Source organism: Bos indicus, chromosome 23 (assembly GCF_029378745.1).
Source record: "Bos indicus isolate NIAB-ARS_2022 breed Sahiwal x Tharparkar chromosome 23, NIAB-ARS_B.indTharparkar_mat_pri_1.0, whole genome shotgun sequence".
NCBI classification, from domain to species: Eukaryota; Metazoa; Chordata; class Mammalia; order Artiodactyla; family Bovidae; genus Bos; species Bos indicus.
In genome coordinates, this window is record NC_091782.1 from 30,913,950 (window position 1) to 31,043,365 (window position 129,416).

Below are 129,416 nucleotides of genomic sequence, written 5' to 3' on the forward strand. Positions count from 1 at the left end.
CCCAGTCCCCTCAGTAACATGTTGGTAAGAGGGTAGGAAATTCAGGGATACTTGCTATTTAAAAATTCCCCCACAATGGCTTCAGTTGGTTTGGGTTTAGGGAAGGAGACTTCAAAGGGTGACTGTTCTCAGATTTAGGACAGTGAGCACAAGAGGAGGATGAAACAAGACACCCTGTCTTGCCTGCCGGCTGCTTGACAGCAACCAGGGACAATAGGGTCACCAGTCCTTTTCCCAAGGTCCACTGGGTCTCCCTCTTCTTTTTATTTTTCCCCTTCCCCTGTCCTACTTGTAATTAAAGAGACAGAATAAAAATGTGCTCCAGATACAGAGAGACGATCTCCACCTTTGTCCCTATTTCACAGCAGCATCTTAGAATAAGACCAAGAAGACTGATCTTTGGAAGGGCACCTTCCTTAAGAGCAGCAGAAAGGGTGGGAGGACCAACTTCCCAGTAGCATCTTGCTGTACTAGCATGGTACATGGGCCACCATGAGTGCTGCCATGTGGGTGAAAACTTATACATCACCAGAAACTATACCTAAAATGCCATTAGAGGAAATTCGAGGGTGATGGGAAATGAGCAGAGATCCTGTCAGGCTTAATACTGGTGAGGAAGCTTCAGTTTACTAATCCAACTAGGATGGGCTATGCACCTACTGGACACTACAGGAAGGTTATGGGCATCCCAGCACCATGGACCGATAACAACAGCACCTGCAAATAAGGCAACTAAGGAGACATATTGCTGCAAGTTGTTTAGTTGCTGAGTTGTGTGCATGGACTGTCCCATGGACAGTTCTCTGTCCCAGGCAAGAATACTGGAGTGGGTTGCCATTTCTTCTCCAGGGGATCTTCCTGACCCAGGGATCGAATCTTCGTCGACTGCATTGGCAGGTGGATTCTTTACTGCTGAGCCATCTAGGAAGCCCATAGCTAAAAGGAAACATCTCAGAAAATACTGGAGAAGGCTTCCTGAAGAGGGACCCTACCTGTGTTCCTGCCAATCTCCTGGCTCTGTCTATGCTCAGGTGAATCTACTTCTAACAGAAATCTTACTCATGTAATGTTTTCCCGGGTGGTTCCATCCACAACAGCATGGCTGATACACAGAGGACTCCCAGGGAGTCAGACCCCTGGATGCTTTCAAAATACCTCCCGCAGTTGGTCATCAGGCTGAGCAGGGTCTTTGGAGTCAGATAAACAGATGTTCTGATCTCAGCTTATTATGTGTGAGACACTGGGCAGATTATTAAATTCACTTGCTTCTCATTTTCCCAGCTTATAAAAATGGAAATTCTATCTATACCAGAGAATGTTATAAGGAGCAAGTGAGACAGTCTAAGTAAATCACACAGCCCCAAACTGTTAATAATACAATAAATGCTATTATTGTGATCCTGTAACTCACAGGATGGAAAGACCTACATGTATGGAGGGTGTGTCACCATTACAGCCCATGGAAGAAAGTACCTATTTCACCAATACCTGCAAGGTCTTTGACAAACTACAGAGACCATGAAGAGGACTTCCCTGGTAGCTCAGCTGGTAAAGGATTGCCTTCAATGCAGGAGACTCTGGTTTGATTTCTGGGTCGGGAGGAACCCCTGGAGAATGGATAGGCTACGTACTCCAGTGTTCTTGGGCTTCCCTGGTGGCTAAGACGATAAAGAATCTGCCTGCAGTGCAGCAGACTTCGGTTCGATCCCTGGATTGGGAAGATCCTCTGGACGAGGGCATGGCAACCACTCCAGTTTTCTTGACTGGAGAATCCCCACAGACAGAGGAGCCTGGCAGGCTACAGTCCATGGGGTCACAAAAAGTTGGACACGACTGAACGACTAAGCACACAAAAAATGCAATCAGGCCAGCATGGTTGGAGCATGGTGAGTGAGAGAAGGAAGGACCAAAGGCCTGGGTTTGTTGCCCAGCTCTGCTATTTATTGGCTGTGTGACCTTGGGGAGTTCATTTAGACTTTCTGAGCAGCAGTTTTCTCATCTGACAAATGGAGATATTACCACACTGAAGCAGTTGAAAGGATTAAGAGAGATAATGCAAGTTCTTTGTAAATGATACACCAATAAGGTATTATGTTTCCGTGCTGCTCTAAGTGTAATAAATACTGAAAGCATCTGAAGGTGTGGATGAGTCATGCTGGTTTTTAGAATTTCAGAATGATGTCTTGGAATAATAGGGAAGAGTTAAAACTCAGCAGGTGTTTGTTTACTCTAGGTTGCTAAAAGCAGAGCTTGCTTCACAGCTGTTCGAGGCTTTCTTTCTGCTAGGCTTTGAGTGGTATGGTATGATTCTCTGGACCAGGGCAGGACCCATCTGCCCCACTGTAGTGGGGTCATGGTTTCCATATAGAGCCTTTATGGAAATCCTCAGTGGTGTTTTTATGGTATAGTCATGGTGGTGGTAATTTAGTCATTAAGTCATGTCCGACTCTTGTGACCTCATGGACTGTAGCCTGCCAAGCTCCTCTGTCCATGGGAGTTCCCAGGCAAGAATACTGGAGTGGGTTGCCATTTCCGTCTCCAGGGGATCTTCCCAACCTGGGGATCAAACTCAGATTTCCTGCGTTGCAGGGAGATCTTTATGGACTGATCCACCAGGGAAGCCCTGTTTCTATGGTATTTCCATAAGCAGAATTTCTAGTCTGTATGTATACACACACACATATAACTGAATCACCAGAAACTAATGCAACATTGTAAATCAACTATACTTCAATAAAAATTAAAAAATAATAAAAAATTAGTTCCAGTCTGTTGCCTCAGATGTGTTCATTTGACTCCTAAAAACATCTATTTGTAAATATTTTCTCATACTTATATAATGGGTTCTACACAACATTTTCTGTAATTCCAAAATCCACAATGCTCTGAAAACCAAAAATTTTGTTTCTAAACTCATTTGGTGGCAAAACCTGGCTTGACTCGCCTCTGTTTTGTGGCAAAGCCAGAGGTAAAGCTATTTATGGTCTTTACTCAACCTAGTATTGAGAGTCATGCATTTTACTGCAGAAACATAATTGTGCTTATTATGGGCTTGAGACCTGGATATACATATCAAATAATGGAGTTTTCAATATTCTTTGGTTTCTAATAGAAAAATCTGGGTGATGTGTCTTTTTACTCTGAATATTATTTGGTTAGTGTCCTAGAGTGCTCCAGTACTTTGGCCATCTGATGCAAAGAGCTGACTCATTTGAAAAGACCCTGCTGGGAAAGATTGAGGGCAGAATGAGAAGGGGACGACAGCGGATAAGATGATTGGATGGCATCACCGACTCAAAGGACATAAGTTTGGGTAAACTCTGGGAGTTGGTGATGGACAGGGAAGCCTGGCATGCTGCAGTTCATGGGGTCGCAAAGAGTCGGACACGACTGAACGACTGAACTGAACTGAACTGAGTGTCCTAGAGTGCTTAGCATTAGTGAGAATCACGACAGATATGTGAATTGGATACTTCAGAAGAGAAAAATCTGTTACAGCAAAATGAACAAGTAGAATCTCTACCAACCAATTTCATACATGCATTCTGATGCATGTGCTTTTTGAGATGGTATGATTAATTATGCATACCTGGTGTATATTCATACCTGGTGTAGATACTTAATTATATATATTTAATTAAACATGATACTTCCTTATCTTAAAAATCCTTAAAAATCCAATCAACTCATAGTTCCAAGAGTAGAAATACTTACCAGATTTGTTTGTGAGAACAGAATATTTTCTCGATCTGCTAACCTGACCTTATATACCTTTTATAAGAGAGACAAACTAACCACTGCCTTTTTTATTGCTTAGGTTAACCTAGCATTTCATTACATTGTGTTCATTCATTATTATAGAAGGGCTTATTTATGGGGAAATTATTTGCAGAGGTAACTCACTGTGTCACCCTTATAATCTGGTTACTACTGGCCCAGAGCTGCTGAGAGACAGTGGTCCCCATGACCTCAGAGCATCTTGTGGGTACGGGAGGTAAGTACTGGGCCAGACATTTACAATGTGGCTTTTTAATTTCATTGAAGTTTTGTGGATTCCTGATTGAATTCCCATGTATATGCCTGAGTGAAGCCCAGCATGCAAATAACTTGTGTTTGAATTTTAAATCTTTGTCCTATACATTTTCTAAACAGCAAGAGCTGTGCAGGACAGAAAACCTAACCTGAAGGTAATGTGCTGCTGTTGCTGCTGCTAAGTCGCTTCAGTCGTGTCCGACTGTGTGCGACCCCATGGACGTCAGCCCACCAGGCTTTCCCGTCCCTGGGATTCTCCAGGCAAGAACACTGGAGTGGGTTGCCATTTCCTTCTCCAATGCATGAAAGTGAAAACAGAAAGTGAAGTCGCTCAGTCGTGTTCGACTCTAGTGACCCCATGGACTGCAGCCTACCAGGCTCCTCCGTCCATGGGATTTTCTAGGCAAAAGTACTGGAGTGGGGTGCCATTGCCTTCTCTGGAAGGTAATGTAAGAAGGTACAAATATCCTCCCTTCACACACTGACCGCTGCTGCTTCAGATGGGAAGACAGAACTGAAATGCAGTGTGATCTTTGATGAAGAATACCTTGGGGTGAGAGTTGAATGAGAGATGTGCCTTGAAACTAAGTCTGGATTCACTGGAAAGTCTTTGGAAATGAAGTAAAAGACTTGGAATTCAAATATTGGCTCTGCTGATTTTGTAGCTCAGTATCCTCTGATTTGCTTCTTAACTTCTCTAAATCACAGTTTACTTTCCTCCAAAATTAAAACTTCCCTTGTGGCTCAGCTGGTAAAGAATCTTCCTGCAATGTGGGAGACCTGAGTTCAATCCCTGGGTGGGGAAGATCCCATGGAGAAGGGAAAGGCTTCCCATTCCAGTATTCTGGCCTGGAGAATTTCATGGACTGTATAGTCCATGGGGTCCCAAAGAGTTGGACATGACTGAGCGACTTTCACTTTCACCTCTCACAAAATTAAAACATTGCCATCTATTTTGCATGGTTGTGTGAAAATTATATTAGATGCCCAGGAAAGCATCTAGAAGATCATCAATTAACTGAGGTACTTTGGAGAACGCAATGGCAGCCCACTCCAGTACTCTTGCCTGGAAAATCCCATGGACGGAGGAGCCTGGTAGGCTTCAGCTATGGGGTCGCGAAGAGTCAGACATGACTGAGCGACTTCGGTTTTACTTTTTACTTTCACGTGTTGGAGAAGGAAATGGCAACCCACTCCAGTGTTCTTGCCTGGAGAATCCCAGGGACAGCAGAGCCTGTGGGGGTCTGTGGGGTCGCACAGAGTCAGACACGACTGAAGTGACTTAGCAGCTTGGTTAATATGTTTTTAGGGCTTAGGAGGTGCTAAGTTCTGGGCTTTTTCCTCTCAGGGCTGGACAGAACATGAGGCAGATGAGATGAAAGTAACTGGAAGTATGGGAAATAAAATGAACGTGGAAATTGGTCAGGTAATTGGTCATGGAAATTCTCAGTTAATCTGAGTGGGAATGCCACTGTCTCCATAAAAAAATAGTCCAAAACTGAGAAAACTGCCTTTGGTGTTGCCAAAGGCATAAAGAATACAGGAGCGATGGAAGGATGGAATCAGGTCCGAGGACTTTTCTGGAAGAGACGAGTTCTGAGCTGGATGTGGAAGAAGGAAGTGGATTGACTGTGGGGAGGAGGGGTTAGTATACTCAGCTGTGACTGGGGAAGGACCTCAGCAAATCCCTGAGGAATATGGACCAGGAAGCTGGGAAGCCATATTGGAGAGTACAAAGGTGTGAAAGGAAGACTTGCAGCTACTGGTGGAAAAAGGTGAGTGCTTTGTATAGAGAATATAATTGGAGCCTCTCTCCACACCCTCAGATGCCTCTGCCCATTGAATAACAGATATTGGTAGACTGCTTCAATGTGCCTTTGAGGGTTAAAAAAAAAAAAAAAAAACAAGTATGATAAAGGTAATATTTGTAACATTTGAAAAAAAATTGAACCAATATGACCAAAAAAATGTATCTAATAATTTTATGGCCCGAGAGGTAATCATAGCTAATATGTGGATGTATTTTCTTTTAGCTTTTAAACACATGTATACCACAATTGTACACATTTTGTATTCTGCTTCCACCCCTCAAATTTGCTTATTTTCCCATGTAAATGTCATTAAACACTCTTTTAAACATGTTTTTTATAACTATTCCTTTGAATGAATAATATTCTAGTTTATTGAATCAACATTCTGTGATTTGGACATTAAAGTTATTTCCTTTCTGGGCTAGCATCAGCAGTGTGGTGATAAATATCACCAAGATAATTTTCAATTTCATAGAATCTTAGACTCCTCTTTTCTGAGGGGTGGGGGATTCCGTCCTTCCACCTTCCTCAATTCAGTGTAGTAAAGGACTCAGGACTTCAGGGAAACAGAGACACGTTTCCAGAGTGAGAGATTAGGGAATTCCCCAGTGCTCTCATTGTCTAGTTACTGGGCTCGATCCCCAGTCAGAGAACTATGATCCCACAAGCTGTGCATTCGTCAAAAAAGAAAGGGAAGACTAGATGAGGACCTTTTGGGCTTCTGGGAGAGTTCCTACTCAGATGCTCCCCTACAGGAAGGCCCTGCTGGGAGTGGGGAAGGTGTCCTCTGGGCTCTCAACCTTGCCAGGACCAAGAAAGAGCATGGAGACCAGATAGCTGACCTAGCCCATAGACACAGTAGAGTCAGGAAACTCTTCTTTCAAAGCAGTCTAGGAAAATTCTCATCCATACGATTTTTTTTTTTTTTTTTTTTGCTGCTGCCAATAACTTGACACCCACATTTTTGATTCTGCCTTGCTGAAAAAACAGCACGTCTTTAGAGGAGGGGTCGCTATCATTTTGAGAGGTTAGAAATCCTGCCCCTCTCTTTTCTTCTCTTTTGCCCTTTTTGTAGCTCAGCAGATCTCAACCACTCCCTAAAGGACAGTTTGAAAATTTGTGGGCTTTCTTTTTGTAAGTGATGGAGGGGGTCACCGAGGGCCCTGATGGGTATGGCAGGGGAACAAGACATCCTTCAAAGTATAGCCTGCAGAGTGAAGAGCTGTCCTTCCTCCAGATTCTCAAGTATCCCCTAGGACCTTCATGTAGGTGATAACTTGTATTTAATTATCTGAGCCTAGAATTTAATACAGTTAAAAAAGCGACTTTAATATACAATGAACTTTCTAGGAATGCAATTACAGTTCTGTGTGAATTCAGGGAAGATTGACTTTGCTACCAAGAGTTGTTCAACATTTTGTTAAGTCACTTCATTGATGGCAACACGCTGGAGGTAGTTGAGTCACCAACTCAGCACCTGTATCAACCGGCATTTGTAGCAGTTCCAGCCCTGTGATTCTATGGATAAGTGCTAGCATCTGCCTACTTCGTCATGACTTCAACACTCACACGTTAAAATACTGTTTATGTTCTTTTACTACAAATTACTTTTTTTTTTCTTTCTTATGCTACAGTCAGGGAAGCATTTTTTTTTTAAAGTTCTGTGTGTAGGTAGGTTATTTCCTTTATGAGTTTCAATTCAGCATAGTAAAGGACTTATGACAAGATGTTTGAAGGGCTGAAGGTTGAGAACTTCAGTTCTAATCAGTCTCATAGTATTTAGCTTTTCCCCACCCCTTCCCAGGACAAGTCAGAAAGAAATCCCTCCCCTCCCCCCCCCGCCCCAACGCGCCCCACAAAAGAGCCTTCTGTCTCCTCTGGCAGCCCAAACTCATCCCCATGAACCATACACACACGTGTGCGTGCACACATGCACATTTCTTCCTCCACCAGACAGACAATAGCTTGGAGCCTCTGGAACTGTCAAAAGGCCTGCACTTGCCCCGTTGTCTCTAGAGCGCCCAGTTTTTCCTTAGTCAAGAAATATTGATTGCTAGGCCCTGCTGGAGCGGAGATAATGCTGGCTTCTGCCCACTTGGAGGTTCTTTATTCTCCGGTCTTTTTTCTGTCTTTCTCCCCCCACCTACTTCAATTTCTCTCCTTGACGTTACCCTCCCCTTCTTTTGCTTCCAGTCCTCCCTCTGCGTTCCCTCCCCCGGCAGGCGAGTAGCCTCGCTGCTGGACCCGCGGAGCCGCTCTGGTCTCCAGCTTCGTCTTCTCTATCCAACAACTCCTGTCGCGCTGAGGTGGCTCCCGGCCTTCACCCCCGCCCCTCCCCGCCCCTCCGCTGTCTGACCCTGGCTTCTCCTTTCTCTCCCACCCGTCTCGTCCTGCCCCCGGTCGTCGGCTTCAGCCTCTTCCGTCTCACCCCAACCAGGGCTGCTTCTCTTTGTGCAGCCGTCTTTCTCCACCTGCATCCCAGGCTCCCTGTCTCAGCGCCAGCTCCTCGGCTTTTGGCTCGGGTCCCCTCGCCCCCTCCTCAGCTCCCAGTGGTCTGGCCCGCGGGTCCCCGCGCGCGTGTGTGTGCGGGTGCACCGGCGCCCCTCTCCCTTACCTCGGAGCCCCGCTCCCCCGCCGCCCGCCCCCCAGCGCTGTGGGCGGTCCAGGGCGGGGCCGGGATCCGGGGCGGCTCCCGGGGTTTGGGTTGTGGGAGGTGCCCTCTCCCCGGTCTCCCCCTCTTCCCCCCGCCCTGTCTCCTCCCGCACCCTCCTTCTTCCCTCCGCCCGGGAGCTTTCCCGGTCCCCGGCGCCGCCTCCTTCCCTCCCGGCTCCCCGCTCCCGCGGCCGCCGCCGCCCCGGGGAAGGAGAGACGGGGGTGGGGTTTGGGGGAGGTGAGACCGGAGGGAGAGACCCTGGCCGGGCTGGAAAGCGGATTCGCGGGGAGGAGGGTAGGGAGGAGGGGAAGGTGGAGCAAGGGAGGAGGGGGGAGCCGGGAGGAGCGGCCGGGCCTGGGGCCTTGAGGCCCGGGAGAGCCGGGGAGCCGGGCCGGCGCGCCAAGGTAAGAGCCAGGGCCCGGGGGAGGCCGGGCTTGCAGAGGGGCGCGCGGGGAGGGAACGAGCCGAGGGCTGGGGGGCCAGAGGAGCGGCGGGGAAGGGAACCGGGAGCCGCGAGGCGGCCGATCCGGGGAGCGCGGGGCAGCCGGGCTCGGGCGAGCCGCCGGGGCCCGGGGAGAGGAGGTGGTGAGAGGTGGAGTCCCGGGAGGGTGGGGGGGCCGAGGGAGGCAGGAGGAGGGTGGGGACAGGCTCTCTCTCCTCCTCTCCCCCCACCCCGCGCCGGGCTCCGCCCCCGCCTCCTCCGCGGGGCGCTCTCCCGGTCCCGGGGCTGAGCCGGGTCGGAGCCCGCGAGGCGACCGGAGGGAGGCCAGGCCGCCTCCCGGGTCCGATCCTCACTGCCGCCTCTCACTCAGATGCTGCTGTTGCTGCTGCTGGCGCCGCTCTTTCTCCGCCCCCCGGGCGCGGGCGGGGCGCAGACCCCCAACGCCACCTCTGAAGGTGCACCCTTCTCCGGCGACCTCGGGCACCCCGCCACCCCACTCCCCCTTTCCTTGCATCCCCCCTACTCTCCCGTCAGCCCTACACGGCATCGGGGCCTGGCAACCCTGTCTGCTCAGCCCCACTTTACTACTCCTGACCTCCTTTCCATCATCCTTCATTATTACCCAGCACCCCCTTTCTCTGCCCCCTATTACTACACTAGGCCACCTTTTGTGACCCGCATTGTCCCCCCTCGCCCCTCTTTCCCGGGCCCACATTGCTACCTCAGTTCCGCTTTTTCCTTGGTCCTACATTGCTGCCCAGGTGGCCTTGGAAGACACCCCTCTCCTCTCATCCTCATTCAACCAGATTCTCCTTTAGTCTTTTCTTACCAAAGTCATTTGCATATCATACCCTTTCATAATTTCTTACTTTTCTCCATTACCCCAACCAGCATCCTTCCCTTCCCACTTGTGGGCTCCCTATAGCCTTAACCCTGGCCCATTCCGCTGTGCCCTTTAGCCCAAGGCTTCCTACTCCTCCCCTCTCCCACCCTCCAGCACCTCATCCCAGCACTGTCCTCCACCTGCCCCCCCTAGACCCCGCCCTACACTCCCCTGCCTCTGGTTCCTGACTCTGCCTTTTCGTCCCCGCCCCCCGCCCCCCCCCCCCCCCACCATCCTTCTGTTTCTCTCTCCCTGTGGACTCACCCCCCAGGTTGCCAGATTATACACCCGCCCTGGGAAGGGGGCATCAGGTACAGGGGCCTGACTCGGGACCAGGTGAAGGCTATCAACTTCCTGCCTGTGGACTATGAGATTGAGTATGTGTGCCGGGGGGAGCGCGAGGTGGTGGGGCCCAAGGTGCGCAAGTGCCTGGCCAACGGCTCCTGGACAGATATGGACACGCCCAGCCGCTGTGGTGAGTAGCCTCTTAAAGCCCCTCCCCTTTTCGGGCCAATTCTTCCTGCCTCAAACTTGGCATCATTGCTGGCAAGTCAGCACTTTAAATCCAGTGTAACTAAATTCACAAGTACATTTATGGAATGACTACTATGTAAGAGGGACTTTGTTGTGTGCAATTGCAGGCAGTAAAATTAGCAGCCTGCAGGTTTCATTTCATCCTCCCGTCATTAGGCCACTGACCATCTGAGGAAATATCTTGTGAGTTAGTCTCTTTGAGGATTACCAGTGGCAGTTTATGCAAAAACGTTCTGAAATGATTTCATCCCATTTTGGAATTCCTGTCTCCAGTGGAGAGACCAGTACCCCCCCCCCCCCCGCCTCCCCCCCCCCTCAGTTAAAATCCAGTTTAACTGGAGTATAAGCCAACTATAATAAGGCAAATCTGATTGTGCATCTAAAGTTACATACATCTACACATCTCAAAGCCAGACAACCGCCCACTTTGAAGAGATCCCATTTTATGTGCTTATAGCTCCATCTTGGGTTCCTATGATGGAAATGCTGTTTCTTTTCTTTTTTTTTTGTTTCTTTTCTGAATGTAGATGCTTATAGGGTTAAGGGCGGACTGGAAACTAGAGAAGTTATCTTTTTAATACCTGATTTCCCGCAGAGTAGGATGCTTGTGGACTCAAACTCAAAGCTGAGCCCCCTCCCTCTCTCTAAGGGGAAGGAGCCTTCTTCAACTCGCCTCTCTCTTTATTTTCCTGTCTCCACAGTCCGAATCTGCTCCAAGTCTTATTTGACCCTGGAAAATGGGAAGGTTTTCCTGACGGGTGGGGACCTCCCAGCTCTGGACGGAGCCCGGGTGGATTTCCGATGTGACCCCGACTTTCATCTGGTGGGCAGCTCCCGGAGCATCTGTAGTCAGGGCCAGTGGAGCATCCCCAAGCCCCACTGCCAGGGTGAGGGGAACAGCTGCCTGCATGCAGCGGATGAGGACGCTTGTCAGAGGATGGGAGCGGGGTGGGAATGGGTGGTGGGGAGAACAGGGTGCTTTGGGGAGGCAGAGGTGAATGCTCCACTCTTTCCTCCATCCACTTGCCTCAGACTTCCTCCTGAAGTTCCCCATTTCCACTTTATGCTGAGGGCTTCCTTCTTTTACCTTTCTCTTGTTAATATCTTCCCCATGCTTTCAACCCTTGGGTCTCACATTTTCTTCTTTCCTTTATGAATCTCACCCTCCATCACCCTTCTTAAGATTCAAATACTACAGTTTCCCCCAGCCTCAGTCCCTTTCTGTAAACTTAACATTTCCTATGCATGATCCTCTTCTAGAATTGATCTCTCTCCATTCATTATATGCCTGAATTATTGTAAAGACTCAGCAATAAACCATATGTCATATTTAGAAAAATTAAGAAGATTGAAAAGAATATCCAGGGTGGAAAATTATCAGGGTAAAAATTAAAAGACTTCAAAGTGGGGGCAGAATTGTCAGAACATTAAGAACAATCCAGGGATGGGGAAGGAAGAGGACAGTCTTTTTTCTATACTTCCCAGACAACCTCCATCATTCCCCAAGGGAATCTGTCTTGTGTCCATTACCTGTTTCTCCATCTGGTTCTGCAAACTTCCCACTTTCCTGGGCTCCCAGATTCTCCCTCTGCAATCTTCTCTCCTGGGATGCAGGCATACCTCACGCTTCCTCTACCTTTGTAGACCCTCTGCCTCTCGAGATGCTTGGACCTGGCTTTCTTCATTTTAATTATTCTGTTTGTGGTTTACCACTCCATTCTGGGAAGTGGGAGTCCCATCCAGGGATGAATTAACTATGACACTAACAAAATTTAAGCTCCAGGGTTTCTTATGCAGGCCTCTTCTTGTGCTCGAAAAGAAAAACGTAGAGGGTTTAATAATGTGTTCACGTGGTCACAGGGTTTTGTAAAAACTGCCAGAGTAAGATATTTTAACAGCAGTAGCTTCAAGTCGATCGCATTTGTAATTTTTTTTCTCTTAAAGAGAGACCCCCAAATTTTATAATATTTAGGCTCCACAAAACCAGGATCTGCCCATGTCTTAGCTGTTGGCACTCCTGTCTCATATTCTGTTGTCCAATGAAAAATAAAAGAAGAAAACCACAAATCATGACCCACAGCCCCACTTGCTCTTATTCCCAGGCACCCTCCCCTCAGAAACGCAGGCTTCTGCTCCCCCCTGGTCTTCTTCGGCATGGACTGGTGTGGGAGGGGGCTGGGGATCAGGCCTGGGAAGCCGGGCGCCACTGGTAACTCTTCTCTGATCCCCGTCTTTCCTGCTGCCAGTGAATCGAACGCCACACTCAGGTGAGATCAGAAACCCTCATCGCGTGCACTGCAATCCTCTTACCCCTCACTCTTCACCCTCCACCTCCAGGGATTCTGCCCCTTAGGTTGTGGGTTCTCATCCTCCCCATCCCTGCCCCACCTTCCCCTACTCACCCCAGTCCCCAGTACGCGGCCGGCCCTTTCTTTCCCTACCTGTTTCCAGCCTCCAGTCCCGGTTTTCTGAGAGGCTGCGGTCCCTCCCATCTCCCTGCCTGGCTGCACCCCCCTCGGCTCCGCCTCCTCCAGACTCCGCTTCTGCCAAATGGCAGAGCCCCAGCAGGGGGCGGCAGAGTGCTGGGAGACCCGGAGCGTCCACCTCGCCTGCCCCGGTGGGGTTCCTTCCGACCTTCTCTGGAACCTTTCCTGCCTGCCCCCTTACTAGGATTTCACCTGCTGACTCCATCAGCCCGGCCCACCCATATCACCCACTGCCAGGCCTCACTCTCCCTTACCTTCAGCGCCTCCCCACATCCTTCCCTTCCCTACGCCCTTTCCCTTCTCTTTCATCTCAGTTCCTTCTTCCACCACCCTTTCTCTGTCCAGACTCTGTCCACCCAGTTCCTTGTTCTCTTGCTCTGTCCACATCATCCGCACCCCCCACTTCCACGCCTTTACCCCAGCCTTCCCCTCCCAGCTCTCCCTTTCTCTCCAAAACCGTTCCCATCGCCCTCTTCCCCACCCCTCAGCCCTTCACCCCATCTATTCACACCCCCATTAAGACGCTCAGGTGCCAGCCCCTTTTCTCTCGCGTCCCTCTCTCGTCCTCGCGTCTCCATCCCTCGCCCCTCAGAGCTTCAGCCACCCGCGGTTCCCTCCGCCCACCCCGCCCTCCTGGCACACCCCTTGCCCTCTTTCCTCCTCCCCGAACGTTCCCTTAGGTTGGGACCCTCCCCTTCCCCGTCCGTCCCTGTCACCCTGGGGGTCGCGGCCGCCCTCTCCTCCCCTCCCCTCAGACTGAGGTTCCCTCAGCCGCTCTCGCCTCGGTCCCCGCCCCCTGCCTCCCTCCCCAACTCGGTCCCCCCACCCCCTCCCCGCCGCCGCGCGCCGCCCGTGACGTCAGAGCCCCCTCCCAGCCCTGCCTCTCTCTCCGCCTCCTCCCCTCGGTCGGTCAGTCAGTCCGCGAGGAGAGTCCGCGGTGGCGGCGGCGGTGGCGGGAGCCAGAGCCGTGGGGGCCGTAGGAGGCCAACCTTCCCTGCTTTCCCGAGACCCTATCTCCCTCCTCCGCACAAAACCAGGGATGGAGGCGCCTCCCCGAGAGCCCCTCAGCAGCCCTCCCCAGGAAAAGTGTCCCCCCTGAGCTCGTCCCCCTCCGCAAGCAGCTCCCACCCCCTCGCCCGCCCCCTGCCATGGGTCCGGGGGCCCCCTCTCCCGGGGTTGGGTGGCCATTGCTGGTCCTGGTGGTGCTGGCGGTGGGGGTGACTCTGGTGCGGGCCTCCCACTCCCCTCATCTCCCGCGGCCTCACCCGCGGGTCCCCCCGCACCCCTCCTCAGAACGGCGCGCTGTGTACATCGGGGCGCTGTTTCCCATGAGCGGGGGCTGGCCGGGGGGCCAGGCCTGCCAGCCCGCGGTGGAGATGGCGCTGGAGGACGTGAATAGCCGCAGGGACATCCTGCCGGACTATGAGCTCAAGCTCATCCACCACGACAGCAAGGTAGCCCCGGACAGGGGAGTGGGTGGGTGGGGGGGGTGGAGGCTGGGTGGGGGCAGGGGGCCTGCTGCACGTGCCTTAGTCTGAGTCGCGTCTGCGATTGCCAGGCAGACCCCTCCTATGTGTGACTAGCTGGAGATAGGCGGGGGTTGTGGGAGCTTGGGGAGAGTGGCAGAGGCTGGAGGTTCAAGATGAGGGTCTAGGGGTTCGAGGTGGTTAATCACGCTGCAAGGCAGACCCTTCTGTTCTCCGAGACCCCTGGAAGTGCCCAAGTCGAGGGTAGCTGGAAAAACTGGTGATGGCTTTAGGGAACAAGCCGATCTGGTTCCTCCCGGGAGTAAACTAACCCTGGGGTGGGTTGGGGGATGGAGGGAATGGAGCTGGATCAGGGGTTTACATTTACCATGGTAACAAGGTAAATCTTGGCAGCAGGTTGGAGCGGAAGGAATAGGGACCCAATCAGGAAAATGTTGAGGGACTTGAGTGCTCTAGTTTATTTATCACAACAAACAGCACGGAAGCTTGGGTCCCCACCTGACTCTTTCTCATCCCTCCGTCTGCAACCCTGTTGTGGATTCCTAGATCGTGGAATTGTTTTGTGGTCTACTGTAGTCAGGAAGGCTAATGGTCAAGAGATGGGCAGAGGCGCTAGGAAAATGAAGGGGATTAGAGGTCTACACAGGAGCCCCCACAAGAGCATGGGGATGGCAAGAAGTCAGAATGCAGGGAGGAGAAAGAACAGGAAAGAATGGCAGTGGGGGAGGGGGGCCAGCAAGAGGAGTGGTGACAGCCTGAGACCCTGGGGTGTCTTGTGGAACTTGGCTCTTGAGTTTGTCTTCCCTGCAGCATTGTGGCCTTTTAAGATGTGAGAAGGGAAATGGAATGTAGGGTTAGGGAGAGGGGGAAGTGGGAGAGGGGAAAAGGTCCAGGGGTAATAGGGGGTAGTTCTGTAAGATTCCTTTCCCACCCCAGTCCCCCCATGAATGACTAGGAGTATGGGGGAGGACGTGGCCCAGGCAAGCAAGGTGATTTGGGACCGCAAATCTATCATTTCTCCCAGAAGGCCCCAGAGACTTAAGGGTTTGGGGGAGAGTGAAAGAGCACAGGGGTGGGTGAGCATCTGGTGATCTTACACCTGGGGTGGACTGGGCATTTATAGTCGTTCTTTAGAACAGCAGTGTACACCTAGAAATACCTGTGTGAGGGAGGAGGGGGCAGAGGTGGGGCTGAAGATGGGATGCTTGAGTAGGAGAGGGTACAAGGACTCTTCTGGAACTTTGAATCTCTTCTGACACTTTCACAGTGATTTTTAAACTTCAGTGTACCTAAGCCTCACCAGAGAAGTTTGTTAAGAATCCAGATTCTAATTCCTCGGTCAGGGATGAGTCCCAAGGGTCTGCATTTTCACCAATAAAAATCTTATGTGGCTAACCCCAGGATGCCTATAGGAAGGGTAGCAGGACACAGGAAAAGAACTAGTTAGTGTAGGAGAGGCAGGATGAGAAAGAGGGTCAGATCCCATGGAGGAGTCAGTTTAGAAGAATGGTAATTGGCTATGGGAGTGGGAATCTGGGGAGAGGGACAGGGAGGGATGGGTGCAGGCTTTAGGATAAGGGATCGTATGGGGAGCTAGGGGAGCCCTGGGTGTGAGCTCCAACTCATCCACCATGACAGGTGATTCCCTGGAGGTGTTGGGGAGCAGATGGGGACCTGAGAGAAGGGAGATGGAGGAGAAAATAGCAGAGGCGGCGAGGGGGAGATGAAAAGGCAGACAAACTGGAATGTGTCGTTTCCTGCCTGCAAATCCGGATCCTTGCTCCTTGGGAGAGAGAGGAAAGGAGAGAGAGGAAGACAGTTCTGGTCTATTGGGGAGAGGGTGAGAATCATGTGGCCAAGGGAGTGTGCAGTGATGGATAGAGTGTGGAAGGGGGAAGGAGTGCAAGAGAATGTAGGGAAGGAAACAGGAAACAGAAGGAAAGACATTAGGGTCCTGTACATTGCCCTGTTTGTCCGTTTCTTATGTGTTCTTATATGTCCTCATGGTTCCTAATAACCTCCCCTCAGACAAGAAAGGGAGGACCACTGAGGACCCTTGGGAGAAGCTGGGGGCAGGATCTGGAGTGATAGATGCAGGAAGCTGGGACGTGAGGATGGTAAAGATACACAAAGATGCCCAAGTGAGAGGGATGCAAACCTTCAAAACATGCAGTTGAGCAGGCACTGAACACTGCCCTTAGCAGGGGTAGGCCTGGGTGGGCAGCAGGGAGTTTCTATGGGCCAGCCTCCCCTGACTCCCCCTTCTCCAACTTCCCACCGTGTCCCAAATGTCAGGCCTCAGTGGGAAGTGAGCAGGCCCTAGGGGGCCTTCTTTATTTCCTTCTACTTGCCCTGCCCTCCATCACCCTCCCCAGTCCTCCTGTCTGTCCCCTCTGCCCTGGCTCCCCACTGGCTTCCATTTCTTCCCCCCTTCCTTTGGGGCTCCAGCAGCTTCTGAAATGTCATATTTCAGCAGGAGGGGAACAGGCAGTGGGAGCCCCACGGCTGGCTGTTCCTCCCCTCACTTCCCCTCCGCCCCTCTAGCTCTCTGCATTGTTTACTTTCCCAGCTCTGTCCCTCTCTTGCAGGCACCCCTGAAAGCATCTGGTTTCTCAAGCATCCCATTCTATTTATTCTCCCCAGCTCTTCCCTCATCCTTGTTTCTCCCCACCCCCTTCTGCCCCTGAATGTCTTTTTTTCCCAATGCACCAAATGTCAGAGCCCAGCAGGAGGGCATGAATCCACTGAGCCAGGACCCACTGGGGGTCTGTCCCTGTTCTCTCCTGTTTGTGTGTCTCTAGCCCTGATAAGAGAAGAGGGAAGAAAAAAAAACTAGCAGGTGGGAGAGGGAGTTTGCAGAGGTGAGGGAGGACTTTTCATAATATGGTTTTCAAAAGGCTGTCTGGGGACTTGGGGGAAAATTTATTCATATTCCTGCAGACTCTTTTCTACTCACAGGTGTTTGGAGCATAGAAACCTAAGGAAAAGGGGAGGGGGTCGTCGAGGGAAGGTGGGCTAGGGGGTGTCTGAGGATGCACTGAGAGGAGGGAAGGCAGTGTTTGCATGCACACTGGCAGAGGGCATGCAGGAGAGGGTGTGGGTAAGGTGCCAGGTGGGAGGCAGAGAAGGGTGTTTCACGAATGAGGGGAAAGGAGACTCAGGAAAGAGAAGAAATGGGGATAATGAGAAGAGATTCAGCAGGGGGATGGGTAACTAGGCAAGTGACTAGGTTGTTGGGGAAAAGAAGAGAGTAGGAATTGCAGGGAGGGGAGGAGCCCTGGGGTAGCTTTCCATCACCCCCTCCATCCTCGCCCTCGTGCAGTGTGACCCGGGCCAAGCCACCAAGTACCTGTACGAGCTGCTCTACAACGACCCCATCAAGATCATCCTCATGCCTGGCTGCAGCTCTGTCTCCACGCTCGTGGCTGAGGCTGCCAGGATGTGGAACCTCATTGTGGTACGCGGGGCCCTGAGGGCCAGAAGGTGGGGCTGTCCCGTCTTGGGCCATTTACAAAAGAGGGGGGTGTATTGAGGACCACAGTGGCCATGCTTCCAAAATCAGAGTCATTTGGAGACCTGAGCTAGTTGGCCTGCTAGCAGCAGTGGCCTGACAGGGCTGCAGCTGACCTGCTCACCATCAGAAGGAATGGAAGGCAGATGAGTGAAAGGGTACCCTGAGGGAGGGGGCTTTTGAGAATCACTTTTCCTTGGGCAGAAGTAGGGAGGCTTGGTGAGAGTGAGGGAGAGAAGCCCAGAGGCAGGGAAGGGTGGAAGGAGCTCTCTTAGTGAGGCTGCCAGGAACACACTGGGACAGAAGGCTGTCCCTCCTCTCGTAGCTTTCCTACGGCTCCAGCTCACCGGCCCTGTCGAACCGACAACGCTTTCCTACCTTCTTCCGAACTCACCCGTCGGCCACACTCCACAATCCCACCCGGGTGAAACTCTTCGAGAAGTGGGGCTGGAAGAAGATCGCCACCATCCAGCAGACCACTGAGGTCTTCACCTCGGTGAGGATGGATGGGGTGATGGGTGCCTGGGCTCAAATCCCAGCCCAGAGGGATGCGACACGGGATTCCTTTTGGGGGCAAAGACCTTGGTTCTTTATCAAGAGAGGACACATTCTGAGTGGGCTAAGTGCATACTCTTCCTGTAACCAGAGGAGTGAACCAGCTGGATTTTCAGGACCCTCTCCAACTTTTTGATTTTAGGATCTTTAATTTTTCCCTGCTTTGATGCCTCTATCCCCCAGACAGATAGACTCCAAGCAACCCAGTTCTATTAAAGTAGGTTCATTTTAAAGTTGAAGTAAGATGAGGGAGAGAATATGGAACTAGAACCTGGGGAGGTAGTAGATTCCAGAGGCACTCCAGGGGAGGTGGTGGGCGTGTGTGATGGGAAGAGAGGGAATAGAGAGGGAGCCAGGGAGGAGGGAGAGAAGAGAGAGGCAGACAGACACGTGCGTGCATGTGGTTTGTAATTGACGCGGAGGTGCAGACGTGCAGGGAGAGGTGGAGGGGGAAAAGGGAGACTTGAGGGGGGTAGAAAGGAAATACCTGGCTCTTTACCCGAAGAAGACAGTCTGCTCCCTCTCTTTAATTCTATTCTTTGGGTCCTCTATTCACTCTCATGTTCGGTGACTCTTTAATCCTCCCCCAACCTTCTCAGTGACTCAGGACATTCTCTGATCCTTTTGTCTATCTGCCCACTTGCCTCTTGAGGTTGACATCATCCTGCCTAGACCAGACTCTGCCTTGTCTTTTCCTGGTTCTTCTGTTTTCCTTTCCCCAATTGTTGCTGTCAGGCAGGGGTGGGGTGATGGGGTGACTTCCCTGGACTCAGAGCCTCAGGAGGGATTCACCAAGTACCTTCCCAGCAGGAAGCCATGTCCTAAGACCCCAGAAGCTCTCCTTCAAACTCTTCCCACAGGGGACAGAGCTGTTGGTTCAGAACCGCTCTTCCTTTGTTCTGAGTATGTGGTCCCAGGTGACACCTCCAGGCTTTACTCCACTGTGCACCCTGTGCTTCCTCTGTTTGTTCCTCATCCCCTCCCAAGACTCTGGACGACCTGGAGGAACGGGTTAAGGAGGCTGGAATCGAGATTACCTTCCGTCAGAGTTTCTTCTCGGATCCAGCTGTGCCCGTCAAAAACCTTAAGGTGGGCTGGTGGGGGCTGGTGGGCCCAGCCTGTAAGGGTCTGGGTGGGGGGAACAGTAGTGGGTGGGAAAAGAGGCAGACAGGGATGGGTTGGATTTTTTTTTTTTTTGGTATTGAAATATAATTGACACACAATGTTGTATAAATTTAAGAAGTGTAATGTGTTGATTTGGTACATTAATCTATTGCAGTTTGATTACCATTGTAGCGTTAGCTAACACCTGCATCAAGTCACATAATTTTGATTCTTTGAGGCAGAAGCATCTCCCGGGGAAGGTTAGCTTCATCCTGTAGTTGACATTTATCCACTACTCATCAAACAGAACCCTACACTGAGTGCCTTGGGACAGGAAGTCAAAGCTGTGAAAGTGCTTGCCTTGGCCCCTTCCTGCATCCCTCAGGAGCTCTATTCTTTCTCCATTCCATAGCGCCAGGATGCCCGGATCATCGTGGGACTTTTCTATGAGACTGAAGCCCGGAAAGTTTTTTGTGAGGTGGAGTTGGAATCTGAGAAAGGAGGGGTGCTGGGTGGGCTCTTTGCCTTGGGTGTCTCCTGGGCTCTCCTCTTTGCCTCTCTGAGCAAATGATCAGTGGATAAGATTAATATGAAATTCCTGTCTGTTGGCTCTGACTCCACATCTTGGCCTCTCACACACGTGACACTCTCTCCAGGTCTCATTTTCCTATCACTTTGTGTTTCCAGAGGAGCCGGAAGAATCTCATCTTTCCTGTCTGGCTGGAAATGGCCACTCAGAAATAGAGGCTGGGAGACACTTAGAAGGAGAAGTAGTTGAACCTTCCCTATTACCCCCAGACTTGTAGATTTCTCTTTTCAATGCTCTGCTTTTCTCTGAATCCAAAGAGGCTGAATAGTGTCATGTGAGATAAGACAAAGCAATGAAACGAAGACCCAGCCCCACTCCTCCTTTGCACTCAGGTGTACAAGGAGCGGCTCTTTGGGAAGAAGTATGTCTGGTTCCTCATCGGGTGGTATGCTGACAATTGGTTCAAGATCTATGACCCGTCCATCAACTGCACAGTTGACGAGATGACCGAGGCGGTGGAGGGCCACATCACCACTGAGATCGTCATGCTGAACCCGGCCAACACTCGCAGCATTTCCAACATGGTGAGTGTGTGAGGACTTAGAAGATGGCCTCTGGGCAGGAGGAAGGGACTGAGGGAGTCTCTTAGGTGGGGAGCAGGTATGGGGCTTGGAGGTTTAGGAGGGCAAGGGGCCTCTGCTCATCCTCAACTTGTGCATTGTGTTTTCTATGGATTCCATCTCTGCCATGACTTCCTTGGGCAGGAAAGAGGGACTTAAGAGAGTGGTACGTTCAGCGGGCCCCTGATGAGTTGCAGGGCTGTTACCATGGAAACAAGGAGCAGTTGGCAAGAAGTCAAATGAGGGAGAGGTATTAATGACAATATAGATGCTGCATCTGCAATCACACCTTTATAGCAGCGCTGTTCCTGGGCAAAAATTCATTTTATTTTCTTGGTGACTTCAGAGCACTTTAGAGTTGCTTAGTATTCACTCTTGATTGATACTCAATTAGCTTGGCTCCTGATGCTTTTTAAAAAATGATTTTCTTTTAGAATTTTAAATGCAGAAGGGATTTTTGAAATCAGTTAGCTGCAGATAGCTGGTTAGTGACAGATCTTGGGCTAAAAGACACACTGGTTGATGTGGGAATCAGCCTAGAGGTGAGGGGCACAAGTGGGTAGGGTGTGGTGTGGTGGGGAGCCTCCTTTCTGGTTCAGGACTGCACTAAAGAGTATGAGAATCTTGGCTGAGCTTGATAGGGAAACCTATGTGTCTGCTTATTATTCAGGTACAGCCCCAGATCTGGAATACCTACCTTGGAGAGCATTCTAGGAGCACGTGAATAACTGTAAAACCATATGAATATCTTATTTATTTTTTATTTTTTTGGCCACACTGCGAGGCATGTAGGATCTTAATTCCTGGATGAGGGATTGAACCCATGGCCCTTGCATCAGAAGTGTGGAATTTTAACCCCTGGACTGCCATGGAAGTCCTAAGAATATCTTATCTTTTTAAGATGCTGTAGTAATAATCACTTTTATATAGTAAACCAGGAGCTTAGACACATGATTTCAGTGACTCTCATAGTGATATTCTGATGTAGATTTTTCATTTCTATCTTATAGACCAAGAAATTGAGACTCAGAGAGGTTAAGTGATTTATCACAGGTCACCAGCTGCTGAGTGGTGAAGCTGGAATTGAATTCTAGTTGAATCTAACTCGAAACCATCTGCTCTGTAACCTCCCATGGAAAACCTTGAAGTCTCACTAAAAAGCTTGCCCTTATATCAGCTAACACTGTTTAGCAGATGACAGTTCTTGAGCAAGAGAGAGATAAGATTCAGGAAGTTTATTCTGGCAGTGGATTGTGATGGAAGGGTCAGTTGCTATGTGTACTTTAATCATGGATACTGTGCTGTGACATTTTCAAGGGATCTTGTTGAAAAATTATGATAGAAAAATTCTGCCATGTCGTTTCCATGTAGATCACCTGAGAGGTGAGTTGTCCTGAGACCCTGGGGAAGTAGAGGAGGTGGTAACTGAAGCCAGAAAAGCTGGTTGGTGCGCTGAGCCCAGGACCTGCCAATAGTGCCTTCTGCTCCTCTGCCCTGATAGGAAACAGGGATTTAGTTGGGCGTATATAGGCCCCTGGGCTTTTGAGTTGGAGGATCTCTTTCTGACTCTTGGTCTCTAGAGAAAGATGGTGCCTGCCTTTGAGGTCTAGAGGTATTGCTAGGCCTGCTTGATAGCCTAAAATGCCAGATGAAGAGGCCAAGATTTTTCAGAGTGTAGAAGCCATCTTAATAATTAACTAGACACAAGGTTATAGATGGATCAGATAGGACCAAGAGAAGTGGATCGGAATCAAGGGTGGAGCCTACGACCCAGAACCGAGGAGATTTAGAAGAAAAGCAGAGTTGTCTTCTCTCTGTAAGGAAGGCCTTGCATTTAGATCAGTAGTTCTCAAACTTTAGCCCGTATCAGAACCATGACTGGGCTCTTCCCTTGGAAGTTCTGATTCAGTGTGTCTAGAGTGGGACTGAAACTTAATACATTTCAACAAGTTCCCTGAGATGTTGATGCTACTGGTCTGAGGACCACACTTTGAGGCCTGGTAGTGCAGTGTTTTTCAATCAGAGGTTGCAATATTTAGGGAAGTTTTGGTTGTCACAACTAGTTTCTAATGAGTTGGCCAGGAATTCTACTTCTTTTTTTTAAATATTTGTTTGGTTGTGTTGGGTCTTAGTTGTGGCATTCGAACTCTTAGTTGTGGCATGTGAGGTCTAGTTTCCTGACCAGGGATCGATCCCCAGCCCCCTGTATTGGGAATGTGGAGTCTTAGCTGCCGGACCACCAGGGAAGTCCCCAGGAATACTTCTAAATAACTTACAATGCAAAGGATCATCCCCACAACAAAGGATTATCCTGCTCAACATGTCAATAGTGCAGAGACTGAGAAATTCTGGTTTAGAGAAAGAGTTTTTAGGAGCCATATATGGGAGAGTGGATTAGAGTGGTTTTGGAGAAAAATAGCTCCAGGCTGGAGCTGTACTAGAGCTCAGGTATGAGGCAGTATACCTGGGGATAAGATATGGGGACTTCTTTGGCATTCCAGCAGTTAAGACTCCATGCTTCCAGTTCAGGGCAGGAGGGTTCCATCCCTGGTCAGGAAAATATCCAACATGCCACCAGGAGAGGCCAAAAAATAAAAATTAATTAAATAAATGATTTTAAAGAGTCTGGAAAATTAAAAAAAGATTGTCAGTAAATTCTGGTTGGGATAGAGGAGTTGGGTACAATAGAAAATAAAAATCTACCTCAGGATATACATTTTAGATCACCACTGGACATCTGTTCTCACATATAGAGACTGCCAACAGGACTGTTAAAAATTTAGGATCATACATTGGTACTTGGGTAATTCATTAATAATTTACTATTTTCTATGGGTTTTGTGGAATTTTTGTCGTTTTCCTTAAGCCGCCTTATAACATTTCTATTTGAAAATATATAGCCATCATTGCTGACCCAAAGGGGAGAGACTTTTTGGTAATTTTAGTCATGCCTGAGGGCAGTGGTGCTCCCCGTATCCAAGTGTGTTAGTGGTGGTGACCGGAAGCCAGGGGAGTATGAGGATCGGGGCTGGGTAGAGTGACATGCAGAGCAGATGATTCCCTTCCTGTCTGAGTGATTTTTGGATGCAGGGTTTACTTTGAACTGAAGGCTGGATGGGCTTGGAGGCTGACAGGTTGCTCAGGCTAGTTGCTATCTGCTGAGCAGGTGCTATTGGAGAGAGACATTCCAGTTTACAGGGTAGTTGGAAGCGAATGGACTTTGAACGGATTGGAATCCCAGCTCAGCCATGTGCTAGCAGCATACCTTCAAGCAGGTGAAACTGTTCTGTGTCTCAGGTTCCTTGTCACTTTCTAAAATGAGCATATATAGTATTTACCTCATTGGGTTATCTGAGAATTAAATAAGTTGATATATACGAGGACAATAATAAGAACAATGTAGATACCAGCTATAATTATGATGAACATTATTCTGTATAAGAAGTGATATTAATGAAACATTTCAGCACAAAAGTATTAAGAGGACTCGGTGATTTGAAAGAGTCTAAGGTGATCCTAAGGTTTCAGTCCTATATACTGGGGAGTGTTGGAAAAATAAAGCTTATTCTTAGATATTTTTAATTTGAGATTACTGATTATATAGTTACAAATGCCTTAGAGACAGAGATTTAGGACTTGAAATATTGAGCTGGAATTACAGATTTGAATATTGGTAATAATGATGAGGTTGAAAGAGAAAATGTAACGTTATACTCAGCATTTTATAATGTTGTAATTTCATCCTTATAACAACTTTTCAAGGTAGTTAATATCACTCCCACTTTAAAGCCAAATAACTCCATGTGCTGTGCTTTATTGCTCAGTTGTGTCCGACTCTTTTTGACTCCATGGACTGCAGCCCGCCAGGCTCCTCTGTCCATGGGGATTCTCCAGGCAAGAATACTAGAGTGGGTTGCCATGCCCTCCTCTAGGGGATCTTCCCATCCCAGGGATCAAACCCAGGTCTCCTGCATTGCAGGCAAATTCTTTACCGACTGAGCCACCAGGGAAGCCCGAATAATTCCATAGTGAAATCTAATAACTTGTTTGAGATTAAATAGCAGCTTGGTGGATTATTTGGAATTAGAAGGCATCTTTCCATTTATCCATCCAATGGACATTTTTCTTAAAGATGGTTTTTTGAAAAATAATTTTATTTATTTATTTATTTTGGCTGTGCTGGGTCTTCATTGCTGTGTGGGCTTTCTCTAGTTGTAGTGAGCAGGGGCTACTCTCTAGTTGTGATGTGTGGGCTTCTCATTGTGGTGGCTTCTCTTGTTGTGGAGCATGGGCTCCAAGGCATGCAGGCTTCAGTAGATGTGCTCCCAGGCTCTAGAGCACAGGCTCAATAGTTGTGGCACATGGGTTTTGTTGCTCCTCGGCATGTGGATTCTTCCTGGATCAGGGTTTGAATCCATGTCTCCAGCATTGGCAGGTAGATTCTTTACCACTGAGCCACAAGGGAAGTCCAAAGATAGTTTTTTTGGAAGCAGTTTTTAAGTTCACAGGAAAATTGAGAGGAAGACACAGAGGTTTCCTATATGCTCCCTGCCCCACTCCCTGCTTCCCCCATTATCGGCATTCCCCACCAGAGTGTTTACAGCTGATGAACCTATACTGCTACGTCATTAACACTCAATGTCCATTGTTTACAGAGGGCTCACTCTTGGTGTTGTACATTGAGTGGGTGTTGATAGATAATCACATTTCATTGCCTTCATCTATAGACACTTGTTGTTTGTCCAGAATGGGTGAGGCACAGTGCTGGATGCTGAGGATTAGGAGCAGAAGAGACCCTGGTCCTGTCCTCAGGAGGAGCAGAGCGCAGGCTTCCCTGCCTTCAATCCTGGGCTGTTTCTACCTCAGCACACTGCACATCCTTTGCATTTCCCATTCCCCCGTGTCTCCAGAAAGCTGAATAGAAGGGAAAGTAGGCGGGGCATCTGGAATAGAGATTCATATTTATTCTTCATTCATCTATTCATCCCTTCATTAGAGTATGTATGTATGTTGGTCTCCCGCATTGCAGGCAGATTCTATACTGTCTGAGCCACCAGGGAAGCCCATGTATATATGTTAACACATTCCAAGTCTAAACAGAGCTGTGTGGTGCCCCTGTGTGTTAGCTGTGCCTTGTCAAGAGGTGGACACTGAGCCTTTCCTGGTATGGTTTCTGGGAGGTAAGGAAGGGCAGACATGATTTTCCCCATTATGTAGAAGACAGTTCCAAAAAAAGAAGCAATTTACTTGCAGTCATTTAGGTAAACAGTGTTACTGCCGGGTATAGAAATTCAGCTCTCTTGATCCATTTCATGACAGAGTTAAAGGAGCTCTTATTCTTTTTAGCTTTCTTGGAAAAAGAAGATGTAAGGTTGGGAGGGGTGTGGGTAGGGATTGAATAATCGACTTCAAATGTGTGAAGGGTGTTTCTGCAATCCCTAGTCTTCTGAAAACCATCCAAGAGACAGTGAACTGAAAGCACATGAGGATGGCAGGAAGTTAGCACGCTAAAGAAAAATCTTTTTGGTTGACAGAGCGAGGAAGGCTGTGGTGTCACCTTTTCTGGGCTCTTTCAGACTTGGAGGAGCTGTTAGTTCCTGCGTCAGCTCTGTTGGGAGAGTCTGAAGGCTGAGAGAACACCAATGCTGCAGCTCCTCACTGGCAGGGCCACATCTTTGCTTTGCTCTCTCTCTTTGCTTTCATTTCATTCTCTCTGCTGTTCATTATGCAGAGTATCTATTTATTAAACTTCTCTGCTTGCAGTTCTGAGCTTGCAGCTGTGTACACTAAGGCCATCGGAACCAGTTAACCCCTGCTCTAGTCTAGTAGCTTCTGATCTTTGACGCGCATGTATAGTTAAAGATGTTGAATGTACAGAGGCTCAGTCTGACAAGAACACAAACCATCCATTCAAGTCAAAGTGTCAGAGCCAGACTCAGAAGCCCACCCCACTCCAATCCTTTTGACCTGTTCTTCCCTTCCTAGACGTCCCAGGAATTTGTGGAGAAACTGACCAAACGACTAAAACGACACCCCGAGGAGACGGGAGGCTTCCAGGAGGCACCCCTAGCCTATGATGCCATCTGGGCCTTAGCACTGGCCCTCAACAAGACGTCCGGAGGGGGCGGCCGTTCGGGTGTGCGCCTGGAAGACTTCAACTACAACAACCAGACCATAACTGACCAAATCTACCGGGCAATGAACTCCTCGTCCTTTGAGGGTGTTTCCGTGAGTTACAGCAACCCCTTTGCTGGCTTCAGTCCTCCCATCTGGAGACACGCCTTCTGTCTCAGTTACCTCTCTGCAATAATCAGTCTCAGACCAGGGAAGTAGGAGCCCCCAAGCCAGAAAATCCCACAGAAGTCTAGAAGAACGATGATATATTCCATTTCTTCCAACCTCTCCCCTCACTTCTCTCAGTCCCGATATTTATGAGTCAGATGAAAATTACAGGATTTTAATAGAGGAAGCAGCCTGAAAGATCCTCTCCCTATTCCTCTTAAAGTGGGGAAATCAGCATCCAGAGGGACTTGGTGACTTGCTCAGGTCACACAGCCAGAGGCCAGGTCCCCTGGTGTTCCATCTGGGGATTTTTCCCATTCAAATCTCCTAGGTGAAGCTTCTTTTCCAAAGAATAATGTTTCTAAAATCTAGGGTATGGGCATCTGGGGTATGTCCTATATGCAGGCAAATGCCATAAATAGAATTCATTCAGAAGCTCAATTACTTCAAAAACATAAGGATTCAAAGAGGCCCTGATGTTCTCGTTTCGCTCTTGCTTTTATCCCCTTTGCCTTCCTCCACATGTTTCTCCCCCTCAGGGCCATGTGGTGTTTGATGCCAGCGGCTCTCGGATGGCATGGACGCTCATCGAGCAGCTGCAGGGTGAGCATAGGGATGTGGGGGGATGGGGAGGTCAGTTAGGGGGCCAGGCTGGGGCTGGGCTAGGATACGTCTGGGAGGAGAACCCTGGGAGACATGAAGACATTGCCTTGGTGCCTCCCTACCTCCTGCCTGCTCTTCCGTGTTCCCCGAGCTTTTAAATAATGATGATGTTGATAATAAAAAGCTTAGCGATGGATGAATTTCTTTGAGTTGCAGTGGTTGTGCATGCAAATTGAAAACCACCACTCTTTTCCCCTAATGGCCCCCATTTTGATTTGAGAAATTTCCCTCTGGTGGGTGACTTGAGGGGTTCATGACTTGTCAGTGGCATATTCATGGACCCAAGGAAAGCTGAATCTAGGAAACATGCTATTTTTAAAGGGAACCTATTGCATTTCCTTGATATGTAAACAATTAGCTCTAATTTTTCTGCAGTACATCTAGTTTGGCTTTTCTAGATGGTATATGCTTATAACTTCACACAGTGAGGTATTTGCAAAACTTGTGAATTAGTTTTTCAACTCCACTCCACTCAGACTCTTAGAGCAGGGCCAAAAGAACCATTTCTTGGCCTCCTGTGAAAAGTTTCTTTCTTTTCCTTCTCCTGACCTCCTACATCCTCTCAGATCTTTGTAACCAGGACAAGAACGAATAGACTTCAGCCACGGTCCAAGGGCTGTGAGTTGGCTTTAGAAGAAAAAGTTATGGTAACTGGGGCAGCTCTAGAAATCTTAGGAGTGGCTGAATTTTACTTTGTGGCTTTTTAAGAGGCAGATGCAACTTGTGTAAGAAATTAGAAGCCAAGTCAATGGAAGAGAAATTTCTAAAATTAAAATGAAAGCCTCTGGGAAAATAGATCTTGTGATTCTATCAGGAGAGGAAGAATAAGCAGAAACATGTTTAAAGATTTTTAAGCCAGAATCACAGTGAGAGACATTTTCCTGAGGTGTGAGCCCATGGAATAGGTGGCAGACATCCTGTGTAGCGTTCTTCACTGAAGGGCTTAAAGCATATAAGATATTCTTGTTTGTTCGTGTGGGCTTCCCTGGTGGCTCAGCGGTAGAGAATGTGCCTGCCAATGCAGGAGACATGAGTTTGATCCCTGAACCGTGAAGATTCTCTGGAGAAGGAAATGGCAACCCACTCCAATATTCTTCTGGGAAATCCCATGGACAGAGGAGCCTGCAGGCTACAAGTCCATGGAGTCACAAAAGAGTCAGACATGACTGAGTGACTAAACAATAATTTCTTTGTGTTGCCTTGGAATCCACCCTATAGTGCTTTTCAATCAGATCACTGTTTCAAGTGGCCCCCAGATCCTTCCAAGTATCCTGTGGGGGCTCAGGTGAAGGGAGAATCAGATATGACCACAGAGATCTACTTTATGGAAGTGGGAGGTTGAGAATGCTTGGGATCAGCTCGTCACCTACCTGTGGTTACTCCTATCATCTGTCCAGGTGGCAGCTACAAGAAGATTGGCTATTATGACAGCACCAAGGATGACCTTTCCTGGTCCAAAACAGATAAGTGGATTGGTAAGTGGGTCTTGTTTATAATTTCCTTTAACCCTTCTGAACCATTGATGAATACTATGTTTGAATGAGGGTGGGGTGGTTGGTACCATGGGGTTGAAATGAACCAGGGGCTGGGTTTCTGAGAAAAGGAATAAAACCTCCAAGATGTGGGTAGGAGAGACTGGTGCTTTTGGAGAGGGTGTAGGTGGTGGGTAGCAACGCATTCTTAAAACTAGTACATTCCTGGGACGACTAGGGATTAGGTCCAGGGGGCGGGAAATGAAAACTCCATTTGGGTTTCCCAGATGTTCTGGTGACCTGATGTATCTGAATCAGTTACTTCAAGCCTCAAGTTGCCTCTTAGCTTTCTTAGGACGGTTACTTAAATTGTAGGAGAGGACGTAAAACCTCATTTAATTGTCTTCTGTTAAAATGTGCTTTTTAAGGAGAGAAAGGAAGCAATTATATTCCTTGTGTGCTTGGTGGGCTAAATAATAGGAAATGGGAAATATACTCAAGGTAGGCAAAATGAGGACTCTATTGATCAAAAAAAGGCTTGGTGTCTTCAGGAGGGGGAAGGGCACAGCCATGGAAGACAGCTGCCATCTGCCCTGCCCAGCTGAAATCTAGTAGTTCTCAGCACTGCTGGAGTTCTGAATTTTTTTTTATAATTTGAATTTAGGACAGTGTTCTGTATTGCTATAAATGCTTCATGGCCTAAATTATGCCTTTTTTTTTTTTTTTTTTTTTTTAAAGCTCAGCAAATTGAAATTAGTCATTTTTCCCCCCCCCGCTTTCTGTGAATTCTGTGACAACTTTGAGCTTCCCTTTAATAATAACTGAGAAACACCTTTGGGAATATCACCTAGCTAGGGTTAAAATCACAGATCAGTTTTTTTTTTTTAAAGAAAATTCCTCCTAAGGTTAGGAGGCCAGACTCTATTTTGAGGCACTTTAGCTTCATGACTCTATGACTGTCTTTTGCAGCTTCTGATTTGAGCTGTAAGAGACCTCATAAAATTTATTTCTTAGTATCCCCCTCTTTCCCTTTCATTTTTCTTTCCTGAAAGAAAGATGAAAAAACACAAAGAACAAAAAGCAACAACAAAAAGACTACAACTTTGGTGATACAGCTCAGCCTCTAGCTCCATCTTCTTGTTTCATTTCTGATTGCTTCCTAAGAGCCCCAGAATCAAAGAGCATTTGGGCTGCAGCAAGCCCTGATTCAGGGCAGTTAGGGCCTCCTGTCCTCAGAGTTAAAAGACCTGGGTGCCCATCAGCAGCTTGGTCCTTCTCCCCTTTCTCCTGTCCCACCTTCATACCTTTGTCCTTCCTCCTTTCTCTTCCCCCTCCCCTGTGCCACGCAGGAGGGTCCCCTCCAGCTGACCAGACCTTGGTCATCAAGACGTTCCGCTTCCTGTCACAGAAACTCTTTATCTCCGTCTCCGTTCTCTCCAGCCTGGGCATTGTTCTAGCTGTTGTCTGTCTGTCCTTTAACATCTATAACTCCCATGTCCGGTAAGTTTCTCTTCTGACATTTCCCTGTCCTGTCTGCTTCTCCAAGATAACTGTCATTTGCTTGAAGGGAGTGAGAAGGAACGTATGTAGCTCCTGAGGCGGTGCGTCTCTGAGGTTGCCACTCTGGATTAGTGTTTGCCCAGTGACGACTGGGAATGAAAAGGGGGAAGCCAGGTATAACTCCCATCCCTGCTCCAAAGCAGCTAATGGAAAAATAAAAAAGCTTTTGGGATCAGGTAACATAATTTAGGGTTCTAAAGAGTGTGTGTGTGGCAGGGTCCTGTGCCTGGGAAGCCGTCTGTGGGACCCCATAACCGAACTGGCTTTGTCTCCTGGTCCTGAGGTTGGGGTCAGGCTGTTGTGGGGTGTTTGGGGAGCTGAGCCTCCCTGGAGAGGAGGGTAATTCTGCTCTTCAATCTCTCCCACCCTTCCGCCTCTGCCCTAGTTATATCCAGAACTCACAGCCCAACCTGAATAATCTGACTGCTGTGGGCTGCTCACTAGCGTTAGCCGCCGTCTTCCCCCTCGGGCTGGATGGTTACCACATCGGGAGAAGTCAGTTCCCCTTCGTCTGCCAGGTGAGGAGGGGGTGGCAGGTCTCCTGCCAAAGCATGGCTCTCCGGCCCGCCCCCTCAGGAATGCCTTCTGTGATGCGCCGTCCCCTGCCTGTCCTTCTTGTCTTTCCTCCTTGTCCCTAGTTCTTCTCCTGACATCGCCCTCTGATCTCTGTCTGGCTCTGTCCCTTCTTTCTGTGCCTCCAGACTTTTTCATTCTGTAGCTGGCTTGTCAGTTCCAAGGTTGCCATGGCATGCCTTGCAGAGAAGGGTGGGGAGGTATTGAAGGCACAGGAAGGGGGTCTGCACAGAGAACCCTCGGACAATGGTGGCCTGTCTGTGGCGCGGGGGCTGAGAACAAGAACTGGGGACTTCCCGTGGGAGCCTTAGTTGTGGTTGGGAAGGATGGAGGCGGGGATCTGAACCAACAGCAGGGAGAATTGGGGGGAAGGGACTGCTCTCACATAGGGAGGAGGCCCTGTGGAACTCTTGGCACATGGAAGGTTCTGGGGCTACAGAATAAGCCTGGCTTCAGCGGCAATATTTGTTTGATTCTCTCTTATGCTGGTGGGAAATACTGCCCCTGTCTTTCCTGCTCATTCTCACTCTTCTTCTCTGCTCTGTACCTATCCTGATCACACGTCTGTACACATGGCATTTGCACATACATACACCTACAATTCTTCAGAGAGACCCAATACAGTGGGAAAGTAGATAATTAGCAGTGACACACAAGAGGTATCAGAGCAGGGATCTGCTGTGGGAGCGAAGAGAAAGCAGCTGACTGTCCAAGTGGCTGCGTGGACGTCACCAAAGGCGGCATGTAAATTGTGAAGGATGCAGGGGCTTTTGTCAGCTGGAGAAATAAAAGAGGGTTACTCCAGGAGCGGAGGGAATGTCCTGTGGGTAGCAGAGGCACAAAAGAGAGTAGATCAAGGGCAAGGGTAAGCAAGCAAGCAGTTGAGCAGGGCTGGAGCACGGGGCAGGTGAGTGTCTGGGGCAGGTAAGGGTCTGGGGGGAGAAGAGGCTGGAAAGGTGGGTGGGACCATGTTGTAAAGGGTCTCATGCCACATCTGGAGGTGTTCAGGCTGCAATCTGCAGGCCTTGGGGAACAGTCAGAAGTGATTGGCTATTAAAACCCATTTTTTAGCAAGATTATCCAGGTGGCAAAGTGCAAAGAGACTGTCTGCTGCCCAGTCACCTTCCCCACCCAGCCCCTACCGGCTGCATCCTGCCAGTCTGGTCATCCGTTCCCTCCTACAGCCCTGCCCCATCCTGGCACTGCTCACCTGCTGCCCTGCCCTATTCTCTCCTGCCCTCTCTCCTTTCCTAGGCCCGCCTTTGGCTCCTGGGTTTGGGCTTTAGCCTGGGCTATGGCTCCATGTTCACCAAGATCTGGTGGGTCCATACAGTCTTCACAAAGAAGGAGGAAAAGAAAGAGTGGAGGAAGGTGAGCTGCTCCAGATCCTTCAGCCCCTAGCACCTGGGCTCTCAGGGATTGGGAGGCCCTGTCCCCTACCCCAACATGCCTGTACTCTGTGTGTTGACTCAGACCCTGGAGCCCTGGAAGCTGTATGCCACGGTGGGCCTGCTGGTGGGCATGGACGTCCTCACCCTCGCCATCTGGCAGATTGTGGACCCCCTGCACCGGACCATTGAGGTACCCTTTGAGGAGGCGCTTGGGTCAGGAGGCCTTGCAGGACACACTGGTGGAAGGGCCTCAGGAGCTGCAGGGGGTCTTGAGGAGAAGAGCTGCCCATGGGAGGTGTGTTCCAGCCCTGGGTATCTCAGCAGCTCTCCCTGCTTCCTGGAGGGAGCCCTAGCAGACACTCTGAATTCCTGTGACGAAAGGAAGAGGTGGGGATCTGGGAGGATGGGCAGATTTTCAGACATCGTGAAAGTGAGGGAACAAGCACTTATAAGGTGTTTAGGCAAATGTTCCCAGGCCTGGAGTTGGATATGGAATGAGAACTGAGGATCTCTTCAGAAAGAGGGGGCAGAACTGGGAGTCGGGGACTGAGCAGAGGTGGGGAGGGGAGGGGAGGACGGCAACCATCTTGCCTGTGGCTCTCTCTCTTCCTTAGACTTTTGCCAAGGAGGAGCCGAAGGAAGATATTGACGTGTCTATTCTGCCCCAGCTGGAGCACTGTAGCTCCAAGAAAATGAACACGTGGCTTGGTGTGCAGGGTGTGGGGGAGGGGTGGGGGAGATGCCCATAAAGGGGGGCTAGTAGGGAGGGAGTGTGTATGCAGTGGGCAGTAGCTTTGAAGAGAGAAGGGTCTTTGGAAAAAGAGGCAGAGAGCTCATGTCAACTCAGTTTGAATCTCCTCCTGTTTGTCACTGCATTAGTCTTTTCTGAGCATGGGGAGAGTTGGTCTTTTGCCTGAAGTGCTTAGTGTCCACTGCAGGGATGAGGCAGAGCTTGTGTTCATCAGAGGGACCAGTGATGTGGCCTCACCCTCATCTCCATCTCTGTCTGGTTCACTCCCTGGAGTGAGACTGGGGCTGCGAGGGGTTAGGCCCCTTTGGCCCTTTTAATATCACTCTGACCACAAATGGCAAACCTGCCCTCAGCGTGGAAAGCCATCTTCCCACTCAGAGGGTGAGGAGGTGAGACACTGTGTGTACTGACAGCCACTCATGACCATCATCGTCCTGTGTGATGGGGCTCTTAGTCCCAGGAGGAAGCAATGAGGTCAGGGCGAGTTGGGTGGACCCGGGGGCAGTGGACAGGGAGGGGCATACTAGGTCAGAGGGGCTGGGTTGGAGAGGAGACCCCCATGTCACTGCCATCAGAAGGAGCACAGAGAAGTGGGGAGTGAGTGGAGGATAACCCTTCCCTGCCATCCTAGGGATCTTCTATGGTTACAAGGGGCTACTGCTGCTGCTGGGTATCTTTCTTGCTTATGAGACCAAGAGTGTGTCCACCGAGAAGATCAATGACCACCGGGCTGTGGGCATGGCCATCTACAATGTGGCGGTGAGCTCCCTGGACACCTGGCATTGACCATGGGGACTGGCCACAGCAACCCAGATGGGGGTGGCCTGGGAAGAATGAGGTGCCCAGTGTGGGGTCAGTTGGGTAGAAGTCTTAAAACGTTTTCTAATGCCTTGGGTTTGAAAAGCCCTTTATAAATGTATAAAGTGCACATCAATCTTCGTACAACCACCCAGTGATGTGGTGATTAGCATCCCCACTAGACAGATGTGGAAGCAGAAACAGGTGAAATTCCTCATCTGTGGTTCCCAAGCTGGAATCTGAATGAGATTTCCTGCCGGGGATGCTCAGGACTGGCTCTTAAGGACTCTGATGTGTGTACAGAGATCCTGGGGGCTCCTGTCTGGAGGGAGGGGCTGTCCTAGAGCTGGAGCTGGTTTGGGACAGTTTATCTGGGATTCTTACCAACCTACATTTGAGGATGAACCTGACTATTGTTGTTCAGTCGCTAAGTCATGTCCTACTCTTTGAGACCCCATGGACTTCCCTGTCCTCCTCTATCTCCCAGAGTCTGCTCAAAATCATGTCCACTGAGTCAGTGATGCCATCCAACCATCTCATCCTTGGCTGCCTCCTTCTCCTTTGCTTTCAGTCTTTCCCAGCATCAGGGTTTTCCCCAGTGAATCAGCTCTTCCCATCAGGTGGCCAAAGTATTGGAGCTTCAGCTTCAGCATCAGTACTTCCAGTGAATATTCAGGGTTGATTTCCTATAGGTTTGACTGGTTTGATGTCCTTGCTGTCCAAAGGACTCTCAAGAGTCTTCTTCAGCACCCTACAATTCAAAAGCATCAGTTCTTCAGTGCTCAGCCTTCTTTATGGTTCAACTCTCACATCCCGACTTTGGGTCTTTTTTGAATGGAAAGTTCCCCAGGAACCTGTCCCCATAGACTTCTGGGGGAAGAAGGCCCTGGCTCTTGTCTAAGCCAGCAGGCCTGTGACCCCACACACGCTTTGCCCCCAGGTTCTATGCCTTATCACTGCCCCGGTCACCATGATTCTGTCCAGCCAGCAGGATGCTGCCTTCGCCTTCGCCTCTCTCGCCATAGTTTTCTCCTCCTATATCACCCTGGTGGTGCTCTTTGTGCCCAAGGTATGGCTCTGGTTGTCCTCCAAGCCTCTCCAGCCCCTGTCCCCTCTGTGTCCCTACTTCCCTTCCTCCCACTTCGTCTGTTTTGGGCCCAGCTCCCTCTTGTTTTCCTTCCTTCCAATTGCAACCCACCATGAGCTAATTGCTGACAGTCCGTGCTGGCCCATCCACACCCCCAACTCCTGCTCCCAGATGCGCAGGCTGATCACCCGAGGGGAGTGGCAGTCGGAGGCACAGGACACCATGAAGACAGGGTCCTCGACCAACAACAACGAGGAGGAGAAGTCCAGGCTGTTGGAGAAGGAGAACCGCGAGCTGGAGAAGATCATCGCCGAGGTACGTGGTGAAGGCAGAGGTGGCGGCAGGTCAGGGAGGCCCACGTTTCGGGTGGGGTCAGGCTTCCAGAGGTAGAGCTTGAGATCGGGGTTCCTGTGCACGTGATTTACCAAGGGAGGGTCTCAGGAGACAAGCTGCCAGGGAGTAAGTGGAGGAGGACAGGGAAGGGGAGAAGGTGGAGTCAGTCTCAGGTAAAAATCTGGTCAAGAGCAGGCCTCAGCGGGTAGAGGGGCTCTAGAGCAGGATCTGCATTGTTGACTCCGCCTCCTGGAGGCGAGGGCGTGGCCCTGGGCTGGGCGTGGCTGGTTGTGGGGGTTGAGTATACACTCCAGTGAGAGGGGTCTGGGCAGATATACAGGGTGTTTGCAGTGCCCCCAGCGGGAGTTAGGGGCCAGTGCAATGTTAGGCTGGGGGTGTTCAAACTGTGTTGGCATTAATCTGTTGAGTGCGTTACCGGAAGCGGAAGCTATGTGCTCGGCCCTTTTTCCCCTCCCCTACCCCCTTTCTTTCGCTGATCTCAACTGCTGCCCCACTGTGTTCAGTGTGTGCTTTCGGCTCTCCCTGTTCCTGCCTGATGGTTCCTGTTCCTTTCTTCTGTCCGTCTTCCCCTCCCTCTCCTCCACATTTTTCTCTGCTTCTCCTTGCCTCCTCCTACCCTTTCCTGACTTCTCTCTCCCACTCGCCCGGTTGTGTTCTTCTTCCAGAAAGAGGAGCGGGTCTCTGAACTGCGCCATCAGCTCCAGTCTCGGCAGCAGCTCCGATCCCGGCGTCACCCTCCGACACCCCCAGACCCCTCGGGGGGCCTGCCCAGGGGGCCCCCTGAGCCCCCTGACCGGCTTAGCTGTGATGGAAGTCGAGTCCACTTGCTTTACAAGTGAGGGAGGTGTGAGGGGGGACAGGCAAGTAGGGGGAGGGAGAGGGAGAAGGAGAAGGGCGGGAGCTCGGGACGAAGCAGGGGATCCCTACCCTAGGTGGGAAGAACACCGTTCCATCCCATCTCTTGTAAATACCTGCCCCTCTTGAGTCCCAGAGTCCCAGGTTCCAGCGTCGTCTGAGTCTCCAGTGCTCTGGGAGCCGGGCCCTGTTCTCTCATTCATTCGTATCATTGTCTATCTCTACTTCATAATCGAGTTTGTACCCGGCTTGAAGCTTCTCACTCACTGGCTCCTTGGTGCCTCAGGACACACACCCCCTCTTCTTTTCCTCTGGTTGCCACGACAACCCAGCAGCCCCCTCGCCTTTGTGCTCTGCTCCCACCGGCAGGGGCCTCCCCAGAGTGCTCTCCCCGTGGCAACAGGGCCTGGCCATTTCTCTCACCATCCTCATCTCCTTCCAACCCACTTGTCCCTCCACACAGCCACACGTTTTATCCCTCTTGAATTTAGCTTTTGCAAGGCACTCACTCTTTTTGTCAAGGCTCACATGCTCCTTCCCTCTTCCAACACACATCTATCCTCCCTGTTCTCACTTTCTTGTTTGCACATGCGTTTCACATGTGCTCTCTCCACCCTTCCCGTGGCTACACGTGCCCTGCTGTATTCCCTTCGCTCATGGCTGCGTGTGCCCCCTCATGGTCATGGATATGCCCTTGGGAGAGCTGTGTGGGTGGGCGTGTGCCATTTGTACACGTCCAAGTTTACCTGTGCACTTGCCCTATGTGCCCTCGTGTACCCTCTTCTTTTTGCACCTTAAAATCATTGTGTTCTTCCAGCAGAGCCATATGCACCCACCCTGCACACTGTTGCAGACTTTCCCCCGATTCCCACCTGGTGGGGCCGTCCACGTCTGGGTCCACATCACACTCGGTTTCTGCTTGCACTCACCCTGTTCTCCTTTGCGCTCTGGAGCATCCTCGGTCCACACTCACAATCCTCCTCTACAAGAGTGTTCCCTTCGGTTTTGTATTTTTCTGAGGGAAAGAAGGGAGAAGAAATGGGGGCAGGTTGGGGGAGCTCCTTGCAGTGGGTGGTTGGTGAAAAGCCTGACCAAAGGAAGGCACCCCTGACTGTGGAGGCGGAAGATGGTCCTGTGTGGCAGGAGATGGTGTCCTTTTTGCACTGTGGTGTCTTGGGGGAAGGAGCTCCCCAAATCTCAATAAACCAGTGAATGGAGTGACTCGTCCCTTACTGTGAACTGAATGGGCTTCAGCCCAAGGAGGGAGGCTCTGGGGGGCCCCCGCATTGATGAAAAGGCACTTCAGTGGAGGGATGGACAGAGGTGTTGATCCATCGAGGGCTTAGCAGGGCAAAGCAGGACACAGTTAGGGCTGAGATTAGTGAGGGGTGACATAACAGGTTAAAAGTGTGGGCCGGAGTCAAACTCCCAGAGCTTCAGATTCTACCACACACAAAAAACATTCCCAATCTCTAGTCTCCACGTCCTCACATGTGAACGTAATAGTCATCGTCCCCACCACCATCTTCACATCCATCCCTCTGTGGAGTGGATGCCAGGACGAGTGCTCACGATGGTTCTTGGCTCACGGAGCATGTTGGGTAAACAAGCCACTGTCACTGTTTAATGAGGTCTCTGACAGTGATGGGCATGTATTGGGAGCCTGGAGCATGTGGCTGAACAGATGTGAGGGCTATTCCTCCTAGGAATTGAGGATAATAATAAAACATGACCGCTCAGAGGTAGCAGATTAGATGGTCCCTGAGTTCTTCCAGCCTGAAAAGTCATTGAGAACTCTGAGCATCTTGGCAGGAGTTTGCTGTCCACATGAAAGAAAGTCCTCAATGGCCAATGGAAACAAAACATTGCTCGACAATTTTGTAATTTTTTGTGTCCCCTTGGAGAAGTGGTTTTTTTTTTTTTTTTTCGAAGCTCAGTTTCTCTCCTTCCCCATAGCACTGATTTTTTAAAAAGTGATTTTCATATATTTTTTCCGAAAGTGCTGCAAGGATTGGATGGGCCCTGTCATTTCACCACCCTATTTAATAGCCAATTTCTGAAGTTTCCCAAGAGCAGGGGAAGTTAAATCTTGGACCAGTACTTGAAAACCATTTCACTGTGAGTATCCGCTTTGGATCACTAGGATTTGAATCGAGTTGCCCTTCATCCCACAATGGAGCATTCTCAAGGCAAAGGAAAGAGGCCTGTGGAGGAGGTCAGCTGGTAGTGTAGAAAACGGACAGTTGGCTTCAGAAGCAGTAGTGGGAGCTACCTCCCAGCCCTGGGCAGAACAGAAAAGACTAGAGTTAAACACCTTGAACTTTCCTTGTACTTGTTGTTTAGTCACTAAGTGGTGTCTGACTCTTTACAGCCCTGTGAACTATACCCTGCTGGGCTCCTCTGTCCATGGGATTTCCCAGGCAAGAATACTGGGGTGGCTTGCCATTTCCTTCTCCAGCGAAATCTTCCCGACCAGGTATTGAACCTGCGTTTCCTGCTTGGCAGGTGGGTTCTTTACTACTGAGCCACCTTGGAAGCCCTCTTTGCACTTAGCAGGGCTGCGGATTAGAGAAGATCAGTTCTACTGTGCCATGGTTAAGCCAGACATTCTTGGCTGGCAGCACAGACAGGGGCCAGGTCAAATGGTAGGGCTAGCGGAGGCCCCTGGTGTGGGGAGGAAGTGTGTGACTACTACTCAGCAGTTCTGGGAAGAGCTCCCTTGGCCTCTCCAGCCCTGCTGGGTCAGGGTGGGCTTCACCCCTGGGCTTTCAGATCTGACTGTAGAACATCTTGAACTCTAGACTGTCTGCCAGACTTCAGTGGCCCCTGGTCTGCCTTGACTTGGGTCTTTTGCCTCCCTGCCCTGATCACTTATTAATAGGAAGTATTTTGTGAACACTTTGCTGCTATGTTAGTTTTACTATTTTTTTTTTCAGTCAATCAGGTTTTGATGGGGAAATTATGGTGGTAGGTGCTTGTCTAGGCCGTGGGGTAGAGCAGTGGGCAGGGCTTCCCTCGTAGCTCAGTCAAAAAAGAATCTACCTGCAATGCAGGAGACCCAGGTTTGATTCCTGGGTTGGGAAGATCCCCTGGAAAAAGAAATGGCAACCCATTCCAGTATTCTTGCTGAGAAATCCCATGGACAGAGGAACTTGGCAGGCTACAGTCCATGGGGTCGCAAGAGTTGGACAGGATTTAGCAACTAAACGACACCAGAGCAGTAGGCAAGATGGGCTTTTGTGGGATGTACCTTCACAAAGTGGAAAGTTGAAGTAAGTAGGCAGGTAAATTAAACAAGGTAGCTTGAGAGAACAGCCAGGAGTGTCGGCACCTCACAGTTGTTAGTTCTGCTGCTCGGGACTGTGCCGAGGGAAGGGGTCATGTGCTCATGTCTGTTTTCTGGCAAGGAGACTGCAACTCCAAGAGGAAGACTCTGGTCCAGGGTCACACAGTTGATGAGAGGAGACAGCATCCAGGTTGAGTGAATTAGTGTCTGTTGCTGCATAACCTGTTACCCCAAAACAGTGGCTTAAGAAAATAATCATTTATTATGTCTCATGGCTTTGTGGGTCAGGAACTCAGGGGACAGTGGAGAGATTTGAAGGTTGGGGGCTGGAATCCTCAGAAGGGCCTCAAGATGGGAGTTGGTTAAGACCTCAGCTGGGACTGTGGACTGGAACCCCTACACCTGGCCTTTCCATGCACTCTGGGATTCCTTATAACATGGTGCCTGGGTTCCAAAGGCAAGGGTTGGGCCAGCTAGGTTGAAGCCCAACTTTTTTTCTGACACAGCCTTGTACATCACCTAGCATCCATTGTCGGGGCAGTCACAAGGCCATGCCCAGATTCAAGGAGAGGGAGAACGGACCTCACTTCATGCTGGGCTAAGCATCAGTCCCACTGTGAAAAGAACATGTGGGATGGGATAAATATGTTGCTGCAGCCTTCTTTGGAAAGAATGATCCACTGCATCTGGTCTGTCTACTCCAAAGCCAGTGTTCATGGCACCTCACACGCTGCCATGTTCCCACCCAGGCCCATCACCCAGGCGTTGCTTGCTGTTTGCTGCCTTTCAGTCTCTTTCTGGGTCTTTGGTTGCTTCTGGATGCTTCAGGGCCAGCAGTAGTCCCACTCCTAGCCCTTCCTGCCAACTGTAGTTCGTCCTACGGTCCATTGTAATTTTAGGCCACTCTGGATAGAGTTTATTCTCTCTGGTTTTTGAAACAGGAAATCCTCTTTGTTCTTCAGGTTCCATTAACCCAAGGGGAATCGGAGAGTGGGCTTCATATCAGACAGCGCTCTCCCCTACCCCACCAGCAGGGTTGATTTTCAAAATACTTAATCAATGAAGCATCCACTTACACAGCCCATGGAGCAAGGAAGGGAACCCCCAAAGATGAAAGGGCTGCCACCGAGAACCGCATGGAGGCCTCCCCGAGAGGGCGCTGTGCTGGGACCGAGTGGCAGTAAAGCTAAGCAGGACAGGAGTGTTCTTGGGGTGGAGGGGAGGAGAAATAATCTTTTTCGTCTAGAACCCATCTAGGTTCTTTATTTAGCTGGGGCCCTGGAAATGAGACCAACAAAAGACAGATTAACAGGAGAAAAACAGAAGTTTATTACCATGTGCATCGTGCATGCACGTGGGAATAGTCAGTGATGAGAAACCCAGAGAGACCATTAGAACTGGGGCTTATATACCATTTTAGGCTAAACAAAGGAAAAGGGGTTTTGAGCTTCCGGGTGGAGGCAAGTTTTGGGAAAGCGATCAGGAAAAGTGTGTGCTAAGTCAGTCGCTTCCATTGTGTCTGACTGTTTGCGACCCCATGGACTATAGCCTGCCAGGCTCCTCTGTCTGTGGGATTCTCCAGGCAAGATTATTGGAGTCGGTTGCCATTTCCTCCTCCAGGGGATCTTCCCGACCCAGGGATTGAACCTGCATCTCTTAATCTACTGTATTGGCAGGCAGGTTCTTTACCACTAGTGCCACATGGGAAGGAAAAGTGTAGTCAGTAAGTATTGTTACTAAGGTTTGTCATGCAGATTTAAGCCAGTTCCCTCTCCTTAAGAGTGTTGTTAAAACTCCTTTTCCAGGTACATGATGGGGAGACGCCTTAATAAATGCAAATTTCTTTTATAAAAAGAAAGCCTGTGCTCTGTTTTAGAGCTTTTCCCACAGCTGCAGGTTAATGGCCTTTAGCTTAAAATAATCTATATGCCAAAGAGACATGTTCTAGGGTAGCATATCCTGGAACCTTTCAGGCATGAGTGATGAATTCCGGTCAGGGCAACTGGGAAGGCTGGCTTCCGTGGGTGCTGGAGGGACACAACAGAAGCTGGGCTTATGCTTCCGGACCTATTCATGGTGCAGTGAGCCCCTCATAAGTGAACTGGAGGTTATACCCTGAGGTTCCTGAATAAGGTCCTTTAAGTGCTTCCAGGGCTTTCCAGGCAGCACTAGTGGTAAAGAATCTGCCTGCCAATGCTGGAGACTCAAGAGTTCCATCCCTGGGTTGGGAAGGTTCCCTTAGGGAAGGGCGTGGCAACACACTCCAGTATTCTTGCCTGGAGAATCCCCTGGGCAGAGGAGCCTGGGGAGCTAGTCCATGGGGTCGCAGAGTCTGACATGACTGAAGTGACTGAACTCAAGTGCTTCCAACTCGTGTGTCCTACTGGATAGGGAAGTGCCCACATTCACCGGACGTAAATCTTATAGTCTTTAATTGTCTGTAAGGATATCCCTTTTTCCACTTGTATCCAATTCAATAGCTTCTACATGTTTCTAAAATAACTTACATTTTCCTTTTTAATCATTTGGCTCACTGGTGTAACTCCTCACCTCACATCTTTCCATCTTAATGCACAACATACATTAGCTCATTTCCACACAGCAAATTGGCAAATATTTCATGTTAATATTGTTCCCTCTGCTGTGTTTCAAACCTTTGGAAAAATTCTCTGATACCCACACCACCCACACATCCGCACACTTTATTCTTTCATTCTCTATGCCTTTGGCCTCATACTTGCCCCCAGCTCAGTTGTGTGCATGCTAAGTCGCTTCAGTCTTGTTCAGTTCTCTGCGACCCTATGGACTGTAGTCCACCAGGCTCCTCTGTCCATGGGATTCTCCAGGTGACAGGTGAGAATACTAGAGTGGGTTGCCATGCCCTTCTCCAGGGGACCGTCCTGACCCAGGGATTGAACCCGTGTCTCCTGCATTGGCAGGCGGGTTCTTTAGCACAGGTGCCACCTGGGGAGCCCCAACTCAGTTGTGTAGTGGTTACTTATGTTGGAATTGTGTCTCTGACCATTTCAACCTGCTTCAAACACTCTGAGGGTTGTGACTGAGTGAACTTGTGCTGGATTTTCTCCTGGAGTATCCAGTAGATAACTGTCCGCACAGACTGAATGCATTTGGAATGTTAGTCTTAAAGCCTCTGTTAAACCATTTATTGAACAAATTAGGTTTCATGAAAGCAGATTATTTACACTTCTTTTAATTCTCTGTTGTATTTCCCCTAGAATCTCTAGAAAGGATTTTCCTGTATGAGGACATTAGAGCTTTTGGGCATGGGTAGCTGATAAACAGACAAAAAGAGCAGAAATTTCCAGGTCCCACTGAGAGAAAGAGGAGAGAGGTGATCATGAGAAAAATGTATTACATACGTGATTTGAAAAGTAGAACTAGGGTTGACATCACTTGTAGGGTTGAGATTAGGATTATTAAATTTAAAATGGGGGTCTACATTGAGATTAAGATACAATCTAATTAGGAGGCCAAGGAGTCAAGAACATTAGTCCATGAAGGCTAAAATGAAGATTAGGATTGAAATAGAGTTAATACTGCTGTGTTGTGCTGATTCCAGAGTAAATATTGAATCAAAGCCTTTTTGTGTTGGGACTAGAATAAAACTAGGCTTTTCCTTTTTCTTATTTTGTCAGCATGTGCCCAAGAGAATTTGGTATTGTCTTTGCCATGGAAAAGCGGCAGACAGCAACTGTGAGATTAGGATCCCAGAACCCTTGACACATTCTTTAGAGACATTTACTCACTCATTCATTTATAGAACTAATTAGGGGCCAACTGTCTGCAACATTATGGTCTGTACTTTTGGGAATCTGAAATCTAGTGGAGAACTGAGGAACACACCCCATAAGCTGTCCCAAAACTTCCTCCAGGCAGGCTATTGTTTCTTGTTCCCAGGGAACAAGAAGTTCCTTAGAGTTCCTGTAGGATGCTCTTAGGAACTCTCTCTTCCCTTCTCTCTTCCCTTCTCTCTGCTCTTGTTCAGGGAAGCAAACCTCCTTCAGCTGGGGGATCAAATTATTTCTAGATGGGGATATTTTCCTCAGAGTTCACCGAGAGCTTGAGACTTCTCACCTGGGCTAGGGAGACACTATTTGTATCCAACCGCAGGGTTGAGACCACGAGGACTTGAATCAGTCCTCTTGGGTCCACATATCTGACATGGTTCAACTGCTACTTAAACTCTGCATTTGGGAGAGGATGAGATGGCTGGATGGCATCACCAACTCAATGGACATGAGTCTGAGTGAACTCCGGGAGTTGGTGATGGACAGGGAGGCCTGGCATGCTGCAATTCATGGGGTCGCAGAGTCAGACACGACTGAACTAAACTGAATATTATCTGTTTCATAGTGTTGTACCATAGATTAAATGTGTAGGCCACTTTAATTTACCCCTGGGATATCATACTCACTATATAAATACCTAATAATAACAATTATGATAATTATCATCTTTCTGAGCAAGAGCACAGGACTGATAACCACAGTGGACACTGCTAGGTCTTAGGTCAGGAGTCTGGGATGCCAGATGCAATATCACATTATGCCATTAGATGGCACCAAACCCACACTGTCCAAACATTGACTCCTGAATCCTTGTTCTCAATCACATTAATAATCGGTTCTGCCTAATGAAGATAAACGGGAGAACTATATAAATACATTGCTGTGTTGGGGGGAAGAAGGTTCTTTCCTGAACAATAAAAATAGAAGATTATAATTTATAATTTAAGAACAGTGAACATGACTTTTAAAATGTTTTCCTTATAATGATACCTGTCAGGGACCATGCAGTAGAAAGATTTCTATGTGACTTTGATCTATCACATCACCCATGATGGTTTCTATATCATTAGGAAATTTGATTCAGCATCATCCTGAGAGTTAAAAGTCTTCTGCATCCACTTTTAGTTTGTTTGAAAAATATTTATTGGGACTTCCTGGTGGTCCAGTGGTTAAGGCCCCATGCTTCCAGTGCAGTGGTTCAGGTTCAATCCCTAGTCAGAGAACTAGGATCCCACATGCTTTGTGATGTGGTCAAAAAAATTAAATGAGAAGTATTTATTAAATTACAGCTAGGAACCTCAGAGGTCATCTAGGCTCAAAGTCTTCCTTTTACACATGAAAATATTGAGGTAGAGGGAAATGAAGTGACTTCCTCATATCAAGTCACTGGTCAAACGCAGTTTTGCTAGGTGGAACCCGGGTCTCCTGACTAAGGGTGTTTCCTCTACCCAGATGACTCTGGATTTAAAGGCTGCTACAGATGTGCTCTGCAAAAAGTTGGACACATGTGCTGATCTGTGTTGCTCAAAATCATCACACTAAATGGTAAGCAGGAGTGGCATGGACTTTGGACACAGTCTGGAAGAGAGATTCAGCAGATTAAAATTCAGTAGTCAGCAGTATATTGGGTTGTATTAATAGAGGTAGAGCACCTGACACAAAGAAGGTGATAGTTGTGATCTACCCAGTGTTGGTTATACCAGCCTGGGACATTGCATCTGTTTTCAGGCAGAACACACTTTCAAAGAAGGGGATTGGGAGGCTCAAAGAGAAATCTGTCTTCAAATATCTGAAGGGCTTTCATGTGAGAGGAAGATTAGATTTCTACTTTGGCCCGGAGGAGTACAATCAGAAGCAGGGAAGCAGCAGAAGAGCACTAGTTTGGAAATCAAACAGGCTTGAGTACACAGGGCCACTCACTAGCTATGACTTTGGGATGATTTACCTTATTGAGCCCAAGTTTATTTATTTATAGGAGGGAGATTCTATCTTCCTCATAGAATTTTCTGGTAAATACTTCAACTAGGGTATACTAATATTTGGCTGCCTTCCTAAACTAAGGGTTCAGATCTGTAAATGAGCTCCAGTGGACACCTAAGCATGTGTGTGCTGAGGTCCGTTCTCCTTCCCCACTCCCCATGGTCTGGGTTTTCCTTTGCTTGTAAGGGATACATCACCCTGTGTGTGTTGTCCTTCCCAACTTTCCTGGAATTTCCTGCTTTAGGGCAACCACAGCACAGAGAAGCACTGCCTCCTGCTGGGCTTCTCCAACTGACCCTCCCTGCAGCCTGTCCTTTCCGCCCTCCTCCTCTGCTACCTCCTGATTGTAATTGGCAACTCGGCGCTGGTGCTGCTGGCAGTGTGCGCCCATGTACTACTTCCTCTGCCATCTGTCCCTGGTGGATATAGGCTTCACCATGAGCCTGGTGCCACCCCTGCTGGCCAACGTGCATTGCCAGGTGCTGAGGCTGGAGCGTGGTGGCTGCCTGGCACAGCTGTGCGCATCGCTGGTGCTGGGCTCGGCTGAGTGTGTCCTCCTGGCGGTGATGGCTCTGGACCATGCGGCTGCTGGTGCGGTCTGCCGTCATCCTGGCCTACCTGCTGCCGTGGCCCATGCTGTATGGGGCATGAGGATCAGAGGCAGCCGCAGGAAAGTAGTGGGCACCTGTAGGTTTCACCTGACAACCATCTGCCTGTTCCATTGATCTGCCATCTACCCCTACCTGCAACCCACGCACAGGTACAACCAGCTTTGGACAAATTCATTTCTCTTTTCTACACTGTAGTCACATCCGCCCTCAACCCACTCCTTACCACCCTCAGGAATAAGGAAGTGAAGGGGGCACCGAAGAGGTACCTGGAGGGTGTGGGGAGAGGGCAAGATGCACAGTGAGTCAGGCAGGGAAGGAAGGAGGGGAGTGTTATCCCAGGGCCCAAGGATGGGAATGCCCACTGGAAAGTCGTCAGTTTAGCCTTCAGGCTGTTCATTTCTCCATGAGAATCTGTAAGGTTTGTCCTTAAGCAGCCGATGGTTGATGGGGGAGAGCCCTTCCTCCCATCAGGAAAGGTTCATGTGCTTCTAGGGAAGTGTCTATATCTGTACACATGCAGGTTTAGTGTTGGTGGAGATGGTCCTCAGCCTCTCTCTAAGCCAGTAAGGAGAGAACACATGATTTGAGGAAGAATTTCACCATCCTCAGGGGATGCTATAACCAACCCTCCCGCCTCCCCCCGATCCAGAGATTCCATGTGCTAAAAGGATGTACGACTCGATCGCGGCTGTTAGAAGAGACCATGGAAGACCCCGTGGCCTGCTATCAGAGTATCCCCAAATGACAAGAGGGTCATGGATTTTTCCCTGCAAGAGACCCCATCCAGAAGCATAAGCCCTGGTCTCTCGTCTCAGGGAATCAGTCCAACCAAATGTCCACTTGCCCACTTAAATGGTGCCCACCCCAGGACATTTGATTCATAGTCGTGATGAATAACACCTATGAGTGTGCTTTGTGCTGAGTGGGGTTAAGTTCAGAAACACTTCTGCAGGAAGTGGTTCTTGAGACAGTTATAAAGAAGGGAAGAGACTAGTAGGGGAGAGGGTGAACATATATCAGGTCAAGAGAAAAGCATACATGTGATCAGGAGGGAGACTTGAAGTGGTGACAGAGGAGGAAAAGAAGGGGATGAGATGGAGGAAGCAGAGAGGGGAACACTCCACTAGCCAGACTGTGGGCAGAGTGTTGGGTCAACCCAGAAACCAATCTCCGCCCCCCTCACTCAACCCAGAGAAGACCTGCTAGGGCCTAAGGCAGGCAGGAAAGAGACTGCTCCCCAATACCCCACCTTTCTGAAAGTGTTCCCACCTCCAGCATATCTATTCCCCAAGAGCTCCCACCAGAGGCATAAAATTTCTAGATCCCCAAGATGAATATCTTGCCATGATCACCATAATCTCCAGAAATAAGAACCATTTAAGTGGGTGTGAGAATAACAGGGGGCTTGGTACCAAGTTTCATTCATACCAAATAGCTTTTAAAGAGTCAAGAGGACTTTTGAATTGAATTTCTAAATTTTTATGAATAAACCTGCAATCATGTCAGAGTAAGTAATAACTCATTTCATAATAAACTATTTCACTCTTCTCTGTGAGTAGAAAGTGAGTTTGGCACAATGTTTATTTACTGATTTGACAGATGGAACACTGGGCTAAACATAGATGCAAATACAAATATGAGTAAAACATGAGACCCCCACCTAAAACTTACTATATTGTTGGATGGAAAAGAAATAGACATTTTGAGATAAATCAGAGGGAACCAAGAAAGGATTAAATTGTAAGCTTCCTTGAATGTTATCTCTAATTTGCCTTAAATTTTCATTTATTAGTTTATAGTATATTATACTTATATGAATTCTGTCATTTAGTCAATTACGTTAGAATCAGAGAATCCCTGAGCTAGAAATATTCTGCAGGTTTCCTCCCTACTCTGTCCACTCTTTGAGTTCTATTTATCTTTCTGATTAATTTTGAGAATTTTTCAAAGGATGTGATTAGTGAGTAAGAATAAAAAGGATAAACGGTCTTTTACTCTGGGTATCACTGCACTCCCAGGATGGTCATCCATCAATGCAGAAAAAGTAAATTATCTTTGCTGTACCCCACAAAAAACTGTGACATTGCAAATCAGTTATACATCAACCATAACAAATTTGGAATCATCCAAATGGACTCTGCTTCCCAGGGCAGAGGCCTACTTGTCCTACTTCATTTCTAATCCCAGCTCCTTGATGAAATAGTTATTCAGCATATCCACCAGCTGCTTCTGCAGGGTCTTACTGCCCATGACTAGCATGGTCAGCTGCTCAACACTTGTCCAGGACAGGTTCCTAAGGATGGCAATGGTATTGATAAAGAGCCTCTTCTGTTTGTCAGCTGGTAGCTCCATTATGATCTGAGGAACTGGCTTAAACTTTCCACTCATCATCCATGAACCTAACAGACCCCCGACGGCTCCTCCGATGGCTATTCCTGGTGGACCGCCCACCAAACCACCCACAGCGGCCACAGTCCCAGTAACTAGGCCACCCAACAAGGAGTACTTGAAGGCCACCTTTATCTTCCTCTTCTCAGAGACAGAGCACAGCAGCCTCATGATGTCCTTCACTGCATCATCAATGTTAGGCGTGTAGGCCCCATCCTCTCGGGATCCTCTGGGGGTCCTCTGGGGTTTTACGGTCTTCAAACTCCTTGGAAGGACTTTATTTTTCACAGGAACCTGGGCTTCAGATCGAGAGTGGTCACTGATGTTCTTCACTCTGTTCTGTGAGAGGGCAGTGAAGCTCTTTAATTTCCCTTGCTCAGACTGGACGTTCACCGGGACAACGAAGGACAGGAGACAATTACCTACAGTACCTGCTACCATTTGCATCCTTTATTCCCCCTTCTTATTATTCCCACCCTTCAATGCCTGCCTGATCCTCCTCATCCATTCCAACAAGCTGTATCCCTTCCTTCTTTGGAATTTTCCAGGTTATAAGGCAAGAAAAACTGTCCTATTCCTTTGTGATCATACCTGTTATCCATTCCAAAATATTTCAATGATTTCCCACCTCACTTGCCTATTTCCTATCCATACAAAGTTTGTCAGAGGTCAAAATTCACTGCAAATTGGAATTGACATAAAAATAGATACCTAATGAGAACTTACTGTATAGCACAGGGAACTTCTACTCAGTGCTTTGTGTTGAACTAAATGGGAAGAAAATCCAAAAAAAACAGGTGCTATATATGCACATATACCTGATTGACTTTGCTGTACAGCAGAAAGTAACACGACGTTGTAAAGACACTGTGTGTGTGTGTGTGTGTGTGTGTGTGTGTGTGTGTATACGGGCACGTACACATGTGCTTAGTCGTGTCTGACTCTTTGCAGCCCTATGGACTGTAGTCTGCCAGGCTCTTCTGTCCATGTGATTTTCCAGACAAGAATATTGGACTGTGTTTTCATTTCCTTCTCCAGGGGATCTTCCCAACCCAGGGATGGATCCTGGATTTCTTGTGTCTCCTGCTATGGCAGGCAGTTTCTTTACCACTGAGACACCTGGGAAGCCACCTGGGAAGACATTATATTCCAATAAAATATTTTAAAAAATTAAATACAATCACAAAGTATCCAAAGATGTACACCAGATTTCCAAAAAGAGTTTCTCAGACTTGAGAACCTAATGAAATGCTCACAGGGCTTCCTCCTTGAATATGTTACAAGGAAATCCTGGTTAGAAGATGCATCCTCTGTCCTGTTAGTTTCTTTTTTAATTTCCCAGTGGTTTATAGTAATAGCTCATGTTTTATAAAGACACTATGTTCAATATAGGTGGAATCAATTTAAGAAGGAGAAACATCAACAACCTCAGGTATGCAGATGATACCACTATAATGGCAGAAAGCAAAGAGGAACTAAAGAGCCTCTTGATGAGGGTGAAGGAGGAGAGTGAAAGAGCTGGCTTAAAACTCATATTAAAAAAACTAAGACCATGGCATCCGTCCGCATTACTTCATGGCAAATAGAAGGGAAAAAGGTGGAAGTAGTGACAGATTTCCTCTTCTTGGGCTCTAAAATCACTGTGGATGGTGACGCAGCAATGAAATCAGAAGACCTCTGCTTCTTGGCAGGAAAGCTACGACAACCTAGTGTGTTGAAAGGCAGAGACATTACTGGCTGACAAAGGTCCATATAGTCAAGATTCAAGTCTATGGTCTTCCCAGTGGTTACATTCGGTTGTGGGAGCTGGACTGTAAAGGAGGCAGAGCACCAAAGAATTGATGCCTTAGAACTCTGGTGCTGGAGAAGACTCCTGAGAGGACCTTGGAGAGCAAGGAGATCAAACCAGTCAGTCTTAAAGGAAAGTCAGCCCTGAATACTTGTTGGAAGGACTAATCCTGAAGTTTAAACTCCAGTATTTCAGTCATCTGATGTGAATAGCGGACTCATTGGAAAAGTCCCTGATGCTGGGAAAGATTGAGGGCAGAAGGAGAAGAGGGCATCAGAGGATGAGATGGCTGGATGGCATCACTGATGCAATGGACATGAACTTGGGCAAACTCCAGGAGATGGTGAGGGACAGAGAGGCCTGGTGTGCTGCAGTCCATGAGGTTGCATAGAGTCAGACATGACTTGGCAACTGAACAGCAACAAAAATGTTCAATATTTGGGCTTCCCAGGTGGTACTATGGTAAAGAATCTTTCTGCTGTAATACTAGAAACTATAAAACTCTTAGAGGAGAACATAGGCAGAACACTCGATGACATAAATCAAAGCAAGATCGTCTATGACCCACCTCCTAGAGTAATGGAAATAAAAACAAAAGTAAAGATGTGCGACCTGATTAAACGTAAAAGCTTTTGGACCGCAAAGGAAACTATAAGCAAGATGAAAAGACAACCCTTGGAATGGGAGAAAATAATAGCAAATGAAACAACTGACAAAGGATTGACTTCCAAAATATACAAGCAGCTCATACAACTCAATACCAGGAAAACAAACAACCCAATCAAAAAGTGGGAAAAAGACCTAGACAGACATTTCTCCAAAGAAGACATACAGATGGCTAATAACCATGGAAAGATGCTCAACATCACTCATTATTAGAGAAATGCAAATCAAAACCACAATGAGATATCACCTCACAGCAGTCAGAATGGCCATCATCAAAAAGTTTACAAACAATAAATGCTGGAGAGGGTGTGGAGAAAAGGGAATGCCCTTGCACTGTTGGTGGGAATGTAAATTGATACAGCCACTGTTGAAGATGGTATGGAGATTCCTTAAAAAACTAGGAATAAAACCACCATATGACCCAGCAATCCCACTCCTAGGCATATACCTTGAGGAAAATAAGATTGAAAAAGACACATGTATCTCACTGTCCATTGTTGCAGTATTTGCAATAGCTAGAACATGGAAGCAATCTAGATGCCTATCGACAGATGAATGGATAAAGAAGTTGTGGTACATATACACAATGGAATATTACTCAGCCATAAAAAGGAATGCATTTGAGTCAGTTCTGATGAGGTGGATGAACCTAGAACCTATTATACAGAGCGCAGTGAGTCAGAAAGAGAAAGATAAATATCGTATTCTAACACACATATACAGAATCTAGAAAAATGGTTCTGAAGAATTTATTTACAGGGCAGCAATGGAGAAACAGACATAGAGAATAGACTTATGGACATGGGGAGTGAGGAGGAGAGGGTGAGATGTATGGAAAGAGTAACATGGAAACTTACATTACCATATGTAAAATGGATAGTCAATGGGAATTTGCTGTATGGCTCAGGAAACTCAAACAGGGGCTCTGTATCAACCTAGAGCGGTGGGATGGGGAGGGAGATGGGAGGGAGTTTCAAAAGGGAGGGGCTATATGTATACCTATGGCTGATTCATGTTGAGGTTTGACAGAAAACAACAAAAGTCTGTAAAGCAATTATCCTTCAGTAAAAAAATAAATTAAAAAATAAAAGAATCCTTCTGCCAATGCAGGAGACTTAAGAGGCATGGCTTTGGTCCCTAGGTCAGGAAGATCCCCTGAAAGAGGGCATGGAAACACACTCCAGTATTCTTTCCTGGCAAATCCCATGGACAGGGGAGCCTAGTGGGCTACAGTCCATGGGGTCACAAGGAGTCAGATACGACTGAAGTGACTTAGCATGCTCATGTTCAATATCACTTGCTCCTCTGTATTTCCTGTGTTTTTAAATTTACCTGTTGCAGAAAATGATCTCTTCCTTTAATTAAATCAGGGTTCCACTTACAGAAAGTAGGAGGCATATCTTACTTCAAAATTTCGAATGTGGGAACTTTAATCCCTATCTTGTCACTGGAATACTTCAGAGGACCTCTTCCAGGCTTCATTCAAAAATATCTTCCTAATCTAGATGCAACAGACATTTCTTTCCTGAAGTCTCACTCTTCTGTGCTAAGCATTACCCTCATGCCAAGTTCCTTCCAAGTGTTTACATTCTTATGTCAGGTAACAGCTCAGGTCATAAAGAATATAGGATTACAGAGTTATGTGAACCTCTCTCTGGGGACTAAAAGGAGATTTAAGAGCCTTGGATCCCTAAACAGAATAAGGGAAAAGGGAATCAAAACAGTATTTCCATAGTTTGAAGTTTTGCCAGCCCTGCTGAGCACAAAGGCCACTCCCACTTCATACCAGGTACCCTATCAGAGGCCACGCAAGGTCTCAATACCAGAGAACTCAGGGGCCCAACAACCACGTTCTCTTCACAGAAGCTTACTCCACATTGTGTAGGTATCCATGCCTGTCTCCTCCACTTCCAGATGTCTTCCCGGCCGCCCCATCTCCCCAGCACTGTCCCTCATGCACCCCAAGAGCTCCGTCATGTCTCGGAGGTCCTCTCTCTTTCCCCTCCACAGTATCAAATCCCAACTTACATCAGGGGCCGCAGCCATGCACTCAAGAGAGTAGAAATGGGAGAGAGAGCAAAGGAGCTGGCCTCCCGTTTATAGAAGCAGCTAAAATCCTCTGCCTGTCTGCTGTGTGTGTGTCAGGCTTTCCTGGACCTTTTCTTCTTGCAAGTGCTGGAGAATTTACTGTCACTTTCTCTACAGTGGATTCTGTAAGCAGAAATGTCATCTAATCAAGCATGTCTCCTCTCAGCCAATCCATTGCCCTCCTTGTTCCTAAAGTGAGATGACCCTTTTGTGTTGGAAATTGTTCTGTGCTTAACCATCCACCACTCCCAATCCTGACTTCTATGTAGCTCTGGACCCTCAGTGGCTTGAAGACTTTGAACATTTGGTGGTCCTTTCCAGCTGTTATCAGCTGAAATCCTGATAACTTGGGCCTATTATTTAATCTCAATTATCTTCCTTTTTTACTGTATAAAATAGAAGTAGCAATCAATTTTCAGATGACTAAGATTAGAATTAATATATGAAAAGCAGTACAAATTTATATTCCTATCTGTCTTTACCTTGTGTAGAACCCTCAAAAAATCTCTTTTCTGATGTGAAATAAGGATAATAGTTATAGTTAATAAGCATAGTTAATAAGGATAAATGCATGAATGAATTATTAAACGAATGAATAAGGAAGTGAATAAAAAGTGAGAAATAACATTTACCAGGTACTTACTATATTTCAGAAGCTGCACAAGATATTATTAAATGGTAACTCATTAAAATTTAGCATTCTAATGAGGTAGGTATTAGTATTTTTGTTGATAAGCACACATCCTATTAGTAGTAGCTGGTAAGCAAGTGTTCAGATGTGAACCTTTATTTCTGCATTCCTTGTCTTCTCCTGTTGTGTCTCAGTGGAAAGAAAAATGAGGCATGTGTACACGTGTATGTTTTTTTATTACAGCACAGGTACAAGTTGAAAGAAGGAAAAGAGAGAAAGGAAAGTGGAGGATGCATGGAGCCTTAGGATGATTAAAGCAAGAAGCGTTTGGGAGGTCTCTGTGTGGGCAGGAGCATCCCTGGGTGGTGGGCCCTGCCCGGAAAAATCTGTAAGTCTCCACTGGGTGGTGGGGAACAAAGAGTCCATGAGTGCAGGACTCAGAGCCTGGAGGAAGACTGCACCCTGGTGCAAAGGTAGAGAAGAACTGCTCTCCCAAACCATGAGTGACAAAAGATAACACTGTGAGGCAATTCCACAGCGTAGTAGAGAAACTGCTGCTGGAGCTGGGCATCTCCAGCTTACACAGGATCTGGATTCCAAGAAATGGTGCCTCTTCAAGGAATGAGAATAACAGATCTGGACTTTGATCTCTCTTTCCCCTCCTCCCTTCTTATGTGAAATTACCTCCCAGCCCAAGTCCAGGAGAAGGGAGTTCTAAACGCCCCAATGTCGCTTGCTGACCACAGGTTCTTCCTGGGATCTGACTCTTCTTTATTTTTAACTACAGTGTCCATCTGACATTTTCCCATCAATGTCACAAGAAACTTTTTCAGAGGCAAAAAGATCTCTTTTCCTTTGCCCCTCTAACAAATCCGGAAAATCAGCCAAGGTCAAAGATCATGCTGTGGAGATCTTGGCAGATTTTAAAATAAATGCCTTGGATATTCACAGCCTCCCAGCTCGGCCCTAGCTGATGGGGTGGTCTAGGGCTCGTCACTGTCCCCTCTGGGACTCCCTGCAGCAGACGTCTCTTTCCCATCTCTTTCATAAATGCCCATGAAAGAGGTTGTAAAACTGCTTTGGGATCAGAAATATTGCTTCAGAAATGCCAAGCAAACTCAATCAAAATGCACCTGGGAATTCTTATATAATGATGGTTAGGGGAAAAGTCTCTGCAGCACTGTCCCTCAGGCACCCTGAGAGCTCCGTCATGTCTCGGAGGTCCTCTCTCTTTCCCCTCCACAGTATCAAATCCCAACTTATACCAGGGGAGGCAGCCATCTCTGTGATCAAGAGAGTAGATATGGGAGAGAGAGCAAAGGAGCTGGCCTCCTGTTTATAGAAGCAGCTAAGTTGGAATTCCCCTATCTGCCTGCTGTGTGTGTCAGGCTTTCCTGGACCCTTTGTTCTTGCAAGTGCTGGAGAATTTACTGTCACTTTCTCTACAGTGGATTCCGTAAGCAGAAATGTCATCTAATCAAGCATGTCTCCTCTCAGCCAATCCACTGACCTCCTTGTTCCTAAAGTGAGATGACCCTTTTGTGTTGGAAATTGTTGTGTGCTTAACCACATCCTTAACCACTCCCAATCCTGACTTCTATGTAGCCCTGGACCCTGAGTGTCTTGAAGACTTTGAACACTTGGTGGTCTTTTCCAGGTCTTTCCATCCTGGAGAACAGGGTTTACAGAAGTGTCCATGTAATGAATGGGAGCCGATAACTCATTTCAATATTTTGAAAACCTTAATCAGATGTCATGTTCTCCTCTCTGAAGCTCTCACTGGAGAGTGAATCATGTTGGATAACCTAATAGTTGTTTGAGTGTATTTTTGGGGGGAAGACATACATTCTGAAACACATGAGTGTGAAGGGGGAAGAATGCCGGATGGAATCGAGTGGAAACCTTGACCTGCCTTTTCTCCCTTCAGACAGCTCTCCAGGTCTTACTCTCCCTGTGTTTAGAAAACACGATTGTGAGCTTTGACTGAGGCATAGCAGTAAAGGGCTATCCCAAGTCCGCTGTCCGGTAGGATCTGGGGATTCTGAAACCTCACCAGTGGCTAGGCAGAAAAGCTCAGTTTGGGTTGAGGGTGATCTGGAAAGAGAAAGTCCTACGGCAGGACAGGGATGGAGGATGGGCCTGGAAAGAGTAAGGAAGACTGAACAAGGCAGCCTGTTTTCAAACTTTACTTGCACTCATTTAATTTCTTAAATCTCCACACCACTTCTGGAAAGAGAAGAGGAAGTATGGATGCTTAAAACGGCTAAAATGAAATCATGTCTTCTCAAGCCTTTCAGTCTTGCCCTTCTGGCTCCAGGGGCCTGTGCCATGTTGGTGCCTATGTCTGCATTCTCAGGGGAAGCAGGCAACCTTGGTCAGAATATCCAGGATGCTGAGCCCAGAAATGTCATTTACCAGGAATATTATCTGTGTGCCAATACCTCTGAGATCTCTACCCACAGCCCCCACCCTGAGCTGCAGATCAATGTATCTAGCCGCTTCCATGCATCATTCTGTGGACTTCCCTGTGCATCCTTGAACTTGCCTGGCTCTCTGCCACCTGGGCACTGAGCACCCCTTTCCCTCCAACTCCACCCTCAACACCTTGGATTTATTAGAATATGCAATGTAAGCAGCATCTCCTCTAGGAAGTCCTCTCTGACTCTCTTCCACCCTCTCCCGGGTTATATGCTCATCTCCTGTCCCTTTCCAGACCCTCTGCAAGCCTTCTAGAGCATGTTCTCCAGCGATAAGGTCATCTGCTTACTTGTTCTTTACCTTTAGTCAACAGTGGAAATCTTGAGGGTCATGACTGTGTCTGAATTACCCTATACGTTCAGCACTTCCCAGGCGTGTTGACGGACACAGGATGTACTTACTAACTGGGTACCAAATGCATGGATAAGTTAATAAATGAATGAATAACTGAGTAGAAAAGGAAACATTTCTTGAGTATTGATACCTCAAACTATAGGCGCGGCTATACTGTTGATAGTAGTTTGGTACTTGGATAAAAACAGACATATAGACCAGTGGAACAGAAACAAGAGGCCAAATGTAAGCCCGTGCATATGTGGTCAACGCCTATTTCACAAGGGAGCCAGGAATGCTCAATGGGGAGAAGATAGACCTTTTAATAAATAGTGTTGGGAAAACGGGATGTCTGCATGATGAAAAACTGAAACAGATCTCAGTCCCACTCCCCCTCACAATGTCGAATGGAGTAAAGATTAAAATGTAAGACGTTTAAGCATAGAGCTCCTAGAATGAAATACAGAGGAAAAGGTCCTTGATGGAGGGACAGAGGGTTTCAGGAAATGCGGAGGTGGATGTTCTAAAGGTACAAAGTCTCAGTTATGAAATGATAAGGTCTGGGAATCTAATGTTCAGTGTGTTGACCAGTGGTCCCCAACCCCAGGCAATGAACAGGAACCAAACCGTGGCCTGTTAGGAGATGGGTTGCCCAGAGAAAGTGAATGGCAGGAGAAATGAAAACCATCCCCACCTTTCCCAGCTCCCTGGCCGAGGTCCCTGGAAAAATTCTCTTCCACGAAACTAGTCCCTGGTGTCAAAAAGGTTGAGGAGTGCTGGTGTTGATCATAGTTAATATTATTGTATTGGATACTTAAAAGTTGCTATGAGAGTAGAATTTTAATTTCTCACCACCATCACAATACAAAATGTTGATTATGAGATGAAGAATGTGCTAACCTTGTGGTAAACACTTTGCCATGTATAGGTATATAAATCATAATATTATATGCTTTAAATTGACAAGCTGTTAAGTGAAAATCACTTCTCAATAAAGCTGCAAAAATATAAAAATGAAGTTAGTGGTCATGAATGCTATGTGAAACTTCTCAACACAACTATGGCCTTTTCTTCATCCACAATCAACTGAACAGATGCAGGGAAAGGCTAGGATTTTAGCTGGATTTCAACACAAACCTCGATAGAATGTGTGAAAAAAAACAGTAGTTATAATGACTGCCTAGGGAATCTAAACTGGAGAGAGAGATGTAAAGATATGAGGGAGATGAAGCACAGTGATAAATGTCTAGGTGCGTACTGAGGAAGAAACTGAAAGGAGATGGTATAGAAGTACATTCTCCGTGGATACTGAGTTCTCATGAATCACGGAGGTAGCTGTGGAGAGAGTGAGAGTGAGTCAGGAGAAAAGCCTTCAAGGGAAAAAGGGAGCCAAGGGGGTGAGTGCGGGGAGCGAGCTCCGCCCCTGGCAAAGGTCATGAGGAAGGAGGCTTGGCATACGCAAAGGCGGGATCAAGCCTCAGGAGTCTCCCTGGAAATTCTTGAGCAATCTACCCCCCAAACCAGAGTCTGCCTACTTTCTGCTTTATGCTTTCACCTACCCCTCTGACTTTACGGGGGGCTGTCCCCCACTACCTCTCTCTGAAAAAAGAGTTAGCTTACAGCTCCAGTTAATAATTCCTGGGTGTGACAGTGTTTCAACCTACAAACTCCCTTGGAAGTCCTCTAGCCTGTCTGAATAGGTTTTTCCGGCCACATGTGATTGCTCAGAGCCTCCAAACTGTGAGAGGCATGAGATGTTCTAAACTGTCTAAATACAGATTCCTTTGAGTAGTTAAAAGATTGATTAGAAATTGTATTGGTGAAGGGATTTTCACTTGTTGGGCCAATGTTTGCTGCTAAGTCTCCATATCCCTTACCTGCTGTGTCCCTGGCAGTGTATTGATTAATATAATTGGTGCAAATAGTAGCTTTAATGTTTGTAACCTGGGACCCTTGAGTTAATTCTTTTTCTTGTTATAGCCCACCACACCTTTGCCCTGTAGGAATGCAACTTTATCTAATGCTTTTGGAGGGTGGCGCTTGACTTATCACCTTTAGAGAAAAATAAGTTTTCTGAAGAAAGGGTCTTAAAGTGTTAACAAGCCTCCGGGCCAGAAGATGATGCAAATTACCTAAGCTTTTGCATATGATAAGTTTGCAGGAAGAAAGCCTGGCTTGCTGCATGACTCTACCCCTTCCCCCATTATCCTTTATGCATAACTTAAGGTATAAAAACTACTTTGGAAAATAAAGTGCGGGCCTTGTTCACCGAAACTTGGTCTCACCATGTCGTTCTTTCTCTTACCTTCTGGCTGAATTATTCAGCCTCTTTTCTCCACTGAATTTCCTCACTGAGCTATCCTTATTTCAGCCTCTTTTCTCCACTGAATTTCCTCACTGAGCTATCCTTATTCTATTACTCTTTATATCCTTAATTAACGTTTAATTAAGCAGTTGTTTCCTGATCCTCGCCGACGCCGTCCCCGCTTCGAATTCCCTGGATCCACCGGGGCTGGACCCCGGCAGGTGAGGTGGGGATGACAGCAGCTAGGAGGGTTAGGGGGCAAAGCTGCAGTCAAAACTGAGGATGATGTCATTTAATCTACAACATCTCCCACAGGGAAGGTTTTTTTTTTTTTTTTTTAAGATTTATTTAGTTTTGGCTGCCCTGGGTCTACGTTGCTGTGCACGGGCTTTCTCTTGTTGTGGTACACAGTTTTCTCATTGCTGTGGCTTCTCTTGTTGCTGAGCACGGGTTCTAGAGCACAGGCACAGTAGTTGTGGGCACTGGCTTTGTTGTTCAGAGGGAATGTGTGAACTTGCTAGATCAGGGATGGTACCTGTGTCTCCTGCATTGGCTGGTGGACTCTTAGCCACCAGACCAACAAAAATCCCCCATGGATGAGGGTTGCAACACATGCATTACAGATGATGACACCAAGCAGTATGAGGCTAAACAGCTGGCCAAGGTCTCTCAGCAGAGATTGAAATCTTAAGCCAGTTAAAAATTAAGAGTAGCAATGATGTGAGAAGGAATTGTTCTGCCTTTGGCTTCCACACACTGCCAGGGACAGTCTACCCAAAAGGGCCTTTCTCGCTAATGTTTTCCCTTCGCTACACTGGGGGAGCTCACTCTGAATATTCCATACAAAGGACTAATTAAGGGCAAGGGTTGTAGAGTCTCCAGAGCTCCATCTTCTCTCCTAAACACCAGGCGTAGTTGATTCCCTGGTTTCCTCTCCAGTAAGAGGCTCATCAACACCCTTTCTCATTCTCTACAACTGCTCTGCCCTTTATAACCAGGGAGGACGTTTTTGCTGCCACCACCAGCTCATCCTGATTTGCCATTGCCACAAGGGTCAGGCCCTTGCCTTGTCTACACCTTATTACAGGGTTCTCCAGGAACCCACATCCTCACCTCTGCTTTCCAGGACTTGGGGAGGATTTCAGTGCTTCCCAGGACTTAAGGAGCTTCATACTCCCAAGACATTCTATTCATTCTCCGGCTAAACAGCAGGAAGCATTCACCCCAGTTCTTCTGCCCTATGGTAATGGCTCTGATCGCAAGCACCCATTTCAGAAATCAACAGTCGTGTCACCTGGCCTTTCTTCCATCCCTGCCACGGCCACTTCAAACCTGGAGAATCCAGAGCAGGAGCAAGAAACCAACTTCTCACCTGGAAACTGAAGGTCTAAATATACTTGCCACAGAATAAGACACAAAGGCGGGCATAGTACACACCACACTTTAAAAAAAATGGTCCTACAGATGAGGAGCACATTCTGGAATACCAAATCATGTGTAGGGACACATTATAGAACACTATTTCAGAGTTGTGTTCCGGATCTTGAGAGTAATTTTGGCGTTCGTCTTTGTATATGTGTCTAAGTATGTCTGAGCTATGTGTTTGGAAATTCATGTGTACCTGCGGTAAAGATGTCTGTGCAGTTTTATCCTTCTGTGCCTGTTTTCAGAGTTTGGCATCTTTGGCTTGCCTGTCTGAACTATTGTGTGGGTATGAAATCACAGAATTAGATGATTTGAATTTTATAACTCTACATCTCTAGAACCAGTGGTCTATACACCTGAATGTTATCTCTTGTATTTATTTATCTCCAGTATGACTATAAAATTATTTAGACTTAAAGGTCAGTCTTTGCTTTGTCTTTGTCTTTTATCTTTCACTATCCCTAATATATTAGAGCCTGGTTCACGAAAAAAGGAAGGACCTTTCAATTAGTCAGATTTGTGTTGAAATCCTGATAAGCATTTACAAACCATGTGACCCTGGGCCTATTATTTAATCTCAATTACCTTCTTTTTTTGCTGTATAAAATAGAAGTAGTAACCAATTTTCAGATGACTAAGATTAGGATTAATATATGAAAAGTGATATAAATTTATACCTCAGTCTGCCTTTACCTTGCGTAGTACCCTCAAAAAATCTGTTTTCTGATGTGAAATAAGGATAATAGTTACCATGTATTAAAATCCTATTATGCTGTCAGGCTGCAGTGCTGGGGACCCTGGGTTCAGTCCTTGGGTCGGGAAGATCGCCTGGAGAAAGGAATGGCCCCCCAGTCCAGTATTCTCACCTGGACGACTGAATCGAGAGAGGAGTCTTCTGGGTAATACAGGGTTGCGTCATTAGTCTGACTCATGCTGTCTTTCCATGAGTTAGCGGAGGTCTTTGTAGTGGTTGCATAAGCATCCTATAACGGTCAGATATAAAAACATAAGAAATACATATGGCCAAATAATATTGAAAATAGGGTCACTATAATAAATGAATTAATACTATAAAATAAAAGTAAAAACACTATGAGAAGATATTTTCTAAACAGGGTTTCCTGCTCATTCCATATTCCAATTGGTCAGTGAAGGTCTCTGTAATGGGTCAGTTCAGTCGCTCAGTCGTGGCCGACTCTTTGCAACCCCATGAATCACAGCATGCCAGGCCTCCCTGTCCATCACCAAAACCAGAGTTTACCCACTCATGTCCATCGAGTTGGTGATGCCATCCAGCCATCTCATCCTCTGTCGTCCCCTTCTCCTGCCCCCAATCCCTCCCAGCATCAGGGTCTTTTCCAATGAGTCAACTCTTCCATGAGTTGGCCAAAGTACTGGAGTTTCAGCTTCAGCATCAGTCCTTCCAATGAACACCCAGGACTGATCTCCTTTAGGATGGACTGGTTGGATCTCCTTGTAGTCCAAGGGACTCTCAAGAGTCTTCTCCAACACCACAGTTCAAAAGCATCAATTCTTCGGTGCTGAGCACAAACCCCACTCCTACTTCCTACCAAGTACCCCTACCAGTGACCAGTGTAAGCTCTCGATGCAAGAGAACTCAGGAGCCAACAACCTGGTCCTCTTCATGGAAACTTTCTTCACATTGAGTAGGTCTCAATGCCCATCTCCTCCCCTTCCAGATGCATTTCCAGCATCCACCCTTCACCTCCTAGCACTGTCCTTCATCCATTCCTGAGACTCTCTCAAGTCTCAGAGGTCCTCTCACTTCCCCCAACCCGGTATCAAATCCCAACTCACAGGGGCGGTGCAGGTGGTGGCCATGTCTGCCATCAGAGGAGCAGAATCAAGAGACAGAGCAAAACACCTGGCCTCCAGTTTAAATAAGCTGGTTAGAAGGAAATGTCCTGCCCACCTGCTGTGTTTATCAAGCTTCCTTGTACTCTTGGCTCTTGCATGGTCTCCTGAATTTACTTTCACTATTGCTATTGGAGAGTCAATATTAACACTGGGAGGCAATTCCACAGCGCAGTAGAGAAACTGCCCCATGGGGCTGGGAATCTCCAGCTTACACAGGATCTGGATTCCGAGAAATGGTGTCTCTTCAAGGAATGAGAATAACGGATCTGGACTTTTATCTCTCTTTTCCCTCCTCCCTTCTTATGTGAAATTACCTTCCAGCCCAAGTCTGGGAGAAGGGGAGTTCTAAATGCCCCAATGGCGCTTGCCGACCACAGGTTCTTCCTGGGATCTGACTCTTCTTTGTTTTTAACAGTGTCCATCTGACATTTTTCCATCAATGTCACAAGAAACTTTTTCAGAGGCAAAAAGATCCCTTTTCCTTTGCCCGTCTAACAAATCCGGAGAATCAGCCAAGGTCAAAGATCATGCTGTGGAGATTTTGGCAGGTTTTAAAGCAAATGTCTCAGATATCAACAGCCTCCCAGCTCGGCCCTAGCTGATGGGGTGGTCTAGGGCTCGTCACTGTCCCCTCTGGGACTCCCTGCAGCAGACGTCTCTTTCCCATCTCTTTCATAAATGCCCATGAAAGAGGTTGTAAAACTGCTTTGGGATCAGAAATATTGCTTCAGAAATGCCAAGCAAACTCAATCAAAATGCACCTGGGAATTCTTATATAATGATGGTTAGGGGAAAAGTCTCTGCAGCACTGTCCCTCAGGCACCCCTGAGAGCTCCGTTATGTCTCGGAGGTCCTCTCTCTTTCCCCTCCACAGTATCAAATCCCACCTTACACTAGGGGAGGCAGCCATCTCTGTGATCAAGAGAGTAGATATGGGAGAGAGAGCAAAGGAGCTGGCCTCCCGTTTATAGAAGCAGCTAAGTTGGAAATCTCCTATCTGCCTGCTGTGTGTGTCAGGCTTTCCTGGACCCGTTGTTCTTGCAAGTGCTGGAGAATTTACTGTCACTTTCTCTACAGTGGATTCCGTAAGCAGAAATGTCATCTAATCAAGCATGTCTCCTCTCAGCCAATCCATTGTCCTCCTTGTTCCTAACATGAGAGACCCTTTTGTGTAGGAAATTGTTCTGTGCTTAACCACCCACCACTCCCAATCCTGACTTCTATGTAGCCCTGGGCCCTGAATGTCTTGAAGACTTTGAACACTTGGTGATTCTTTCCAGGTCTTTCCATCCTGGAGAACATGGTTTTACAGAAGTGTCGGTGTAATGAAAGGAATGGGAGCCAAGAACTCATTTCAATATTTTGAAAACCTTAATCAGATGTCATGTTCTCCTCTTTGAAGCTCTCACTAGAGAGTGAATCATGTTAGAAAACCTAATACTTATTTGAATGCATTTTGTTGGGGGACACATATATTCTGAAATACGTGGAATGAGTGTGAAGGGGGAAGAATGCTTGATGGAATTGAATGGAGATCTTAACCTTCCTTTTCTCTCTTCAGATAGATCTCCAGGGTCATACTGTCCTTGTGTTTAAAAAACAAGATTGTGACCTTTGGTTGAAGTACAGCCACAAAATGGTGCCCCGAGTGCACTGTCCAATAGGATCGAGGGATTCTGAAACCTCACCAGTGGCCAGGCAGAAAAGCTCAGATCAGATTGGGAGTGATCTGTAAAGAGTAAACCCTGCAGCAGGACAAGGATAGGGGATGGGCCAGGAAAGATTAAGGAAGACTGAACAGGGCAGCCTGGAGTAAAGTGTTTTCAACTGAGCCTTCCATTCAGTTCAGTCGCTCAGTTGTGTCTGAATCTTTGCGACCCCATGAATCACAACATGCCAGGCCTCCCTGTTCATCACCAACTTCTGGGGTTTACCCAAACTCATGTCCATTGAGTCGGTGATGCCATCCAGGCATCCCATCCTCTGTTGTCCCCTTCTCCTCCTACCCCCATTCCCTCCCAGCATAAGGGTCTTTTCCAATGAGTCAACTCTTCACATGAGGTGGCCAAAATATTGGAGTTTCAGCTTCAGGATTAGTCCTTCCAATGAACACCCAGGACTGATCTCCTTTAGAAAGGACTGGTTGGATGTCCTTGCAGTCCAAGGGACTCTCAAGAGCCTTCTCCAACACCACACTTCAAAAGCATCAATTCTTCAGTGCTCAGCTTTCTCCACAGTCCAGCTCTCACATCCATACATGACCACTGGAAAAACCATAGCCTTGACTAGACGGACCTTTGTTGGCAAAGTAATGTCTCTGCTTTTTAATATGCTGTCTAGATTGGTCATAACTTTCCTTCCAAGGAGTAAGCGTCTTTTAATTTCATGGCTGTAATCACCATCTGCAGTCATTTTTAAGCCCCCCCACCCAAATACAGTCTGACACTGTTTGCACTGTTTCCCCATGTATTTCAAACTTTACTTGCATCCACTTAATTTCTTAACTCTTCATGACACTTCTGGAAAGAGCAGAGGCAGTGTGGATGGTTGCTGCTGCTGCTAAGTCGCTTGAGTCGTGTCGGATTCTGTGCGACCCCATAGATGGAAGCCAATCAGGCTCCCCCGTCCCTGGGATTCTCTAGGCAAGAACACTGGTGTGGATTGCCATTTCCTTCTCCAATGCATGAAGGTGAAAAGTAAAATTGAAGTCGCTCAGTCTTGTCCGACTTTTAGCGACTCCATGGGCTGCAGCCTACCTGGCTCCTCTGTCCATGGGATTTTCCAGGCAGGAGTACTGGAGTGGGGTGCCATTGCTGCTTAAAAGTTAATCACATCTTCTCAGAGGCTTTCTGTCTTGCCCTTCTGGCTCCAGGGACCTATGCCATGTTGGTGCCTATGTCTTCATTCTCAGGGGAAGCAGGGAACCTTGGTCAGAATCTCCAGGATGCTGAGCCCAGAAATGTCATTTGACAGTGATGATATCTGTGTGCCAATATCCCTGAGATCTCTATCCACAGCCCCGCCATGAGCTGCAGATCTGTGGATCTAGCTGCTTCCATGCATGGTTCCATGACCTTCCCTGTGTGTCCTTGAACTTTCCTGACACTCTGCCACCTGGAAACCAAGCACACCTTTCCCAACGACTCTACCCTCAACACCTTGGATTTATTAGAATATGCAATGTGAGCAGCATCTCCTCCTGGAAGTCCTCCCTGACACTCCTCCACCCTCTCTTGGGTTATATCCTCATCTCTTGTCCTTTTCCAGCCCCTCTGCAATGCTCTCCAAGCCTGTTCTCCAGTGATAAGTTCATCTGCTTACTTGTCCTTTACATTTAGTCAACAATGGAAATCTTGAGGGTCATGACTGTGTCTGCATCACCCTATACCTTCAGCACTTTCTTGGCATGTTTTCGGGCACAGGATGTATTTACTAACTAGACTAGTTACCAAATGCATGAATGAATGAATTAATGAATGAATAATTGAGTAAAAATAGGAAGCAAAATTTCTTGAGTACTTCAGTTCAGTTCAGTTCAGTTCAGTCGCTCAGTCATGTCTGACCCTTCGTGACCCCATGGACTACAGTGTGCCAGGCTTCCCTGTCCATCACCAACTCTCGGAGCCTGCTCAAATTCATGTCCATCAAGTCGATGATGCCATCCAACCATCTCATCCTCTGTCATCCCCTTCTCCTCCTGCTTTCAATCTTTCCCAGCATCAGGGTCTTCTCCAATGAGTCAGTTCTTCGCATCAGGTGGCCAAAATATTGGAGTTTCAGCTTCAGCATCAGTCCTTCCAATGAATATTCAGGGATGATTTCCTTTAGGATGGACTGGTTGGATCTCCTTGCAGTCCAAGGGACTCTCAAGAGTCTTCTCCAACACCACACTTCAAAAGCATCAATTCTTCAACACTCAGCTTTCTTCACAGTCCAACTCTCACATCCATACAAGAACACTGGAAAAACCATAGCCTTGACTAGATGGACCTTTGTTGGCAAAGTAGTATCTCTGCTTTTGAATATGCTATCTAGGTTGGTCATAACTTTCCTTCCAAAGAGTAAACGTCTTTTAATTTCATGGCTGCAATCACCATCTGCAGTGATTTTGGAGCTCCCCAAAATAAAGTCTGACACTGTTTCCACTATTTGCCATGAAGTGATGGGACTGGATGCCAGGATCTTAGTTTTCTGAATGTTGAGCTTTAAGCCAACTTTTTCACTCACCTCTTTCACTTTCATCAATATATCAAACTATGAGACAAAGCTATCCTATTGAAAAAAGTTTGGTACTTGGATGAAAAACAGACATATAGACCAGTGGACCAGAACTGAGAGGTCAGATTTAAGCCCATGCTGCTGCTGCTGCTGCTGCTAAGTCGCTTCAGTCGTGTCCGACTCTGTGTGACCCCCTAGACAGCAGCCCATCAGGCTCCTCTGTCCCTGGGATTCTCTAGGCAAGATCACTGGAGTTGGTTGCCATTTCCTTCTCCATAAGCCCATGCAAATGGAGTTAACTCATATTTCCCAAGGGAGCCAAGAATGCTCAATGGGGAAAGATAGAATTTTTAGTAAATCTTGTTGGGAAAACTAGGTATCTGCATGCTGAAAAATGAAAAAGGATCTCTATCTCATTCCCATTCACAACAATTCACATGGAGTTGAGTAAAGATTCTCCTGTAATGCGTTTATGCATAGAGCTCTTAGAATGAAACATGGGCAAAAAGTCCCTTGACATGGGTGCAGGCACGAGTCTTGGTACTGTGCTTCAAGTTCAATCAATAAAACCCATTTTCAACAAGCCACAATCAGTTTCTTAGGCGTTACAGCTCTCCGAGTCTGAAACGCCTGTCTCACCTGGGCCACTGAGCTGGACCTTCGTACCTGGAGGTCGTGCCTCTGCTCCTCATCACCAGGCTCCACCAAAACCAAGGGCAGCTGCTCATCAGTGGGCTTCACCACCTTCAGGGTGAAGTGGATCGTTGTCTCCTTGTCGATGCCATAAGATGACAGAGTTCTCTGGGACTTCAGGGTCTTTGAGCCCAGCTGGAGGACCTGGTCCTGCATGGGAACCTTGGTCTTATGCCACACTTGTTCAGTGATCTCCTTTGCTCTTTGTCTCAAGTTGACTTTGAAGGTCATGCATCCCACTGTCTCACAAAGGACATTCACCTAGACAGCAAAGGCCAGGAGACTGGTACTTAGAATGCCTGCCCCCTTTTACATCCTTTGTGCCACTGCCTTAATTGCTCCCACCTTTCACTGCCAGTCTGGTTCTCCACTTTCTTTACAACAATCTCTGTCCCTTCCATCTGTGGTGCTGCTTTTTCTGAATTTTCAAAGTTATAATGTCAGAAAAGCGGTGATATTCCTTTATTACCATATCTCTTACCCATCTTAAAATGTTATTAATGATTTCCTACCTTATTTCCCTGTTTCTTGTTTAGATAAACTTTGTCAACTGTCAAAAGTATATACAGCTACCAAGCATCCAAAGATGTTCTTGACATTCCAAACAACTCCCAAAGAGAGTTTCCAGCACTTGACAGCCTAGTGTAATACTGATAGGGCTGTCTTCCATGATTATGTGAGGAGGCGATCCTGGTTAGGACACATATTCTCTGTGCTGTAAGTTTCCTTTTAATGTCCCACTGCTATCCTACATGTTCTGGTGATGGTATGTTCAATATCTCTCATTCACCTTTATTTTCTATGTTTTTTTTTAAATTTTAAATTTATTTATTTTAATTGGAGGCTAATTACTTTACAATATTGTACTGGTTTTGCCATACATCAACATGAATCCACCATGGGTGCACACGTGTTCCCCATCCTGAACCCCCCATCCCACCTCCCTCCCCATACCATCCCTCTGGGTCATCCCAGTGCACCAGCCCCAAGCATCCTGTATCCTGCATCGAACCTGGAGTGGCAATTCATTTCTTATATGATATTATACATGTTTCAATGCCATTCTCCCAAATCACCCCACCCTCTCCCTCTCCCACAGAGTCCAAAAGACTGTTCTATACATCAGTGTCTCTTTTGCTGTCTCGTATACAGGGTTATTGTTACCATCTTTCTAAATTCCATATATATATATGCGTAAGTATACTGTATTGGTATTTTTATTTCTGGCTTAGTTTACTGTGTATAATAGGCTCCAGTTTCATCCACCTCATTAGAACTTGTTCAAATGTATTCTTTTTAACATTTCCTATGTTTTAATATCAGAGAAGGCAATGGCACCCCACTCCAGTACTCTTGCCTGGAAAATCCATGGACAGAGGAGCCTGGTGGGCTGCAATCCACGGGGTTGCTAAGAGTTGGACATGACTGAACGACTTCACTTTCACTTTTCTCTTTCATGCATTGGAGAAGGAAATGGAAATCCACTCCAGTATTCTTGCCTGGAGAATCCCAGGGACGGTGGAGCCTGGTGGGCTGCCGTCTATGGGGTCGCACAGAGTCGGACACGACTGAAGCGACTTAACATGTTTTAATATCACCTAGTATAGAATATAGTCTCCTCCTAGTCAAATAAAGGTTCCACTCACAGAAAGTAGGGAGTATATCTAAGTCTTACTTCAATATTCTGAACATAGGGATGCTCACTCCTGTGTTGCATGAATATGGACAATTATATGCCAACAAATTTATAACTTAGTAGAAATGGATAAATTGCTAGCAATATAATATAACCTACCATGTCTGAAATCATGATGAATTGGAAAATCTGAGCAGACCAATAACAAGGAAGGCAATTGAATCAGTAATCAAAAGCCTCCCAATAAGGAAAAGCTCGGGACTACATTGTTTTGAAATGAATGCCACCAAAATTTTAAAGACGAATTAAAACCAATTCTTCTCAAAACCTTCCCTCAAATTGAAGAGGGCAGAACACTTCTAAACTCTTTTTATGAGGCAGCAGTACCTTGATGGTGGGCCTTAGGAAGCATCACTATGAACAAAGCTAGTGGAGGTGATGGAATTCCAGTTGAGCTTTTTCAAATCCTAAAAGATGACATTGTGAATGTGCTGCACTCAATATGCCAGCAAATTTGGAAAACACAGCAGTGGCCACAAAACTGGAAAAGGTCAGTTTGCATTCCAATCCCAAAGAAAAGCAATGCCAGAGAATGTTCAAACTACTGCACAATTGCACTCATGTCACACAGTAACAAAGTAAGGTAAAATCCTCCAAGCCAGGCTTCAACAGTACATGAACTGTGAACTTCCAGATGTTCAAGCTGGATTTAGAAAAGGCAGAGGAACTAGAGATCAAATTGCCAACATCCACTGGATGATCAAAAACGCAAATGAGTTCCTGAAAAACATCTACTTCTGCTTTATTGACTATGCCAAAGCCTTTGACTGTGTGGATCACAACAAACTGTGGAAAATTCTGAAAGAGATGGGAATACCAGACCACCTGACCTGCCTCCTGAGAAATCTGTATGCAGGTCAAGAAACAACAGGCAGAACTGGACATGGAACAACAGACTGGATCCAAATAGGAAAAGGAGTACGTCAAGGCTGTACATTGTCACCCTGCTTATTTAACTTATATGCAGAGTACATCATGCAAAATGCTGGGCTTGATGAAGCATAAGCTGGAATCAAGATTGCTGGAAGAAATATCAATAACCTCAGATATGCAGATGACACCACCCTTATGGCAGAAAGTGAAGAGGAACTCAAAAGCGTCCTGTTAAAAGTGAAAGAGGAGAGTGAAAAAGTTGGCTTAAAGCTCAACATTCAGAAAACTAAGATCATGGCATCTGGTCCAGTCACTACCTGGCAAGTAGATGGGGAAACAATGGAAACAGTGAGAAAGTTTATTTTGGGGGGCTCCAAACTCACTGCAGATGGTGACTGCCGCCATGAAATTAAAAGACCCTTGCTCTTTGGAAGAAAAGCTATGACCAACCTACACAGCATATTAAAAAGCAGAGACATTACTTTGCCAATAAAGGTGCATCTAGTGAAAGCTATGGTTTTTCCAGTAGTCATGTATGGATGTGAGATCTGGACTATAAAGAAAGTTGAGCACCAAAGAATTGATGCTTTTGAACTGTGGTGTTGGAGAAGACTCTTGAGAGTCCCTTGGACTGCACAGACATCCAACCAGTCCATCCTAAAGGAAATCATCCTTGAATATTCATTGGAAGGACTGAGGTTGAAGCTGAAACTCCAAAATTTTGGCCACCTGATGCGAGGAAGTGACTCATTGGAAAATACCCTGATGCTGGGAAAGATTGAGGCAGGAGGAGAAGGGGACCACAGAGGATGAGATGGTTGAACGGCACCACCGACTCAATGGACATGAGTTTGAGTAGGCTCCAGCAGTTGGTGATGGACAGGGAGGCCTGGTGTGCTGCAGTCCATGGGGTTGCAAAGAGTTGGACAGGACTGAGCGACTGAACTGAACTGAAGTATCCCTATCTTGTCACTGGAATGCCTCAGAGGACCTCTTTCAGTCTTCATTCAAAAATATCTTCCTAATCTAGATGCAACAGACACTTCTTTCTTGAAGTCTCACTCTTCTGTGCTAAGTATTGCCCTCATGCCAAGTTCCTTCCGAGTGTTTATATTCTTACGTCAGTTAACAGCTCAGGTCATAAAGAATATAGGATAACAGAGTTATGTGAACCTCTCTCTGGGGACTAGAAGGAGGTTTAAGAGCCCTGGACCCCTAAACAAGATAAGGGAAATAGGAATCTAAACAGTATTTCCATGGTTTGAAGTTTTGCCAGCCCTGCTGAGCACAAAGGCCACTCCCACCTCATACCACGTACCCTATCAGAGGCCACGGCCAGGTCTCAATACCAGAGAACTTAAGGGCCCGATAACCGGGTCCTCTTCACAGAAGCTTACTCCACATTGTGTAGGTATCCATGCCTGTCTGCTCCACTTCCAGATGTCTTCCCAGTGGCCCCATCTCAGCACTGTCCCTCATGCACCCCGAGAGCTCTGTCATGTCTCGGAGGTCCTCTCTCTTTCCCCTCCACAGTATCAGATCCCAACTTACACCAGGGGCAGCAGCCATCTCTGCGTTCAAGGGAGTAGAAACAGTAGAGAGAGCAAAGGAGCTGCCCTCCCGTTTACAGAAGCAGCTAAGTTGGAAATCTCCTATCTGCCTGCTGTGTGTGTCAGGATTTCCTGCACCCTTTGTTCTTGCAAGTGCTAGAGAATTTTCTGTCACTTTCTGTACAGTGGATTCCCTAAACAGAAATGTCATCTAATCATGCATGTCTCGTCTCAGCCAATCCATTGTCCTCCTTATTCCTAACGTGAGAGACCCTTTTGTGTAGGAAATTGTTCTGTGCTTAACCACGCACCAGTCCCAATCCTGACTTCTATGTAGCCCTGGACCCTCAGTGGCTTGACTTTGAACACTTGGTGGTCCTTTCCAGGTCTTTCCATCCTGGAGAACATGGTTTTACAGAAGTGTCCGTGTAATGAAAGGAATGGGAGCCGATAACTCATTTCAATATTTTTGAAACCTTAATCAGATGTTATGTTCTCCTCTTTGAAGCTCTCACCAGAGAGTGAATCATGTTGGAAAACCTAATACTTGTTTGAGTGTATTTTGTGTAGGGAGACATACATTCTGAAACACATAGAATGAGTGTGAAGGGGGAAGAATACCTGATGGGATAGATTGGAAACCTTGACCTGCCTTTTCTCCCTTCAGACAGCTGTCCGGGGTCTTACTGCCCCTGTGTTTAGAAAACACGATTGTGAGCTTTGACTGACGCACAGCCGTAAAGGGCTATCCCAAGTCCACTGTCCAGTAGGATCCAGGGATTCTGAAACTTCACCAGTGGGCAGGCAGAAAAGCTCAGATTAGCTTGAGGGTGATCTGGAAAGAGAAAGTCCTGCTGCAGGACAGGGATGGGGGAGGGGCCTGGAAAGAGTAAGGAAGACTGGACAAGGCAGCCTGGAGTAAACTGTTTTCAATTTCCAAACTTTACTGGCACTCATTTAATTTCTTAAATCTCCACGCCACTTCTGGAAAGAGAAGAGGAAGTGTGGATGGTTAAAGCACCTCAAAATTAAATCACATCTTCTCAGAGCTTTTCTGTCTTGCCCTTCTGGCTCCAGGGGCCTATGCCATGTTGGTGCCTAAGTCTGCATTCTCAGGGGAAGCAGGGAACCTTGGTCAGAATGTCCAGGATGCTGAGCCCAGAAATGTCATTGGCCAGCAATGATATCTGTGTGCCAATACCCCTGAGATCTCTACCCATAGCCCGACCCTGAGCTGCAGATCTGTGGATCTAGCTCCTTCCAAGCATGGTTTTGTGGTTCTTTCCTGGGAAATACCCTGTATAGAAGAGCCTGGAAAGCTATACACAGTCCATGGGGTCACAAAGGGTTGGACTGGACTGAGAGACTAACATACACACACACACACACACACACACAAATGTTGTCAGGCACAATTTTAAGAGCTCTGAATGTTTGACTAGTTAACAAATATTATTTTCAAGTCAAGAAACAGGTGTGGAAGGTTAAGCAACATTGCCTAAGGATGCTCATCTAGGAATTGGCAGAGCAACACTGAATCTCTGAAGGCTGACTTCCAAACATGTATTCTTAATCACAATATTAATATTTGGTCTACCTATTGGGACTAGAGAACCATGTATACATACAGGGATGAAAAGAGTTCCTTACTGAAAAATTAATAAAAAAATTGCAAGATTATTATTTCAAATGAAGAACAGTAAAAATGATGTTGAAAATAGGTTATCTATAAAAGATACCCATTGGCAAAATTGCAGTAGAAAGGTTCCATTAACTTTATTCATCACATCAACTATGATGGTTTCCATACCACTGATTCAGCATCACAGTCAAGAGTTAAAGACTTTGAATCCACATTCATTTGTTTGAAAAATACTGATCAATCTGAGATCCAGGAAAGTAGTACAGGAATCTCAGCAGTCATCTAGTCATCTAGATGACCATTTATACATGAAAATATTGAGATGAAGGGAAATGAGGTGACTTCCTCATATCAAATCGCTGGACCAAGAGGGTTCTGTTAGGTGGAACCCAGGTCTCCTGACTAATGAGTTTTCCTCTACCCAGAAGACTCTGTATTTAAAGGCTGTTACATGTGCCCATCTGTGTTGCTCATGATCATTGCACTAGATGGTAAGCAGGAGTGGCATGGACATTGGACAGAGCCTAGAAAAGAAATTCACCACAGATTAAAATTCAGCATTCAGCAGTATATTGGCTGTATTAATGGAGATAGAGCACCTGAAACAAAGAAGGTGACAGTTCTGATCTACCCAGTGTTAGTTATACTAACCTGGCCTACTGCACCCATTTTCAGTTCAGTTCAGTCGCTCAGTCATGTCTGACTCTTTGTGACCCCATGAACCACAGCACGCCAGGCCGCCCTGTCCATAACTAACTGCCAGAGCCTACTCAAACTCATGTCCATTGAGTTGGTGAAGACATCCAACCATCTCATCCTCTGTCGTCCCCTTCTCCTCCTGCCCTCAACCTTTCCCAGCATCAGGGTCTTTTCAAATGAGTTAGCTCATCACATCAGGTGGCCAAAGTGTTGGAGTTTCAGCTTCAGCATCAGTTCTTCCAATGAATATTCAGGGATGATTTCCTTTAGGATGGACTGGTTGGATCTCCTTGCAGTCCAAGGGACTCTCAAGAGTTTCCTCCAACACCACAGTTCAGCACTCAGCTTTCTTTATAGTCCAACTCTCCCATCCGGATATGACTACTGGAAAAACCATAGCCTTGACTAGACGGACCTTTGTTGACAAAGTAATATTTCCCCTTTTTAATATGCTGTCTAGGTTGGTCATAACTTTCCTTCCAAGGAGTAAGTGTCTTTTAATTTCATGGCTACAGTCACCATCTGCAGTGATTTTGGAGCCCCCCCAAATAAAGTCAGCCACTGTTTCCCCATCTATTTGCCATGAAGTGATAGGGCTGGATGCCATGATCTTAGTTTTCTGAATTTGAGCTTTAAGCCAACATTCTCACTCTCCTCTTTCACTTTCATCAAGAGGCTCTTTAGTTCTTCTTCACTTTCTGCCATAAGGGTGGTATCATCTGGATATCTGAGGTTATTGATATTTCTCCTGGCAATCTTGATTCTAGCTTGTGCTTCATGCAATCCAGCGTTTCTCATGATGTACTCTGCATATAAGTTTAATAAGCAAGGTGACAATATATAGCCTTGGTGAACTCCTTTTCCTATTTGGAACCAGTCTGTTGTTCTATGTTCAGTTCTAACTGTTGCTTCTTGACCTGCATATAGGTTTCTTAGGAGGCAGGTCAGGTGGACTGGTAGCACCTATTTTTAGACACTACATATTTTCAAAGAAGGGGATTGGGAGGCTCAAAGAGAGATCGGACTTCAAATATCTGAAGGGCTATCATGTGAGAGGAAGGTTAGATCTCTACTTTGGCTTCTATAAGTTTAACCAGAAGCAGGGAAGCCACAAAAGGGCACTTGTTTGGAAATCAAACAGGCCTGAGTACACGTCCACAGGGTCACTCACTAGCTATGACCTTGGGATGACTTACTCCATTAAGACCAGATGTGTTCATCTCTAGGATAGAGATTTCTCTTTCATAGAATTTTGTGGAAATACATCATTAGGGTATACTTAAACATGGCTGCTTTCCTAAACTAAAGGTTCGGAAGTGTAAATGAGCTCCAATGGACATTAAGCATGTGTGTGCTGCCATCCATTCCCTCACCCACCACCAACCATGGTCCTGATTTTTCTTTGCTTGCAAGGGATACATCACCCTCTGTGGGTCATCCTCCCAACCTTCTGCAACTTTCCCCTTTTAGGGCACCCAGAGCACAGAGAAGCACTTCCTCCTGCTGGGTTTCTTCAACTGGCCTTCCCTGCAGTCTGTCCTCTTCGTCCTCGTCCTCCTGTGCTACCTCCTGACTCTGATGGGCAACTTAGCACTGGCTGCTGGCAGTGCTAGCCTTCACATGCGCCTGCACACACCCATGTACTGCTTCCTCTGCCATCTGACTCTGATGGACGTGGGCTTCACCACAAGTATGGTGCCACCCCTGCTGGCCAACCTGTGCAGCTGGACGCTGGGGTTGGAGTGCAGTGGCTGCCTGGAACAGCTGTGTGCATCGCTGGCGCTGGGCTCTGCTGAGTGCGTCCTCCCAGTGATGATGGCTCTGGACTGCATTTTCATCCTGTTACTTCCACCCGCCATCATCCTGATCTCCTATGGCACCGTGTCCCATGCTGTATTCGGCATGAGGACCGGAGGCTGTCTCAGGAAAGCGGTGGGCACCTGAGGGTCTCACTTGAGAGTCGTCTGCATGTTCCATTCATCCACCATCTACCCCTACCTACAACCCACTCACAGCTACGACCAACATTGGGCAAGTTCATTTCTCTTTTCTACACTGTAGTCACACCTACTCTCAACCCACTCCTCTCCACCCTAAGGAATAATGAAGTGAAGGGGGGCAGTGAGGAATTCCTGAGGGGTCAGGCGAGAGGGCAAGATGCACAGTGAGTCAATCAGGGAGGGAAGGAGAGGAGTGTTACCCCAGAGCCCAAGGATGGGAATGTCCTTTGGAAAGTCAGTCAGTTTAGCCTTCAGGCTGTTCATTTCTCTATGAGAATCTGCAGGATCTGTCCTTAAAGAGCCCATGGTTAATGGGGAGGTCCTTTCCTCTCATCAGGAAAGGGTCATGTGTTATAAGTAAAAAACCACACATCCTTTATCTGTGCAGGTTTAGTGAGGGGGAAATGGCCCTTGGGCTTTCTCTTAAGCTGATTTAAAAAAAAGATTTTTGGAGGACTTTTGGGGGGATAACGTATCCCTCAGTCAAGAGACCAAATTCTGGTAAAAGATGCATGACGATCCCAGTCTGATGGAAAACACCATGGAAGATGCCATGGTGTCTGATATCAGAAAAATCCCAAGTGACAATAAAATAGACTCTACCCTGAAGGAGACTCCATTCAAAAAAAAAAAATCAGTGCAACTGAATGTCTACCTTTCCAGTTAAATAGTACCCACCCCAGAGTACACCACTCATAATTGTAATGAGCAATACCTATGAGTGTGCCTTGTGCTGAGTGGGGTTACGTTCAGAAACACTTCTGCAGGAAGTGGTTCTTGAGACAGTTATAAAGAAGGGAAGAGACTAGTGTGGGAGAGGGTGGACATATTTCAGGCTGAGAGAAAAACATAATGTTATCAGGAGGGAGACATGAGGTGGTGACATGGAGGAGGAAAGGAAGGGAATGAGACGGAGGAGGCTGAGAGGAAAAAGTTCCACTAGGCAGACTTTGGACAGAGTGTTGGGGTCAACCCAGAAACCGATCCCCACCCCCTTAACTCAACCCAGAGAAGACCTGCTAGAGCCTAAGGCAGGCAGGACAGAGACTGCTCCCCAATACCCCACCTTTCTGAAAGTGTTCCCACCTATAGCACATCTATTCCCAAAGACCCCCATGAGAGGCATAAAATCTCTAGATCCCTAAGGTGAGTATCTTGCCATGATTGCCATCATCCCCAGAAATAGGAACCATTTACATGGATGTGACCTAAGAAATGCTTGGTCAGGAGGTATTTTTATTGACTCTCCAATAGCAAAAGTGAAAGTAAATTCAGGAGACCATGCAAGAGCCAGGACTTGTACTTGGACTCTCCATTGCCTAAAAGAATATGCTAATTATCTCTGTAACAGAACAAAGTTGTAAATTCCATTATGTTTATCGGGATATGATCACAGTCCTATTGATAAATGTCCACTGTTTATCTAGTCTTGTGACACATGAATCATGGGTTAACTTTGATCGTATCTCTCTTTTCCCTCGTCCAGAGTAGTTTCAAGGAATCTGGGGAGCTGGGTTTCAGCAAGTACACTTAGGGTATATAAGGTTTTCACAAAAGCTGGTCGGGGTCCTTGGCTAAGAGGAAACTCTGCCTTGGGTCTGCCAGTGTAATAAACTGCACTCCAGTATCTGCATTGTCCTTCTGAGTGAGTTTGTTTCCCAGAATGTGTGGCTACAACAGTCCCACATACCCTACCAGTGGACCCTGCAAGGTCTCAATGCAAGAGGACTCAGGACCCCAATGACCAGGTCCTCTTCACAGAAACTTTCTTCACATTGGGTAGGTATCTATGCCCATCTCCTTCCCTTCCAGATGTCTTCCTTGCCACCCCATCTCCCCAGCACTGTCCCTCATGTACCCCTGAGAGTTCCACCATGTCTCAGAGGTTCTCTCTCTTTCCCCTCTGCAGTATCGAATCCTAACTTATGAAACTGATGGCAGCTATCTCAGTGCTCAACATAGTAGAAACAGGAGAGAGAGCAAAGGAGCTGGCCTCCCATTTATAGAAGCAGCTAAGTTGGAAATCCCCTGCCTGCCTGCTGTTTGTATCAGGCTTTCCTGGACCCTTTGTTCTTGCAAGTGCTTTCACTTTCTCTACAGAGGATTCTGTAAGCAGAAATGTCACCTAATCAAGCATGTCTCCTTTCAGCCAATCCATTGCCCTTCTTGTTCTTAATGTGACATGACCCTTTTGTGTTGGAAATTGTTGTGTGCTTAACCACCCACCACTCCCAATCCTGACTTCTATGTAGTCCTGGACCCTCAGGGGCTGGAAGAATCTGAACACTTGGTGATCCTCTCCAGTGCTTTTAAGAACCCTAGATAGCATATTGAAAAGCAGAGACATTACTTTGCCAACAAAGGTTCGTCTAGTCAAGGCTATGGTTTTTCCTGTGGTCATGTATGGATGTGACAGTTGGACTATGAAGAAGGCTGAGCACAGAAGAATTGATGCTTTTGAACTGTGGTGTTGGAGAAGACTCTTGAGAGTCCCTTGGATTGCAAGGAGATCCAACCAGTCCATTCTGAAGGAGGTCAGCCCTGGGATTTCTTTGGAAGGAATGATGCTAAAGCTGAAACTTCAGTACTTTGGCCACCTCATGCGAAGAGTTGACTCATTGGAAAAGACTCTGATGCTGGGAGGGATTGGGGGCAGGAGGAGAAGGGGACGACAGAGGATGAGATGGCTGGATGGCATCACTGACTCGATGCATATGAGTTTGGGTGAACTCCAGGAGTTGGTGATGGACAGGGAGGCCTGGTGTGCTGCGATTCATAGGGTCACAAAGAGTCAGACACAACTGAGTGACTGATCTGATCTGATCTGACTGGCCCATGACCCCTCCTTCTCCTGCCAGTATTTAGGGGTCTTTCTGAGAGGAAGAGTGCCCTGGACATGACAGTGAGAGTTGCTGTGGGTGATGTGACCAGGAGCAGCCTGTTCACACCAGCCTGACAGAATGTGTGAAATACACCAGGAGAAGCAGACATAAGACACATAAACCTGCACTGAGAAGAGACATGATTCCAGTCCAGGGATGCCACTTGCTGAATTAAATTGGGCAAATCTGTTCATCTCCCGAGATGTTGGTTTTCTGGTCTATAAATGACATGATTGGAGAGAAGTCCTAAGGGTCTTCAGGCTCAAGAAACTTTCTTTATATACTGTCCCTTACAAAGAATTTTAGATTCCCGATTCTTGAGCTTCCTAGCACTCTTCCTCTCCTGTGGGAGAACCTGCAAACCAAATCCACTACCTGAGAACTATCCGGAACTGCCAGTCAAACGCTGACTCTCACCTTCTAGATGTCAAAACAATCACACATCCACTCTCACACCATAGTTCCTCTACTTCTTGGCCTTTCCTCCTGGAGACTCACTAGTGTCATCTCACACGTTCCTAAGGTGCTTCTTACTCTGTGCCTCTTTGGATTTGGATCAGGATGACAAGGGAGTACATAAGCTGTGTGTTCTCCTGGAATTTTTTTCCTTACCCCTATCTCCTAACTTCCCAGATTAATCTCTGCCCTTTTCCTAAGGCTCAGGATGTTTCTACACCCTCCTCTCCCCTTTTCTGAGAGTGATTACTAAAAGTTCCTCCTAAAGTTCAATGTAAAAAGTCTTCAGAAATGCCAGGTATTCATCTTTGTTTGCTGTGTTTCAGTGACCCTTTAGTGTACCTTCACTCCCTGACAGGTTTCGAATGATCCCATTTTACTTCTAGCTCTTTCCATCCTGGAGAATATGATTTTACAGAAGTGTCCGTGTAATGAAAGTAATGGGAGCTGAGAACTCATTCCAATACTTTAAAAACCTTAACATAAATCATGTTCTCCTCTTTGAAGCTCTCACTAGAGAGAGAATCAAGTTGGAAAACCTAATACATATTTAAGCATATTTCATGCATGTGTGGGGAAAGACATATATTCTGAAATACACAGAATAAGTATGAAGGGGGAAGAATGCCTGATGGAATCAAGTGCAGGGTTAAAGTTGCAGGATATAAAATTAACACACAGAAAGCCCTTGCATTCCTATACACTAACAGTGAGAAAACAGAGAAATTAAGGAAACAATACCATTCACCATTGCAATGAAAAGAATAAAATACATATGAATATATCTACCTAAAGAAACAAAAAACATATATATAGAAAACTATAAAACACTGATGAAAGAAATCAAAGAGGACACAAATAGATGGAGAAATATACCATGTTCATGGATTGGAAATATCAATATAGTGAAAATGAGTATACTACCCAGTAATCCATAGATTCAATGCAATCCCTATCAAGCTACCAATGGTATTTTTCAGAGAACTAGAACAAATAATTTCACAATTTGTATGGAAGTACAAAACACCTCAAATAGCCAAAGCAATCTTGAGAAAGAAGAATGGAACTGGAGGAATCAACCTGCCTGACTTCAGGCTGTACTACAAAACTACAGTCATCATGACAGTATGGTACTGGCACAAAGACAGAAACATAGATCAATGGAACAAAATAGAAAGCTCAGAGATAAATCCACACACCTATGGACACCTTATCTTTGCCAAATAAGGCAAGAATATACAATGGAGAAAAGACAATGCCTTTAACAAGTGGTGCTGGGAAAACTGGTCAAGCACTTGTAAAAGAATGAAACTAGAACACTTTTTAACACCATACACAAAAATAAAATCAAAATGGATTATAGATCTAAATGTAAGACCAGAAACTATAAAACTCCTAGAGGAAAACATAGGCAAAACACTCTCCAACATAGATCATGGCAGGATCCTCTATAACCCACCTCCCAGAGTAATGGAAATAAAATAAAAAATAAACAAATGAGACCTAATTAAACTTAAAAGTTTTTGCACAACGAAGGAAACCATAAGCAAGGTGAAAAGCCATCCTTCAGAATGGGAGAAAAAAATAGCAACTGAAGCAACTGACAAAGAATTAATCTCAAAAATATACAAGCAACTCCTGTAGCTCAATTCCAGAAAAATAAATGACCCAATCAAAAAATGGGCCGAAGAACTAAACAGACATTTCTCCAAAGAAGACATACAGATGGCTAACAAACACATGAAAAGATGCTCAACATCACTCATTATCAGAGAAATGCAAATCAAAACCACAGTGAGGTACCATCTCACAGTGGCCAGAATGGCTGCTATCCAAAAGTCTACAAACAATAAATGTTGGAGAGGGTGTGGAGAAAAGGGAACCTGCTTACACTGTTGGTAGGAATGCAAACTAGTACTGCTACTATGGAGAACAGTGTGGAGATTCCTTAAAAAACTGGAAATAGAACTGCCATATGACCCAGCAATCCCACTGCTGGGCATACACACCGAGGAAACCAGAATTGAAACAGACACATGTACTGCAATGTTCATCGCAGCACTGTTTATAACAGCCAGGACATGGAAGCAACCTGGATATCCATCAGCAGATGAATGCATAAGAAAGCAGTGGTACATATACACAATGGGATATTACTCAGCCATTAAAAAGAATACATTTGAATCAGTTCTAATGAGGCGGATGAAACTGGAGCCTATTATACAGAGTGAAGTAAGTCAGAAAAAAATACACCAATACAGTATACTAATGCATGTATATGGAACTTAGAAAGATGGTAACGATAACCCTATATGTGAGACAGCAAAGAGACACAGATGTAAAGAACAGTCTTTTGGACTCAGCGGGAGAAGGTGAGGGTGGGATGATTTGACAGAATAGCATTGAAACATGTATATTATCAGATGTGAAACAGATTGCCATACCAGGTTCGCTGCATGGGACAGAGTGCTCAGGGCTGATGTACTGGGATGACCCAGAGGGATGAGATGGGGAGGGAAGTGGGAGGGAGGTTCAGGATGGGGAACACATGTACACCCATGGCTGATTCATGGCAATGTATGGCAAAACCAATACAAAACAACAACAACAACAAAGTACTGGGAGCCGAGAACTCATTCGAGTACTTTAAAAACCTTACCATAAATCATGTTCTCCTCTTTGAAGCTCTCACGAGAGAGAGAATCAAGTTTGAAAACCTAATACTTATTTAAGTGTATTTCATGTGTGTGTGGAAAGACATACATTCTGAAACACACAGAATAAGTACGAAGGGGGAAGAATATCTGATGGAATCGAGTGGAAACCTTACCTGCCTTTCCTCCCTTCAGATAGTTCTCCAGGTTCCTATTGTCCCTGAGTTTAGAAGACAAGATTATGACCTTGGGCTGAAGCACAGCAGCAAAGGGCTTCCCCTGACCCTCCCTGAGTTCACTGTTCAATAGGATCGGGGAATTCTGAATCCTCACCGGTGTCCAGGCAGAAAAACTCAGATCAGGTTGAGGTTGATCTGGAAAGAGAAAGTCCTGCAGCAGGACAGGGACTAGGAATGGGCCCGGAGAGATTTAAAGTTTATCTGTCTGAACTAGTGTGTGTCTGTGTAATCACAGAATTAGGTGATTTGACTTTTTATAACTCTACATCTCTAGAACCATGGGTCTATAAGCCTGAATGTCATCTCTTGCATTTATTCATCTCCAGTATGACTATAAAATCATCAAATCACTGGACCAAGGTGGTTCTGTTAGGTGGAACCCAGGTCTGCTGACTTATGTTTTTTCCTGTTACACATGTGCCCATCTGTGTTGCTCATGATTGTCATACTAGATGGTAAACAGGAGTGGCATGGACATTGGACACAGCCTGGAAGAGAGACTCACCACAGATTAAAATTCAGCATTCAGCAGTATATTGGCTGTATTAATGGAGGTAGAGCACATCAAACAAAAGGGTGACAGTTCTGATCTACCCATTTTTAGTTATACTAACCTGGAGAATTGCATCTATTTTTAGGCATTTTTTTACATGCTTCCAAAGAAGGGGGTCAGGAGGCTCAAAAAAGAAATTTGTCTTCAAATATCTGAAGGGCTATCATGTGAGAGGAAGTTTAGGTTTCTACTTTCTACTTTGGCTCCTAGGAATACACCAGAAACAGGGAAGCAGCACAAGTGTATTGGTTCGGAAATCAAACAGGTTTGAGTACATGTCCAAAGGACCACTCAGTGGCTATGACCTTTGGACGCTTTATCTTATAGAGCTCAAGTATGTTCATCTTTAGGAGGGAGATTCTATCTTCCTCATCGAATTTTATGGTAAATACATCAACTAGGGTATCCTTATACATGGTTGTTTCCTAAACTAAGGATTCAGATCTGTAAATGAGCTCCCATGGACACCTAAGCATGTGTATGCTGCCATCCATTTCCCCTCTGCACTCCCCTTCCCTTTGCTTGTAAGGGATACATCACCCTTGTGTGTCATCCTTCCAAACCTTCTGCGAGTTTGCCCTTTAGGGCAACCACAGCACAGAGAAGCTCTTCCTCCTGTTGGGCTGTTCCGACGGGCCCTGCCTGCAGCCTGTCCTCTTTGCCCTCATCCTCCTCTGCTACCTCCTGACTCTAAGGGGCAACTTGGCGCTGGTGCTGCTGGCAGTGCACGACCATGTACTGCTTCCTCTGCCACCTGGCCCTGGTGGATGTGGGCTTCACCACGAGTGTGGTGCCTCTCCTGCTGGCCATCCTGCACAATCCGGTGCTGAGTCTGGAGCCGGTGGGTGCCTGGTGCAGCTGTGCGCATCGTTGGCTCTGGGCTCGGCTGAGTGTGTCCCCCAGGCAGTGATGGCTCTGGATCATGTGGCTGCTCGTGCCCTCTGCCGTGATCCTGGCCTACCTGGCAGCACGGCCCATGCTGTTGTGGCATGAGGGCCAGAGGCAGCCTCAGGAAAGTGGTGGGCACCTGTGGGTCCCACCTGAAAGCCATCTGACTGTTCTGTGGATCCCTCCTCTACAGCTACCTGCAACCCATGCACAGCTACAACCAGTGGCAGGCAAGTTCATTTCTCTTTTCTACACTGTCACACATCCACCCTCATCCCACTCCTCTCCACCCTCAGGAATAAGGAAGAGAAGGAGGCAGCGAGGAGGTTCCTGAGGGATTTGGGGAGAGGGCAAGAGCACAGTGAGTCAGTCAGGGAAGGAAGGAGGGGAATGTTACCCAGGGCCCAAGGATGGGAATGTCCGGTGTAAAGACTAGACTTCAGGCTGTTCATTTCTCTATGAGGATCTGCAAGATTTGTCCCTAAGGAGCCCATGGTTAATGGGGAGGTCTCTTCCTCCCATCAGGAAAGGTTCACGTGCTGTAGGTAAAACCCCCATGTCCTTTATCTGTGCAAGTTTAGTGAGGGAGCATTGGCCCTTGAGCTTTCTCCTAATCTGATGAAAAAAAAACTTTGATTTTGGGAGGATCTTTCCCATCTTCGGGGGTATTATATCTCCCAGTTAATAGCTCATTTGCTGGTAAGAGATGATGAATATCCCAGTCTAGTGGAAGAGACCATGGAAGACCCCATGGTGTCTGACATCAGACATCCCTAAGTGACAATTAGATCATACTCAGCCCTGTAGGAGATTCCATCCAAAAAAAAAGAAAAGCTCTGGTCTCTCATCGCAGGGCATCAGTACAACCAAATGCCCTCCTACCAAGTTAAGTAGTGCCCAGCCCAGAGCACTTGACTCATCGTTGTAATGAGCAACATGTATAAGTGTGCTTTGTGCTGAGTGGGGTTACGTTCATAAACGCTTCTACCAGAGGTGGTTCTTGAGACAGTTATAAAGAAGAGGAGACTAGTGGGAAAGAGTGTGGACATGTTTCAGGCTGTGAGAAAACATACAGATGATCACGAGGGAGAAATGAGATGGAGGAAGAAAGGAAGGGAAGGAGATGGAGGACACGGAGAGGGACAAGCTCCACTAGCCAGACTGTGGGCAGAGTGTCGGGGTCAACCCAGAAATCAACCCCCACCCCCAGCACAGAAGTCCTGGCAGAGCCTCAGGCAGGCAGGCCAGAGACTGCTCTCTCACTCACTCACTTTTCTGGAAGTTTGTTCCCACCTAAAGTATATCTATTCCCAAGGAGCCCCCACTGGAGGCATAAAATTTCTAGATCCCCAAGGTGAATATCTTGCCATGACCACCATCATCCCCAGAAATAAGAGTGGTTTAATTGGGTGTGGGAAACAGAGTAAGAAGGGCCATGGTGCCAAGTTTCACTTCATAACAAACAGCTTTAAATAAGGAGAGGGGAAGTAATTTAATTTTTCTAAATTATTTATTAACATTATGTCACAGTAAATAAATCACTTCATAATAAGTCATTTCACTATTGTCTACAGGCAGAGTGTCAGTTTGACTCAATGATTATTGAGTCATATGAGAGAAGAAACACTGAGCTAAATATAGATGAAACACAGTAATTAGAAGAACATCGATCACAATCTATCTTGTTGACTGGGAAAGGAAATAGGAGTTTTTCTATGAATCGGACAGAACCAAGACAGGATGCAGCTGCAACTGTCTTTGAATGTCATCTCTAATAGGCCTTCAAATTCTAATATGTTCTAACATATCAAATATATGCAATTTTGCCAATTATTCAATCACACTAGAATTAAAGAATCGATTGGTTATAAATATTCTAGTCTTCCACCTCAATTCACCCCAAATCTTTTGCTTCTCCTATCACTCCATCTGCAGGATGGTCACCCACTAATGCAGGGGTATGTCATGAAGAGTAAATGGCCCTTTTTGATGCCATAATCTCCCATGATCTTCCCGTCTTCCAGTTTCTTTCCATTGCAGTTCACAATCTGATTCTTAGGGGGTATAGCGGTCCTCATCTTGATCATCTCCTTCACCTGGGTCACTGAGGTGGACCTTCGCACCTGGAGCTCATGCCTCTGCCCCCCCTCACCAGGCTCCACCAAAACCAAGGGCAGCTCCTCATCACTGGGCTTCACCACCTTCAGGGTGAGGTGGATGGACTTCTCCTTGTCGATGCCATACGATGACAGAGTTCTCTTTGGCTTTAGGGTCTTCGAGCCCAGCTGCAGGACCTGATCCGGCACAGGAACCTTGGTCCTAGAGCGGACACGTTCATTGATCTTATTCACTCTGTCTCCCAGATGGGCAGTGAAGGTCATTGGTTTCCATTTCTCAGAATGGACAGTCACCTGGACAAAAAAAGGCCAAGAGACAGTTGCCTAGATTTCCTGCCCTCTTCTACACCCCTTGTTCCCCCTCCTTTATTGCTCCCACCCTTCACCGCCAGTCTGGTGCTCCAGATCCTTTACAACAAGCTGTGTCCTTCCCTTGTTTCAAACGTCTCTTTTGAAATTATCAGGTTCTAATGCAAGAAAACCAGTCTGATTCTTTTGTAACCACACTTCTTATCCTTCCCCAAAATGTTATCAATGACTTCCCACCTAATTTACCTGTCTCCTATCCAGGTAAAAGTTGTCAGATGTTAAAAACAAAACATCTAAAAATGTACGCCAGAGTTTATAAACACCTTTCAAAGAGAATTTCGCAGACTTCACATTCTCATGGAATACTCATAGGGCTGTCCTCCATGACGTGACTATTTTAGATGAAAACCCTGTTTAGGAAACATCTTCTCTGTACTATTTGTACTTTTTTTTGGTAACAATAATTCATTTTTTATAGTGTCCCTATTTTCAGTATCACTTGGCCATATGTATTTCCTATGTTTTCCTATCCATCCATTATAGAATATGATCTCTTCCTTTTATCAAATTGGGGCTCCACTCACAGAAAGCAGGGACTACATCTGAGTCTTACTTCAGTAATCTCAACAAAGGGAATCTCATTCCTGCGCTCTTGCTGGAAAGTCTCAGAGGACTTCTTTCAGGCTTCATTCAAAAATATCTTTCCAGTCCAGATGCCACAGAGATTTCTTCACTGAACTCTCACTCTTCTGTGCTAAGCATTGCCCTCATTCCAGGTCCTCTTTGTAGAGAATATAGTCTCACATAAGGTAATGTAACAGGGCATTAACAACTTAAAATAAGTGAATTCTGTCAACCTCTCTTTTAAGAAAAGAAGAAAGCTTAAGTTTAATTGCCCTGGAGGCCTAAACAGGGTAAAAGAGAAAGGGATCAAGACAATATTTTCAGTTTCAAGCTTGCCAGCCCTGCTGAGCACAAAGCCCACTCCTGCTTCCTACCAAGTATCCCTAAGTGTGAACAGTGCAAGGTCTCGATGTAAGAGAACTCAGGAGCCCAAGAACTCTTATAGAAACTTTCTTCACATTCAGTAGGTATTGATGCCCATCTCCTCCCCTTCCAGATGTCTTCCCAGCAACACTCATCCCCCTCTTCATCTCCCAGAACTGTCCCTCATCTATTCCTGAGTCTCTCCCATGATTCAGAGGTCTTCTCCCTTCCCCCACCCCTGGTATCAAATCTCAACTCACAAGGAGGGTGGCAGGCATGTCTTCAATCAGAGGTGCAGAATCAGGAGACAGAGCAAAGGACCGGGCCTCCAGTTTAAATAAGCAGCCGAACGGGAAATACCCTGCCTGACTGCTGTATTTATTAAGCTTCCCCGTACCCTTTGCTCTTGCATGGTATGCTGAATTTACTTTCACTTTTGCTACTGGGGAGTCAATAAACAAAAATACCTCCCGACCAAGCACTTCTCAGGTCAGCCAATCCATTTGCCCTCCTTGTTCCAAACATGGGATGGTCTTTCTCTGTTGAGAATTTTTCCCTGATTAATCACCCACCACTCCCAATCCTGACTTGTGACTTCCAGCCTGCAGCTCTGACCCTCACTGGCTTGAAGATCTTTAACACTGGTGATCCTCCCCTTAGCTTTTAAGAGCCCCCTTGCCATTAGTCAGAGAACTTCCTTAGAACAGGGGTACCCGGGAGAGAACAGTGAGAGTTGCCATGTGTGATGTGACCAGGAGCAGCCTGTTAACCCCAGCTTAGCAGAATGTGAGAAGCTGGCCTACAGAAAACATGGGATAAATAACCCTGGACTGAGAAGAGCCATGAGTTCCAGTCCCAGGGCTGACACTCAATTAACCTGGGCAAATCTGTTCACCTCCCTGGATGCTGGCTTTCTGGTCTATAAAATGAGATGATTGGAGAGAATTTCTAAGTGTATTCCAGGCTCAGAAAATTTTGTTTATAAATATCCTTTACAAAGAACTTTAGATTGCTGGGTCTTGAGCTTTCTAGCACTTCCTACGGTGTCTACAAACCAAACCTACTACTTGAGAGCAACCCAAATCCAGCAGTCAAAAGCTGACTACTGCCTTCCACATGGAAAACAATCACACATCCCTTTCACACAAAGTGCCTCTATTTCCTCACCTTTACTCCTGGATACTCACTAGAAGCTATTTGCTTCCCGGCTCTTCAGATTTGGATTAGGATAAAAAGGGAATACATAACTGTGTGTGCTCAGGGAATTTTCTTGATATCTCCTCCTAACATTCCAAATTAATTGCTGTCTTTGTGCAAAGTCTCAGGTCCATGCCTGCTAAGTCACTTCAGTTGTGTCTGACTCATTGCGACCTCATGGATTGCAGGCTGCTCTGTCCATGGGATTCTCCAGGCAAGAATATTGGAGTGGTTTGCTGTGCCCTCCTCCAAGGGATCTTCCTGACCAGGCATCAAACCCGCATCTCTTGTGTCCCTGCATTGGCAGGCGGGTTCTTTACCACTAGCGCCTCCTGGGAATCCCCCAAACCCACTTTAAGAAAAACATTTATTGAAAGTGCTTTAAATGTTTTCAGAATGAACGATCTATAAAAAGGCCAAGTTGTCATCTTTGTTTACTGTGCTTTCAGTGATCGTTTACCATACCTTCACTCACTGAGAAATATCAAATGATCCCATTTATCCCAGGGATTTCCATCCTGGAGAACTTGGCTTTACACAAGTGCCTACACAGAGTAATGGGATCCAAGAGCTCACTCCAATATATCAATAAGTTTAACACAAATTATGTTTTCCTATTTGAAGCTCTTATCAGACAGTTAATAAAATTGGAAAAACGAATTGCTATTTAAATTATTTTGTGGGATAGACATACTTTTCTAAACTCATAGGGAGTGTTTGAAGGGGAAAGAACGCCTGATGGAATAACTTGGAGACCTTGATCTTCTATTCTCCCTTCAGATATCTCACTATGTTTTCTATTTAGAAAACATTATTAAGACCTCTAACTCCTCCACTGTCCAATAGGATATGGGGACTCTGAAACATCACCAGTGGCCAGGCAGAAAATGTCTGAGAGTGATAGAGAAAGTGAAACCCCTGCAGTAGGACAAGGGTGGAGGATGGGTCTGGAGAGAGAAAGGGAAAGCTGCACAAAGCAGACTTGAGGGAAGTGTTTTCAGTTTTCAAATTTTATTTGTACCTTAGGTCTTCATGTCATTTCTGGAAAGGGAACAGGGGGAGTAGATGGTTAAAACTTCTCATAATTAAATCTCTCTCTTCTCATAACCTTTCTCTCACCCTGAGGCATACAGGATCTTAGTTCTCTGGACCAGGGATTGAACCCATGCCCCCTGCAGTGGGAGAGTGGAGTCTTAGCCATTGGACCTCCAGGGAAGTCTAGCCTACACCATCTTGGTGCCAAATCTGCATTCTCTGGGGAGGCAGGGAACTTTAGTCAGAATCTCCTGGTGGGAGAGCCCAGGAATGACATTTCCCAGGGATGATATTTGTTTGTTGATACCCCTTGGATCTGTGCCCGCAGCTGGCCCTGAGCTGCAGATCTGTAGGTCTAGCTGCTTCCATGCATGGTTCCCTGGACTCCCTGCATGTTTTGAACATGCCAAGATCTCTCTGTCACCGGGTCACTGAGCATGACTTTCTGTCCACTGTATTCCCAACACTGTGAATTTACAATAATATGCAAGGTAAGCAGCATCTCCTCCAGGAAAACCTTCTTGACTCTCTTCCATCCTGTTCTGGGTTACATGCCCATTTTCTGTTCTTTTATACTTCCTCTGCAAACCTCTCAGAGGCCATTTCTCCAGCCATAAGTTCACCTGCTTACTTGTGCTTTACCCTCACTCAACAGTAGGAGTCTCAGATCAGATCAGATTAGATCAGTAGCTCAGTCGTGTCCGACTCTTTGTGACCCCATGAATTGCAGCACGCCAGTCCTCCCTGTCCATCACCAACTCCTCATGAGTTCACTGAGACTCATGTCCATCGAGTCAGTGATGCCATCCAGCCATCTCATCCTCTGTCGTCCCCTTCTCCTCCTTCCCCTAATCCCTCCCAGCATCAGAGTCTTTTCCAATGAGTCAACTCTTCGCATGAGGTGGCCAAAGTACTGGAGTTTCAGCTTTAGCATCATTCCTTCCAAAGAACACGCAGGGCTGATCTCCTTCAGAATGGACTGGTTGGATCTCCTTGCAGTCCAAGGGACTCTCAAGAGTCTTCTCCAACACCACACTTCAAAAGCATCAATTCTTCAGCGCTCAGCTTTCTTCACAGTCCAACTCTCACATCCATACATGACCACTGGAAAAACCATAGCCTTGACTAGACGAACCTTTGTTGGCAAAGTAATGTCTCTGCTTTTAAATATGCTGTCTAGGTTGGTCATAACTCTCCTTCCAAGGAGTAAGCGTCTTTTAATTTCATGGCTGTAGTCACCATCTGCAGTGATTTTGGAACCCAGAAAAATAAAGTCTGACACTGTTTCCACTGTTTCCCCATCTAGTTCCCATGAAGTGATGGGACCGGATGCCATGATCTTCGTTTTCTGAATGTTGAGCTTTAAGCCAACTTTTTCACTCTCCTTTTTCACTTTCATCAAGAGGCTTTTGAGTTCCTCTTCACATTCTGCCATAAGGGTGGTGTCATCTGCATATCTGAGGTTATTGATATTTCTCCCGGCAATCTTGATGCCAGCTTGTGTTTCTTCCAATCCAGCGTTTCTCATGATGTACTCTGCATATAAGTTAAATGAACAGGGTGACAATATACAGCCTTGATGTACTCCTTTTCCTATTTGGAACCAGTCTGCTGTTCCATGTCCAGTTCTAACTGGCGCTTCCTGACCCGAATACAAATTTCTCAAGAGGCAGGTCAGGTGGTCTGGTGTTCCCATCTCTTTCAGAATTTCCCACAGTTTATTGTGATCCACACAGTCAAAGGCTTTGGCATAGTCAATAAAGCAGAAATAGATGTTTTTCTGGAACTCTCTTGCTTTTTCCATGATCCAGAGGATGTTGGCAATTTGATCTCTGGTTCCTCTGCCTTTTCTAAAACCAGCTTGAACATCAGGAAGTTCATGGTTCACATATTGCTGAAGCCTGGCTTGGAGAATTTTGAGCATTATTTTACTAGCATGTGAGATGAGTGCAATTGTGCGGTAGTTTGAGCATTCTTTGGCATTGCCTTTCTTTGGGATTGGAATGAAAACTGACCTTTTCCAGTCCTGTGGCCACTGCTGAGTTTTCCAAATTTGCTGGCATATTGAGTGCAGCACTTTCACAGCATCATCTTTCAGGATTTGGAATAGCTCAACTGGAATTCTATCACCTCCACTAGCTTTGTTTGTAGTGATGCTTCCTAAGGCCCACTTGACTTCACATTCCATGATGTCTGGCTCTAGGTCAGTGATCACACCATCGTGATTATCTGGGTTGTGAAGATCTTTTTTGTACAGTTCTTCTGTGTATTCTTGCCATCTCTTCTTAATGTCTTCTGCTTCTGTTAGGTCCATACCATTTCTGTCCTTTATCAAGCTCATCTTTGCATAAAATGTTCCTTTGGTATCTCTGATTTTCTTGAAGAGATCTCTAGTCTTTCCCATTTTGTTGTTTTCCTCTATTTCTTTGCATTGATTGCTGAAGAAGGCTTTCTTATCTCTTCTTGCTATTCTTTGGAACTCTGCATTCAGATGTTTGTATCTTTCCTTTTCTCCTTTGCTTTTTTCTTCTCTTCTTTTCACAGCTATTTGTAAGGCCTCCCCAGTAGGAGTCTAGGAGGTCATAATTGTGTCTCATTTTTGGCTGTGCCATGCAGCTTATGAGATCATAGTTCCCTGACCAGGGATCAAACCTGTGCCCCCCTGCATTGGAAACAGCGCATTTTAATGTCTGGACCACCAGGGAAGTCCTTCATAAATTGTGTCTTAATTGTCTTGTGTTTTTAGCACTCCTCAGGCATGCTGTCTGGCACTTTAAACAATAAATATTTAGTAAGTGCATGAATGAATTATTAAATGAATAAATAAGAATAAAAAGTGAGAAATAACATTTTGTGAGTATTATTATATTTCAGAAACTGCACAAGGTATTATTAAATGGTACCTCATTAAGATTTTAGCATTCTAGTGAGGTAAGTGTTAGTAATTTTGTTGGTAAGCAGGAGTCCTATTAGTAGTAGCTGGTAAGCAAGGGTCAAATACAAACCTCTATTTCTACACTCCTTGTCTTCTCCTGTTTCCTCTTTCAGTGGAAAGAAAAGAGGCGTGTGTACACGTGTGTGCTTTTTTATTATAGCAAAGATACAAGTTGAGGGAAGGAATAGAGAGATAAAGGAAAGCTGAGGATGCAAGGAGCCTTAGGATGAATGAGAGCAAGAAGGGTTTGGTGGAGTGGGGTCTATACATAGGCAGGAGCATCCCTGAGTGGTGCGCCCTGCCTGGAAGAACATATATGCCTCCACTGGGCAGAAGGGACCAAAGAGTTCATGAGTGCAGGACTCAGAGCCTGGAGGAAGACAGCACCCTGGTGCAAAGGTAGAGGAGAATTGCTTCTCAGGACTATAAGTGGAAAAAGACAACACTGCGAAACAATTCCACAGAGCAGTAAAGAAACTGCCCGCTGGAGCTGGGGATTTCCTGCTTAGACAGGATCTGGATTCTGAGAAACTGTCCTTTCAAGGAAGGAAAATAACAAATCTGGACTTGGATCTCTCTTTCCCTCTTCCCTTCTTATATGAAATTTCCTCCCAGCCCAAGTCCAGGGGGAGGGCTCTCCTAAGTGCCCCAGTGTCCTTTTGCTGACCACAGGTTTTTCTTGGGAACTGATTCCTCTTTGCTTTTTACTGCAGTGTCCATCTGACATTTTCCCATCTGTCACAATAAACTTTTTCAGAGGCAAATAAAAATCTCTTTTCTTTTGCTCCTCTAACAAATCTGGAAAACCAGTCAAGGTCAAAGATCATGCTGTGGAGATTTTGGCAGGTTTTAAAACAAATGTCTCAGATATCCAGAGCCGCCCAGCATGGTCCTAGCTGGCCGGGTGATCTAGGGCTCATCACTTCCCCACTGGGACTCCCTGGAGAAGATGCCTCTTTCCCATCTCTTTCATAAATGCCCATGAAAGAAGTTGTAAAACTGGGATCAGCAATATTGCTTCAGAAATGCCAAGCAAACTCAACAAAAATGCACCTGTGAGTTCTTATATAATGATGGTTAGGGGGAAAGTCTGTCCACTTTCAAGAAGGACCATTTGGAAAATATCTGCCAAATTCCAAAATGGACATGCCAAACTAAAACAACCCAAATATTTTTCAGTAATGGGGAAATAGATAACTGAACTGTAGAACAGCATCAGCAATAAACATGGATGGATGATACCTGCAAGCAACGATATGGATGGACATGCCACATACCAATTGAATGAAAGAAAACAAGGTCAAGGAGACTACAGAAAGTATGATACTATTCATAACTCTTCAAACCAAGCAAAACTACACAGAGAGACAGAGAACGGGATAAGCTACTTTGAAATTCAGAGTGTATTTGTTTTTTAAATAAATAAAGCCCAATCTAAATGCTGATAGGAGTTACTTAAAGAGTTTCAACAGGGAATGAGGCATTTAAGAGCCCTCTGATAGCTCATCCTGTTATATTTGGAGTCTAAAGTTTGACTTTGGGAACTTAATGTTTGGTGACACAATGTATTGAATGTAACTAATGTATGTTTTGTGTTAGTCGCTCAGTTGTATTCAACTCTTTGTGACCCCATGGACTGTAGCCCGCCAGACTCCTCTGTTCATGAGATTCTCCAGGCATGAATACTGGAGTGGGCTGCCATTTCCTTCTCCATAATGTGTGTTCTCTTATTAATTAATTAAGAGATTAACATATATTCACTCTCTTAAAGGTACAATAATGTTATGACCTGGGCTTCCCTGGTGGCTCAGTTGGTGAAGAAATCTGCCAGCAATGTAGGAGACCTGGGTTTGATCCTGGGGTTGGGAAGATCCCCTGGAGAAGGGATCTTCTCTCCAGTATTCACCTGGAGAATTCCATTGAGTGTATAGTCCATGGGATTGCAAAGAGTCGGACACTATTGAGTGACTTTCACTTACTCAGTCGCTCAGTATTATGACTTAAAACATAAATGGTTCTAAAAGGAAATAAATATAAACAAAACTGAACAATCAGTGTTTAGGACCATATATGTATGCTTTTAAGCTGTCATAAAAATTTGAAAACCATGTTGATTATGACAAAATTATGCTTTAGAGTTTACATATATTACATTTATTCATTTGTGGTACCAAATTTGGTGACAAAAATATAATTTTTTAAAAAACTCATATACATATCCTAAATCCAACAATTCCACTTTAGGAATTTATTCTATTAATATACTCATATATGTATTAAATAAGATATATACCAATGCAAGTATATAGTCATGTGGTATTATTTGTAATTAAAAATAGAAACAACATTTATCAATAAGGAACTAAAAAAAAAATAAATGGGAAAAAATGACCTCAGATGATTCAAAAAATGATGAGTTATAAGGGGATTTTGTTGCATCAGATGAAGATTAAACAATGTCCTAAATGGCTCTTCAAAACTTCAGATTCTAGAATTTGTGCTTCTTACCCTGTAGTCCAACACAGAGAATAAAATAAAAGAATCTGAAAATTTACAACAAAGAGAATAGTCTGCATTAGATTGCTTCTCCTGTCAATAATAATTATAAATTCTCTGAAAATAAAAAATATTAAAAAAACAGCACATAAAGTCAGAGGGAGTGATCAAAAGCAAGGAGAAACTAGAGGACATTTGACCCTTGAAAAAAGAGAGTTATTCTGCATGAAATTAAGGAGAAATCCCAGGAAAGAGGAAACTGCAAAAGGACAACCCCCCCGCTATCCCCAAACTACATACTTATGAAAGAGAAATTCAGTCAAAAGTATTCCTTTGTTAATACTTTCTGGATACATAACAGAATATTGAGAAAAACTGCAATAGTCCAAACAAAATAGGCTCTCAATAACTGATTGCTGAATTAATGAAAACTAATTAATTAATCCATATTTCACATTAGTTTCTTTTGTCTTCACTTGGTAAGTCTGAGATTCCAGTGTGAGTCTCCATCTGTCTTCTGCACATTCACGCCTTCCCCCCTCCCACTGGACCACATTTGACCAGGAAGAGCAGGGGAAGAGAAGGAGCTGCTGGGTGGTGATGTGCTGGGAAAGAGGCTGAGTGAGTGACGAATCATCCACCTGGTATGACCTGACAAGCACCCAGGGTGAGTTATTATAAAACAGGTGAGAACACATGTTCAGACAGCCCTCTAGGTCTGGACAGGAATTGGCTGTAGTTACCACAGCTCCCCAGTGAACTTACTCCTTCTGGGCTCCTCTGAACACTCAGGGCTTCAAAGAAGTCAGGACCTATTCATGGTTCAGTGAGCCTTTCAGAAGTGAACTGGTGATCATATCCTGAGATTTTTGAATCATGTCCCTTAAGTACTGCCAACTTATGTGTCTTATTGAATACACTCATAGGCTGTAGATCTTCTGATTTTTAATTATCTGTACAAATGTTTCCATTTGTATCCAATTCAGTAGCTTCTATATGTTTCTGTCTGCTCTGCTAAGTGATGTCCAACTCTTTGTGACCCTGTGGACTCTAAGCTCCTCTGTCCATGGGATTTTCTAGGCAAGAGGTACTGGAGTGTGTTGGCATTTCCTCCTCCAGGGGATCTTCCCAACCCAGGGATTGAACCTGTATTTCCTTCATTGCAGGCAGATTCTTTACCTGCTGAACCATCAGGGAAGCCCCTCTATGTTTCTAAAATAACCTCCATTTTTCTCTTTAATCATTTGGTTCCCTGGTGTAACTCTTCCTATCTTAATGCACAACATACATTAGCTCATTTCCACATAGTAAATTGGCAAATATTTCATATTAATATTGTTCTCTCTGCCGTGTTTCAAACCTCTTGGAAGAATTCTCTGATACCCACACCACCCACACACTCGTACACTTTATTCTTTCATTCTCTATGCCTTTGGCCTCGTACTTGCCCCAAACTCAGTTGTGCAGTGGCTACTTATGTTGAAATTGTGTCTCTGACCATCTTGATCTGCTTCAGACACTTTGAGGTTGTGATTGAGTGATCTCATGCTGGAGTTTGTCCTCGAGTATCTAATAGATAACTGTCCACACAGACTGAGTACATTCGGAATGTTAGTCCTAAGTGAAGTGAAAGTGAAATTGCTCAGTTGTGTCCGACTCTTTGCGACCCCATGGACAGTAGCCTGCACCAGGCTTCTCCGTCCATGGGATTTTCTAGGCAAGAGTACTGGAGTGGGTTGCCATTTCCTTCTCCAGGGAGAAGAGGCTTTAGTCCTAAAGTCTCTGTTAAACCATTTATTCAACAAATCAGGTTTCATGAAAACATATTGTTTACACAGCTTCATTTAATTCTCTATTGTATTTCCCCTACAGTCTGTCTAGAAAGGATTTTCTTATATGGGAACATTGGGGCCTCTGAGCAGAGGGAGTTGATAAACAGGCAAGAAGAGTAGAGGTTTTTTGGTTCCACTAAGAGAAAGAAGATGAAGGTGGTGTATGGTTAGGCCACTCAAGATGGGTGCTCTCTTGCTCTATCTGTTCACTCCTGCTGACCAGTTCCTGCCTTACCTCACCCTACTCACAGGACTGACCTTCCTCCTCTTAGTCATAGAGCTTAATCAGTAACTATCTCCATGCTGGCCCCAGGCTCCAGCAGTCATTGTTCTTATCTTTGGGTCAGGTCAAAACAGTTTCACTATGCTAGTTTATCAGAGAAAAACATCTGATCCTTGACAGGCTTAATGGAGGGGTTAACCTGCCTCCTGAGAAATCTGTATGCAGGTCAAGAAGCAACAGTTAGAACTGGACATGGAATAACAGAATGGTTCCAAACAGGGGAAGGAATATGTCAAGGTTGTATATTGTCACCCTGTTTATTTAACTTATATGCATGAGAAACACTGGGCTGGAAGAAGCACAAGCTGGAATCAAGATTGTCAGGAGAAATATAAAAAACCTCAGATATGCAGATGACACCACTCTTATGGCAGAAAGTGAAGAGGAACTAAAAAGCCTCTTGAGGAAAGTGAAAGAGGAGAGTGAAAAAGTTGGCTTAAAACTCAACATTTAGAAAACTAATCACATGGCATCTGGTCCCATCACTTCATGGCAAATAGATGGGGAAACAGTGGAAACAGTGACAGCCTTTATTTTGGGGGGGCTCTAAACTCAGTGCAGATGGTAACTGCAGCCATGAAATTAAAAGACACTTGCTCCTTGGAAGAAAAGTTATGACCAACCTAGACAGCATATTAAAAAGCAGAGACATGACTTTGCCAACAAAGGTCCATCTAGTCAAAGTTATGGTTTTTCCAGTAGTCATGTATGGATGTGAAAGTTGGACTATAAGAAAGCTGAGAGCCAAAGAATTGATGCTTTTGAACTGTGGTGTTGGAGAAGACTCTTGAGAGTCTCTTGAACAGCAAGGAGATCCAACCAGTCCATCCTAAAGGAAATCAGCCTTGAATATTCATTGGAAGGACTGATGCAAAGAACTGACTCATTGGAAAAGACCCTGATGCTGAGAAAGATCGAAGACGGGAGGAGAAGGGGGTGACAGAGGATGAGATGGTTGGATGGCATCACCAACTCCATGGACATGAGTTTGAGTAAACTCCAGGAGTTGGTGATGGACAGGGAGGTCTGCATGCTGCAGTCCATGGGGTCACAAAGAGCTGGACATGACTGAGCGACTGAACTAAACTGACCTGATGAGAGGTGTGCTCCTCTGCTTGTTTCCCTGGTAACAGATGGGCCAACCAGAAGTCAATTCCCCCTTTAACTGGTAACCTTCCCTCATTCCTACCCCCACAGCTAATGTCTGCTCTCTGCCTTATGCTCTGTGGGGGTCACTCCAGGACCTTTCTCTATCCAATAAACTGATATTCAGTAAATCATTGATGTCTCTGTCACTGTTCTGGGCTCTTTCTTCAGACTTAAGGCTGGGTGATTACAGGGCTTGAGAAACTTCATGGTGTAGCCTAATAGGTAATCATGAAAAACATGTATTACAAATGTTTGAAAAGTGGAATTAGGCTTAGCATTCATTGTAGGGCAAGATTAGAATTATTAAATAAAATGGGAGATCTACATTGAAATTATGATAAGGCTGGTAAAGGAGGCCAAGAAGACAAGAAGATTGGACTAATAGATGGCTGAAATGAAGATTAGGATTAAAATAGAGTTAATGCTGCTGTTCTTTGCTGATGCCAGAGTAAATGTTGAATCCAAGCCATTTTGTGTTGGGACTGGAATGGAAGTGGAAGTGTTAGTCAGTAAGTCGTGTCCAACTCTTTGTGACCCCATGGACTGTAGCCTGCCAGGCTCCTCTGTCCATGAAATTCTCCAGGCAAGAATACTGGAGTGCCATTCCCTTCTTCAGGGGATTTTCCTGACCTAGCGATTGAACCTGGGCTCCACATTGCAGGTGGATTCTTTACCATCTGAGCCACCAAACCTAGGCTTTTCCTTTTTCTTATTTTATCAGCACATACCTGAGAGAATTTGGTATTGTTGCCATTGCCATGGGAAAGCTGGGAGACGGTATCTGTGAGATTAGGACCCCAAAACCCTTTACATATTCTTCGGAGACATTCACTCACTCATTCTTTTATAGAACTAATTAGGGGCCAACTTAGCGCAACTTCCTGGTCCTTGCTTCTAGGACTCTGAAGTCCAGTGCAGGAACTGAGGAGCATACACCATGTACCAAAACTTCCTCCAGGAGGCTATTGTTTCTTGTTTCCATGGGATGCTTTGGAGCATATTGTAAACTCTTATTCCAGGGGAGCAAACCAACTAAACACTTTTTTTAGATTGGGATGACTTCCTCAAAGTTAAAAAAAACTTATTTGGTTGCACTGGGTCTCAGTTGAAGCATACAAGATCTTTTAGTTGTAGCATGTGAACACTTAAGGCATGGGCATGTGGGGTCTAGTTCTCTAATCAGGCATGGAACCCAGGCGTGGAAGCATGGTCAGAGAAGTCCCCAATTTCCTCAAAGTTTACTGAGAGCTTGAGAATTCTCACCTGGGCTAGGGAGACACTATTTGTATCCAACTGTAGGATGAAGATCATGAAAACTTAACCCAGTCCTCTTGGGTCCAAAGCTCTGACATTGTTAAGCTATTACTAAATTCTGGGTCTTAGTTTCTGCATCTGATAAAGGATATTACATGTTTCATAGTATTGTAATAGCGATTAAAAGAGCCAATGTGTGTGAACTACTTTAAATGGTACCTGGGATATCATCAGATCAGATCAGTCGCTCAGTCGTGTCCGACTCTTTGCGACCCCATGAATCGCAGCACGCCAGGCCTCCCTGTCCATCACCAACTCCTGGAGTTCACTCAGACTCACGTCCATCGAGTCAGTGATGCCATCCAGCCATCTCATCCTCTGTCGTCCCCTTCTCCTCCTGCCCCCAATCCCTCCCAGAATCAGAGTCTTTTCCAATGAGTCAACTCTTTGCATGAGGTGGCCAAAGTACTGGAGTTTCAGCTTTAGCATCATTCCTTCCAAAGAAATCCCAGGGCTGATCTCCTTCAGAATGGACTGGTTGGATTTCCTTGCAGTCCAAGGGACTCTCAAGAGTCTTCTCCAACACCACAGTTGAAAAGCATCAATTCTTTGGTGCTCAGCCTTCTTCACAACTTCACCAACTCTCACATCCATACATGACCACAGGAAAAACCATAGCCTTGACTAGACGAACACCCACTATTTAATACGTAATAATAACAATACGATCATTATCATCTTTCTGAGCAAGAGTAAAGGACTGATGACCCTGGACAGGTCTTAGGTCAGGAGTCTGAGATGCCAGATGTAATACCACATATTGCCATTAGTAGTGTTAGTCACTCAGTCGTGTCCGACTGACTCTTTGCGACTCCATGAATTGTAGCCCTCCAGGCTTTTCTTTCCATAGGATTCTCCAGGCAAGAATACTGGAGTGGTTTGCTATTCCCTTCTCCAGAGAATCTTCCCGACCCAAGGATAGAACCCCGGTCTCCTGCTTTGTAGGCAGATTCTTTACCATCCGAACTACAGGGAAGATCCATTAGATGGCACCAATCCCTCCTTGTCAAAACTGTTCACCAGCATAAACATTTTGATGTCTCCCTCTCTGTCTTAGTGGTTGGTCTGTCATCTGTGGGTGCCAGAGAAGAGGAGGCAGTAGAACTGAAGAAATTAAGGTTTCTCCTAAGCCTCTGTTCTGACTTCCAGCCCAAGTATATGGAAAACAACTGCCTGTAATTGTGAAGCTGCCAGATGGAAGTCATAGGGCCTGGGATTTAGTCCTAACACTGTGTGTCCTTGGGTGCATCTTGGAACCCCCTGGGCTTCACCTCCCTGTCTCCTTGATGTAAAATAGAATGAGATAGCAAAATAGACACATAGGGAAGTGGAAAAACCTTAAGGGAGAACTAAAGAAACTACAGTAGAAATTAGAAGTGGAGGTGAAGAAATAGTGACAATGTGACAAGGAGGTGAGCTAGAAATAGAAATGATAAAGTTGGGGAGATCAACATTTTGTGTGAAGCACAAAATATTACATTTGATTCATATGTTTCATATAGGGCTACATAAGTCCACTTAACACATTTTCAATTTTTGTTTCTCTTTGTGTGTGTCTCTCTGTGTCACACACACACTTGCATGCACACACACATAGGGGCTGTCATCCATTTCTGAGGCATCTCTCTGTGTCACACACCCACACTCACACTTGCATGAACACAGAGGGGGCTGCCATTCATTTCTGTGGTATGATGGATGTGAGGAGAGCAGAGTTGTGTGGACACAGACTTCCTGGCAAAACCACTGAGAAGCTGTTCTTGCTTTTCCAGCACATCAGGCAGCATTCCCTCGGCTCTCTCTGGAGTCCACATCCTTTCCCAGTAACCTCCTGAGCGCACTCTTTACCTCCTTGTTCCTCAGGGTGTATATGAGAGGATTAAGTAAAGGAGTGCCCACTGCATAGAAGAGACCAAAGAACTTGCCTCTCTTCTGGGCGTAGGGATTTTTGGGCTGGAGGTAGACAGCAATGCCCGAGCTGTAGAAAAGAGTGACCACAATGAGGTGGGAGGAGCAAGTCCCCAGAGCCTTCCTCCATGCTACTGCCGAGTTAATCCTCAGCACTGCCCGGGCAATGGCACCGTAAGAAACCAGGATGAGGCTGAGTGGCACAACCAAGATGAAGACACTGGCAACAGCCATCTGGATCTCACTGTAGGTGGTGTCTCCACAGGAGAGGTGAATTAGAGCTGGGACCTCACACACAAAATCATCCACTCGCCGGTGGCGGCAGAAAGGCAGACGGAGGGTCGGTGGTGTCTGGACCACTGACTCCACCAGCCCAATGACCCAGGCCATGGCCACCAGCTGCCAGCACAGGCGGGGGTGGATGATGGTGGCATAGTGGAGGGGCTGGCAGACAGCCACATAACGGTCAAAGGCCATCACGGTCAGGAGGACACACTCCGTGGTCCCCAGGAACAGGAAGATGAAGAGCTGGACAGAGCAGCCAAGGAAGCTGATGGTCTTCCTTGGGCCCCAGAGGTGGAACAGCATCTGCGGGACACAGCTTGTGGTGAAGCAGAGGTCCAGGAAGGAGAGGTTGGAGAGGAAAAAGTACATCGGGGAGTGGAGCCTGGGGTCCAGCATGGACAGCAGGATGATGAGTGTGTTGCCCACCAGAGTCAGGAGGTAAGAGATTGAGACAACCATGAAGAGGATTCTTTCAAGCCCTGGGTGTTCAGAGAAGCCCAGAAGGAGGAAGTCCACTGGGAAGCTGTGGTTGACCATGGCCTGTTCTTGTCCAGACCTAGAGGGATGAGGGCTGTCTGAGCTGTGTGTTCCCACCTGTCTTATAATAACTCACCTTGGGCACTTGTCAGGTCATACCAGGTGGGCGTTTCTCTTCTGTCGTCACTCACTCAGCCTCTTTCCCAGCACATCACCATCCAGCAGCTCCTTCTCTTCTCCTGCTCCTCCTGGTCAAATGTGGTCCAGTGAGAGTGAGGAAGCTGTGAATGTGCAGAAGACAGACGGAGACTCACACTGGTCTCAGATTCACTGGTTCAGTTTAAAGGGGGCTGGTGTAAAGCATGGATTAATTAGTTCACCCAACATGCATTTATGGAGTGCTGCTATTTTCAGAGCACTATTCTAAGTGTTGTCTTTTTCCTTATATATTTGTTGGAAGAAATAGCAAGGTATATACTTTGAATACATTTTCTGATTGTAAATGATGTCTGTAGATTTGATCATTTCTCTATTGTTCTGATGAATTTTTAGAGCTACTTATTTATACTCCCTGGATTTTATGCTTGTTTATTTGCGAAGCAGCTTATCAGAGATGGAATGTTTATCTATGAGACAGGTTTTCCCTTTGTGTCTAATGACAGATCAGTTTGCTTGCCTGAGTCACAGAACCAACATTCCTGCTTGGCAAGCTGGTCCACATGCTCAGTCTCTGCCTTGGGAAGCCTACAGGCAGGAGGTGAGGTGGTCCCGTGCACGCTAAAATCATGGAGGAGATCTCGGGAACACTGTCAAAGACTCCAAGATAAAAGTCAGGAATACCAACACACTGAGTGAATTAGAGAAAAAGTCAGAAAGATGAAGGACCAACTTGGGTAGGTGTAACAGGGAAAGCTTCCTAGAGGAGGTAACTGGATTAAAAAAAATAAATAGGGAAGTACTGGGGTATAGAAGGTCAGCTCAGGAATGGGGTGGAGGCTGCAGCCACTCTGGCAGTTGAGAGACAAGGACTCAGGGTTCTCTGGTCTTACAAGACCTTCAGAAGGCGGCTGGGGGATGGTGGCAGGCGGCAAAAGTGCCCTGCAGCTCTAGGGCGGCCTGAACATCTCCCATCACAAGATCTCCATCCGTGTTTAAGCTCTATTGCATCCCCCTTTTGCCAGAAAGTTCTGCTTTTGCATCTTTCTTGGTTTGTTCTTTCTTTTTCTCCTGTAGTTCTTTTCTCCTTTATAGGATATATTTAAAAGTACTTTCAGATTGTTATACTCAAATGAAAGTGTAAACAAAGCATATCTCTATAGTCTAATGAGTAATAAAGTCAACCCTGGTATATGTGCCAACCTGGACCGAATCAATGTCTCAAGTATCTTAGAAGCTCCTAGGAGCCCCTCCCTGACTGCTCAATTGCCCATTCCTGAAAGTGTAACCACCGTTTTGAATTTGTTTTTAACATTTTGAATTTTAAATTGTGACTTTGTTTTCTTTTTTGAAGATGTATTTTACACACCATAAATTCACCCTTTTAAAGGGTATAACCTAATGGTTTTTAGTATATTCATAAATTGTGCAACCAGCATTATCAATCCCAGAATGTTTCATCTCCAGAAAAAGAAATCCCAGGCCCCTTGAGCAGTCATCACCTCCTTTATTTTCTTTACTATAAAAGTCCTTGTACCCTTAATCAAAAACCAACTATTTTTTAAGATTAATTCACCATCATCCTAATCTTTTTTTTTTCATTTCTAACTTTCTCATTCTTTTGCCATTTCATTCCCTTGCTTCCTCTGCTTTATTCCTGAGTCTCTTTAAATGAGATCTTTCTTAGTGAGTTTCTCCTTTTTCTCTCCTTTGATCTGTCTTTTCGACTTTTATTTTCATTTAGCATCTTTCTCCTAGTCCTTTTCCCTCTGACACATTCATTCTTTAGCTTATACATTGATTCAGTTTTTGCACCCCCAAAGTACCAGCCTTGTGCTAGGAGCCAGGGCAGGGGTTGGCGGGTCCACTAAAAGGAGTTTTACATAATCCAGTGATCGGTACCTGCTCTTGCTATTAGCCATAACATTTGTTAAATGCTCCCTATGAGTCAAGCTTGGTGCCAATCAACTCTTTGAACACCCAGTTCTCATAGTAACGCTGCAATATTATGTTATTATCCCACATTTACCAAGAAGGGAACAGTTTCAGAGAGGTTAAGTAACTTGGCTAAGGTCAACCAGCCAGTTAGTTTCTGGGTTGGGATTCTAGTCCCTGTTTTAGTTTGAAGCTGTTGAGGACATGTGAAATGTGAAAACTCCTGCCTCAAAGGAGGAGAACAAACTTTTCACTTACCTTCAGTTAGATAAAAATCTCTTTTGCTGCCAATGATGAGAAAACTCTTAACTGGTGCCTAGCTTTCTTTTCAAGGGGAAAACCTAAAGTAAAGAGGAATGGACATCCTTGAATGGGCAGTAGGTGTCTGATCACAATACAGATTGTTAATACTTACTGCTAGGCACTTTTCTAAGTGTATGCACATGTCATATGTTGCAGTTGATTCATACTAGCTCTTGATTGTTCGGAGAGGGAGATGGCACCCCACTCCAGTACTCTTGCCTGGAAAATCCCATGGACGGAGGAGCCTGGTAGGCTGCAGTCCATGGGGTCGCTAAGAGTTGGACACGACTGAGTGACTTCACTTTCACTTTTCACTTTCATGCATTGGAGAAGGAAATGGCAACCCACTCCAGTGTTCTTGCCTGGAGAATCCCAGGGATGGCAGAGCCTGGGGGGCTGCCGTCTATGGGGTTACACAGAATCGGACACGACTGAAGCGACTTAGCAGCAGCAGCAGCTCTTGATTGTTAAAATTTCAGGAATTTTGTGAGACACATGCTAAACTATTGGTAGCTTGAGTCAGCCATGGCAGCCATATTTACATAATGGAAACTGGCAACACTTCAATTTAGGGCTCTGTCTCTCCACAGCCCAGCTGGTTGTTAAACCTTTGCCAGCACATCTCTGATTGTCCTTACCACAGTTCTGTGTGTTATTTTCCTTTTGGTGGTGGTGGTGGTTTAGTCACTGAGTAAGATGAGAAAATTGAAACTAAGAATATTTAAATAGCTTGTGCTCCCTCTGGGCAGCACATATACTAAAATTAAAATGATACAGAGAAGATTAGCATGGCCCCTGCTCAAGAATGTTTAAATAACTTTACTCAGACAATGTAGTTAGTAAGCTGATATTTGAATCTAAGTAGTGGGTTGTAGAACCCACTCCAGTATTCTTGCCTGGAGAATCCCCATGGATAGATCAGCCTAGGGGGCTACCATCCATGGGGTAGTAAAAAGTTGAACATGACTGAGCGACTAAGCACAGCATAGTGGGTTGTAGGGGCTCCCCTGCTGGTGCTAGTGGTAAAGAACCAGATGAGGGTTGAATTCTTGGGTTGGGAAGATCCCCTGGAGGAGGGGATGGCAACCCACTCCAGTATTTTTGCCTGGAGAATCCCATGGACAGAGGAGCCTGACAGGCTACAGTCCATAGGGTCACAAAAAGTCAGATAAGACTGAAGTGACTTAGCACACACTCATGCAGTGGGTTGCAGAGACTGCGCCCCAACCACAGCCCTGAGCATCTCTGGAGGGAAGGTGAGGTCAATGGAGTGGAGGTCAGAGTTACCTATGCTGTGGAGCTCCTTGGGAGTGAAATGGCAAAAGAATCTTCTCCCTCTGTCTGCAGGAGCTGTTAACCTGTTTTTGTGGGAAGGGAGGTTAAGGATTGACACTGGTGTGGTGGTGGAGGGAGGAGTCCCAGTACGCCCATCCCATGGAGAGGTAGCACTCATTACTGTGCTAAGACCCTGGGGCTCACAGTTTACAGGCAACTAGCTAGATATTCCTTCGGGGGAATATCTAGAGGAGATGCTTCAGCAATAGTCATCCCTGTGGGAGGTAAAAAGGTTACCAACCGATTCTGTCAATAGGGAGAACTAAGTGATCTCTCCTTTTCTCCACCTCCAGAGAGTCCCCCCAGGCTTCCAGATAGTCCTTTCAAGCCTCTGATTCATCAATTCAGGATCCCATTTTTATTTTTTTGGCTCTACCTGAGGTCTTAGTTGCTGTGGGCAGGCTTTTCTCTAGTTGTGATGTCAGGGTTTCATAGCATGTGGGTTCTTAACTCCCTGAACAGAGATTGAACCAGCATCCCCTGCATTGGAAGGTGGATTCTCAACCTCGGGACCATCAGGGAAGTCCCAGGATGCCATGTTTATTTTATTTTTAAAAATTAATCGGTTAATTTTATTTTTGGGTGGCTATGCTAGGGCTTTTTCTGGTTGCAGCCAGTGGGAGTTACTCTCTGGTTGTGGTGCTTGGGCATGTGGGATCTTCCAGGACCAGGGATCAGACCCCCGTCTCCTGCATTGGCACGTGGTTTCTTAACCACTGAACCATGAGGGAAGTCCTTGCCTGCTTTTTAAAGTTCTCTACTTCTTCCTTTTCCATTTCAGTCTTTTTGAGTCAGAGCACACTGTGACACAGAATTATAAAAGCCTAGGGTTGGAAGAGCACTAAGCGTTCAGTCTAACCCTCATATGATGTAGCTGCATCATTATCACGCCCCTCCCCCATCAGAGCAGGGCTTATGGAGTTCTCTAATAAATGGCATCCTGGCCCAGTCCAGATCTCAATGGATCTGTTAGGTGCATGGACCTACCCAGTAGTCATCATTGAAGACCCTGAATATATAACTGGAATGTACGTACTTGGTAGAATCTCTACAACTGCCCTTTGGTCTTTGGAGTAAGAGAGGTGGGAGTGGATGGGAGATGTGGAGTGTGGGGCACCCACGTTGGAAGGGCTGTGAGAAGGCGACCATCAGGCTGGGTTAGGGCTGTGGGACTGCTGAGGGCTCGTGTCTTCTGGGCACACAGCTGGGACAGGGCAACACGGGATGTCCTCATACCTTCTCCCTGGACCAGTGCAACCACTGGACCCAGAGAGAGAAGCCCTTTCTCCTGCAGTTCCTCCCGAACCCTCTGAAGAAGCTTAATGTCCTCCTCACTGTAAAGGAGAAATCTTGAAAGGAATTCTGTCCATTAATGCATAACAGTTACTGAAGCTGAATTTGGAGCTGAGTCAATATATTGGTAACTGGTATGCATCTACAAATAAAATAAATATAAGTGTGCAATGTCCTTACTTTTAAAAAAATTTAATATTTTTATACTTTTGACTGGGCTGTGTGGCTTGTGGGATCTTACTTCCCAGAACAGGGATTGGCCCTGCATCCTCAGCAGTGAAAGCACAGAGTCCTAACTACTGGGCCACGAGGGAATTCCCTACTGTCCTTCCTTTTAAAAATACTGCCAGCATAGGGACCTCCTTGGTGGTCCAGACTTTGCCTTCCAATGCAAGGGGTGTGAGTTGAAAACATCAATCAGAAGCAATATTGTAACAAATTCAATAAAAGCCTTAAAAACAAACAAGAATAAAGACATCAATCAAAATGTTTTTAAAGGGTACTGCCAGCACATTATTTATACATTTGCACACCTCATTTTGTTCATTTGCTAAATGATCTTCTTAGTTTCTTATGTGGCCTTTGGTTAACTCCTAGAGGTTCTGAAATGGTTGTTTCTATTTTGTCCAAATTTATTAATTTGTTTTGAGAAGAAGATTTGCTAGAACCTCTCATCTATGCATTCTGCCTCCACTGAATTTCTATTCTAACCATCAGTAAATAAAAATCCAAAGTAGGTTTGGGTTTGGGTTTGGTTTGCATTTCTAAAGCATTATTTTTTCTATTCTATTAATAGTGTGTTTTCAAAGCACTTTCTCACATTCTCTCATGAGACTTTCCTTCTAGAAGGAAAGGAAGCATCTTCCCCAGGGAGGACTCGATGGGTGGATTGATTTGGTCAAGGCCACTCCATCATCCTGGGGCCAGATGGGAGGTTCATGGGCTGATGTGCTACTTACTTCATCTCCTTAACCTGTTAGAATTCCCACAGTCTAATTCTACTCCTTGTCTGATTTATTTTTATATTGCTAGAGAATAAACAGGGTCTTCTCAGGTGGCTCAGTAGTTAAGAACCAATGCAGGAGATGTGGGTTCGATCCCTGGGTAGGGAAGATCCCCTGGAGAAGGAAATGACAACCCACTCCAGTATTCTTGCCTGGGAAATCCCATGGACAGAGGAGCCTGGCAGGCTACAGTCCATAGGGTCACAAAAGAGTCAGGCATGACTTAGCAACTAAGCAACAAAAACTACAGAGAATATATAAGCTGAGAATATTCTGTCTTTAAGAGAATTTTACTTTTTTAGGACACAGAGCAAGAGAATCCATTCTGATGCTGCATTCGTAGCCAAGCACGTGTGAAAACTCCTGAGGAAAAAAAATGTTTTTGATCAGGAATGAAGGCAGCTGGGGAGTCCGGGTCTGTTCTGTCTCTGGGAGGGAGGTCATATCACACAGGAAGGGAGGAGCAAAGGGGGATGACCAGGATCCTAGGCTTTTTTTCACATTTCTTTAAAGGGCAGCATTTCCCTGAACTCTGGCCCTCACTGGGTAGGAAATCCCCTGGGTTAGTCTTTCTCGGAAGAAGCCCATGTTTCCCCCTGTAACAGCTGCAGGCTGTAAACCCCCAGCTCCAGTGGGCAGGTTCTCTGTTGTCACTAGGGTCTGGCCAGTCAGGAGCCACATGACACTCAGTGAGGTTGGAGGTGAGGATTTCTATTTGTGAAATCTGTAAGGGGAGGGGAACTTACTTTAACTGACAGGAAGAGGTAACTGACACACCTCTAAAACTCTGTCTTAAAGTATAGTGTATCAATAGATACAGATATGAAACTCGGTTATGTCAACAGTTTCAAAAATGATGGCCTCTGAAGAGACGGATTATTACTCATAGATTTCAAGAGGAGGTGGCCGTGCAGGGCCATGTTAGAAAGCAGCAAAGTTGGTCACAGGAAGAGAGAGGAGCAGAGAACTGTGGACAGGAGGCTTTCATGTGGTTTCAGCAGAAAGGAATGGACAAGACAGAAGAAGGAGGTTGAGAACTAGCTAGTTTGTATAATGTCAGTGGACTCTGACAAAGGGGCTATTTCTAGTTGTCTGGAACCCACCTGGAGAGATTTGGGCAGGTGGATGGTGGCCTGGAGTGTGAGGGCTTGATGAAGGAGGTGGTTGGGGACTGAGCTCTGAGTTGGTTGATTTGCATTTGAAAAGCCATTCTCAGGGTGATCTGTTTACTGTGCAACTGTTGTGCCAGGGCTTTCTCTAGTTGTGGCAGGGGCTGCTCTCTAGTTCCGGTGCACAGGCTTCACATGTGGTGGCTTCTCTTATTGCAGAGCACAGGCTCTAGGTGCCTGGGCTTCAGTAGTTGCAGCACTCAGGGTCAGTAATTGTGGCTTGCTGGCTCTAGGGCACGCAGGTTTCAGAAGCTGCAGCATTGGGGTTCACTAGTTTTGGCTCAAGGACTCTAGAGCCAGCAGGCTTCATTAGTTGCGATTCTCAGGCTCTAGAACAGGGGCTTGCTAGTTGCGGCACCATTGCTTCGAGGCATGCAGAATCTTCCAGGACCAGGGGTTGAATCTGTGTCCCCTGCACTGGCAGGCGAATCCTTATCCACTGTGCCACCAGGGAGGTCCAGGAATGAGCTAGTCTTGGGGCAAGTCCCTCCAGGGCCAACAAAACCCCAGATGTCAAAGCATCAGTTCAGTTCAGTTCAGTCTCTCAGTCGTGTCCGACTCTTTGTGACCCCATGAATCACAGCACGCCAGGCCTCCCTGTCCATCACCATCTCCGAGAGTTCACTCAAACTCACTCGAGTTCACTCGAGTTGGTGATGCCATCCAGCCATCTCATCCTCTGTCGTCCCCTTCTCCTCCTGCCCCCAATCCCTCCCAGCATCAGAGTCTTTTCCAATGAGTCAACTCTTTGCATGAGGTGATCAAAGTACTGGAGTTTCAGCGTTAGCATAAGGAGCAATGGCTGCGCTTTGCTAGAGCAGCCGTGAAGAGATACCCCACGCCCGAGGTAAGAGAAACCCAAGTAAGATGGTAGGTGTTGCAAGAGGGCATCAGAGGGCAGACACACTGAAACCATAATCACAGAAAACTAGTCAATCTAATCACACTAGGACCACAGCCTTGTCTAACTCAATGAAACTAAGCCATGCCCGTGGGGCAACCCAAGATGGGTGGGTCATGGTGGAGAGATCTGACAGAATGTGGTCCACTGGAGAAGGGAATGGCAAACCACTTCAGTATTCTTACCTTGAGAACCCCATGAACAGTATGAAAAGGCAAAATGATAGGATACTGAAAGAGAAACTCCCAATATGCTACTGGAGATCAGTGGAGAAATAACTCCAGAAAGAATGAAGGGATGGAGCAAAAGCAAAAAGAATACCCAGCTGTGGATGTGTCTGGTGATAGAAGCAAGGTCTGATGCTGTAAAGAGCAATATTGCATAGGAACCTGGAATGTCAGGTCCATGAATCAAGGCAAATTGGAAGTGGTCAAACAGGAGATGGCAAGAGTGAATGTCGACATTCTAGGAATCAGCGAACTGAAGTGGACTGGAATGGGTGAATTTAACTCAGATGACCATTATATCTACTACTGCAGGCAGGAATCCCTCAGAAGAAATGGAGTAGCCATCATGGTCAACAAAAGAGTCAGAAATGCAGTACTTGGATGCAATCTCAAAAATGACAGAATGATCTCTGTTTGTTTCCAAGGCAAACCATTCAATATCACAGTAATCCAAGTCTATGCCCCAACCAGGAATGCTGAAGAAGCTGAAGTTGAACGGTTCTATGAAGACCTACAAGACCTTTTAGAACTAACACCCAAAAAAGATGTCCTTTTCATTATAGGGGACTGGAATGCAAAAGTAGGAAGTCAAGAAACACCTGGAGTATCAGGAAAATTTGGCCTTGGAGTACGGAATGAAGCAGGGCAAAGACTGATAGAGTTTTGCCAAGAAAATGCACTGGTCATAACAAACACCCTCTTCCAACAATACAAGAGAAGACTCTATACATGGACATCACCAGATGGTCAACACTGAAATCAGATTGATTATATTCTTTGCAGCCAAAGATGGAGAAGCTCTATAGAGTCAGCAAAAACAAGACCAGGAGCTGACTGTGGCTCAGACCATGAACTCCTTATTGCCAAATTCAGACTGAAATTGAAGAAAGTAGGGAAAACCACTAGACCATTCAGGTATGACCTAAATCAAATCCCTTATGATTATACAGTGGAAGTGAGAAATAGATTTAAGGGCCTAGATCTGATAGATAGAGTGCATGATGAACTATGGGATGAGGTTCGTGACATTGTACAGGAGACAGGGATCAAGACCACCCCCATGGAAAAGAAATGCAAAAAAGCAAAATGGCTGTCTGGGGAGGCCTTACAAATAGCTGTGAAAAGAAGAGAAGTGAAAAGCAAAGGAGAAAAGGAAAGATACAAACATCTGAATGCAGAGTTCCAAAGAATAGCAAGAAGAGATAAGAAAGCCTTCTTCAGTGATCATTGCAAAGAAATAGAGGAAAACAACAGAATGGGAAACACTAGAGATCTCTTCAAGAAAATCAGCGATAGCAAAGGAACATTTCATGCAAAGATGAGCTCGATAAAGGACAGAAATGGTATGGACCTAACAGAAGCAGAAGATATGAAGAAGAGGTGGCAAGAATACACAGAAGAACTGTACAAAAAAGATCTTCATAACCCAGATAATCACGATGGTGTGATCACTGACCTAGAGCCAGACATCCTGGAATGTGAAGTCAAGTGGGCCTTAGAAAGCATCACTACAAACAAAGCTAGTGGAGGTGATAGAATTCCAGTTGAGCTATTCCAAATCCTGAAAGATGATGCTATGAAAGTGCTGCGCTCAATATGCCAGCAAATTTGGAAAACTCAGCAGTGGCCACAGGGCTGGAAAAGGTCAGTTTTCATTCCAATTCCAAAGAAAGGCAATGCCAAAGAATGCTCAAACTACCGCACAATTGCACTCATCTCACACCCTAGTAAAGTAATGCTCAAAATTCTCCAGGCCAGGCTTCAGCAAAACATGAACCGTGAACTTCCTGATGTTCAAGCTGGTTTTAGCAACGGCAGAAGAACCAGAGACAAAATTGCCAACATCCACTGGATCATGGAAAAAGCAAGAGAGTTCCAGAAAAACATCTATTTCTGCTTTATTGACTATGCCAAAGCCTTTGACTGTGTGGATCACAATAAACTGTGGAAAATTCTGAAAGAGATGGGAATACCAGACCACCTGACCTGCCTCTTGAGAAACCTATATGCAGGTCAGGAAGCAACAGTTAGAACTGGACATGGAAGAACGACGGGTTCCAAATAGGAAAAGGAGTTCGTCAGGGCTGTATATTGTCACCCTGTTTATTTAACTTATATGCAGAGTACATCATGAGAAACACTGGACTGGAAGAAGCACAAGCTGGCATCAAGATTGCTGGGAGAAATATCAATAACCTCAGATATGCAGATGACACCACCCTTATGGCAGAAAGTGAAGAGGAACTAAAAAGCCTCCTGATGAAAGTGAAAGAGTAGAGTGAAAAAGTTGGCTTAAAGCTCAACATTCAGAAAATGAAGATCATGGCATCTGGTCCCATCACTTCATGGGAAATAGATGGGGAAACAGGGGAAACAGTGTCAGATTTTTTTTTTTCTGGGCTCCAAAATCACTGCAGATGGTGACTCCAGCCATGAAATTAAAAGACGCTTACTCCTTGGAAGAAAAGTTATGACCAACCTAGATAGCATATTGAAAAGCAGAGACATTAGTTAGCCAACAAAGGTTTGTCTAGTCAAGGCTATGGTTTTTCCAGTGGTCATGTATGGATGTGAGAGTTGGACTGTGAAGAAGGCTGAGCGCCAAAGAATTGATGCTTTTGAACTGTGGTGTTGGAGAAGACTCTTGAAAGTCCCTTGGACTGCAAGGAGATCCAACCAGTCCTTTCTGAAGGAGATCAGCCCTGCGTGTTCTTTGGAAGGAATGATGCTAAAGCTGAAACTCCAGTACTTTGGCCACATCAGGGGAAGAGTTGACTCATTGGAAAAGACTCTGATGCTGGGAGGGATTGGGGGCAAGAGGAGAAGGGGACGACAGAGGATGAGACGGCTGGATGGCATCACTGACTCGATGGACGTGAGTCTGAGTGAACTCCGGGTGTTGGTGATGGACAGGGAGGCCTGGCGTGCTGCGATTCATGGGGTTGCAAAGAGTCAGACACAACTGAGCCACTGATCTGATCTGATCTTCCAAAGAAATCCCAGGACTGATCTCCTTTAGAATGGACTGGTTGGATCTCCTTGCAGTCCAAGGGACTCTCAAGAGTCTTCTCCAACACCACAGTTCAAAAGCATCAATTCTTTGGTGCTCAGCCTTATTGACAGTCCAACTCTCATATCCGTACATGACCACTGGAAAAACCATAGCCTTGACTAGATGGACCTTTGTTGGCAAAGTAATGTCTCTGCTTTTCAATATGCTATCTAGGTTGGTCATAACTTTTCTTCCAAGGAGTAAGCGTCTTTTAATTTCATGGCTGCAGTCACCATCTGCAGTGATTTTGAAGCCCCCCAAAAATAAAATCTGACACTGTTTCCCCTGTTTCCCCATCTATTTTCCATGAAGTGATGGGACCAGATGCCATGATCTTCGTTTTCTGAATGTTGAGCTTTAAGCCAACTTTTTCACTCTCCTCTTTCACTTTCAAGAGGCTTTTTAGTTCCTCTTCACTTTCTGCCGTAAGAGTGGTGTCCTCTGCATATCTGAGGTTATTGATATTTCTCCTGGCAATCTTGATTCCAGCTTGTGCTTCTTCCAGCCCAGCATTTCTCATGATGTACTCTGCATATAAGTTAAATAAGCAGGGTGACAATATACAGCCTTGACGTACTCCTTTTCCTATTTGGAACCTGTCTGTTGTTCCATGTCCAGTTCTAACTGTTGCTTCCTGACCTGCACATAGGTTTCTCAAGAGGCAGGTCAGGTGGCCTGGTATTCCCATCTCTTTCAGAATTTTCCACAGTTTATTGTGATCAAAGGCTTTGGCATAGTCAATAAAGCAGAAACAGATGTTTTTCTGTCAAAGCATCAAGATATAACAAATGAAAGACATGATTAATATATTCTGCCTGGGAGTGGAGACCTCAGGGGTTTAGTCTTTGCTTTGCTCAACTGTTGAGGCCCTGGCAACCCTGCAGAAGCCTGCAGGCCACGTGGCATCAGCTGATGGGCGCGAGTGTCACCTGAAGGACAGGCTGGTGGGGCCCTGAACACTCATAGTCCTGGGAGAACAGCTCTTGTCTACCTGTCCTCCAGGCTGCATGCTTCCTCCAGGCCCTGTTCCCTGCATTCAGGGGCTGTTCTCTTCCTTCTAGAAAGTATGGGAAAAGTACATGGGGGGGCGGGTCCCAGGGAAGGCCTGCCATCAGGGAAGGCCTAAGCATCACGATGCTTACTCCTGCCTACACATAGACCCCAAACTTCTCCTTGTTTTCACTCATACCAAAGCTCTTTGAAGTTCTCTCTATTCTTTTTTTTTTTTTTAAACTCTGTTTCCCCTTTCCAACATACATGTCTCCTGTAACACACACACACACACACAGACACACACACAGACACACACACACGCATACACTGTGACTCACCGTAGCGGATTGGATAGGTATAGGGAAAGCTGTAGACTGGAGAGGTCAAACTTGTCCAAAAAAGAATAAAGAATATCCTCTCAATGAAGGCACATCAAACAGCTTACCTTTAGTTCTCCCTGGAGTCCTTGTCTTTCCCCAGCAACCTCCTGAGCGCCCCCTTTACCTCCTTGTTCCTCAGGCTGTATATGAGGGGATTAAGTAAAGGAGTGCCCACTGCATAGAAGAGACCAAAGAACTTGCCTCTCTTCTGGGCATAAGGATTTTTGGGCTGGAGGTAGACAGCAATGACTAAACTGTAGAATAAGGTGATCACAATGAGATGGGAAGAGCAGGTCCCCAGAGCCTTCCTCCATGCTATGGCCGAGTTAATCCTCAGCACTGCCCGGGCAATGGCACCGTAAGAGATAAGGATGAGGGTAAGTGGCATGACCAAGAAGATGAAACTGGACACAGCTAACTGGATTTCATTGTAGGTGGTGTCTCCACAGGACAGTTGAATTAGAGAAGGGACCTCACACACAAAGTCATCTATCTGCCGATGTGGGCAGAAGGGCAGGCGGAGGGTCGGTGGTGTCTGGACTACCGATTGGACCAGACCCATTACCCAGGCCACGGCCGCCAGCTGCCAGCACAGGCGGGGGTGGATGATGGTGGCATAGTGGAGGGGCTGGCAGACAGCCATGTAGCGGTCAAAGGCCATCACGGTCAGGAGGACACACTCCGTGGTCCCCAGGAACAGGAAGATGAAGAGCTGGACAGAGCAGCCAAGGAAGCTGATGGTCTTCCTTGGGCCCCAGAGGTGGACCAGCATCTGCGGGACACAGCTTGTGGTGAAGCAGAGGTCCAGGAAGGAGAGGTTGGAGAGGAAAAAGTACATCGGGGAGTGGAGCCTGGGGTCCAGCATGGACAGCAGGATGATGAGTGTGTTGCCCACCAGAGTCAGGAGGTAAGAGATTGAGACAACCATGAAGAGGATTCTTTCAAGCCCTGGGTGTTCAGAGAAGCCCAGAAGGAGGAAGTCCACTGGGAAGCTGCGGTTGACCATGGCCTGTTCTTGTCCAGACCTAGAGGGATGAGGGCTGTTTGAGCTGTGTGTTCCCACCTGTCTTATAATAACTCACCTTGGGCACTTGTCAGGTCATACCAGGTGGGCATTTCTCTTCTGTCGTCACTCACTCAGCCTCTTTCCCAGCACATCGCCATCCAGCAGCTCCTTCTCTTCTCCTGCTCCTCCTGGTCAAATGTGGTCCAGTAAGAGTGAGGAAGCCGTGAATGTGCAGAAGACAGACGGAGACTCACACTGGTATCTCAGACTTACTGAGTGAAGGCAAAAGAAACTGATGTGAAATATGGAATAATTAATTAGTTTTCCTTAATTCACCAATCATTTATTGAACGCCTATTTTGTTCTGAGGACTGTGGTAGTTTTCGATATTCCCTTATGTCAGAAATCATTACCAAAGGAATCATTTTTACTGAGTTTCCTTCCTGAGAGTATCTATGCAGTACTTCCTACTTTGGATGATAAATTTTCTGGATCACTCATGTTTTATCCGCTTTACTTTCATTTGTAGGAGAGCCACCAGAGGCAGAATGTATGAATTAAGGACATTTCTTCTCTGTATGAAGTGACCCCACTATAGAGATATTAACTAAGTTATCTTGTCCCATGAAAAAATTGTGATTGGGACTTCCCTGGTGGTCCAGTGGCTAAGACTCCGAGCTCCCAATACAGGGGGCTAGGGTTCGATACCTGATCAGGGAACCAGATCCCACATACATATCAGACCTGGCACAGACAAATAAATATTTAAAAAATTGTGATTTATTAAACTAAGTACAAGAGCATTTTCTATAACTAAAAACCTGAGGACTTCCCTGGTGGTCAGTGGCTAAGATTTTGAGCTCCTAATGCAGGAGGCCCAGGTTTGATCTCTGGTCAGGGAATTAGATCCCACATGTCACAACTAAAGATCCCACGTGCCACACTAAGACCTCATGCATCCAAATAAATAAATAAATAAATAAATATTTTTTTAAATAAAGCCCTAAGCTCAACTTAACATTACATGCATGTCACAAAATAAGACCAAACAGGCTGCCAGTTGTCTTGCTTTGGAAGTAGAAACATCTATACTAATTGGACCTTGAAATAAGGAAGATGATGTAATTAAAAAATACTTTCCCTTTCAGATAAGATTACATCAAAAGCAAAATATGCTGAGTTGCTATTGAGATATTTAAGTAGAATATAGAATTTGTTGAATGCTTTCTTAATTCTACTCAGTATTTGAGATTTTAAAACTTTCTATATCCAACTCTGAAACTTGCAGAAAATTTCCAAGTCTAAAAATTCTTGTTTATTCTTGATCAATGAATTGTTAGTATTTGCCACTTTTAAATCATTCTATCTTTTCTTTATATACACAGTTATATTTATTCAGAGCTATTGGCGAGTAGGTTGCATACATAATGCTTCTTCACACCTTTATATGTTAACATGTAGTTTCTAATCAAAAGGAAATTCTTTTATGTAAACACAGTACAGCTACTCAATATAGAAAACCCACCATTGGCAAAACATTGACTGTAGCTCATACTCATAATTTTGTTCATACTCATAGTAATGTTTTTTTATAGCAAATTTCCCCATAAAAGATCTGGTGCCTATCACTTATGTGTGACCTTGGTCGTATAGTAGCCTTTCCTTAGCTACTGAAATGAAAACATCTTCAGGTATAAGGTGATGAGAGAGTCATTTCCTAGGCAGGTTGATAAGGAGTCTAGGGGTCCCCAAGGAGAGAGGGGTCTGGAATTCTCAAGGAGGAAGAAAGGACAAACTTTTTTTCTTTCTCTACATTCCTTAGGATTATATAACAATAATGTATCCTGCCTAAGGACAGTGTCTGGATCAAACCTTCTGGCTGTTATCTTAAAATGTAAATTATGGGAGTAGGTCTGATGAGGTCTTTACAATCTCCAGACATTCTTTGGATTATATAACTTCATTGTTAACACTAGCAAGCGGGTACTCTTTCTGCCCCCTTCTGATGCCTATGTCAGAAGCTTTCTCTATCTCCTTTATACTTTAATAAAACTTTATTACACAAAAGCTCTGAGCGATCAAGCCTCGTCTCTGGCCCGGATTGAATTCTTCTCCTCCGGGGGCCAAGAATCCCGGTGTCTTCGCGTGATTCAACAACAACTTTTCAGTGATGGGTTCAAGTCTCACCAGAAGAAGCAGAGATTGGTGTACAGCTGGCCTCATGCAGTAGTTCAAAAGGGAGGAAAGGCATAGAAAATGTTGAGATCGCCAAGAAATTGAAGGCAAATAAAGCAAAGATGATGGGTGTGTGGGAGAAGGAAGTCTGAACAGTAAGGAGGATTCTGGGCAAGTAAGTCAAGAAAACATCCTGGAGAAGGTGACCCAAATCTTTGCTGTGAAAGACAGTTTGGGTCACAGGTGAGCTCACAAACAATCCTAAAGGAAATGAGTCCTGAATATTCATTGGAAGGACTGATGCTGAAGCTGAAACTCCAATACTTTAGCCACCTGATGCGAAGAACTGACTCATTGGAAAAGACCCTGATGCCGGGAAAGATTGAAGGCAGGAGGAGAAGGGGATGACAGAAGATGAGATGGTTGGATGGTATCACCGACTGGATGGACCTGAGTTTGAGTAAGCTCCAGGAGTTGGTGATGGACAGGGAAGCCTGGCGTGCTGCAGTCAATGGGGTTTCAAAGAGTTGGACATGACTGAGTGACTGAACTGAACTGAGCCCACAGATGGTTGCAAGATGTGGAACCACTCTGGCAGTCAAGGGGCAGAATTGGGGGTCTTCTGAGAAGAGACAATCGTAGGAAACCATTGAGGGGATGTGGTGGCAAGCATGTGGGTAGCTTTGATGGCAGAAAATGTCCCAGAAGCTTTTGAAATGGGATAGGCTTCCATGTTGGCTCAGTGGTAAAGAATCTGTCTGCCAGTGCAGGGGATGCAGGAGATGTGTGTCTGACCCCTGGGTTGGGAAGATCCCCTGGAGGAGGAAATGGCAGCCCACTCCAGTATTCTTGCCTGGAAGATTCCAGAGGAGCCTGGCAGGCTACAGTCCATGGGGTCACCAAAGAGTCAACACGGCTTTGCTACTAAACAACAACAACAACAAAGCATTTCTTCATCACAAAGTCACCATTTTGTGTTAGAAGCTGCATTTCTTCCCCTTTTTGTTAGGACTCCTTTTTATCTTCTTCTCTAGTTCTTCTTCCATCATTACTTTCCCTTTGAGGATAAGATTTGTTCCCTTTAATAACTTTTTTTTTTTTTTTGGTAGCTTGTGGGATATTAGTTCCCTGACCAGGCATTGAATCCATGCAGTGAAAATGTGGAGTCCTAACCACTGGACCACCAGGGAATTCCCAACAATTTGAGTAATAAAGAGTGTATAAAATATGTCTATAAGCTTTACAGGATAATAAAATAAACACATGGCATATCTGCCCCTGACTCAATTTAAGAGCAGAACAAATGTTACCCATAGCTCTGGGTACCTCTCTGATCACATCTGATCACAAAGAGACATCTTCTCTTTGCCCTTTAGGAAGTAATTGGTATTCGGCTTATTTTAAATTTCTTTTGAACTTTATAGTGGTCCTATTGCTTGTATCTCAGCAATTACCCACCAAGTTTTATTTATCCATCAGCTGTAGAATTTCCCATATTCTTATTTTCTTGGCAATGTGTTTCCTTACTCTGTATGTTATTTCTGGATACCTTTAGGTTCTATCTTCCTTTGACTCTCCGTTCCTTCTTTTTGTCTGTTTTTCGTAACAGGTCTTTTCCTCATCCTCTTTCTCTAGGTTCTTCTTTTCTCTTACACCAAGAAAAGCAAACACTACTTCCAGTTCCCATTGATTCCAATATTCATGTGCATGTTTAATCTTTTATCGGTCACCAAAGAGTCAGTCATTTCTAAGAGCTACAAGGTCATGAGATGCAAATTCCACATCCAGTAATGATAATCTCATATTATTTTCATAGTTATCATCTCTTGAGTGTTTCCTAAGCACCAGGCACTATGTTAAAAAAAATTCTCAATATCTGTATTTCACAAAAACCATGAAAAAACTTGTTGATACTATCCCTCATTTATAGAAGAAACAGCTTCAGAAAGGATGAGTAAGTCACCCAAGATGATCCAGCTAGTAAGTGCCAGGGCCAGATTTCTAGACCCTGTTTCATTCATAATATTAATGATGATATATAGTAATGGATGGGCTATAGGAGAAGAATAAATATGTGACTTACCCACAATCAAGTCAGTCTCCTCATTGCCTTGCTGCCAGAGCATCCCCAGGATACGGAGCTTTGGACTGGTTTGAGCCTTCACTTGATCCTCATACTGAAAACTAAAAGCAAATTATGAGAAATACTATATCCTTGAAATTGATTAAAGCTCAGATTTCAGGTAAGGGTAATGATTGCTATGGGTTCCTTCCCCAGTCACTTTGCAAAGCACATCACAGTAGATTGCTCTTTATGACAACTTCAAGAGATGGGCACAATTATTATCTTCTTTTTCGGACACAGAAATGAAAATGAACAGAGGATGAATCCCTTGTTCTGAAAGTGTAGCTAGCAAGCACCACCGCTGAGATTTGAACCCAGGGTGGTGGCTGAGGAGGTCATGTAATAACCACATCCCACCATCACTTTGCTGAGCCTGTGAGGCCAGAGGCAGCCTTTTACTGTGGAGCTTTTTGATAACAAGTTCTCCTCCTCAATCCAGGAAGTTAACTTCTCTTTTAGTGGTACTGGAGGTAAAAAGGGAAGAGTGGTGAGGTGATGAAGGGAGTGATCCCAGGACTCTTATCCCATGAGAGAAACACCTCCTCAATTCTGCCAAGACTGGGGGCCTCGCAATTCACAGCTAATTAGCGACTGCCACTAATCATGGTTAAGAAAAGACAGGAAGATCTAGAGTAAATGTGCCAGAAACATCGCTCCCTTTGGTAAATAGAAAGGTCTCCCTCTGCTCCCCTGTGTCACAGGGGAGTACAAGGGTATTGTTTTCTTTTTACTACCACCTCCTGAGTGTCATGGGCTTCCCTCAGTGGTAAGGAGTCTGCCTGCCAGTGCACGAGCTGCAGGGGATGCGGGTTAAATCTCTGGGTCGGGAAAATCCCCTGGAGAAGGAAATGACAACCTACTCCGGTATTCTTGCCTGGAAAATCCCATGGACAGAGGAGCCTGGTGGGCCACAGGCCATGGGGTCACAAAAGAGTTGGACATGACTTAGCAACCAAACAGCAACAACAAGGGGAACAACAGCATGCCTACTTAAGGACTATTTCACAGCCTCCCTTTCAATTTCATGTGGTTGTAAGATGCTAGGCAATAGGATGTAGGAGAAATCTCTTCTGGCCATTTCATGGAGCCTTTTAAAAAATACCACTGAAGCTCTCTGTTCCTGGAATAATGATGTAATGGCCGGAGCACTAGATACCATTTTGGACCACAACAATGTGGACCGTGTCCTAAAAGGTCAGACCCCCTTCAAAGGAAGGGGGTCCTGAGTTGCTTTTTTTTGAACAGAACTACCACATTGGCTCTGAATCTTCTACTTCTGAATTTTGAAGCCACTTATATCTTTACAAAGCCAAATATTTTTAGGTATCTGTTAATAATAACAGAGCTTAATCCTAAATGAAATCTCCAGCTGACAGAAGAAAGTACTAAGCTTGAGGATAGTTAAAGAGCTTGCATAAAAGTAGGAAGCAGAGTCTGAATTTATTCTAGGAAGGCCTGAGAGCTGCAAAGTGGATGTGGGCCACTGGCCCACAGGCCATCCCACACCTCCTAGTGCAGTAACTACTCCGGGTATTTTGTCCATTTAGTCAATTTTCACATGTTGCCATCAGACTAAGATCATGGCTCAGTGACAGTTTTGAGTTGTATATATATATATATACATTACATATATTTGGTTTATTTGATTAGATTTGACCAAAAATCTAACCAAAGATTAGATTTGACCTCTGATTTTAGCTAATATTAAATTCTCTTGATTTCAGATAATATTATAGAGTATATTATTGATTTTTCCAAGTTTGGGATTATGTAAAATATTAGTGGATGTTGCATGTTTGGGAGTAGGGAAGGCACAGGATCATGACAATTAACCTACTATCAGTTCAGTTCAGTCACTCAGTCCTGTCAGACTGTTTGCGACCCCATGAACTGCAGCACGCCAGGCCTCCCTGTCCATCACCAACTTCCGGAGCTTACCCAAACCCATGCCCATTGAGTCGGTGATGCCATCCAACCATCTCATCCTCTGTCGTTCCCTTCTCCTCCTTCCCTTAGTCTTTCCCAGCATCAGGGTCTTTTCCAAATGAGTCAGCTCTTCGCATCAGGTGGCCAAAGTATTGGAGTTTCAGTTTCAACATCAGTCCTTCCAATGAAAACTCAGGACTGATCTCCTTTAGGATGGACTGGTTGGATCTCCTCACAGTCTGAGGGACTCTCAAGAGTCTTCTCCAACACCACAGTTCAAAAGCATCAAATTTTCAGCACTCAGCTTTCTTTATAGTCCAACTCTCACATCCATACATGACTACTGGAAAAACCATAGTCTTGAGTAGATGGACCTTTGTTGGCAAAGTAATGTCTCTGCTTTTTGATATGCTGTCTAGGTTGGTTATAACTTTCCTTCCAAGGGGTAAGTGTCTTTTAATTTCATGGCTGCAGTCACCATCTGCAGTGATTTTGGAGCCCAAGAAAATAAAGGCAGCTGCCTTTTCCACTGTTTCCCCATCTGTTTGCCATAAAGTGATGGGACTGGATGTCATGATCTTTGTTTTCTGAAGGTTGAGCTTTGAGCCAACTTTTTTACTCTCCTCTTTCACTTTCATTAAGAGGCTCTTTAGGTTCTTCTTCACTTTCTGCCATAAGGGTGGTGCATATCTGAGGTTATTGATATTTCTCCTGGCAATCTTGATTCCAGCTTGTGCTTCTTCCAGCCCAGCATTTTGCATGATGTATTCTGCATATAAGTTAAATAAGCAGAGTGACAATATACAGCCTTGACAGACTCCTTTTCCTATTTGGAACCAGTCTGTTGTTCCATGTCCAGTTCTAACTGTTGCTCCCTGACCTGCATACAGATTTCTCAAGAGGCAGGTCAGGTGCTCTGGTATGCCCATCTCTTTCAGAATTTTCCACAGTTTATTTTTTTGAGCCACACAGTCAAAGGCTTTGGCATAGTCAATAAAGCAGAAATAGATGTTTTTCTGGAACTGTCTTGCTTTTTTGAATATCCAGCAGATGTTGGCAATTTGATCTCTGGTTCCTCTGCCTTTTCTAAAACCAGCTTGAAATCTGGAAGTTCATGGTTCATGTATTGCTGAAGCCTGGCTTGGAGAATTTTGAGCATTACTTTATTAGCGTGTGGGATGACCTACTATAGTGCTAGCTTTTCATGGCCATCTGCTTAGCAGCAAGTGATTGAGTACAGAAACTGGTTCCCATCAGTGCATGGTGCATAGCTTGTAGCCAGTTCTATCTTGAGCTAGTGACGGCATAAAAAAGATGCATACCCCTTCCTCCACCCCTTTCTCTGTTCCCTCCTCTCTTTTGCTATGGAACAGGTAATACATACACTGGAGGCGGAGAAATGGAATATTGCCGGCTGTATCAGAAAACAGTCACAGTCATCAGCGATTGCAGCACAGGTGAGCTGGTGAGCCCTGAGGGAACTCAGCATGAGAAAACACAGGATACTGGCCCCAGAGAGCTGAGACGCATATCAAAGGGAGGATTTCAAAGAGCCCAGACTCTTACATCTTCCCATAGGTAGAAAAGCACTAAATTCCTTAAGACACCTAGTTTTCTTTTACTAACAGTAATCTTTTATTTCTAGTACCTGCCTTTTGTTGCAAAACTCCTATATATCCTAGTTTCCATTTCACCTTCTTGAAGCAGTTTTCTCAGCGTTACTTGAGGTGCTGCTCTGGAGCTCTAATTTGTTGGCCTGTCCTCTGAAGAAAACACAATGCTTAACTTTTAGGTTAAGATCATGGCATCCGGTCCCACCACTTCATGGCAAATAGATGGGGAAACAGTGGAAACAGAGTCAGATTTTATTTTTTGGGGCTCCAAAATCACTGCAGATGGTGATTGCAGCCATGAAATTAAAAGACGCTTACTCCTTGGAAGGAAAGTTATGACCAACCTAGACAGCATATTAAAAAGCAGAGGCATTACTTTGCCAACAAAGATCTGTCTAGTCAAGGCTATGGTTTTTCCAGTGGTCATATATTGATGTGAAAGTTGGACTATAAAGAAAGTTGAGCACCGAAGAATTAATACTTTTGAACTGTGGTGTTGGAGAACACTCTTGAGAGTCCCTTGGACTGCAAGGAGATCCAACCAGTCCATCCTAAAGGAGATCAGTTCTGGGTGTTCATTGGAAAGACTAATGTTGAAACTGAAACTCCAATACTTTGGCCACCTCATGCAAAGAGCTGACTCATTGGAAAAGACCCTGATGCTGGGAAAGGTTGAGGGCAGGAGGAGAAGGGGACAACAGAGGATAAGGTGGTTGGATGGCATCACCGACTCAATGGACATGGGTTTGGGTAAGCTCCGGGAGTTGGTGATGGACAGGGAGGCTTGGCGTGCTGCGATACATGGGGCTGCAAAGAATCGGACATGACTGAGCGACTGAACTGAACTGAACTTTTAGGTGGTGAATATATTTTTTTAGTCGACAATACAAAACTAAAAACAGTAACAGTACAAGGCACATAATAAGTAAATCTCCCTCCCATTCCAGTTTCTTAGGCAATACAGTTTGTTTCCTCTCAGAGATATTGCATGCATGCATATTTCAGCATATGTGTGTATATATTATTCTTTTTTAAATATCAGAAAATTATACATTTGTAACTTGATTCTTTCAGTTAATTCCTCTGTATACACTTTCATTTATTTAATTCCTTGTTGATAAATGTTGTTTCCATTTTTTGGATGACAAGTAATACCGCATGAATATGCTTGTATTGATACATATCTTATTTCATACATATATGAGTATACTGATAGAATAAATTCCTAAAGTGAAATTGCTGGGTTTAGGATAGATAGATGAAAAAAAAGAATTAGTTATAGCTTTGGTACCACAAAAGAATTATGTAACATATATAAACTCTAAAGCGTAATTGCGTCATAATCAACACTTATGATTTTTACGTTTTTATGACAGCTTGATGACACACTATATGGCCTTAAACACTAATTGTTGTTTTGCTTGTATTTATTTTCCTTTAGAACATTTATCCTTTAGGTTATAACATTATTTTATTTTTAATTGACTGAATATGTGTTTTCTCTTAATTAATTAATAAGGCAACATATATTAGTTACATTCAATGCATTGCTTCACGAAACATTAAGTTCCCAAAGTTAAACTTTAAACTCTAAATGCAGGATGGGGCTTCCCTAGTAGCTTAGCTGGTAAAGAATATGCCTGCAATGCGGGAGACCTGGGTTGGATCCCTGGGTTGGGAAGATCCGCTGAAGAAGGAAATGGCAACCCACTCCAGTATTCTTGCCTGCAGAATCCCCATGGACAGAGGAGCCTGGCGGGCTACAGTCCATGGGGTCACCAAGAGTCAGACACGACTGAGCACAGCACAGCATGCAACAGGATGAGCTATCAGAGGGCTCTCAAATGTCTTATTTGCTGTTGAAAATCTTCAAGTGACCCCTTGCAGCACGTAGATTGGGCTTCATTTATTTAGAAAACAAATATACTCTGAATTTCAAAGTAGCTAATCTCTTTCTCTGCTTCTCTGTGTACTTTTGCTTGTTTTGAAGAATTATGAATAGTAGCATACCCTCTGTAGTCTCCCTGGCCTTGTTTTCTTTCGCTCAGCTGGTATGTGGCATGTCCATCCATATCGTTGCTTGCAGGTATAATTCAACCATGTTTATTGCTGAAGCTGTTCTACAGTTTAGTTATCTATGTCCCTATTACTGAAAGGTATTTGGGTTGTTTTAGTTTGGCATGTCCATTTTTCATTTTGACAAATATTTTCCAAATGGTCATTCTTTGAGATTAGACAGACTTTCCCTATAGCCATTATTAAACAAGAATTTACAGATGTATTTTGATTGAGTTTGGTTGGCATTTCTTTTTATTTATGTCTATCTGAGTCTTCCTTGCTGCATGGACTTATCTCTAGTTTCTGCTAGTGGGGACTTCTCTCTTAGTTGCAGTACACGGGCTTCTCATTGCAGTGGCTTCTCTTGTTGCAGAACAGAGGCTATAGGGCCAGCAGGCTTTGGTAGCTGTGGCATATAGGTCCAGTAGCTGTGTCTCCCGGGCTCTAGAGCACAGGTTCAATAGTTGGGGCAAACGGGCTTAGCTGCTCCGCGGCATGTGGGATCTTCTCGGACCAGGGATTGAACCATGTCTCCTGCATTGGCAGGCAGATTTTTCATCACTGAGCCACCAGAGAAGCCTTCTGATTGGAATTTCTGAAGCAATATTCCTGATCTCAAGGCAGTTTTACAAACTGTTTCATGAGTGTTTTGAAAGAGATGGGAAAGAGGCTTCTGCTCCAAGGAGTCCCAGTAGGGACAGTGACATGCAATAGACCACCCGGTCAGCTAGGGCCAAGCTGGGAGGCTATGGATGTCAGAGACATTTGTTTTAAAACCTGCCAAAGTTTCCACAGCATGATCTTTGAACTTGGCTAGTTTTCTGCATTTGTTAGAGGGGCAAAGGAAAAAAGATCTTTTTGCCTCTGAAAAAGTGCATTGTGACACAGAGGGAAAAAACAAGTCAGATGAGCACTGTGGTGAGAAGCAAGGAGGAGTCAGTTCCCAAGAAGAACCTATAGACAGCAAGGGACACCAGGGTGTTTGGGACAGCCCCTCCCCCAGACTTAGGCTAGGAGGGAATTTGACGTAAGAAGGGAGGAGGGCAAAGAGAGATCAGAGTCCAGATTTGTTATTCTCGTTCCTTGAAAGGACTGAATTTCTCGGAATCCAGATCCTATCTGGGGAGGGAATCACTTGAACTAGTTTTTCCTGGGAAAATCTGTGGCTTGCCCTAGAGTAACTCAAGGCTGTAAAATCCCCAGCTCCAGTGGGCAGTTTTTCTACCGCTCTGGGGAATTGCCTCGCAGTGCTGTCTTTTATTACTCACAGTCCTGGGAGAGCAGCTCTCTCCCAGGGTGCAGTCTTCCTCCAGGCTCTGAGTCCTGCACTCTCCACTGCTCTTTGTTTACCTCTGCCCAGGCAGGGGCTGCCACATGCATCCAAAGGCTCCTTGCATCCTCTGCTTTCCTTTATCTATTTATTCCCTCAACTCGTACTTTTCCTGTAATAAAAAGGTATGCAAGGGCATATAATCCCCGCCCTTCTTTCCACTGAAGCACAACGTGAGACGATGAGGACTGTAGAAATAGAGGTTTGCATTTGAACCCTTACTTGTTGTTGTTTAGTCTCTCAATTGTGTTCCGCTCTTTGCGACCCTTTGGACTGTACCCGCCAGGCTCCTCTGTCCATGGGATTTCCCAGGCAAGAATACTGGAGTGGGTTGCCATTCCCTTCTCCAGGGGATCTTGTGGATCCATGGATCGAACCCGTTTCTCCTTCATTGGCAGGTGAATTCTTTACTGCTGAGCCACCAGGGAAGCCTGTGGAACCCTTACTTACCAGCTAGCACTAATATGACTGTGGGTAAGTTAGCATCCTGTTTATCCATAAAGGTACTACTACTTCAGAATCCTAAATTACTTAATGAGGTACCATTTAATAAAACCTTGTGCAGTTCCTGTAATGTAATTGGTACTCACTAAGTGTTATTTTCCTATTAATATTCACTTACTTATTTATTCATTTATTGATTTACTCATACATTTGGCAAATATTTAGTAAGAATGGAGTGTCAGACAGCCTGGGAAGTGTTGAAGATACAAGTTAAGACTTAGCCATGGCCCTCAAGAGTCTCATTGATTACTGAGGGGGGAAGGACAAGTACACCAATGACATTATTTCTAGAGAAACATGCTCTGGGAAGTTTGCTGAAGGCGTATAGAAGGACAGAAAATGGGCATGTAACCCAGCATAGGATGGAAGAGAGTCAGGGAGGTCTTCCTGGAGGGGACGCTGCTTCTGTTGTATATTCTTATAAATCCATGGTGTTGGGGGGTAGAGTTAAAGGGAAAGCCATGTTCAATGATCTGGTGGTGGAGAGCCTGGCATGTTCAAAAATACATAGGGAATTCAGGACCCTGTGCATGGAAAGAAGTGGCTAGACATACAGATCTGCAGCTCAGGGTGGGACTATGGATACAGATGTGAAGTGTGTCAGCAGACAAATAACACCCCTGGGAAATATTCCTGGGATCCTCCTCCCCCTGAGAATGTAAACATTGGCACCAAGGTGGTATAGGTGCCAATATTTACACTCCCAGGGCAGAAAGGCAAAGCAGAAAGGGTATGAAAAAAGAATGATTTAATTTAAAGGAGCTTAACCATCTATTCTCCCACTTCTCTTTCCAATAATGATGTGGAGACCTAAGAAATTGAGGGATGCAAACAAAATGTGAAAACTGAAAGCTGTTTCCTCAAGTCTGCTTTGTACAGCTTTTTCTTTCTCTCTCCAGACCCAACAGCCATCCTTGTCCTGCTAGAGGAGTTTCACTTTTTCTATCACTCTCAACTTGATCTGATGTTTTTTGCCTGGCCACTGATGATGTTTCAGAGTTCTCAAATCTTATTGGACAGTGGGTGCAGGGTACTCCTTTTCTACTGTGGGGTAGCCGGGAGGTCACAATCATGTTTTCTAAACAGAGAGATTCTTGGAACCTGCAGAAACATCTAAAGGGAGAAGAGCAGGTCAGGGCTTTCAGTCTGTTCCATCAGGTTGCATTCTTCCCTTTCCATATTCATTCTGTTTATAAAAAAGTTTGTCCGCCCCACAAAGTATATTTAAATAATAATTAGTTTTACCAACTTTATTAACTACCTAATAAGAGCTTCAGTTAAAAGAACATTATTTATGTTAAGCCTGTTGAAATATTGGAATGAGTTCCTGGGTCCCATTACTTGTGTAGACACTTCTGCAAAGCCAAGTTCTCTAGACTGGAAACTCCTGAAATAAAATGCAGTCATGTGAAATTTATCAGTGAATGAAGGGACAGTAAATTTTCACTGAAAACACAGTAAAGAAATTAACTTGGCTTTTTTTTTTTTTTACAGACTTTTTACTTTGAAATTATTTGGAGCACTTTAAATACATGTTTTGTTAGAAAAAAAATGGGTTTTATGGAGACGTCCTGAGACTTTCAGAGAGAGCAGGGATTAACTTGAAATGTTAGGAGATCAGAGTGATCAAGAAAATCCTCTGAGCATGCACAGTTTATGTTCTCTCTCTCTTTTTTAAAAAAATTGTTCATTTACTTGGCTGTGCCAGGTCATAGCTGCAGCAGGTGGGATGGCATGGGCATCTTTAGTGGAGGCATGTGGGATACATTTCCCTGGCCAGGTTGAACCCGGGTCCCCTGGATTGGGAGCTTGAAGTCCTAGTCACTGGACCACCAGGAAAGTCCCCTCTCTTTTTGTCCCCAGTCAAAATTTGAAGATCCAGCGGGTAAACAGCTCCTTAGGCATTTGTGAGGTCACGCTAGTGAGGGTCCAGGGTAAGGGTGAGAAAATAGAGGCACTGTAGTGAGACAAGGATATGTGGTTGTTTTGCATGTGGAAGGTGGGAGTCAGTGTTTGATTGTTGGCTTCAGATTGTTCTCAAGTAGTGGATTTGGTTTCCAGGTTCTCAGACAGCATGAGAAGAATGTTAGAAAACTCAAGACCCAGGAATCTAAAGTTCTTTGTAAAGGACATTTATAAACAAAATTTTATGAGTCTGGAAGACACTTAGGAATTCTCTCCAATCATCCTTTTGTAGACCAGAAAGCCAATATCCAGGGAGGTGAACAGACTTGCCCAGGTTAATTGAGTGTCAGCCCTGGGACTGGAACTCATGGCTCTTCTCAGTCCAGGGTTATTTATGTGTTTTCTCCAGGTCAGCTTCACACATTCTGCTAGGCTAGGGTTAACAGGCTCACATCACTCATGGCAACTCTCACGGTCCTCTCCCGGGCACCTCTGTTCTCAGGAAATTCTCTGACTAATGGCGAGGGGGCTCTTAAAAGCTAAGGGGAGGACCACAAGA

The 129,416-nt window shown here is 45.8% G+C and overlaps 5 protein-coding genes, 1 long non-coding RNA gene and 1 other non-coding gene across 10 annotated transcripts; 3 read left to right on the forward strand and 4 right to left on the reverse strand.

Moving 5' to 3' along the window:
- Positions 1-453: 453 nt before the first annotated feature.
- On the forward strand, positions 454-2,767 carry LOC139179004 (uncharacterized). Its single transcript, XR_011563436.1, has 2 exons — positions 454-1,031; positions 1,414-2,767. It is a non-coding gene; the product is annotated as an uncharacterized lncRNA (long non-coding RNA).
- A 5,983-nt stretch (positions 2,768-8,750) lies between these two features.
- Positions 8,751-37,650, forward strand: GABBR1 (gamma-aminobutyric acid type B receptor subunit 1). The gene is made up of 23 exons (XM_070778273.1): positions 8,751-8,900; positions 9,309-9,393; positions 10,093-10,296; positions 11,057-11,242; positions 12,602-12,622; positions 14,135-14,295; positions 17,651-17,785; positions 18,165-18,335; positions 19,382-19,483; positions 19,911-19,976; positions 20,420-20,611; positions 26,633-26,875; positions 27,469-27,532; positions 28,990-29,067; positions 30,414-30,564; positions 31,010-31,142; positions 32,452-32,568; positions 32,671-32,778; positions 33,203-33,296; positions 33,971-34,098; positions 35,078-35,206; positions 35,396-35,539; positions 36,244-37,650. Exons 2-23 carry the CDS (start codon positions 9,309-9,311, stop codon positions 36,415-36,417), a joined length of 2,886 nt encoding a protein of 961 aa, XP_070634374.1. The 5' UTR covers positions 8,751-8,900; the 3' UTR covers positions 36,418-37,650.
- A 10,032-nt stretch (positions 37,651-47,682) lies between these two features.
- Positions 47,683-81,726, reverse strand: LOC109577367 (protein C19orf12 homolog). Of its 4 annotated transcripts, none has more exons than XM_070778276.1 (4): positions 81,640-81,720; positions 66,958-67,272; positions 61,089-61,205; positions 47,683-48,801 (listed from the first exon to the last, which is right to left on the reverse strand). In XM_070778276.1, the coding sequence occupies exons 2-4, from the start codon at positions 67,240-67,242 to the stop codon at positions 48,286-48,288; spliced, it is 918 nt and encodes a 305-aa protein (XP_070634377.1). In that variant the 5' UTR covers positions 67,243-67,272; positions 81,640-81,720; the 3' UTR covers positions 47,683-48,285. The 4 variants fall into 4 exon arrangements, with proteins under 4 accessions (XP_070634377.1, XP_070634375.1, XP_070634378.1 ...); XM_070778274.1 differs by having other exon boundaries at positions 47,683-48,846; XM_070778277.1 differs by lacking the exon at positions 66,958-67,272 and having other exon boundaries at positions 47,683-48,846; positions 81,640-81,726.
- A 2,908-nt stretch (positions 81,727-84,634) lies between these two features.
- LOC109577369 (ubiquitin D-like) lies at positions 84,635-86,964 on the reverse strand. The gene is made up of 2 exons (XM_019986287.2): positions 86,817-86,964; positions 84,635-85,554 (listed from the first exon to the last, which is right to left on the reverse strand). The coding sequence occupies exons 1-2, from the start codon at positions 86,832-86,834 to the stop codon at positions 85,084-85,086; spliced, it is 489 nt and encodes a 162-aa protein (XP_019841846.2). The 5' UTR covers positions 86,835-86,964; the 3' UTR covers positions 84,635-85,083.
- A 136-nt stretch (positions 86,965-87,100) lies between these two features.
- On the reverse strand, positions 87,101-115,434 carry LOC109577361 (olfactory receptor 2H1-like). The gene is made up of 3 exons (XM_019986276.2): positions 115,298-115,434; positions 103,817-103,899; positions 87,101-101,748 (listed from the first exon to the last, which is right to left on the reverse strand). The coding sequence occupies exon 3, from the start codon at positions 101,525-101,527 to the stop codon at positions 100,574-100,576; it is 954 nt and encodes a 317-aa protein (XP_019841835.2). The 5' UTR covers positions 101,528-101,748; positions 103,817-103,899; positions 115,298-115,434; the 3' UTR covers positions 87,101-100,573.
- On the forward strand, positions 104,594-104,699 carry LOC139179151 (U6 spliceosomal RNA). Its single transcript, XR_011563580.1, has one exon. It is a non-coding gene; the product is annotated as a U6 spliceosomal RNA (small nuclear RNA).
- On the reverse strand, positions 112,775-115,301 carry LOC109577363 (olfactory receptor 2H1). The gene has a single exon (XM_019986277.2). The coding sequence runs from the start codon at positions 115,219-115,221 to the stop codon at positions 114,283-114,285; it is 939 nt and encodes a 312-aa protein (XP_019841836.2). The 5' UTR covers positions 115,222-115,301; the 3' UTR covers positions 112,775-114,282.
- Positions 115,435-129,416: the final 13,982 nt, after the last annotated feature.

Bases quoted from the DNA above. Each gene is read 5' to 3' on its own strand.
- GABBR1 (XM_070778273.1), top strand. From the start codon at position 9,309: ATGCTGCTGTTGCTGCTGCTGGCGCCGCTCTTTCTCCGCCCCCCGGGC. The intron at 9,394-10,092 runs GTGCACCCTTCT...CTCACCCCCCAG, and splicing joins CCCCAACGCCACCTCTGAAG to GTTGCCAGATTATACACCCG. The intron at 34,099-35,077 runs GTGAGCTCCCTG...CTTTGCCCCCAG, and splicing joins TGGCCATCTACAATGTGGCG to GTTCTATGCCTTATCACTGC.
- LOC109577367 (XM_070778274.1), bottom strand. From the start codon at position 67,242: ATGACCTTCAAAGTCAACTTGAGACAAAGAGCAAAGGAGATCACTGAA. The intron at 61,206-66,957 runs GTGAGACAGGCG...TGACCGTTATAG, and splicing joins GGTCCAGCTCAGTGGCCCAG to GATGCTTATGCAACCACTAC. The intron at 48,847-61,088 runs GTGAGAATACTG...GCCCTCTCACAG, and splicing joins CTCTCGATTCAGTCGTCCAG to AACAGAGTGAAGAACATCAG.
- LOC109577361 (XM_019986276.2), bottom strand. From the start codon at position 101,527: ATGGTCAACCACAGCTTCCCAGTGGACTTCCTCCTTCTGGGCTTCTCT.
- LOC109577363 (XM_019986277.2), bottom strand. From the start codon at position 115,221: ATGGTCAACCGCAGCTTCCCAGTGGACTTCCTCCTTCTGGGCTTCTCT.